Raw genomic sequence first — 144,179 nt, 5'->3', positions numbered from 1 at the left:
CACAACAAGGTTGCTTCGCCGCGGGAAAGGCTAGATGGCAGTTGTAGCCGTAGCGTGGGGTCCAGTTTACGTAATCTGCAATTGAAGCCACTTGAAATCCAGAGATTTTGTGACTTCTTGCGCGCAAGTAGGCGAAGTTCTCTGGCAGCGTCCGACCTCGCCAAAGGTGTTGGACGCGTCTTGGTATCTTCGTGGGCACTACGGGCAGCCTTGTCAGCTAGGTTGTGGCCGACGATGCCACATTGAGCCGGAATCCACTGAAATATAATGTTGTGTCCTCTTTCCAGAGCATGGTGGTGCAGTTCCCTGATTTCAGATGTCATTTGCTCGTAAGTTCTGTGACGTAATGCGGACTTGATGCTGTGAAGGGCTGCCTTAGAGTTACAAAATGCGACCCATTTCTCTCTTGGCTCTTCGGTGATGTACATCATAGCGGCATGGAGAGCTGAAAGTTCTGACAATGTAGATGTAGTCGTGTGCGATAATTTGAATTTATCTGTAACGTCTTGGCTGGAACGACGAATGCGGCAGTTCAGCTGGTAGATGAGGTCGAACCATCGGTATATACATGTATGCGGTCATGATACGTCTGATGCAGTAATAGGAGAGTAAGTTGCTTCAGAGCCGGCGATGGATGATCGAACTTTTTTGTAATTCCAGGAATAGCAAAGATCACTTGAGGCTGTCGCAGGCACCTCAGGGGAGAGGAAGGCTTCGCCGCCGGTGTAAAAGATGCCGGTATGTACTCTTGATGAGCGCTAATCACTCGTGAAAAGGTCGCTTGAGGTCTCTCGGCTGTTAGGGAGGCCAAATGATGGTCGGGGATCCTTGACAGATGGCGAATGTGCGCTCTGAGAGAGTCGACAGCTACATGTGTCTGGATTGTATGGTCTCCTGCGATGGCGCTTGTTGCTGCTGTTGAGGTGCACCAAGGCAGCCCTAAACACGTGCGTAGGGCTTGACCTTGTATGCTCTCCAAGGCACGAAAGTTCGTCTTGCATGCATTTGAAACACTGGTAGGCTGTAACATAGGAGTCCGAGAAACAAAACCCTGTACAGCTGCAACATAGAATGGACTGGTGTACCCCAGTTTTTCCCGCATCGAAATTTCAATACCTGAGCAATGGCGACTAGCTTCTTCAGATAGATGCAGTGAGGGCTCCACGAGAGGTTGCGGTCAATGATGACGCCCAGAAAGCGATGCATCTTAACACAGAATACAGCTTGACCATTGATGGTAACATAATACGAAGACATTTGTTTCCACGTAAAACCAAGTAATGCGCACTTTTCAGTAGACACACTGAGGCCTTGTTCTCGGAGATAAGAAGCCGTCATGGTTACCGCCCGCTGAAGCCTGGCTCTTAGCTGAGGGCGAGTCACCGCAGAGGCCCAGATGCAAATGTCGTCGGCATATATTGAGACGTACTGTCTGCGGCAGGCAATCCGCTAGTCCTACCAGGACGAGGTTGAACAAAATAGGGCTCAACACTCCACCCTGCGGCACATCACGGCAGATGTAATGGTCTGAAGTTGGGCCGTCTTCGGTCTGTAAGGAAAAACGCCTCTCAGTCAAATAGTCCCGAATTCATTGATACATCCGACCACCAGCTCCAACAGCCTCAAGTGAGTTTAGTATGGCGTCATGGGCGACGTTGTCGTATGCTCCTTTTATATCCAGAAAAAGTGCCGCAGATAGGCGCTTGAGGCTTTTTTGATTTTGTACCCATGTGACGATGTCAATGACGTTGTCGATGGACGTGCGACCTCGACGGAAGCCTGTCATGACGTCCGGATAGATGTTGAATCGTTCTAGGTACCATTCCAATCGAGCAAGAATCATTCTTTCCATCACTTTGCCGACGCAGCTCGAAAGCGCAATCGGACGATATGATGAGATCTCAAGCGGAGACTTTCCAGGTTTCAGAATGGTGATCAAGCGGCGCGATTTTCATTGTTTAGGAACGGCGCCGTTCTGCCAAGACTCATTGTAGTAGTTGAGCAGCTCATCACGTGCGTCATGTCCAATGTGGCATCGGGCAGCATACGTGTTGCCATCAGGTCCTGGTGACGAAGAACGGCTGCAGGTTGCCAACGCAGCATCGAGCTCTTCGAGTGAAAATAGCGCGTTCATTACTGGTACACGTGCCTCAGGGATGTCATGCAATGCTGCGTCAGTAATGATGGCCACGGACCCAGCAACCCGTGCACAGAACTCTTCAGCCACTTGAAGTTCCGAGCGAAGTTGGTAGAGGGCCAGAGCAGCGAAGGGCTTCCTTTGATGCGGAGATGAGCGAAGACCCCTAACCATTCTCCATATGTGCAAGAGCCATTTTCGGGGATCAAGCGACTGACAGAATGTTTTCCATCGCTTATCTTCCAATTTATCCATGCGACGCTGGACTTTATTTTGTATGCGTCGTGAAGCCCTCAGATCCAAGACGGACTTCGGGCGCCGATACCTCCTCTCCGCCTGTCGGCGTGCTGCACGCAGCCTCTCCAGTTCCATGTCCAAGTCTGTTCGCCTTGTTGACCTTGTAAGCGAGCAGATGGATGTTTTCAATGCCTCTGCGATTGCTTCTTCGATAGTGTGTGAGAGGCCTTCCCGACATGTGTCATCCATATCCTTCTTAAATTTTGACCAATCAACTGTACGCAAGACAGTAGAGGAGTGTTGCTCAACTCCTCTAATATTTAAGTATGTTGGAATATGGTCGCTTCCATATGTTTCTATGTCTGTAAACCATTGGACGCTCGAGGCAAAGCGCCGTGACACCAAAGTTAAGTCCAAGCAGCTACTGTAGGTCGTGCCTCGCAGAAATGTAGGGCTGCCGTCATTCACACAGCACAAATCATGGTCGGCAGCAAAGGAGGCAAGGCTCCAGCCTTTGGAGTCAATTTTAGTGCTTCCCTATAGCTGGTGATGCGCGTTGAAGTCACCTGTGATAACCCAGGGGTCATGGTTCATTATTAATATTTTTTTAAGTCGTTCGCCCTCAAAGTGACCCGCTGGGGATATGTAGGCTTCAAATAGTGTAAATGACACATTCTTCTTTTGGACATTTAGGCAGACATATTGGTTGTCATCATGAGGCTCTATCGCGTTAGCGACATATGTTAAGTCCGTGCGGATGTAGATGATCACTTTCGTGCTCGTACTGCATGTGGACGAGACGAAAGATTCATAGCCGGAAAGTCTGAGTGGAGTTGATGTATTTGGTTCGCAAATGACCAGTATCGGGAAGCGATTTGTGAAAATGAATTGGCGAAAGTCTGATATACGGGTCCTTGGACCCATGGCATTCCGTTGAAAGATCGACGCACTTTTAAGTTCAGTTCGAAAGGGGACTATTGGTCGAGCCATGATGCTTAAACGATGCTAGCAAGCACTGGATTTAGTGCATCCAGTATTTGCAGAGCGCTTCGAGCTGCTGGTGTTTGGAGCTTGTTGAGTATAATGCGCATTGTATTAATTAGCCATTGCAGCATGTCAGCCACCTGCCCGTCTTGGTCGCACAAATCACCGACAGTAGACGTCAGGGGTTGTCCAGCGAAAGTTTGCTCTGATTCTGTTGGTGAATGTTGTCGTTTCGGTAGAGCCGGCCAAGATTCGGCAGATGTGGTCTTCTCAATGGACTTGCTCTTCGCGGTCCTTTCCACATTGTCTGGCCTGGGCGGTGGAGGAGGATGTGGTGTTGTAGGAAGTGGCATGCGCCTTCCTTTAGGAGCCTTCCTTGAGGAGCGCCGGCGACGTGAACGTCGCTTCCTGATTTTTCGGTGGCTTCGCGATGAGATGAATGATCTCTCGCAATCTCTTTCAAGATGGCCTTTTCCTTCTTAACTTGTGGGCATTTCTTCGATGAAGCTTCATGTGATCCTCCGCAGTTTGAACCCTTCACTACAGTCGCGCCACATTTATCTGCAGCGTGGGGCTCTCCGCAGCGGGGGCATGCTGCCTGATTTTCGCAGACGCTGCTCACGTGTCCCAGTTTCATGCATTTGCGGCACTGAAGAGGTTTCGCAATGAAATGCCGCACTGCATGTCTGAAGTGTCCCACCTTAACATGCAAGGGTATATATTTACCCTTGAATGCTATTTTCACGCAGCGTGAACTGCCTAGCCGCTTAACATCAACGATGACCTCATCATTGGCTTGCTTGATAAGAATCGGCAAGTCGTTATTAAGGATGGCGACGGCTACGTCGTAGATAACGCCGGTGGCTACGTCAGATCCCAGAGGGATGTAAGAGCGCACCTGAATGCCATCGAGGTCCGTTACGCTGCGTAGAGTGGTCAAAGCAGCCGCATGCTGGACATCAACCGCCAGATTTTTTCGGGTGTTCACTCGAATGTCCGATATTTCATTTGGCACCAGGGCTTCCAGTGACATCGACACAGATTGCCTGTTAAGTAGCTTCATGTTGACGTTGGGCAGCAGGGGCACAAATATGATGGTATTGGCGTTCGGCCTCAGCGGCTGTCTAACTGTTTGCGTGCTTGACGATGAGGACGTCCTGGTGTTCCTTCTCTTCGCTCTGCGGCTCTGCACAAGCTGGAAGTCGTCATCGGAAGTGTCCTCACTGCTGAGAGAGTAGACATGGGTGTCCTCGCTGTCGGTGTCGCTCTGCTGACCGATTCGCTTCCTGGAGGCGGCCGCCGCTGACGCCGCCGGCAGACGTGCGGGGTCCTCAACTTCCATTACGACTGAGCAGAGAGCGAGGACCAGCGGATGAACTTAGGTTTTCACAGAAATAAACCGGAGCTAGAAAGAACAGCGCTGTATCAAAAGACACTTCCTCGTCGTCGCCAAGGAGGTTCACTGAAGAACCGAATATAGTGAGTAGCGCATGCTCAGTGATACAAGTAGGCATCAAAGAAGATTACCGAACAGTGGCATGTGTCCGAGGCACATACTCAGTGTTCCAAGTTGGCGTCAGAAAGGTTCTTTGAAGAGCGTCAAACACCTATGTGCGACATACCCAGTGACCCAAATTGGTCTGGCGGGTGGGGCCGTGTAACGTGTCAACCTACTTCATTGTGATTTCATTACAATTTTCACACATGAAATTTATGTAGGTGCCAGCGCGAGCAATGGGCGTTGACCCGCAGCTTTGTTTGAACAGCCCAGCAAGCACGCTCCTAATTTACAGTACCTTACCTTTATCTTCTTTGAAAGTGAATACCACTGCTTACCTCTAATGGTTTTTCTTATCTAATTGGTAGAGGGGTAAGAGGCGAGGAGTGCGAAGGAGTGGGGAAAGTTTCCATGATTCCGGGGTAGAATAACTAAATTGTGTAACCGGGTGAAAATGGCGGTGCCGGTGTCTGCGAGTCAAAAGTCGTCATGCCGTGCAACGGGTAGGTTAGAAATGCGACTACAACGATTCCTGTGTGAAAAAGAGTTGACATAGCGTTGTCGTATACATGGCAAAAAGGGCTTTGAAAAGGTTATACATCGCCGAAAAAGTTATGACACGCAGGAACGTGAATTTTCCCCGGAATCTCGGAGTATCCAGTGCCATAGAGATCTTGTGGGTAGCCATATTTTATTCTTTCTTGAACGGTAAATTCTCGGACTATCCCCCCCCCCCCACACAAAAATATGCTGATTCGTTCCGCATATGTTTAGCGTGTACACGTATTTCGGCGTGCTGAGCTTTGTGGCGCCGCGTGACAGATAGGCGAAGTGGGCGCAGCCTGAAACGTTTTGAGCAGTAGCGGTGCGCTTATGATGAAACACTTGTGGAATCGTATATTTTTTGTCTTTTGTTAGGCCTAATCATGCAATATCAGTGGGTACATGTGATGTCGGATGGGGAGCTTTGGACGTTTTGTTGAGATTGCGTGACAGACAGGTGAAGCTGCAGTGGCGGGAAATATTTCTCTTACGATAGTTGAGGGCTAGTGGCAGAAACAAAAACAAATGGGAACGGTTTTTTGTTAGAAAATTCTTGGTTGCAAGCCCCGTTCTCTCCGTGCTGCAGCCCAACGTTCCAGCAATTTGTCTATGTGCTACCCCGTGACCCAGTTTGGTATAAGAACGGTTGGAGACATGGGTACACAAACAGATAGGCAGATAGATCAACAGGCAGCCAGCCAGCTGCCGAAATGTGCGTGAAGGATCGTAAAGATGGTATTCTCATCAAAAATCAATTCATTAAAAATGAAATCAGTCCCAATTGATTCCACGAATGCTTCATGAAGCCAAGTAAAAAAAAATTAAATTATGTGGTTTTACGTGCCAAAACCACGATATAATTGTGATGCACGCCGTAGTGAGCAACTCCGGATTAATTTTGACCACCTGAGGTCCTTTAACGTACACATAATGTGCGGTACTCGGGCGTTCTTGCATTTCACCTGCGTCGGAATACGGCTGCCGCGGCCGGGCTTCGGTGCCGCTCCCTAGGTGTTTAGTGCATGAATGCCTGAACGAACGAGTGTTCATCATGCTTGAATTCATGTTCTTTGAATGAATGCATAGAGCTGTTCGGCAGGCTTGCGCCACACGTTTGTATTGCGTCATGTGGTAAATACTGGTTCTTTCCCATATATTGTAGTCGCAGTTCATTGCACATGCTGTTAGCGCTTACCTGTAAGCGAAAGCTGGTGTGTTTAGTGGCTGCGTTTGCAATAACCGTACTGGTTATTGCTCGTTATATAGCTCGTTATTGCTTGTACGTTATAGCTCGTTTGTAGGATGAGAATACAAGACAATCTGATATTTGAATGCATTCAAGGGTTCATTTTCAAGCTCCATCAAAGCGTTCGCAATACGCGCGACACTGTCCTTGTGACGGATTCAGAATATTATCTGAATGTAGCTGCTTATTCTGGTCCACCTGGCCCGGGTTCCGCCTCCATAATCGAGCGGCAGACCTTTCGGAAGTCCATATCTAAGGAGAGTATAAAGAATGAAATATGAGCAATCAAAGAGTGACGCAATAAGCGGAAAGCATGGAGTTATTCTAAAGACTAGGAGTAAACGCTGGAAATAACTAGGGTTTTCATACGTTGCGTTAAAATTACAGTTGCAAAATCCTATTATTAATGGGGTATTTGTATCATTGAGAGTGTGAGGAGTTCAGCAGGCACATGTCGATATACAAAAGAATGGCTATGTATTGATGTCATTATCAGCGACCGTTCCTCAGTTCCTACTGAACGTCTAAGTGATAAAACGAGAAACATTGTGAAAGAAGCAGAAGTCCTCAATCAGCTTCTTTGTCTCGATATTCATGTGAGAATCACGAACCATTGAGGTCCAGAAGTGGTTCTAAGTTTTCTTATTCCTGGATGATTTTGCTATGACAAATTAAGTGTAGGGAAAACGACGAAATGGCGTTTGTGTTCGTAAAGTCAAATACGAGGACTTACTAGTGCAAGTCGCCATACACTTGTCACACGATGGGTACTTGTTTGCGCCTCGTTCACAGAGGCCGCGCTTATACCTATGGCAAGTGGCTGAGCCAGACTCAAAATACCAGAAATTCGATGGGATGTTGCATGGTCCAGGTTTAGGCTTAGGGCTGCAGACACGTTTTTGCGGCGATGATGCTGAAATTTTAAAATATTTTAATAGCATTAGTAAAAGATCACGCATCTAAACAAAACTGCTTACACATATGAACGCATGGCGATGTTAGTGCGTAACGCGTTTAATCAGCGTGCCGGTTTATTACTCGTGGGAATGCCTGAGCACTACCACTCCACGTGCTACCAATATAATCAAATATTACCGTAACACGCAGTCGTGCCATTATTTTTCTTGTGCTCAAAAAATATGTCCTGCTTGCCATTAAACCGGCTAAAACGATTACTACAAGCTGTTGTACAGGCAGACTACGCTTGCTGTGAAGAAAAAGTTCTGTATTTATTTGTACTTCCTGCCCTTCCAGCGCCAAGCACATCCAAGGTTGACGGTGCGTAGGAGAAAGAAGGGCATGCTATCATGTGATTTGCTTTTAATTTTAAAATTATGAAATCGCTGCAATCTGCCTTTTGTGCACCTCGGACAAGTTGTACTACGAACAACATGCGGAATGTTTCTCTGGCATAATAATTTAAATCTGATGGATGCGTCCCAAAGCTGGCAGATATCAGGCGTGTGAGAGATGATACGTCGTCAGTAAAGCACACAGATGTGCATGAAAAAGAATTGCAGCACACATCTGATACGCTTTGCACAAGAACTGACAGAACAGTATGTTATTTTAGCTCAGGGGACAGTTGGATCACAAAGGGCTTTAGCTTTATTTTGGAGAAGCAGCGTGACACAACACAACCCGCAACTGGAGCGATGCTGCATGGAGGAGTGCCGAAACGACAAACAGCACTCTGTATATATTCGTAATTGTCAATCAGAATCTTTTAGAACAACGAGGATCCTTGCTAGAGATACAAGGACTTCTCATCCGCCAAAAGTTCACTCTGCTGCCACCTGGAGTTTCTCCCAGATAGCCGCGACTGAGGCCGTTGCTACTAAGAACGTTGCTGCGAAAGATGCCCCTATTTGCCAGTTTGTTCACGAAATATAGTCTCTTTGATATTTATTGCTTTCGGACAGCCGCGACCGACATGCGAACAATCCTCCCAGCCATTATACGCGATGAAGATTGAGATAAACGCTCTTTACGATCTTCCGACGCTACTAGCTCTCCTTTTGTGACCGGCTTGCTTGACACCTTCTTATTTTTTTAAATACTGCAGGGTTTGTAGGGGCCCTTGCGGGAGAGGCAGAAGTACAAAACACAACAAAAACAAACCAAAGACATGCAACCACACGTAACAAGCAAAACAAAAATAACAAAGGGGTAATACAATGACATGATTGTAGGAAAACAAATAAATGATAATTTCAGAAATACTGCAGCAAAATAAGATAAAAAAGAACCAAACAACGGCATCTTTCAAATGTCCCATATTCAACTGTCGACTTGTTCAATGCTTTCAGTGTTAGAAGCGATATCGGAAAGTTATTCCCTGCGCTTATTGTGAGAGGAAACAAGGAATATTTAAAGGAGTTGGCCCTGGCAAAATACGCAGTTAATGATTCGGCATGCCGACACCTCGTCAATCACTACGTTAAAGGTGACCTCCTGTTTCACAGCCTTGCTACCTGTTTTGACAACCTCTATGTTTATATCTTGAAGGCACATGCAGGAGTTGTCGCAATGCCTCCAGCGATAACAATGTCTGTGCCCGCACCAGCCGATCCCATCTCTTTGTCATCACTTTCAACACAAGACCGTCCACAACTACAAGCCTTTCTAACATTCAAGTCGCTCTGTCTAGTAGATGACATGTTACTCTGAATTGTCATATTTTCTTCCCTCATTTAGATGGTGAGGTAATGTCATTGAGGGAACCTCTGCGACCTATCGCCACTTATCGGCTCTTCATGCCTCCCCCAATCATCCTGCCCGCGTAGTACAACTTGTGCACCGGAAGAAAGCAATAGCAATGGGGTCGGTGGGTGGTCGATGGGTGTACGTGTGTTAGATGTGTTCTGTTAATAAACACGTGCCACCACACAAGCCGGTGGCATGGCGATAACATGACGGCGACACTTCATTGGCAGACATCAGAGGCCAGTAGGAAAACAGGAACGCCTCGAAATATTGCTGCTTTGCAGTCGCCGCTGCGCTGTGTAACGGTATTTTCTTTTAATGACAGCGAAAATAATACATGCATGTCACCTGTGCATCTGTATATAAACACATGGTAAGAAGGTAAGGCGAATACAAGAAGTATGACAACGTTCAATGGTTGTGTTGCCGACGAGACAACAAATCTTTTGCGGCGAGAAAACAGGCACTTCAGAAGTACTCACGTAGGCAAAACGACAGGCACTTTCTTTCTGAAGTGAACTGGTTGTCATTTCCACCGCAACCACCATAGATGAACATTCTACAACGTGAAAAGTTCTTATCAAAATACCAAGTAGGCTGGTATGCTCGGCAGTTGCCAGTTTCCGGTTCCTTCAAACACCTCTCTGGCGTTGTTTCCGAGTAAGCTGAAAAATAAGAGTGTCGTTTAGAATATATATGAGAGAGCGGGAGCCGTCTTGTGTAAAATATGTTATAGTTTACCCAGTATCCTTCCATGTAGCTCACATGCGACACCGTGTTATATTGTCATTGGCGTTCGAGAAAAACGGCATACACAAATCACTACAGAAAAGCGAGAAGTGGCAAGAAATGGAAAATGAAGTGTACGAAGAGAGTGAATACGCCGCACAGCAATAGCAGAACCAAGGATGATTTATTTTGTAATCTTACAAGGATTGGTTCGACCTGTTAACAGTGTACGCCACCAGATTTCTGGAATGTGTCGAGTGTTCATTGTTCGTGCATTCGTACGAGCATCATGCCCTGATGAAATAAATACGCCCAGGAACAGTACATGAACAGCTGTCGAGGCCCAGGGCTGTAAGCATTCGTTTAGTCTTTCTTTTCTTTCTTTCTTTATTGGTTTATCCCATATACATGTGATGGAAGGCGAAGGGAAAAGCCATTCAAGGATGGCTTGAGGGAGTCCTTCGCCCCCACGCTGGCAAAGACAACAGCAGAGGCACACACGTCCTGTTCACATGGTCGTCACTTCCTTCCACTTCCTTAATACTTCTTTTTTTGTCATACATAGATCTGTCACCGCTAAGCTAAGAAAGATGTTGTTAACACGTCTTGATTACTTTGTTTAAACGAGCTAGTAATTGTGCAAACGAATAGTTTTGTCTCACAGACCAGTGAGCCAGTGAGCGCCGTTAATAGGGGACTATAACATGGTGGTAAGTGCAAACACTGAATTTGCATTGCGAGCTTCCTCATTTAGCTATGATGTTCTCGTTTGATTTGCTAACCTTTCAATTTCGTGAAATTGATTTGGAGCAAGCGCTGTACTATTGCGGAAGCCGTAACATACATATTCATTGCATTTATGTTTATTCTCTACGTTTCTAATCATGTTTCGCTTTAAAAATGGGTAAGCACAACAAGCGAGTCTATTTCAAGAGATTCATTGGGAAGGCTTACAATAAAATTTATTAATAAAGCTTTCCACAAGCCTTTCGGCATCTGGCATTCAATAAAAACCACTCGGCTCACATTGAACTGTACGGCTGCCTCTGTACGTGTCCTTACAGGCTTTTGTTACTTTGATCCTTCATATAGATTTTTCTTCCTCAGTTTCACTAACAATCTCACATCCTGGTAGAATAAATAAACTAACCCAGCTCGGCATTTCCGTTTCAGCTGCTAGAAAATCCACTGCAAGGCAATTGGGACTTGAGCTAGATAGGTCGATTTTAATCTACGCAAACCTAACCTTTATATGAACTCACATAGAGCTTGGTAAGATCACCAAAGAGTAGAGTCGTTTCATTTATTTCGATAAGCATATTTGGCATGAAGGAGAGTAGAAGAAAAGGGGATATTTTTTGTGTAAGAAGCACGAAATGTTATTTGCTTATCAATATATATAAACTCTTTTATTTAAATGAGCAGTAGTCATTTTAGACTCTGGCAAAACCCAACATTACCATGCTGAGACCTCCGAGCCCGGAGAAATGCTAATCTCGCGCTATGCTGATTGTTGTAGGGTTAATGCACAAAAGGCGACTTTTTGTGCTTTATTTTCTGTATCAGCTTATTATGTGTAGACTGCATGTCTTTGGAAATCTTGGTTGGATTACCATTTGTACAAAAAGTGAAGTTCGCCTTTCTCTGGCAACACTGACCGGGAACAAGAAAGTATAAGATTATCACAATGTCTTTTTAAATAGCTCGTTTCAATTAAGCAAGGAGATGAGCTGAGAAAAGCAAATGTAATTAAGATAGAGAAGAAGCGGTATGGTAGGGGTGCCTTCCTGCCATCTTCAATTTGATTACCAATAGTTGAAAGACAGGAGATTGTGGATAGAAATTCCCTGTGTCTTCATGTTAGCAAGGCGTTTCGCAGAAATATTGCTCTCTCAGAAAAACCATTTTCTGATTCTCGACCTATTCAAACAAAAAAGCTGTTCCACCTTTTACTGTACGACAGGCAGACATGCTGAAATTTCTCCCATGCAGACAGGGGAAACAAGAACGTACCTGGACCAAGAACCACGTTGATGGTGAAAATAAAACAGCAGCATAAGAACCTCATTGCTGATGTCGGGTTGAACGTGCCAACTTAGCGAACGCTTGGTTTGCGCAGAGTGAGAGAAGATATGTTGGCGCAATATATAGGGCGACGTTTTGCTTAACAGATGGTGAAAGTAAAACACACAAACAAAAAAAAACCTGACATTGTCGTCGTCCAGTTTACCATCGTTTGCCTCTAGCACACGTGTTCTGTAGCAGCAGTCTTTCTGTAGCTTACAGTTTGCTGAATTGAACAGAACCGCAACTGCTGCAATGACAAATTGTCCTATCTTGGTAGCTTTTCTTGTTGCTGGTCTATAATGCTCTATTGGTTCAAGGCTATTTTTTCTGTACTAGTCAAGCTGACTGTGATTGTGTTCTTTCTAAGATCATCCCTGCCCATGCTAACAATAGCACGCATATTGACCTTCATGCACCCGAACAGAACTTCAGGGATTTTATATAGCAATGAAAGTACTACACAGCGTACTGGCGGTCTTCGTGAGCTATAGATTTCTGTGCTTCGGGAAACCAGAACACAGGCGCGCAAATTTCTAGTGCGAAACTTTTTTAGTGAAGCAGAGCAGGATTTGATGCGGCGATAGTAGGCTTTTAGCGAGAACGCGTTTAGAATAAAGGTGAGGGTGAGCAGGGAGTTTTTTGGAGACCATTATCTGCCACCACTGTGGATAGGGCCCCTCTACTTGGGCTACGCCCGAAAGAGTAAGCTCAGTGTTGCGCATTATGCAGTACTGCTTGACACATCATAAGTGACCCATATGTTTGGGGATGAGGTTAACGCACAGCCACGCTCCTCGCTACGAGTTTTGCGAAGCGCGCGAAATACATGCTTTAAATTGTTAGGCGTAGCTCAGCCGCCGAAAACATGCAGTAACACTTGAACTAGACAATAAAACAAGATCTACAGATCCAACCCACTTCATGGAAAATGAGGAGCGAAGCTTTTGTGAAGCGGTCAATGAACGCCATGCAACCAATAACATTGTGCACAGCGCTTGGTCCCGTAGCGATTACTTGCCTGCCAGTGGAGAAAGCAACAACTGGAGAGCCCTGCCACGTGAGCCACTTGACCAAACAATATGCTTCCTCCGGGATTGGAACACGTCGCAATGACACTGTGTCGACGGTGGGAAAGCCTGCTAGAGCCGGCTGCTCCTGCAGATAATGCCCCTGTAAAGTACATATTACTCAGCGAAATAATAAGTAAGGAGATGCGACACACCGCAATACCTTGAAAAGTTGGCAGGGAACGGTTGCTGCATTCAAGCAGTTGCGCTCTCGATGACACTTGTTTCCAGCAATGGCAACATTTAGGTGTCTCTTGTTTTATCAATTCGTAATATAGTAGAAAACAAGGCCAGCAGCCAAGCCATATGTAACCGTAGTAAAGATGCCAATGTGGTCCTTCGTGTTTAATATTAGGCAAGACATAAGCCATCAGCCATTGCAGTAAATGTCCGGAAGGGTCCGCAAGGAAAGCTTCCTTTAAAATTGCTTAGAGGTGCGCAAGTATCATCTTTTTAAGTACATATTGAATAAATACTCGGGGCCCAATATACGAATGGAATAGTCAATAGACAAACGTGCAACAATATATTACAACGAAGCTGTATACCTCTACCGTCCAAAGAAATATTCGTGGCGCTGTGGTAAACAAAAACTCCGCAAACGTGTGCCCATCCCGATGATAGTGCAATACCGGCACCACCTGCGGCAGAGGTGAAGCAGACGTTAAGCACTCCTCATACGTGGGCCGATACCAAAGATAGTGCAATGCCGGGTCGACCCGCGGCGGAAGTGAAATAGGCGTTAAGAACTCCCCATATGATGGCCGAACCCGAAGATAGCACGACGCCGGGCCAACCCGCGGCGGAGATTAAGCAGGCATTAAGCACTCCCCAAGCGTCTGTCGATCCCGAAGATAGTGCATTGCCGCGCCGACCCGCTTCGGAGGTGCGGTTCACAATTAAGGGGCCACATACACAGCTTCGCTGGTCATCCGTCTTCACAGATTGGAAGGGCACTGATGTTTTTTTTGCAGGTGGAACATTTATTTATGTATAATTACCTGCCGGTGCCTGTAGTGTATTGAATTGTACATTGCTGACGTCAAACTTACGTCACCGCGGAAGCAAACATTGGGCTGTACGAGCAGCGTCCTTTTAGCAGCCCAATAAAACGCCGTCGTCGCTCATAGCAGGTAACTTTCATTTAATTTGAATGGGAATAGCACTGCCTAACTTGATAGTTCTTTTTTCTTATTTAAAGTGAGGCGATGAGCACGAAGATGTGGAGAGCGTGTGGTAGGGAACGAGCCAGTGCCATGAAAGTAGGTATCCAGCAGGGGATAATTGAGCCGTCGTCTCCTATTGGTCCACTTCCTCTTACTTAGCATGCGATAGGTGGTTCAAAATTGCGCTGACCTGGAGCATCGAGTAGAAAATTGCGCTAAAATGAGTCTTCAGCGAGGAAGAGTTAGAAGATCGATGTCGCATACATTTCGAAAGGCTTATACAACCTCTTAGTACCTCGCAACATTTTATTATGCCAGCAAATCTCTTCTCGCCTTTAGCTGCTAGTAGCCAGTGCCTAAGAGACAGGCATGCAGTAATCTTCAACAGTCGCTGGCTATTGCGAAAAATTTCCAGTTTTGTTCCGCATAGTGATGAATCTTTAGTGCGTATACGTTACTTTGCTGTAATGAGTTTTCGCAAATTAGGGAGGTCGCGTGACAGAAACACGAAGTGGGTAATGCTTGAAATCGCTATAACCAAAATGATAGCGCTCATTCAGAAAAATGCGTAGAATCGAATTTGTTGGATTTGTACCATTTATTCATTTGCGGGTAAGACGGCAACCTTCAACGACGTTTCTGGCGCAATACTGCGCGAAGCTTTTCATTCAAGAGCTTTACTATAACAGACCGAACAAACGTTCGAAGCAATGATTCTCTACACCGACTTTGCGCGTAGCGAAACTCTTTTGGACGTTAGCGAAAATAAGCCAGGTGTTCGGAATTTCAAACAATGTGCATACAGTTGTTGCTCGGAGAAAACTTTGTCCAGCATCAGGCGCCTCTGAGAACAAGTGTTGTACCTGTACTTGGGTTTGTATCCATCTGTTTCAGCATTGTCTACTTACATTCTGTAGAGAAATGTCAGCACTGCCAGTAGCAATTTTTTTTGCTAACGCAAGTATAAGGGCTCTGGTGCAAGCTTACCATATTGAACGCGAGTGGAACAGGAGGAAATTAGTGCTTGCTTCTGGTAGTTCTAGCTTCACACTAGAACTGGCTGCATTTACTAGATTGTGCTTTCAGCGGTCACTGCGATATTTGTTTTACGCTAGAAATTGCAACCCACTGGTCAGGCAGTATATGAGGTGATTCATGACGCTCCCTTTAGACTTTCTGGAAGACGCGGCTGCTGAGTTTGGTTTATTTTGTTTAGGTTTACATATTCCGTAATTTCGATCATCAAATTTCAGAAAAGGTTGCATGTGCAGTGCGTTACAGGCAGTTGACAAAACTTTCAGTGGATTACCTTCAGTTAGCATTGTTAGTAAAGGAGTGAGGCCGGTGGGTGAGGACTGTGTCAATCGCGACTATGGCGAGAAGGAAAACGGTCAGTGCTGTGACACTAGTTCGTCTTGGGACTCAATGGCGGGTAATTACCATAGAATTTTTGTCTTTTGGAAACGACGATTTGGTCCTACCTAACACCAGGTGCATGACGTTTAGTATATAGGATGCAAGCGGTCCGCATAAGAACGGCTAAGAACAGCGTGCCCCTACCCCACACGTGTATGAGCGCTTAGCTTCCGGACTCAAATTTGCGATGACCAATTCACGATCTTGCCATTAATGGTTGCCGACCCGTATTTTGCAATGTGTATTGCAAGGACCTTGAAAGGCACGCCTTACAGTGGTCCGCTTCACGATTCACTGGCTGGGTATCTCAACAGTGCTTGGGGTGCACTATCCATTTGTCAATCCGTGGGAAGAAAACAGCGCGTTGATCGACAGTGAAAGCAAACTATTAAGGAAATTTGTAGTCTTCATCCAATTACTCGCGCAATCAAAGGCAAACACACGTAGTTCCGCTAACGATTGCGCGAACGCTGCTTATGGCCAGGACAATGTCGTGCCAAGAGAAAATCTTAGGGGAGGTCGATCCTTAGTTGTCTTTAAAACCTGCGCAAAGTTAGAAGGGTGTACTCAGATACACTGTTTTGATACATTATTTTGCACCAGTCATCAGAACATATGCATGAGAGCCTATGGAGCTCTCATGTCTCAACGCTCGAGAAACACCGCTGTTGGTGAAAACTGTAAATTTTCCGCAGGTATCACTAAGAATTAAGAATGACGTAGTGAAATAAAATGATGGCGTTCAACGCCTCTGTGTAAGTAATTGCCGGTGGGAGACGACATGGAGGGTTTTTTTAATTAGTTTTGACGGCCTGAGGTTTTTCTACGTGTGCCTATACCAAAGTATACACAAGCATTTTTGAATTCTGGAAATAGGATCTTGAATGCGGCTGGAACGACTGGGAATTGAAGCCATGACGTCGTGAATCTGAAGCAGAGCGCCATATCTCATGAGGCCCTGTGATGCATATGAATCGTACAATGTTTGTAGCCTAGTTTAGACATTTTAGGCCCGCGTGTCTTTAGAGAACTCACCTCATTTACGATGTAGGTCGTGAGTGAACAGTAAAGATGGGCAAATGCAGGTGGTCCTTTTGGATGAGCAGTGTGCATCCGAGGTTCGCTGAAGACTACCGAGAGTGATCAGAAACTACTGTACGTCGAAGTGCAAAAAAAAAAGAAATAATTTTTGCGTCATGTGTGGACACTATCTGGAACGTGCTATCTCTCTCTACGTGTTATTTTCAGCGTTAGTTTTTCCAAAGCGGGCACGGTTTACATTTTTGTGGGTTTGTTTGATGCTGTGGTGATATTTTTTTTATTGTCGCCCTCCGTACAATTCTTGAGCGCATTGTTGGTTTGGACGGTATTAGTGCAACACAGCTTGGCAATGGTGATGCCAGTGGTTTTTGTCACAAATATCCACCGTGAACATATGCTGCACTGGTCCTTCCCAGCCCCTTACCCATATTTTTTTTCATTGCGTGATCTGCCGCCGTTGGATGGAATCCAGCGACAGGTTTTGAGATAACCAGCTTGACATGCTTAGTTGCTTATGTTTTCTTGTTAATAGCCCGGTGGTGGATAAAATTGCTTTTTCATATTTTCAGACTTTGGAAAGCTGCCTTCAAGTGTTCAACCATGTTCCAATGTCGCAGAAAAGCAGGAGTATGTATCTCGCCACTTCTTTCACTGCACAAACATCGGCTAATGTCGACGCCAAGTTTCTTTCAAAGAGATTAGATAATATTCTTTCTTGTAGAGCGCGTTAGACAAACTTCAAGATGTGTCTTGAGGTACTGATGAACCATCGTTAAGTATATGTGCCGTGTTAGAGAATTCCGCTCTGATATTATCTCTACATTGTGGAACAACTGCACGGCAAACAGGACTACACGTCGACAATATCATGGGTGGTTCTCTTACTTCTGTTGTTCGCGCTTTATTTTTCATTATGTCGATGTTTAACCAACTATCCCAAATTAGAACTCTTGTTCTTGATAGTACCTCATGCGATTTCTCGGATTGCTGCTCGGGGCGTAGCTTTTTAAAATTTATATCAGCGAAGTCTAGTGTACGAGGCGCTATGTGCTTGCAGCATATGTCGTGCTTGCGTGGAGGTTACAAGCTGAATGACGCCAACAGCGTGACGAAATGTTAAATTGATTTCTGTGGCTGCGATGCGACTAGAAATGCTTGTTTACTGCAGGTATATGTGAAGTATGTGCCCGCAGAAACTACAGCACTTATTCATGACAAAATGGTGTTATCATGGTGCTATCATGATGAGAGGTGGCCCGTTATTCAAGCCAGCTATGACTACCGAGTGAAACAAAATGCGTCAGAACCGATCACACCACGAATGTCGGCGTTATTGCTATTTGTAGTGGAGCAGTATAGCCACATATCGTATTTCCAATGCAGAGACGCGTCATGCATGAGGCGTGTGTGCAGTAAACCAAGCTTCTCAATGAACGTGCTGCGTCGTTAAGCTGCACTGCCGGGAAGTCCACGCGCGGTGCATGGGTGAACACGCATTCTGTCCACATTGCCTGATTATATTTGGCTCGCGGTCGATTCCGCCGAGCGCCGCATAAATTTTGAATTAATGTTCGGCCATTGAAGAGCGGTGCATTCAAAGTAGCGGATAGTTGCCAAAGTTGGCGTCAAACAGGTTCGGTGAATGGGGCTCACGCCACGAGGGACGTGCCCAACGACCCAACGTGACGGCGAAGACGTTCATTGAGAAACGGCGCATAATCGCTAGTAAATACCTGGTGACCTAAGTTTGAGTCAAGGAGGTTCACCGAAGAGTCGAGTATAGTGAGTAGCACGTGCTCATTGACCAAAGTAGGCATCAAAGAGGATCACTGAACACCGACACGTATCTGGGCCACATACCCAGTGTCCCAAGGTGACGTCAGAAAGGTTTGAAGAGCGTCAAACACGTGCTGTGCGACATACCCAGTGAACCAAATTAGCCTGGCGGGTGGGGCCATGTAACGTAATCGTACTTCAGTCTGGTTTGATCGCAATTTTCTAACGGGGAATTTATGTAAATTCCAACGCGAGCAACGGGCGGTGACCCTCAGCTTTCTTTGAACCGGCCAGCAAACACGCTCCTTTTTTTTATAGTACCTTACCTTTGTCTTCTTAGAAAGTGAATACCACTGCTGACCTCGAAAGATTTTGCTTGTGTAATAGGTAGATTGGTAAGCGGCGAGGATTGCGAAGCAGTGCGGCATGTTTCCGTAGGTCCGAGATGGAATAGCAAAATTATATCACCGCGTAAGGAGGGCGGTGATATAATTTGCGGCGTCTGCGATTGCTGCGCTTGCTCTTGCTTGGCTTGCGGTGACTAATCAAAAATCGTGGTGACGTGCAACGGGTAGGTTAAACATAACACTACAACCATTCCTCCTTGAAAAAGAGTTGCCATAGCGATGTCGTATATATATGGACTTGAAAAGGACTTGAAAACGCTATATTTCGCCGAATAAGTAATTGTACCTAGAAACATCGATGATCCCCGGGGCCATAGTGATCCGTGGGTAGCCATACTTCTTTCCTTCTTGGACGAGACATTCTCGTACTATTCCCCTCCCCGCACCCCCCACACGCACACACACAAAAAATGCAGTTTCGTTCCGCATATCATTAGCGTGTACACGTAATTCTGCGCGCTTAGCTTTCATGGTTTTGTGCGGCGCGTGACAGACAGGCGAAGTGGGCGCAGCCTGAAACGCTTTGACCAGTAGCGGCGCGCTTATGACGGAAAGCTTTTGGAATCGTATATTTTTTTTTCAAACAGCGGGTACATTTGGTGTCAGATGGGGAGCATAGACGGTTTTGCGGGGACTGCGTTACAGGCAAGTGAAGCTGGGGTGGTGCGAAATCTTTCTGTGATGATAGTTGAGGGCTAGTGGCAGAAAAAGAAGCAAATTGGAATGGTTTTACGTTAGGAAATTCTTCGTTTCGAGTCCGATGCCTTCCGCGCCATAGTGAAATGTTCTAACACTTTGTCCATGGGCTACCTCATGAGCCGAGTAGGTGGAAAAGCGTTTGGAGACATGGGACGCTATTACATAAAACTATTCCAAACTTTTCTAATCAGCCCTCTGCGATTGGTAAAAAACTTTTTGGACCACCCCCACTTCACCTGGCTGCCACGTGACGTCACGAAAACCGCGATTATATGACGCTATTATATGACGTGTGCACACTGACTATGCACGAGTTGACCGAACAAAAAAATTGTTATGTCTGATTCGAAGCCGTTTCGGCATTAGCCCTCGTCTATTGGACAAATGTTTTCGGGCTGCACCCAATTCACCTACCTGTCAAGTTACACCAGAAAACGTCAAAAAATCACCGTGTTAAAGCGATGTGTACGCGTTAAAGATGCCTCAATATGCCGAACAAAGCTGAATTTTCTTCTGAATAGCCGCAGGCGGCCCCGTTCCGAAAGGAATAAAAGATGGCTGCCGCCGATCGCTCAGCCAATGGCTTCTAGCAGCTGCCGGAAAGCATGGGTTTATTTGCGTGTAATAAAACATTTGCGTGGCTGTCTAAAGTTTTCGAGCACTTTCGGCACGTTTACTACCTCGTTCTGCCAATTCTTCTTTGCTGAGGATCCACTTTAGCGACATTCTTAAGCTTCCGTTGCATGCCACCGCGATTGCCGACGAGCCACCGTAAGCTAATTTCTCATTAAAAATTACCCACTTTATTCCACAAATGCTTCATCAAGGTAAGTAAAAAGAAGAATAATGAATACCTGAACTCACGAACACTGAACATGTTTGAATGCAAGCTCTATGCATGAATGCATAGAGCATTTTGGCAGGCTTGCGCCAAGCCTTTGCGTTGCGTCAAATGGTAACCGCTAGTTCTTTCTCATATAATGTAGTCGTAGTTCATTGTACATGCTCTTAAAACGTACGTACCTATAAGGGAAAGCTGGTGTGTTTAGTGCCTGCGTTTGCAATGACCGTACTTTGTCTTTTAGCTGGGTATGATCAGCTCATTTGTAGGTTGAGAATACAAGACGATTTCGCATTTTCATGCATTCAAGGGTTCATTTTCAAGCTCCGTCAAAACGTTCCCTATACGCGCGACACCGTCCTTGTAAGTGATTCCGAATTGCTTTTCCATATAGTTGCCTATTCTGGTCCACCTGGGCCGGGTTCCGAATTCATAATCAAGCGGCACCTCTGTCGGAAGTCCATATCTAAGGAGAGAACAAAGAATGAAACTGGAGCAATCAAAGAGTAACGAAATGAGCGGAAAGCACGGAGTGATTCTAAAAACTTGCAGTGAACGCTACAAATAAAAGAGGTTTTCATACGTTGTGTTAAGATTACAATTGCAACATCCTATTATTAATGGTGGATTTGTACCAGTGAGAGTGTGACGTGTTTACCAGGTACATGTCGATATACAAAAGAATGGCGATGTACTGATGTCATTACTGGCGACTGTTCTTCAGTTGCTAGTGAATGCCGATGCGATTACGCTAGAGCGCTTGTGAAATAAGTAGGACTCGTCAATCTGTTTCTTTTTCTCTTTATGGATGTGATAATGACAAGCCTTTGAGGTCCAGAAGTGTTGCTAAGTGTACTCACTCCTGGTCGATTTTGCTATGACGAATGAAGTGCATGAAAACGTCGAAATGCGGCTGGTACTCGTAAGTTCAAATGCTAGGACTTACTTGTGCACATCGCCATACACTTGTCGCACGATTGGAACTTGTTTGCGCCTTGTTCACAGAGGCCGCGCTTATACCGATGGCAAGTGGGTGCAGCAGGATCAAAATACCAGAATGTCGCATCGTTGTTGCATAGTCCACGTTTAGGCTTTGGGCTGCAGACGCGCATCCGCTCCCATGATTCTGCGATTTTAAAATATGTTCATGACATTAGTAAAAAATCAGGCATTTAAATAAAATTTCTTATACATTGGAACGTATGGTAACATTAGTGTGTAACGCGTGTCATCAGCGTGTTAGTTTATTACTGATGGGAAAACCTGAGCACTCCCGCTCCCCACACTACCAATAAAAGAAAATGCCTTAAAATGCAAGTGTGACAGTAACTTTCTTGCGCTAGAATAAACATTTGGTTCTCGCGATAAAACAGGCTACCTGTAAACTACGATTAAAGGATTACTACCAGCTTTTGTACAGGCAGACTGCCCTTGCTGTGAAGAAACAGCTCTATATTTAGTGTACTTCCTGCCCTTCCACCTCCAAGTAAATGCAAAGTTGGCGGTGCGTAGGAGAGAGAAGGGCATCATTTCAAGGGATTCGCTGACGAATTTAAAACGATGCAATCGCTGCAATGTCCGCTTTGTGCACCTTACAAAATTTGTACTACGAACAACATGCTGGATGTTTTTCTGGCATTATAATTTCAACTTAATTGATACGTCTCAAAGCTTGCAGATATCAGGCGTGCGATATATCGGACACTGTGATACGCCGACAGTAAAACACACAGAGGTGCACTGAAAAGGGTTGCAACACATATGATAGCCTTCGCACATGAACTGCTGGACTTTATATGATTCAGCTCAGGGGATCGTGGGTACACAAATGGCATCACTTTTGTATTGGAGAACCAGCGCGACACAACAGAAACCACAACACCAACAATGCTGCATGGACGAGTGCATAAATAAGAAAAAACACTGAGTATCTATTCGTAATCGTCATTCGGAATCTTGTAGAACAACGCGGTTCCACGCTAGAGATATAAGGACTCCTCATCCGCCATGCGCTAACACGGCTCCTGCCGGGGACTTCTCCCGGATAGCCATGACTGAGGCCGCCGCTACTGAAAACGCAGCTGCGAAAGATGTTATCCCCATTTGCAAGCTTATTGAGGAAATATAGTCGCTTTGACACTAGTTACCTTCTGCCAGCCACGACAGACTTGCGAACATTGATCCCCACCGTTATACGCGGTGACGATCCCGAGAAACGCACTTTACGGTCTTCCGGCACTACCAGCTCTCCTTATGTGCCCGGTTTGCTTGACACCATTATAGGGGAGCTCCTTTTTGACATCCTTGCTACCTGTTCCGACAATCTCTGTGTTTGTAGTTTGACTGCATAGGCAGGCGTTGCCGCTATGCCTCCAGCGACCACAGTATGTGTGCCCGCAACAGCCTGTCCGACCTCTTTGTCTTCACTTTCAATACAAAACCGTCCGCAACTACAAACCTCGCTACGACTCAAGACGTGCAGTCTATTTGATCATATCTTTCTCTGGATGCCTGCGCGTGCTCCTGAATTATCATAATTTCATCCCGCGTTTAGACAGGTGAGATCACGTCATTGAGGAAACTTCTTCGACCTGTCTATTCCAAGGCAAAATTTATCATATATGCAGACGATACTAGTGTGTTTATTTCATCGGCATGTTATACTAGTTTAAGAAACAGCGCAAACGAGCTTCTCCAGAACGTCTCCTCATGGTCTACAAAACGTTATCTGAAATTAAATTCAAATAAGACAAAGGCCGTAATTCTTTATTCGAAAGACACAAAGATTCCGCAAAGCCACACTTTAGAGATCAACAAAGGGAGCATAAAAATTGTAAATTAAATTAAAGTGTTAGGTACATACTTGTCTAGTACGCTAAACTGGGATCGAAAAGTAGACTCTGTAGTACAAAAGCTTAGCCCTATCACAGGAATGCTAAACAAGAACAGATATCGTCTAGCAACATTCGTAAAAACATTAATTTACCCCTCACCATTGGCATCGCACATTAATTATACACACCTTGTGTCGGGCACAACAACTGAAACTAACCTCAGGAAAATGCACTTACTACAGAAAAGGATCGTACGTATCATTGCAAACGTTCCATTTCACAGTCACAGTGAGCACCGCTTTAAACAATACAACATGCCCACAATCTACTCTCAATACAATCGCTCTCTCCTTCGTATATGGCACTCAAACTGAAACTTTGAAAACAGCGTATTTAATGAAATTGCTTGTCTGCAAAAAAAATACGGCTACTTATATTACCCGTCGCTGAGAATATTGGTATATACCCCCTTCATAAACCAACTATGACGAAAAATAAATTACGCAGACTGCTTAATTCATTCCATGACTCTGGCATTGACACCAGTAACGTAACACGGTCAGAACTATCGTTACTTATCAGAACCTTCTCCTAATTAATGAATCAAGCGTAATTTATTTCTCACCTGTATTCACATGTGCGTCTTGTTAAATGTTGGTGATGACACAATTTTTTGCTCGTCCTTTTCTTCCTCCTAATTATTCCAATATTAATCGAGCATCATATCTCTTCACCTTTAATTATGCATCGTCAAGTGTACTCGATTTTCACTTTTATTTACGCATTGCCAAGTGTATGTGATGTGGTGGTGCGTACTATGTGCATGGTTTTTATTTGTCATTATCCCATTTCTTTGTTCCTTTGTTTCTTTGTTCCGCCATAGAAAATTATCTTGAATTGATTAATGATTGTACTTAATATTTATATGTAATGTTCTGTGCGTATGGTTGATTGTGCTACTCACTGGCACCATGTAACACGGGGGCTAAGGGCGCCTCAAGCTGCCTCATTGCAGCTTTTATCTTAGCCCCCGTCATTGTATTTTAACATTGGAAAGAAAGAAAGAAAGAAAGAAAGAAAGAAAGAAAGAAAGAAAGAAAGAAAGAAAGAAAGAAAGAAAGAAAGAAAGAAAGAAAGAAAGGAAGGAAGAAAGAAAGACCTATCGCCCCGTATCACCTATTCGTACTTCCCCCGATCATCATTCCGGCGCCGTATACTTCGGGCACCGAGAGAAAGCAGTAGCAGTGGGCCCGATGGGTACTCGATGAATCTACGTGGGCTAAATGTATTCTACGAATAATCATGTTTCCCCCCCCCCCAACACGGTGGCATGACGATCGTAAGACGACGACATTTCATTGACCGGCATCAAAGACCACGTCGGAAAATGGGAACGTCTCAATATAATGCCGCTTTGAAGTCGTCCCTGCATACGAGTGCGGTAATGCGCAAGTTGCTGCCTGTGTAACGGTATTTCCTCTAAATTAAAGCGAAAGTAAAAACGTACGTGTCACCTGTGCGTCTGTACGTAAACGCACGGCAACAGGGTAACGCGAAAACAAAACGTATGACATTGTCCAATGGTTCATTTGCTCACAAGACAGCAAATCTGGTTGCGGTGAGAAAATATGCGCTTTCGAAGTACTCACGTAGGCACACTTTCTGGCACTTCTTTTCTGAACTGAACTGGTTCTCATTTCCACCGCAACCACCATAGATGAACATTCTGCACCTTGAAATTGTCGGATCAAAATACCAAGTAGGGATGTGTGCTCGGCAGTTACCAGCTTCCGGTGGCATAGTACACCTGGCTGGTCGTGATTCTGAGTTAGCTGAAAAGAATAAAAAAAAGTGTCGGTGAGTAGATGTATGAGAGAGCGCGAGCTGCCTGGTGTGAAGTTTGTTGCAGTTTATCCAGTATTGTTGCACGTAGCTTACATGCAACGAAGATTTATATTGTCATTGGGGATCGACAGCTAAAACAACATAAGCGCAGCACTATAGAAAAGACAGAAATTGCAAGAAATGAGAACTGAAGCTTGAGACGACAACGAATACGCCAAACAGCAATAGCAGAGCAGGGGATAATTTACTTTGCAAACTTACAATGATTGGTCCGAGGTTTTTGCTGTATACGTCTCCAGATTTCTTGAATTCGTCGAGTCTTCGTTTTTGGTGCATTCGTACGAGTATCTGGCCCTGAAGGATAAAGAGCCGAGAAACAGTGAATGAACAGCTGGGAGGCTCAGGGTAGTAAGCCTTCATTCTGTCGCTTTCCACTTTCCCGATATTTTTTTTCCTTTTCAGACTGAGATCTCTCAACACTAAGCTAATGAAGATGCTGGAAACATGTCTTGGTTACATTGTTTAAACAGGTTAGTGTAAGTCCAAGTGAATAGATTTTTCTCACAGAACAGCGGACTAGTGAGCGCCTGCAATAGGGGACTATAGCACGGGGACAGCCGCAAACAGTGCGCATTTTCAGTGCGAGCTCGCTCGTTTTGCTATCATGTTCTTGTTTTTTGTTTCGCTGTTCGTTCAGTCTCGTAAGATTGATTGGGTGCAAGCGCTTACATTATTGAGGAAGCCGAAATACAGATGTTCATTGAAGCTATATGCTTTTTCACTGCGTTTCTAATGTTCTTTCGCTTTAAAGTTAAGTACACACAGCGTGCGAACGCACGTTAGTGAACTAAGCGGTTCTACTTCAAAAGTTTTATTACAATGACTTACATTGTAATTCAATGACAGAGCTTTCCACATGCCTTTCGGCATCTGGTGTTCAATAAAAACCACTTGATTCACACTGATCTGCGCAGGTGCTTGTGCGCATGCTTTCTTAGGTTGTCATTGCTCTTATTCTTCATAATAACCTCTGTTCATCAGTTCCAATCACAATCGGAAATTCTGGTAAAATAAGTAAACCAACGCTGCTTGGATCTTTCGTTAAAGTTACTAGAGAATCCGTTGCAAGGCTATTGGTAGCTGAGCTAAATAAGTCAATTTAATTATACACAAACCTAACATTCTAATGAACTCACATACAGCTTGTTAAGTGCACGAAAGAACAGAGTCAGCTAAATTCTTTCGAGAATATTATATGGCACGAAGAAGAGCAGGAAAAGAGAAAAATATTATAGATGTATGAAGCACGAAGTTTTCTTTGCTGATCAATTCATATGCTATCATTATTTCAATGCGCAGTAGTCACTCATAGCTTCCGAAAAAAAATGCAGTCTTGTATCCCACCGTGCTGTGATCTCTGAGCCCGGACGAACACTTGTCTCGTGCTACGCTGATGGTTGTGGTGGTCTAGTACAAGAGACAACATGATATTCACTGTTGCAATCAAGTTTTATCAACTTTCTGTGCTTTCTTTTCTGCATCAGCGTATGATATGTAGACTGCATGTCTTTGAAAATCTTAGTTCGAAGACCACTCGCCCAGAAACTGGGAATCGGCGTTCTCTGGCGATACTGGCGGGGAACATCAAAGCACAAGAATATCTCGCTGTCTTCGTCATTAGCTCGTTTCTATTGAGCACGGAGAAGAGCTCACAAAAGCAAACATTACTGATGATAGTAAACAAGCGGCATGGTAGTAGTGCCTGCCTGCCACTTTCAATTTGATTGCGAATAGTTCAAATACAGCAGATTGGTGAGGGAAAACCACTGTATTCTCATGTTAAAAAGACGTTTCGCAGAAAAATGCTTCACTCGGAAAGAACAATTGGCCGATTTATGACCTGGTAAAATGACAACACTGTTTGCTCTTTACTGCACGATAGGCCCACGTGCTGAAATTCCTCAAATGTGGACAAGCTGAGCAAAAACCTACCTGAAACAAGAACCACGTAGATGATAAAAATAAAACAGGAGAATAAAAAACTCATCGCTGATGTCGGGCGGAATATGCCAAATTAGCGAAGGCTTGGTTTGCGCACAGCGATGGTAGATATGTTCGCGCCATATATAGGGCAGCTTTTTCTTCAACACCCCGACACTGGTGACACAAATAATGTAGCAGCAGACTTTATGTTGCCTACAGTTTGGCGAATTGAAGAGAACCGCAACTGCGGCGAGGATAAAAATTGCTTCATTTTAGCTTTCCTTGTTGCGCGCCTACAATTGTCTATTGGCTCAAGGCTTTTTTTTCTTTAGGAGCCAAGCGACATGTCATTGTGTTCATTCTAACAACTTGCCTGCCCATGTCGACTATAGGATGCTTCTTTAACTTATTGACACGCCAACATAAATTCAGAGGATGTATATAGCACTGAATAGTGCTACACAATGTAGTGGCGGTCTTTGTGAGCTGTAGATTTCTGTGCGTCGGGAAAGTAGAACAGAGGCACGCAGATTTCTACTGCGAATCATTTTTAGTGGAAAAGAGCAGGTTTGATGCTGTGACAGTACGATTTTAGCGAGGACGCATTTAGGATACAGGTGAAGGTGAGCATGGTGTTTTGTGCAGACCATTATCTGCCACCACTGTGGATAGGGTCCCTGTTCTTGGGCCACGCCCGAAAGGGCAAGCTAAGTGTTGCACATTGTGCAGTACAACTTGGCACATCATAAGCGACCCATATGTTTGCGGAGGAGGTTAACGCACAGCCACACTCCTCGTTGCAAGGTTTGCGAAATGCGCGAGATTATTTGGTTAAAGTGTTATGTGTAGCTCAGCCGCCGAAAACAGTGACACTTGAACTGGACAAACAAATAAAAATTTCTACAGATCCAACCCACTTCATGCCACCTCAGAAGCGAAGCTTTTGTGAAGCAGTCAATAAACGTTATCCAACCAATAACATGGTGCACAGAGCTTGGCTCCGCACCGATTATTTGGCTGCCAGTGGAGAAAGCAACAGTTGGAGAGCCCTACCACATGAGTCTCTTGGCGAAACATTATACTTTCTCCGGGATTGGCCCCCGTCGCAATGACAGTGTCGACGCTGGGAAAGCCTGCTAGAGTGGGCTGCCCCTGCAGATAATGCACCTGTAAGGTACATTTTATTTGGCGACTATCGATCAAGGAGATGCGACACACTACAAACCCTTGAAAAGTACGCAGAAAAAGGCTGTTGTAAGAAAGGAATTGTGCTCTCGTCAACACTTATTTCTAGCAACGGCAACGTATAAGTGTGACTTGTTTGATCAATTCGTAATTCCGTAGGAAACAAGGTGAGCAGCCAGGACACATCTATGGGTAGCAAAGATGCCAGTGTGGTCTTTGGTGTTGAACACTCGGTAAGACATCAGCCCCGAGCCATGGTCGTAAATCTCAGGGGGGATCGGCAAGGAAATGCTTCCTTTCAAAATGCTTAGAGGTGTGCAAATTCACCTTTTTTAAGTACATATTGAATTCATAGTCGGTGCCAAATATACAAATTGAGTATTATTAGTCAAACGTGCTACCATATATTTGCAGGAAGAATATTTATTGACGTATAATTAACTAACATGCCTGTAGTTCACTTACTTGTACACTCCTGACGTCAACCCCCGCAGGGGCGTCTGCGTCAGCAGGCGTTTGGTGTGTTGCGACACCACGTACCCGAGCACACGAGGGTTGGACCCTCCCGCGTGTAGCCGTGCGCGGCTTAGCCGTGTCCGGGGAAAGGGGGATCCTGGGGGTTGAGCCGATGCCGGGTGTTTGGACCTTTAAGGCCCCCCGGTGGAGGCAACACACCTCTTTGGCTTCTGCTTCACGTAGACGGCACCCCCGGACTCACCCACCCGCAGAAATCGGTAGTTGCCTTTTCCTGTCTCTCTCTCCCTATTACCTTCGTCTTTCCCCTACTTTCCACCTTTCCTGTCTTCTTCTGGTTTCCTTTTACTTCCAAATTTTCCAAGCAGCAAGGGTTAACCTTGTGTGGATAGCCAACCTTGGTTATTTCATATTTGGTTATAGTGGTAATGTAGAGCTGGCGTTTGCAGGCCGTGTTTCACAGGTCCTGCAGCTTCCCCTTGTAGGACTCCACGGTGGGTGGCTGGCGTTACTGCCGAAATCTCACATATCTTTATGGCTAACTCCTTCCCCCCACTCCCTGATCGCCCTCAGAAAAGAGGGCGCACCGATGAAGTATTCAAATTTTTTGGTCGGCAAAAAGAATCTTTCCCTCGTTTCCACGTCATCCATTCTGAAAAACCAGCTAAAGCAGTGCGAACAATTTCCCCATTCCTTGTATCGAAGTCCCTTACCGAAGTTTTTGGCCCAGGCTATAAGGCGTCGAGGATGGCTAGCGGTGACCTCCTCTTGGAGCTCCGCGATCAGAAACAATTTGAGAAACTGCCTAAACTAGTATCATTTGGGGAGACCTAAATAGTAGAACCCCGCACCGCACGATGAATACCACCCGCGGCGTTGTCTCGGACGATGATTTGCTGGAGCTCTCTGAGGCTGAACTCTTGGAGGGCTTCAGTGAACAGAATGTTATAAATGTCAAAAGAATCAAGATAAGGCGAGATGGTGAAGAAATTGCGACCAGACACCTCATACTCACCTTCAATTCAAGTGTCCTGCCCGAGTCAATCGAGGCCGGGTACATCAAGCTCCGTGTAAGACCGTACGTGCCAAATCCTCTGAGATGTTTCAAATGCCAACGTTTTGGCCACAGCTCGCAGAGCTGCCGAGGCCACCAAACATGTGCAAAATGCAGTGCCCATGAACACACGTCTAAAGCTTGCGCGAAATCTTTACATTGTGTAAACTGTGATGGAGAGCACGCCGCGTACTGGCGGTCGTGCCAATCTTGGAAAAAAGAAAAAGAAATTGTCACAATCAAAGTGAAAGAAAATATATCATTCAAGGAGGCACGTAGGTGGGTGGCATACCTGCCTAAGAACACATTTGCCGAAGTGGCGCGTCAGGGGGCAGCGCCACAACGGCCTCCGGCGGCTGTCCGACCCACAACCAGTGAGGCGGCAGTGACGCCATCCGCCCCCTCGGCGGCTGCAGCTAACGCCGCTACGCCAACACAGCAGACGGGGCCATCGACCCCGAAGGTGGGCGCAGCCCAGGCTACCCCAGCCTCCCCGGCCCTATCCAGCGCTGGCAACAGCCGGCGCAGCCAGATCCCTCAGGGAGCCCCATCGACCTCCGGGCTGGTGGGCGCAGGGATATTGCCTTCCGAGGCAGGACCCTCACAGAAAACTTCTCGCTCGCAAGAGCATGTGTCCGGCGCCTCACAAGAGGCAATGGACACTACACCTGTCCTCACGGCACGCCAAGCGCCTAAGGAGCGGCGAGGCTCCCTCGAACGCTCCAGAAAGGGCAAGACCCCGATTACAGGGCCTCGAAAGAGCTCTGTAACATAAGGTATAACTTCTTTTTCTGTATGCACAGCACCAATTTACTTTAAAAATGGATACACGAATAATTCAGTGGAACGTCAGAGGTCTTCTTAGAAACCTTGATGATGTACAAGAACTCATCCACAAACATAACCCAAAAGTGCTGTGTTTACAGGAAACACACTTAAAATCCAAACACACAAACTTTCTCCGAACGTATATTACGTTTCGCAAAGATCGCGATGATGCCGTGGCATCATCGGGTGGCGTTGCGATTGTCACTCATAAAAGTATAGCCTGTCAACCTTTACAGCTACAAACGCCCCTTGAAGCAGTGGCCGTTCGAGCTGTTCTCCTGAACAAACTCATCACTATTGGCTCTCTTTACATACTCCCACATTACAAATTAACGAAACATCAATTCCAATCCTTTATAGATCAATTGCCAGAACCTTATGTTGTTCTTGGCGATTTCAATGCGCACAGCTCCCTGTGGGGCGACTCTCGTATAGATGCGCGAGGTCGTCTTGTTGAACAGTTCATTTTTTTCCTCTGGTGCGTGCCTTCTGAATAAGAAGAAACCCACATATTACTGTCTTGCAAACAATACCTTTTCTTCAGTTGATCTGAGCATAGTTTCCCCGTCCATACTGCCTGAACTCGAATGGGAAGTTACGAACAATCCTTACGCAAGCGACCACTTTCCCATAGTATTAAGAACAGTTAAACAAAACGAATATCCACCACAGGCTCCTAGGTGGAAGATTGACACAGCACACTGGGAGAAATTCCGAACCTTAACTAGCATATCATGGGATGACATGTCCTCGTTAGAAATTGATGCTGCTGTGGATTACTTTACAGCCTTCATTATAGATGCCACATCTAAATGCATACGTGAAGTAAGTGGCTCGGCATGGAAACGGCATGTCCCGTGGTGGAACGATGAATGTAGAATCGCACGTAGGAATCAAAACAAAACGTGGGGGTCGCTACGCGCTTCGCCCACTGCAGAGAATCTTGTTAACTTTAAGAAAGTTAAATCTCACGGCAGGAGAACCCGCCGACAGGCCAGAAGAGAGCGTTGGCAAAAGTTTTATCGAACGTCAACTCGTTTGCAGATGAGGCGAAAGTCTGGAACCACGTAAATAGAATTAGAGGGCGACAAACATATTCACTCCCTCTGGTAAACACACAGGGTGATACGCTGCAACATCAGGCTGACTCACTTAGGGAGCACTTTGAGAGTGTGTCAAGTTCAAAACATTATTCGAAGTCCTTTCTGAAATATAAACAAATAGAGGAATGTAAGCCACTCAAAAGAAAATGTCTACAGAATGAATCGTACAACTGCCCTTTCAGTATTGCCGAGTTGAAAGCTGCCTTGAGCTCATGCAAGAGCTCTGCACCCGGATCTGACAGAATCATGTATGAAATGATCAAAAACCTACACAATGACACCCAAGTTACACTACTCGCACTTTTTAACACCATTTGGGCTGCAGGATACCTCCCAACTGCATGGAAAGAAGCCATTGTGGTTCATGTTTTGAAACAAGGCAAAGATCCTTCCTCAGTGGCAAGTTACCGCCCGATCGCCCTCACAAGTTGCCTTTGTAAGGTATTTGAAAAAATGATTAATCGGCGACTCATCCATTTCCTCGAAATGAGCAAAATGCTTGATCCGTATCAGTGCGGCTTCCGAAAAGGGCGGTCCACAACCGATCATCTCGTACGTGTTGAAGGAAATATCCGGGACGCATTTATACATAAACAGTTCTTCCTATCAATATTTCTCGATATGGAAAAGGCGTATGATACAACGTGACGTTACGGAATCCTAAGAGACTTGTTAGAAATGGGCATCCATGGTAAAAGTCGGTAATGCACTTTCGCGTCCTTTTATGCAAGAAACGGGTGTACCCCAAGGAGGCGTGCTCAGCTGCACACTCTTCGTCGTGAAGATGAACACGGTTCGCGCTTCATTACCACCGACAATCTTTTATTCTGTCTACGTGGACCACATACAAATAGCTTTCAAATCCTGTAACCTCGCAGTGTGCGAGAGACAGGTACAGCATGGCCTGAACAAAGTGTCGATGTGGGCAGACAAGAATGGATTTAAGATCAATCCTAAGAAAAGCTCTTGCGTTCTTTTTACAAGAAAGAGAGGAATGATACCAGATCCTTGCTTAGAACTGGGCGGAAAACAAATACCTGTAAACAAAGAGCACAAAGTTCTAGGTTTTATACTGGACTACAGATTCACTTTCGTCCCCCACATTAAACATCTTAAAGAAAAATGTCTAAAAACAATGAACATAATGAAACTCCTATCCCAGACTACGTGGGGTAGTGACAGGAAGTGTTTATTGAAACTCTATAAAAGCCTCATTCGATCACGATTAGACTATGGTGCCGTGATTTATCACTCTGCCGCTCCGAGCGCACTAAAGATGCTAGACCCAGTCCACCATCTAGGAATCCGACTGGCCACTGGCGCTTTCAGAACAAGCCCCCTACAAAGTTTATATGCAGAATCAAATGAATGGTCACTTCATCTGCAGAGAACATACAGCAGCCAAACATATTTTCGGAAAGTCTACTCTAATCCTGAACATCCATGTTTTAACACCGTTAACGATATGACATATGCTACACTCTTTCATAATCGTCCCTCCGTAAGACAGCCTTTCTCGCTGCGTGTAAGGGAGCTTAGTGATCAAATGCATGTCCCACACCTCGAGCTCCGCCTAATGCATCCAGCCAAGCTGCTACCTTTCTGGGAGTGGCGGCTCATACAATGCGATATATCTTTTGTGCAAGTCTCAAAGCATGCTTCAGAGATTGAAATCCAAATGCATTTCCGGGAACTCCAGTACAAATACTCATGCACAGAGTTCTACACAGATGCATCGAAGTTACACGACGGGGTGTCCTATGCAGCCGTCGGCCCATCCTTCTCGGAATCCGATGTACTACATCCGGAAACCAGTATCTTTACGGCCGAGGCCTACGCACTGTTGTCGGTTGTAAAAGCATATAAAGAAATCAAAACTCCAGAAATCAGTTATATATACGGACTCCCTTAGTGTTGGGAAGGCCTTGATGTCATTCTGTAACCACAAAAATCCGGTAATTAATGAACTCTACTCTCACCTGTGCAAAGCATATATATCTAACCAACATATTGTGATTATATGCTGGGTGCCTGGACATAGGGGCATCGAGGGTAACGTTCTAGCTGACCAGATGGGCACATCAATTTCAATGCATGCAGTTAATCCTACTGCTTCGGTGTCTGTCACGGACCTGAAGCCTTTCTTAAGAAGAAAACTGCGAAACTACTGGCAACACTTGTGGGACCTGGAAGCAAATAATAAGCTGCATGTAATAAAGCCACAATTAGGTTTCTGGCCTCCTGTAACAAAATCCCGCCGGACAGATGTCCTATTCTGTCGTCTAAGAATAGGACACACATTTGGCACACATAACTTTTTACTCACGGGAAACGAGCCTCCAACCTGTGGTAGATGCGGGGAGAGGCTGACCGTCCTCCACGTTCTACTGGAGTGTCGGGAAGCCGAAGCTGAAAGAAAGAAACATTTTCTCTTAGCATACCGGCAGCACATCCCCCTTAATCCTGTTATGTTACTTGGTCCAGAACCACTCTTTGACACCAACGCAGTCCTAGGTTTTTTGAAAGATGTTGTGTTGCACGTTATTAGCCCCACATGTTCGTAGCACCTCCTCTCTTCAGAGGATGCCACTGGGATAATTATTTTGAATAGCACATGCCTCTAGGCCCTTGTGGTTCAAGGGCTCTGGCGAGGCAGTATTGCTGTAAGCAATTTAACTTCTCGCATATTTTAAATAATGCATCATTCTTCTACGATGGATTTTGATGTTCATAGTATTCGTCATTGGTCATCGCCATAATTTTATAGCAGGTAGATTTTACGCACTTTACAGTCACTATTTTTAGGCCCCTTTACAGCCAAGTTACATCTTCACAGAACTCATTATCATCACCGCGAAATCACTAACACTGTCTTGGCGCTCTTTGGCCATATCTGGCCCTTGCGCCACTAAACCACACACATTCATTCATTCCTGACGTCAAATTTACGTGACCCCGGAAGCAAGCATTGGGTGGTTGCGAATAGCGTCCTTTGAGCAGCCCAATAAAACTCCCTCCTCGTTCATAGCAGGTTAGTTTTGTTTGAATTGAATGCGAATAGCACTGCCTAACTTGACAGTTTTTTTTCTCATCTAAGAGGAGGCAATGATCAGGAAGAAACGGAGAGTGTGTGGTAGGAGCAACCAGCTAGCGCCATGACAGTAGGAAACTAGGGGACGAGAATAGAGCCGTCGTCTCTCATTGGTACACTTCTTCGTACTTCCCATGCGATAGCCGGTCGGAAATTGCGCTGTCTTGCAGCAGGGAGTAGAAAATTACGCTAACATGAGTCCTGAGCGAGGAAGATGTTGAATATTGATGTCGTATACATTTTGAATGGCTTCTGCAACCTCATAGTGCTTCACGACATCTTTATTATGCCAGAAAATCTCTCCTCGTCGGCAGCTGCAAGTAGCCAGTGCCTAAGAGAGAAGCGGGCAGGAATCGTCTACTCCTTTCGGAACGCGACAGTCGCTGGCCATTGCGAAAAATTTCCAGTTTTGTTCCCTATAGTAATGAGCCTTTAGTGCGCACATGTTACTTTGATGTAATCAGTTTTCGTGGGTTTGTGAGGTCACGTGACACAAACCCGAATTAGGTGCCCCTCGAAAACAATATAACTAAAATGAAAGGGCTAATGGAGAAAAACGTGTAGAATCTAAAAATATTAGTTTTGTTCCATCTATCCATGCATATAGTCATGCATGGATTAAGTACACATCATATCAGATGCAGTGGTTTTGCAGTTGTCTTGACGTCACGTGACACATCGGCAAAGTGGGCGTGGTTCGCTCTAACACTATAGTAAGGGTAAAAAAAATGCTTGTTATGCTGACAGAGAGGAAATGAGCGACGTAAGTAAGCAAATAAGTAAGCAAAGAACTTTGTATAGGGGGAAAAGACGTAATCGTTTCTTGAAGCTCTGGCAAAAAAAAAATGGCATTGATGGGGAAAAGAGCATGCGCACTTTCTGCCTAATTTGCGTTGTCTCGTTGAAGTGTATATATTACTGCAACACCCGGCACGCGTCATGTAAGTCATGGTGCTAGTATACGCGCTCTGAGTTTATTATTACAGCATGCAGCCTGTTGAAAGCTGCTCTGAGGCGGCTCCATGGGGCTTTTCATTTCACTGAAATATAAAACGTGCAATAACAACGACCATGTAGTAACCAAAGCAGTTACACACATTGCACTTAAATGTTTATTTAATGCACGTGGAAACCTCCTAGGTAATTACAGTGTTTATTTGTGGTATAATTATCTCGGTTCTGTTGGAGCACGTTGCATCCGCACGAGTTCATGGCAGGCGTCGTGTGCCCTGTAATCTGAAAGAAAAGAAACAAAGAGCATTCGGATCGTGGTTAACAGAAAAAAATATGTGAAATGTCCCAGATATTTTTTTGTTCGGGGTGACGCAAAATGTTAAGCATGCGATTTAATGACGCAATCATTCATTGCTTCTTATAAGGTGTATGTATGGGCCATGTTTATGAAGCACTTCCGAATAAAGCGGTGCAAAGGATGTCACGGAAAAGGCGTGGTCTGTAGATAACTATAACGTTTAGTGGAGCGCCAACCACATCCGTGGCAGCAGCTCTTATTCTCAAATAACGCCAGGTCATATTCCGCACTCCAGATGAAGCGTTACATGAAATCACTCTTCTCAGGTAAAAAAAATATATTTCGAAACATTACACAGTTTCAATGGAACGCCCGAGGCCTTACGTATTTAAAGCTTCCGCAATTTGCGCAATATTACGGTGCATGCGACTGACTGAATTTTAAGTTACCCTATGGGAACGCAATCGCAGGAAAATTCAAAACAGGAGATGCACTATGCGCTCCCTGGTATGTAGCCTGCCCAAGGAAATGAAGCATTGTCAAAATCACCGAAATATATGAGAAAATTTTGCCTCTTACAGTGTCCCTTTGAATTGAGGGACAGTGTTCAGAAAAGGGAAGTTACGCTAGAATTTGCTCGGAAGAAAAAATTTCAGCCTATCTTGATGCTAGACATATTGTTAGCATTGGTGGCCGGCGCACGATAATTAGCACTTGCAGACAGAATGCTTTGTAAATACTGCTCATGATTAATGGGAAAGAAGCGAAATATTTATTAACGATTTATTGGCGATTAGTGGTATCGAGAGGTGACCTATCAAAACAATTCATACTCAGTACCTCGAGCCCGGTCACAGACGGTAACGAGAGCAAAATCCTAGTTTGAGTTAGTAGGTGTCATCATTAAAGCAAAATAATAATTGACGCCGGTCCTTTCGCTGTGTTATTTGTCTTCGTCCAGTTTACGCCGTGAATTCTTTTAAATGGTGAGAGCCACATTTCTTTACTTAGGTAAAAATCTTTTTATGTGATGCGTTCGCTGTTATGAAATCTAATGAAATAGGTGGTATGCCGAAGCATCAAACGAAGCTTTCGTCTAGAATTCTATTGACATCTTGCACGAGGCACCGCACCACATTTCAATCAAGCTCTCCGACGGCGCAGCAGTTTCTTTCGGAAGACAAAAAAGAAGATACGCACGTAGGCTAAAGCACCCAAATAAATAGCACTGTTGTAGACAAATCTGAATCGAAAGGAGCGAGGACATTCACATTAAATAAATAGCGTGATCGTAACATGAGTGACACCTATTTAGGAAGAAAAAGGACTGATTGTTTTTGCTTGATCTCAATGTATTGTTCATGGTGTTTACATAGTGAATTACACAGTGAGTAGCGAATTCTATTGCAGCTGCGTCCTGGAAGGAAAGCAGTACAGATTGGAATACTTGCATACACGTATACAGTCTACGACTATTTCAAGCGAAATATTACCTGAACCTATTTGCTTTCGAACTTATCAAAATCATACCGTTAAATGAGTCAGTGCAGCTTCGTTGGATAGGATATATTTATTAAAGAATAGGTTCGATTTCGAACGTTTGCGTACATGCACTACACTGTTTTCTTTAGTGGCTGTTATTAGATATTATTTAGGCAGCCGTCTCAGAGTAAAATTGACAATGACCTTGACAAAAATGTACACAATGCTTGATTAAGCGTCGAGCCGTCCGCTTCCGCCAAGATGACACATCACTCTAAGTAGAAAAAATGGAAATAGTTAAAGTGGTTAAATATTGATGCATTCACTATATTGACGTGAAACAAAATGATAGGGTGCAAAACACTGCATGAACATCAATATCGACACTAAGACACAAACCTTTTATTATGTACAACCCGCCTCTGAAGTTACTCCTATCTCGCTGTGGTTTTGAATAGAGTGAGGTAGATGCTTCATTGGCAGTTCGTTACACAAACCTGTGCGTACCTGTCTTCGAAGTGCGGAAAAGCGCAGTGCATATGGATATACTGCGCATCCATGCATTTGGGCGACAACATGCATGTTCCGCGTCAGCGGCCCTACATAGAGTTGACTGTTCTTAGGGAAGCACGTAAGAGGAGTCCCTCTGCCGTATGCACCGCATAAATTGTTTCCACGGTGGCAACATGTTTTGTCACTATATTGGTTCAATTTTAAGTGCATTTGGCGTCGACACCCATCGTGACGTGAAGTTGCGTCGAATTTGTACAAATCAAACAGCATAAATTAGCTACAAGTCTAGGCAATGCATGAATAAAGACCTCCAGGAAGAGTGGCAGACCTGAACCGAAAACCGTTATTTTGACACCTTGCTACTGAATATTGCCGTCAAGCTGGCTAACAAATGAACACATCTTAAACTGGATGATCACGGTGAATGAAACTATCGTATTTCGGTTTTGCTATTCCTAAAAGCTCTACGAAAAGTTCTGTGCCCTCAGAAACAGTTATATTTCCGTCAGTACTTGACTGACCGTGAATTAATCTGGAAACAGCGTTACACGAGAAATGTGAAGAGGTCATGTGCCTTTAATCAAGCGCTGTTCTTGCAGTTAAGGAATCCTTGACGTATAGTGGGAAGGAGAACGTATAAGGTTCCTCGTTGTCCTGTCGAAAGCGGTACACATATAGTGCAAACAGAACGGCGTCTCTCTGTGCGTTTAGCTGATCATCGTAACAGGGTTCACAGTGGTTACATCGATACATGCCGGAGTGCACTGGCGTGATTGGGGATGCGTACTGCGACACGCACATTGCTAAGTGATCCACAATATTGGATTGTAGAGAATCGAGGAAGACATTCGAAGCACAAGATATTCATGCGCTCAAAGACAGGTTCATTACCAATCGGTGCAGTCCATCATGCAGGGAAATGTTACATGTAGTCCATGGGCAATTGTCCCGTGGCAGCCAGCACTCATTAAGAGAGTGAATATGGCAAAGGTTGGCATAGATCTTTTTGTCTGTTGTTTATTATGCTTTGATAAGGGCGTTATATTTTCTTCGTTCAGCGGAATAAACGCTCACTTTCAACACCCTAAAATATGTCTATATTTGTGCTCCTTTCCTGACGCTGAACGCTGCTTAGTCCGCAAGTCCTACATGCTGACCGAAGACATTGCATTCTGGAGGCACGGCCAGAAGTCTCTGCTGGAAGCTCAATTCATGGTGTTGCCGCGGAATCTGACGATGAGTAGCAGTGGGTATGAGTCACATTATGCTAGAGTCATCTGACCAAAATACTCATACATCTCTGGAACTTGGCTAAATTGGTGCGTATTCATACCTGAAATGAGAAACACCGCAAAATATCTGTTCATCTATTGTAGTTTTCTTTTTCTGTCTTTTTGTCCATGTTTCTCACAAGCTTTCTCGTTTCAGCTGTTATCTCTTTTTCCTCTGGATTTGGCTTGTGAGGGCCAACCTCTGCGAATAACTTTTGCATTTTTGTGCACGAGCGCTTTTGACAGCAATGCAAGTTTCCGCACTCATTTCTTTTCTGCCGCACAATGCAGCCGCTATAATGGCGGCAAAAACAAACCTTTGCAGGAACAGGTGCTGTTTTTGCATAGCGCTGAGCTGAACACCTGTACACGAGGAAAAACTAGGGAACCCGAAGGATTGTGGCAGCTGCTTAACATTCTTTAAAAAGTTTCGGAACTTCTAGTGATGATCTGTCTGCACCTGAAGCACTCCTAGTTTGTAATGTTTATACTATTTATAACAATGACGCGTAAAAATATAGCAAGTGAGTCTACTCCTGCGATAGAATTACTAGCCTGAGGGCGTTGAGCAATGATAAAACGGAAACTGATTACGAAAGTTTGTAATAACAGGAAGGTCCCCCGACATAGAGAGCAGTTTTATGGTCCAGCCACGTCTGCAGGCGGGAAAGATTTCCACCATCCCAACAACTCAACATCGGTAGCTGTTGCTAGCTGATGTCTATCACAATGGGAGTCAAAGTGACAACAAAACGAAACGGCAAGCACTGCAAAGAAGTTACATGTTTCAGTCACCATGGTCATCGCCCTGCATCAGACAGCATTGACGAACAGGCCTGTCATCACATCGCGATAAGAAAAACTGCGAGTGGGCGTGTGTTATTTTCGTCTGTCGAGACTTCTAGTTACTGGAAAATGCTGCAAGTGTTGCTCGAGAATATTGTTCGCCCATGATTATATTGCGCTTAGTGTTACACTGACGATTTTGAGTGAAGTACAGGACGCCGACGAACGTAGCGCAAACATCGCATGTCGTCACCTTGTCATATCTTCTTATGTCTCCTCCCCCCCCCCCCCCCCTGCACCATATCTCCGTGTATATAAGCGCGTTATTTAGCAGTATTAAACAGTTAGTAGTTTGCGATACGTACGCCCTGGTCCTGTGCTTCAGTTAAAATGGTCACTGTAAAACTAAGCGCAATATAATCATGAACGTCCACCAACTAGGCCCCTTCATTGCTTTACTAAATTTGGTTCGCCATTCATTTTCTTTACCGCGGGAGGTTAATACTATTGACGAAAGCAAAAAAGCAGCATCGTTGCTGTCTTGTGAACTTCAGCTCCATTTGACAGAGCGAGAAATAATAGGAGGCAATGCAAGCGATACTATACATATACCGACTTTTAAATGCGTATTTCGGTTTAAAGGACTTATCTATAGGCTACCACAAGAAAAAAAAAAGCTTTTATGAACACATCTTCGAGAAAAAGGTGTATCAGCAACTTGATACGCATTAAGGAATAGATCCTTGCATTCTGTATATCATGTCAAAAAATACAGGCCGCACCTCACCCTATATGGCTACATAGCTACATTTCAAGCGTATTGAGATATTTAACGAACCGGATAGCTTCGTTCACGTCCTAGTGTACTTGAAAAATCCTACGCTTATGAGGCAAAGAAAAAGACTTTAAACACATCTGGCGACATCACAATTCGTAATTGCAGCCAGCACTACGTGCCCAAGTGGACGTGTAAGAGCGGCGCTTCCGAACCACGTTATTATTTTGAATGTAATAACAGCAGAAAATGTCCGCTCTCTTCCTATCTCTGAAATTTCCAGTGAACGCACATGTGAGCGTCTAACCTGTGTGGCATAGCTAAACAAACCTTGACATTTATAGAAAGAACGCGTAAGTGTTAGCCCAATGCACAGTGAACATGGCGCCATCAAATCGTCTCGCCAGACTCACTACGAATTCGCTATCAGCCAGACGTTGTCAATAACCGCATGAAAGAAGAATAACCCTATTTGCATTGAGATTCTCTAGTCTCACGCAGACTGCAGATTAGTGCTTTGAAACTGCCTTTTTTGTCAGAGTTTTTTTTCAATCATGACCAACTCTTGGACAAGGAGAAAGGCCTCACCTATAATGGAGGGAATGTGGCGCTGAGACGCAAATGTTTTTTTTTTCTTTCTCGAAAAGAGCAAAACCAATAGAACGTTACAAAACTGGTTCTTTAGGTCTCTGAATGTTTTATATTTCTTCTACTCGAACACAAGCAAACCCATTACATAGATTGTTAATGAAATGCTTTATTTACCCACCCTGGAGCCACTGTAGGTGCCGAAAGCAGGATCGACAGTGGCGTAAAACTAAGTTTTACCACTAGGCAATCTCAATGATCTGCGTATGTTATGGCTACGTAGCTTTCTCTCTCGTACATCAAAACGTGTCAGGTGTTGTTGAACACCCTACCTGGACAAGGGTAAAACGGCCGCCGGCCAAAAAACATTAGAAGAAAAGAAACCAGGACGTTTGGGCTCCCGTACGGGGGTCTTGTTCCCTATGAAAGCAAGCGAAAGGGGGGAGATGATTATGTTGGCTTAGTTGGAATGTATTTACGAAACTAGAAACACACTCCCATGGATAGAACGTAAGTGCGACCTGATAATATAAATAATATTGATCTTTTCTACCGAGTTATTGAGGACTCCAGCCTGTAGTTTCACATATTTAAGCTTCAGAGATCACCTTTCCGTTCGCACGATGCATCGTCAGTTCTTGTCCAACATTCCTACATTCAAATATTAGTTGTGAACGTGCTTGCGAAGTGAGCGTTTCAGAGACAGCCGATACTTACTAGTGCATCTCCTCATGCAGGCCACGCACGATCGAAAGCGGTTGGCGTTACTTCCACAGCGGCCCCATGGATACCGATTGCAGGTGTTTGTAATGGGATCGAAGTACCAGCGGTGACCAAATGTGCATGGCCGTGGCATAGAGAATAGACTGCAGACAATTTGTTGCAAATGTCTCGCTGTAAGTTGAAAAGAAATATAAGCCAGTTAAAATATGCATTATACAAAAATTGTCGAATACGCAACGTAATAAAAAATTAGTATACTTGGTCTTGGCTTTATAATAACATAAAACACGGAGGATCACATACTTCAAGAAATCTAAGACTACTCTGCCATTTATACAAACCAGTTTGAAAGGCCCGAAGTTATCACATAAGGTAAAAAAAAGAACTTAGTTCCAACGCAATACTGTAGTACAAATGAGGCGAAGCTTGCTTAAGTCATCGAGTTAGCAGAAGCTGCAGATGACGTCACTTCTAGCTGTGAGCTCTTGGCGTCATCAGGGTGGCGTTTTGTGAGGGTCGAATGGGGACGAAAGGTGGTCGCACAGAAACTTACGACACATATCTAAGTACAAAAAAAGAATTTATACCCCTGGTGTCAAAGTGGCACATTCAATCAAGGGGACTGTCCAAGAATACGCCCATGCGTTGTTTTCTAGTAAGGACCCATACCTAATGACACACACGCACGTGCACATACTTAGTGTCGACGTTCCGTGTTTACGCACATACCCATTGGCCCCAGTAGTTGCAATCAACAAGACAGCAGCCTGCACTTACCAAGTAACCCATATATATATATATATATATATATATATATATATATATATATATATATATATATATATATATATCCAGGTATCTAGGGAGGACCCAATGGGAACAGCAGAGCCCGGGGCAGAGGCCAGAAATGTTTCGCTCTATCAGCTATGCCACTTATGGATTATTGATGATCACATGCGGATGTGTAAAATTTCAGTGGGGATGACGAGCTGCAAATGTGACAGCTGGGCTCTGTAAAGTACACAATATAGAACCGGAACTCTAATAGAGCAATAGTACGAAGTCGAACCAAACATAACGTAGTAGGCAGGCATGGAGGTGAGTTAGGAGGAGTGAAGAAGATTAGAAATCTTCAGTCCACATCCGGTGGATCATCCAGTAAAATTTTAATTTCATTTTCTTTGCTTAAACACCTCATTGAAGGGGTATTACATAAGGGTTGGGTGCACACATGAAAAAATTGAAATATGCGTCCCTCTTATCAAAATGAAGTGATTAGTGTGTGTACTAAAAGGCGAAAAATTTGACCGTTAAACACTTCTCACTGCTACACGCTTTCGCAAGTAGTTCTAAACTGACCATACAACAGTACAACGAACGGTATACTAAAACAATTCGAAATCCTATCCTGCTGAACACAGAAATCGGTAAGTGATTAGACATTACAAACAGTCAACAGTTAATGGATTTGTATTAGCTGCCTCTATATTGGACGAGCATAGAAATCTACAGAGTATTTTTCAAAAGAATAATATTTCTTGAAGATTTTTCAATGCACCCTACACCATGTACGCCTTTTGGGTCGTATCTTGCCACACATCAATAATGACCAGGGCCGCTATATTGTAGCGATGCCGTATGCCTTATTCTATGCTATTCTTATCATCCACCACACACGGCCACCTGATCTTGTTGATACTGTGGGCAGACCGTCGCTCTGACCACTGGTCAAGCGCGAAAAGCCTGAAAAAGCGTAGAATCGGAAAAGGCATCGCTACAAAATACCGCCCCCCCCCCCCAGCTGGATTTCCTGCGTTCCTTTCTTGAAAACGCTGCACTCGCTACTGTCCTGTCGAGAATGCTCGGTCGTGCTGATAACGCGCATGCCGTTCGTGACTTGGAAGTGCCGGGCTCGCCGCGTTAAAGAAAGGAAATGCGGACAAGACCGATGCCGATTAATGTTGTGTGGCAAAACACGACCCAAAGGGTGTAATCTTGCCTAAGAGTGTAATGCAAAGACTTATTTCCGCGAAGCTCATTGATTGGCTTACTCACACCAAAATTTTGAAGTTTCGCGTGAAGGGCATAGAATTGACATGGATAACATCGTTTAGTGTCGCGCTGAACTCCTCGGACGGCGTTTTCTAGCTGGTGCGACATCTCGGTAGGACGAAGTACACAGGGTGATCAAAATTAAACTATTGGGTTTAACGTGCGAAAACCACTTTCTGATTATGAGGCACGCCATAGTGGGGGACTCCGGGAATTTGGACCACCTGGGGTTCTTTAACGTGCACCCGAAATCTAAGTATACGGGTGTCTTCGCATTTCGCCCCCATCGAAATGCGGCCGCCGCGGCCGGGATTTGATCCCGCGACCTTGTGCTCAGCAGACCAACACCATAGCCACTAAGCAACCACGGCGGGTTACGCAGGGCAATTCTTTCTGGACAGAGAGAACACTACCCTGGATGATACCAGGCGTCTCAACACACTGCCATGATTAGCCACGGCACCATCGGCGTTGCTGGGGACCTACCTCGATAATGCCCGAGATGAGGCTGACAGGACAGCGTGGACGTTAGTTAACGCCCGGTGAAATCTCAGGTTATAATCTCTTCACGTATAAGGTCTGTTCCGCTCAGACCAATGTATACACAAAGCCCCTCAGCGGGAACACTGGCGTGCTTAGAGTCTGGGCGCGCAAATGGTTTGTGCCTGCTACGGGAGGCCGAATGCTGCGCTCGCTCAGCCACCGAGCCAACGGAGCGAAACGTTCGTTGCCCGTGCGTCCACTTTGTCTCGTAATTTTCGCAGTCGGACGCTCTCAGCGTCTTTAGAGACACCACAACTCGCCATGCGTTCTAGCCGAGCATTGGACGTCAATAGCGCGACATCACAGCGGCGACGGCGGCGGCGCCGACAGCGGAAATGCGCCTCGGGCGTCGGTATTATTCCTGCTGCAATAAATAAGAAAAAAAACTGTCAATGTGTAGCGTAAAGCAAGCGGAAATTAGGTTTGTATCGCCACAAGTGGGCGGGTATATCGATGCTTCGGGCAAAACAGATGCTTGCGTTGTTGTACTTACGTATACACGCTACTTGGCATTCCTTTTCTGAAGAGAAATTGTTGGTATTTGCCCCGCAGCCGCTGTACGTGAATACTTTACAGGCTCCCCTCCTGAAGTCGTAGTACCATCTTGGTATGCTTGCTCCACAGAAACCAGCTTCCGGTGGTTTGTAGCACACGTACGATGTTGCTGCTGTGTAGGCTGAAAGTATACCCAGTGACATTGGTGTAATCTTAAGCGTTACAATGTGCAGATATTGGGAAGTTACGGGAATATTGGAGTAGATCCATTAGTTGACTGTGGTAGAATATTTATCCATCGAAATATGCATCATCAATTCAAAACTAAGTGTTAGACGACTTTGTGAATACAAAATATTACCAAGCAGTCTGGATACTTCAAGGAAAACATCATTTTGACCAGAAATGGAACATAAAGCTAATGTTCCGTTCTAAACGATCTCTTAAGAGATTCCCTTCTAACACCTCTTTCTATTTCTGATCATAGGAATGGAATACTCTATATGCAAGGAAACCGCTGGTTTGCGGCTTCACTGAAATCGTGTGTAATTGTACAGGAAATATTGTACGAGTAGTGAACGACTGCTTGTTTTATGTCCATTCGTAACTGAAATAAAGTAATCATAATTCTTGCAGAGTTGAAGGCGGGTCGCGCTGACACCACGATATTTTCGAGACATTGAAAACAAGCAACCCGTTCCCTGTATTTTACGCAATATTTTCTCTGTGTATTTGCTGTACCCCCCTTACATGGCTCAAGAAATACATGCACATTTAGTTTCTTACCGAGTCTGCAAATCTCACTGAAGGGGGGACTACTCCATCATGCCTAGGAGTTTTGTGTGTCCAGGTATTTTCTTTTTTTATATCGTTTTATGAGTGAATACTATTTCGACACATATTATTTATTAATTTATTTATGTACACTAGGGGCTATCGTCATCGAACATGCAACTTTTAGATATCCGTGCATCGCCAAAATGATTCATCATTAGTATGTTTAGAATTTTAGTATCATTAAGTCGGTTTTTTGCTGGCATTGTATCACGTGATGAAAAAAAAAACTGTAGTCGTGTAAATACTGCGAGATAGGAAATGCGCAATGATTATTCGTACAGGAGGAGGAGGAAAAGAGAGGAGGAAAGGGAAGGACGTTAACGAGACGCGCGTCCGGCTTGCCCTCCTACGCGGGAGGGTGGCGATAAAGGATGAAAACAAAGAGAGCACAGGGAGGGAGAAAGGGGCCATCGTTACGAAAATTTGTGGTTTTCATAAATCACTGCCTACAATCGGTCACGAAATCGACTGGCCGACTGTCGAAGTATTGTGTCGACATATAGCAGTGTTTTTGTCCGCAAAAAAATGCTTACCTTCGGCAAGAACGAGGTAGAAACAGAAAACGAGGAAGCACTTGACAAGTAGGTTAATAGGCGCCAGTATCATTGCGCAGTCACCAGCAAGAACTGCTTGAGCACCAGATGTGATGTTCTGTGTATTGCCTTATATGTTGCCGGTAAAGAACAAGTATTGTTCATAAAGATCAGATTTCAGCCTTGTTTTTTTCTTAAGAAGAGAATATAGCCTTTCTTTTTGACGATGACTGTATCTGTTTGCACGAAAGAAAGTAGCTATAGGCACGATTGTTTCATGGAGAAGATCGGTGCCACTATTTTGTTTCACTGTGCACCTGTATGTTTTTTTTTTACTGAACACCTACACTGCTGGCTATACGGTTACATCTGCGCTATTGCATCATTTCATTCTTTTTGTTAAAGAGGAAGCTTTTGGTGGGAATATAATTATTATTCGCTTTTTCAGATATTGGTGTTAAGCTTTTAGTGCTTTAACCTAGAGTTTACTTCCATATTCACACATTTAAAATATGTTTTATTGTCAAGAAAGCACTAATAAAATGGGGGTTTGTTTTCTAAATCGTACATATTTTCTTAAGAAAGTAAGGACCGCTTCTGAAGCGTCAAATATTTAGGTTTGGTGAAGACGACATGGCAAATTATTTTGTTCAAATACTTTAGTGAAATTTAAATGTGCTTCCCTTCATCGCCGTAAAGAGCATTATGTTAAAGATATACAGTTTGTTTCCATAAGCCCGTATATGTAATAAAAGACAGTCGTAACGCTATTTGCGCGAAGGGGTTGACTCTGCAGCATGTCAGTATTCTCCAATACTTCCGTGGTGCAAATTGCAGCGGTTTCCTATGGTTATTGTAGGACTTCTTTTCGCGAAGACTTCGTCGCGTGGAGAAGGCAGGTTTCTTCTGGAGCAATATGTAAATCGCAGGGAACCATTAGGAACGGTGATGAAGTCAGTGTGTGTGTGAACGTCTGAACATTCTAAGGCACACGGCTATACTTGAATATTACAGCCCTCAATTGCTCGAAATTTGCTCGTCTTAGGTCGGGAAGTTCTTTATTGAGCGGTATTTGAGATAGGGGAAGCTGAATAAAAATTACTAAAAACAAAGTCGTTTTGATAGAAATATTTTAGCCCACAAACCTATATGCACCTCTTGATTGCAGAAGTTCAGTGGCCCTCGATACTACCTACCTGTAAATTATTGCATTGCGATTAAGCTGGTGAGCTGCGTTGATGGTGTGCTGCCTTATCGTACAGCCTCTTACTTTCCTTCGGGTATGGTCGCTATGTTTCCTGTGTTTTCTTTTATTGCCTTTAAGCCCACCAAAGTGCCAGTGAGAGGGAAAGCACTACATCTGTATTCTATTTAAGTCGGACGCTCCAAGTATGCATGTGGGTGCACTCGTAAAAGAAGTGTTTAAATATACGTTTAGTAATTCTCAGTAACATTCACAAACAGGTACGTCATACCCATTCACTAAGTTTTCTCGTCTGTAAAATCAACATACCTGTGAGGTATTTCGAATGATACGCCGTATTGGGTCCTGCAAAGTACGCCACAGAGCCAGAGCTACGTTGCACGAACGTCTATACGATTCGTCGGTAGATTGAAATTAATACAATTCGTAGTATTATTCGAGGCGACCAAGAATCGCACCTTTAAGACGCTGATTTAACATTCCCCACACCGATACATTCGTAGGCGAAATAAGCTGGAGCCGACAGTGTTGTTACTTCCAGAGGTAACCGTGTTTTGTTCACGGCTATCAGGTCCACTACGGAAATAGGCGATTTGCTAGTATGCACCGCTACGTTTCAGAGATCGGGGTAGACAAAATTTTGAGAAACAAAGTTTGATGTCCGTCTCTTGCGCGAGTTAATATGAGATCCCAGTTTTCCGGAGGAAGAGAAATCATTTGGCGAAAAAATGACCTTTTTCGAACCCTATGTAGCGGCATGCCACGCCCCATTTTACTTTTGTGCAGTATGTAGTAATCGGCAGCTAAATGTACACCGAAAAAGCAGCGCCGAATGTTTATAAGTTTAGCGAAATTGTCAACAATTGTGCAAAAACCACCGCAAACATTTTTTTTGGAAGCCCAGTCGAACTTGCAATACTGCCTAGATTACTTTAAGTACGTTGTTTCATATTCGCTCGTTCGGCGCACTATTATCACATAAGAGAAATGCTTTTGGCCCGGAGACCAAGATTTGAAACCTGCGGAGATGATCAGATTAGGCGGCTTTCAGGAGCGTCGCTTCTGCAGCAATCGGTATGCATTGAGCCGTCGCCGCAAGAAATTCCAGCAGCAGAGCCCAACATGATCCGGAGTGCCCCGAACCTCATTTAAAGCTCACGCAGTCAGCAATGCCTTTTTTTATCCCTCTGGCTTTCTGTTGTTCGTAATGGCATTCGCCTATGGCAGTTATGTCAAAGTGAATCGTTTGCTTATTTGACCCATTTTATTTTGTTTGTTTTTTTCGTCAGTGGTTACAGCTTGACTCACTGCGGATGCAAAAGCACGCTCTTTTGAACAACAAATTTGCGGGGCAGGTTTGCCATCAAACGCCAACCAGCGCTACGCGATGCACTTGCTGTCGCGGAAAACCTTTGCGTCATCCGAAGGTTTTAGGCGCTGTGATCCATGACGGAGCTGGGTCGCAACTCTCTGCTGGCTGAGCACAGCGTACATTTGACAAAACTCCTACTGGGCGTGGAATCTGCACGATCTTGCAGTGACTGGCCGGAGGAGTGTCTGACCTCCCTGGAGTAACCAAGCGGACAGGACAGCACAGACGTGCAGCCATTGTATTCACACCGTCGTGCCACTATCGTCATTCTGTTATCGTGATGCCGATTTTAGTCGCGCTGCTGTCGTCATCTGCGTCGTCGTACCCTGCCGCCATCGTCATCGCGTGGCTATGCCGTCCACTAAAATATGGTAATTTGTGCCGTTGTCATTGAACACTGTTCTCGATGCCGAAAGGGTAGTCCGAAAGTGTTGCCAGTGTGTTTCATTTGATTTCTACTCTGGTCAAACTAATTTGTCACATTTACAATCATTTTTTATTCTTTACGCAGCAACATTGTATGCAGCGACAATTGTATAGCCTTAGCAATGTTAGTCATTCCGATACGGCAGACACTGTCCCTGATGCATAAATTGTAATATACTTCGTGGCCTCCGCTTTTAGCAGTCTTAAATAAGTCTAAGATACTGCTCTGGTTCTGCAACGAACTGTTTGTGCGAGATATACAGGGGTTATGAGAAATATCGGTTCATTTATAAACACAGCATTCGTACACGAGCTGGTAAGAAGCGCAAATATTAGATAATTGTACATCTACGTGTTTGGGTAGATACATTACGCCGCCGAGAGAAATCTCATTTCTCCACCCTGGTAAATAGCGTGTGCGGGAAAGAGAGGTCATTTGAATTCGTGGACTTATAAGATTAGCACGCATGACGTGAATGCTGCAATACCAAATCAGTAAAAATGAGAATTACTTAGGCGTGAATAAAATGCCGTGTATACTAAGTGCACCTTATGTTAAGGCTCGCCACCAATTTTCCTAATGAAATACCCTACTAGTGCTCGCTTTTTGTTTCACCATGCGATGTGCCTTCGTGTAAATAGCACCTCTTCTGTACATAATGCATTTTATGCTTTCCACAATAACCCAATCGTTGCTCTTATTTGGTGCATGGTGCCTATAATGCTGTCTATCAAATTATTGCTTCGGGGTGCACGCAGTTCAACACTACCAAGATATGCGGCTGTCATGTTAGCCGCGTGGAGGTACATACTTAATATTTAGTTTTCATTATCAGCCGCTCGATTTTATTCCGAGCAAGTTTCAATATTGAAATGGTTAGATGTGGCACGACTAAGTAGGGAGAAATATTCGCGCAGTCACTGGTTGATGCAATCTACAGTCTAGCACAAGCAAAAAATACCTTTATTGCAAAATGCATTTTTCCGTCTCTACTGCTTAGATATACTTCAATGAAACGTTCATAATCGTATATTGCAGTGAAATTACCGTTGTATTTTCAAGAACACCTTGAACAGATAATCTTGTTTTTCTTGAGAAACATTTTTGATTATTCTGATACCCTATTCCAATAAAGATCGTGCCTGTAAAATCAAGCTCTTTACATTTATATAAATTGTAATGGAAGACACAGAGGACATTCTCTTTAATTAAGAAAAGCATACATGCTTGTATTATAGTTTTTAGAGCGTCCTTGGTCAGGGGGCAAGCTTGGTTGTCGATTGTTATTTCGGGTTTCCTTCGGGTTTTCACCCCCCGGAAACAAGTGGCTGTTCTCTGAGCGCCCGTGAGGAGGGTACCAAGTTGGTTGCGGATTAGGAATTGAGGTTCCCTGTGAGCTTTGCCAACCCGGAAACCAGTTGTTTCCGGAGTGGCTTTGATGAGGAGGCCAAATTGGTTGCGTCGATGGCATTCGGGTTCCCTGTGAGTTTTGCCGACCTGGCAGCCAGCTAGCGGATTCTGAGTGTCCTTGTTGAGTGGGCCAAATTGGTTGCGTAGATGGCATTCGGGTTGCCTGTGAGTTTTGCCGACCTGGCAGCCAGCTAGTGGACTCTGAGTGTCCTTGTTGTGTGGGCCAAATTGGTTGCGTATTCAGTATTGGCGCTTCCTGTGGGGTTCGCTGACCCGGCAACCACAAAGTGTTCTGGCCTTGCATTGAACTTCTTGGGCAGATGGTCTCCGGTTTGGTACCTGAGGTAAATAAAAGATTAAACGTTAGCTGTACTTCCCAGAAAAATTATTGTTTCCCGTTATCGCATATGTTATAGGATTCACTAAGAACAGTAACAGAACAATGTTTAATCAGAGCTACATCCATGGGTCGAGCAACAATGAAAAAATCTGTGGACTTACTGCTGCATCTGTACAAGCACTTTGCGCAAGTCGAAAAGCCGTTCGCGTTGTCGGCACAAAGCTTGCCTTGCAACATTTTGCAAGAGTTTGTCGTGGGATCAAAGTACCAGTGGCGCGAGCTGCCCCAGCATTGCCTAGTTTTAGGCGGGAGGCTGCAGACGGTCTTAGGTTGGCGTTTTTCTGGAAAGTTGGAACAGAAACGGTGATTACAGCCGAAAATTGTTCACTTACATCAAAGTAGACACTGGCCGAAGCTGATTTAAAAAGCAGTTTTTTTGGCAACGCGCAATATTATATTACTGTTAAAACGCACCATAGTAGACGTCTGGCCGTCGGAAATTTTACGAATAAAATGAGCAGTTTCCCTTGAAGGTCCATCATTGAAAGTGGTAGCAACGATTAGAGTCACAATCGGCCGCTTAACACCATGTTGTCAAAATACGCAGAGGCGGGATGGTGTGACGCGGCACACGATACAACTACTGCACAGCAACAAAGAACAGCGCCTTCGTAGATACAACGCCTGTCACAAGGTTGGCGTGTTTACTAACGCCAGCAGCAGCTACACAGATGTCGCACCTCGACGATGTGCTAGATGAAGTCGACCGCAAAGGGACGGTGTTTCTTCAGGCCCAGACGGGAAAAAAAATATACTGGCCGAACCCAGTGTCACGATAAATATTAACGACGGTAACGCGAATATAGCCGAAGCAATGTTGCGGCACACCGTATTGCCGACGCGTAAGCGTGTATGCAGCTGGCCTCCTCTCTCGCGCTTCCTGCTGTGCCCGTTGCGCCATCTGGAAGTGGCGCCGCGGATCACAGGTTTGATTCCGCCAATCAGGGAAGAACGTTTAGAGGATCTCTTTCTTTTTTGTCGTTAAGGAGGTGCACAAACACAACGGTAAGCACCCAGTTGCCCAAGATGGCATCGAAGAGATTCATTCAAGAGCGGCGCCCAACCAGTGCCACATAAATAACTCAAGTGGGCGTAACAGAGGTTCATTGAAGAGCGCTCCGACGCAAACACATCGCTACATACCGAGCGACCAAAGTTGGCCCGGCTGTTGGTTTCGAAACCTGTTCTTTCAGCACGGCAGCCCGATGCGCCACCCTTTAGAATACGTACCACCCAGCAATCCCCGTTGGCGTGACCATAATTGAAGAGAGGCAGCAGGTGTGAGTCCGGAAAGTGTGTGAAATATCCTAAGAATGCTAGCCAGATTAAAATTAGATAGATTTAGTGTGATGGTTACTTCCAGTTCTTTAAATGCGATTTGCATCACTTGGGTACTTTTGCGAGTGTGTGGCATGTTTGGCCCTGTGTCTTCCCGCATCTAGCCTCCTTCAATTAACCTTTGGTGCGTGTGTAGTTCACAGTTTAATAGGCAGTGTCGGGCAGCTGTTCTGAGGAAACCTGGTTTAAACTAACCGTCCGACCAACTTGTCGTCACTGGTTACGAGACAGATTGATATGTACCGCTCTTAAGGGAATGTTTTTCAAGACAACTTGGATTACTGGCTAGGGGCAACACTTAAATAAGCCATTCTCACTACAGTGACTGCTACTCGGGCAAATCGGGTATGTGTCGGCGGGAATATGCGGTTCTTCAATGAACTTCTTCCATGCCAAGTTGTGCACCTTGGCATGTGCTACGGGTTACGTGCTGCTCTCCAATGACAAAAAAGTATCTAAAATGTATGTGGTGCGAGACCGAATCATACCCCTGTCGTATCTTTTCGGACAATCTTGTCTCAATATGTAATCACAGACTCATAACGGCGGGCCAGACTCCGTGCTGGAGCCATTAGAGTCGCTCGCAGAACAGTTTCGTTTTTCTTCGGAATCAATAAATCATGATGTTATTCTCTCAGAGTCTGAGTCGATTCGTGAAGCGAGTGGAACTGGAGCTGAAAGCCCGCTTGCTTCGCTTCGAGGGTCCCGGTGCAACAAGTCGACATTGCCACAATCAGGAACCAACGTTCCCAAGAACAAAGCGATAATTGATAAACAATGTTCAAAGGAATAAACATCCTGCAAAAAGCGTAAAACAAACGTTAACGCCACATCAGCAGCTATCGAATGCCTCGGCGCTTACAGCAGAAATCTCGCGCCCACCTACTTTCTGCACTGGCCTGCCGCAGTCTGCCTCCCCAGCGATCGAATTCGGCGTCGGTGCATGAAGCCGTCGCCGCGCCTGCGCCATGAGGCGCATACCGTGATGCACCATCATGACGTGGTGAAGGTTGACGATTCGTTCTCCCGATTATTCAGCCCCATCACAGCAATCCCAACAGAATATAAGCAGAAAAAAAACGTATTGAACGTTGAAAGAGTGGTAACATAATTTCTACTCACGCAGGCAGTATTCCAGGCACTGCATTTCAGACTGAAAGTTGTTGAGGCCACCACCACAAGGGCCGTAGTTAAACATCTTGCACCAGCCGACTGTCGGGTCGAAATACCAACCACGATTTGTCCTTTCACAGCGGCCAAGATACGGTGGCTTGGAGCAACTTGCTGGAGTCTTTTTCTTTCCAAAAGAAAAAAATCCGGCCAACGTCATATCTGCGTTTGTACGGAGTAAAGTGCACGTATTTAGTTACCGCCAAATAGCAGAGCATGAAGCTCTGCGTACCATGTTTGCATCGCACGAAATTCGCACAGGCGAAAGAAAAACGAATTGCTCAAATCTACTGCCTCTAAAAAATACCAGAAGTAGAATCTACCTACCCGGTAAACCGGTTCAACTTCTAGTATAGTCCTTACATCAGAAAAGCTATCATCTCTACAGTCTAGATATAATTATGAAACTAACTGGGCAATTAGAAATGTGACAGGATACACAACGCATATCGAAACATGCGACTACTTAAATTCAGCTCTCGATTATGAAAAATATATTACAATATTTATACAATGCAAAAAAAATATGTGAGTGTTCTCAGCCGCCGCCTCCCAGAAAGGCAGATGATTCACAACATGATCATTTTCAGATGATAACTAAGAAAGAAGCTACCTAGAGTATTCTACGGATGTGCTTGGTGGAGATAGGCTAAATACCTTCGAGATGGCAAACAATCAAAGAGTACAACAAAAAAGTTCTAAAACAAAAACGTCGACATGCATGGAGCACGTCATTTTTTTCAGTTTTCAGTACGCATATTTCAGTTTTGATACGCACATACGCATCAGGTATTTTTTGAACCTGCACGAGGAGAGCCAGCTAAGGCTAATATGATTTCGAAAACACTAGAAATCTTTGGCTCACTTACGTATAACGCCGCAGTTACACGAAGCTATTATTCCGGTATTTATGTTGTCTGTAATCTTCAGTAATTCGGCGAACAACTTTCCTTTCCCAAACACGCTGTACAAGGTAAACAATGCACAAGTTCATAGGGACACCGAGGCGTCATGTGATTGTTAGTGTCCAGCGATGAATGGTTACAGTGACATCTCTGCGTTGAACTACTGCTAACTTGGGTGCAATGTTCCTCAGAACGTTCGCGCTTCAATGTGTTTGTTTTCATTCTGCCTTTTTCTCTCCTTGTTATGCTTGGTAATGTGGTATGAGCACGTCTGTTAAAATTATGGAGTTTTTCGTGCCAAACCCACGATGTCCTATTGAGGCACGCCGTAGTGGGGGGGGGGGGGCTCTCCGGAATAATTTGCCCCACCTAGCGTTCTTTAACCTAAATCTAAGTACGCGGGTGTTTTCTCATTTCACCCCCCTCGAAATGCGGCCGGGACTCGATCCCACGACCTCGTGCTTAGCAGCGCTACACCATAGCCAGAAAAGAACCACGGCGCGTGTCACATCTGTTGTGCTGTTACCTTTTGCGCGTCTCGCCTTTCGCTTCAGTTTTTTTTTTTCGCTTACAATAAAACGTGACACGAAGGCTGATTTTTTTCAACATATATAGCAGCTTTATGACTCGTTTAGCACCCTTCCTGTAGACCTACATTGTCAAAAAAGCGAATACCCGCCGTGGTTGCTCAGTGGATATGGTGTTAGGCTGCTGAGCACGAGGTCGCGGGATCAAATCCCGGCCACGGCAGCTGCATTTTCGATGGGGGCGAAATGCGAAAACACTCGTGTACTTAGATTTAGGTGCACGTTAAAGAACCCCAGGTGGTCGAAATTTCCGGAGTCCTCCACTACGGCGTGCCTCATAATCAGAAAGCGATTTTGGCACGCAAAACCCCATAATTTGAAGAAAGCGAATTTCGTAATTTATGTGGGAGGATGTACTATGCTATAAACTTGCCAATTTCATTCTTGCGTTTTCAGCATAACTGGCGCGTGCACACGCGCTCTCGGACACCCGTCTTATGCAATGCGAGGCATGTGGCGATCATCTCAAGGATATAGTTGGCCTTGCAATAGGAATATATACGTGCGAACAGGGGCTAGCGGTTAGAGCAGCCGAGTGTGGGGCTGGAGGACCAAGGCTCAATCCTACCATCCGGCATGTAATCATATCCTTTTCTAAATATGAGCTATTCGACAAGACAGCAGCGCCCCAACCCCCAACTGTATGCAGCAGCAATGGTCACGAAAACCCCAGGGGGGGGGGGGGGGTCGTTTCAAAGAAAGCTTCGCTTTTACACCCGAAACACAAAATGCGCTGTGGAACAATAAAAAACGCTTATACGCGATACTTTCCCGCGACGTGCGATATGTCGAGGCCACAGCGCGTGGGCCGAAATGCACTAGACATTCCGCGAGATTAACGTTTTACCCTACACCTTCGTCGCGCCGCATGTTTCGGTGGCATAAAGAAATTGGTGGTGAAAACGAGATTAAGCCTATTCGCGCGTTGTGCGGCATCACAAACGCCGAATATTGAGGCGCCGTCTGATCAGTAGAAATTTAAACGGAATAACTATTCGATGGGGTTCTCAGGTCTAACGGAGTAAAAAGAAAGAACAGGTGGTACCAACAACAACGAGAAAGCATTTTCTAATACTTTGTAAACAGAACTAGAGGAGGCTAAGCTTTCCCTCATGCGAACATTTTTTACTGCCACGGCGAAGAGAACGTAGCAAGGGCGAATTTGTCCGCCTCGGGTGGCCTGGACGCAGCTATTTGCAGGCAACCGCATCCAAGTGTACAGGCCCACCATAAAGGACGAGCGCAAGTGAAGCGCGGCTTTCATGGTATCACGGCAGTGTAGAGAACATACAACAGTGGCCGTAACGCGTATCACATACATAAATACGTCTGAATTGCGGGTAGTAAAAGAACGTACCGTGCACATACGTTAAGGAGACAAGCAGGACGAGTACGCTGCTTGACGGCTTCATTGTTCGGCATTTTCATGGAACGAGTTGGAAGGAGCCTTCCCCTAGACAAGGTCGTGTGACCTTGCACCCGGTGCGTCGTCAGCATTGTTTCACAAGAACTATTTGAAACCGCGAACGGACAAGTCCTTCCATTTTTAAAACATGGTTTCAGCGTGCGTCTGCAATGAAAGCCAGTGTATCGAAGTGATGCTTGTTGAACAAAGGACATTTCGCGATTGTCACTCTAGACACGTGTCAAAGCAACTGGTTCATTTTGTGCGAAACATTCCAGATTTAAATCTACATGGTCGCTGATTAAATTCTGATAAATCTGGATTGATGGAAACATTGCACGAAAGGCCTCGGTGAAGCTTACCTTAAAAAAATTGTTTTCGTTCTGCATCGAGATGACCTTTTCGTGGTAGGGGTGGAAACGTAACTTGAAACGACTAATGGAAAGAATTTTTTTTCGCGCATTTGTAGCCTGGCATCCTGAAAAACAGGTCTCACTGTAATGTTTTGTGTGTGTTTTAATGCGACTATATTGAAGAAGAAAGGTGGCATATTAAGCAATAATAATACAGATATTGACTTTTGAATCATTGTCTGCCCATAAATGTCTACTTTTTTTTATGTACAAAACGTTAGGTACAATGTTTCTGGTGACATATTGCTTTCGACACGATGGGGATTGACGTTCTCGATGCTGGGTGATTTCATAGCCGCTGCACCATGCATCCGTTCACGGGAAGGTAATGAAAGTTAGACTACATCTTTAACGTTGATGTCACCTGCGCGATGTGCTTTATGTACATAAACATTACCAACCGTTCTCCTATCGGAAAATGGGGGTAAAGGAAGCTCGTGCTGCGTGCACCTGACCTTGTTCAGGGTTAAGTAAGCCACAGGTCGCGGGGCCGGATTGCTTCGGCCTCCCGCTCCCTGAGCTCGAGATCTTCTTATCGTCGCTATCGGATGCCTACGCTCGGGCGGCTTCTAACGGCTGGATAAGTGCGCCGACGGCGAGCCCTTTCACGGGCATATTCCTCTCTGCCGCTAGTCGAAGGCAGCCGGATTCTCGGGGAAACGAACAAGGCGTGGACGTCTCAACCGTTTCCCAATACTGAACTGAACGGACACGAAACCGGCGCAGCTCGCCGAACCGCTTCCCGCCGCTTCCTTCGCCGGCGAAAGCGAAACTGATTGCCCACGTGGTTGTGCCGCCCCAATTATAAGAACGATATAAATGAACAAATGCTCAAACCTTATCTTAACAACTGCACCGTTACTCTGTTGCCAAACCGAACCGTCCCATATCATTTTTATAAACTTCACGCACTCTGAAAGAAAAAAAAAAGATGTTCGGAAAGTTTCAACGCGGAATTTTTTTAGCAGCCCGTGCTTATCGCTGAAGTCAGGCAACTTTAGCATGATACGACGAGAACGCCCAGTGCGCGTCCTCCCTAATCTATGGAAACGTTCAGTACGCGGATACACAACGGGAAGTTTGTTGGACAACTCGACATTGGAATGCATTGTGTCGAAATTCTCGTTCTTATCTTCAAGTATTCCACGTAGAATGATGTTATTTCTTCGTGCACGGTTTTCGCAGGTCTTCATATTTAGCACTTAGTGCATCCACAGTACGATTTTCTTTAAATTATAAATGTGGGGTTTTACGTGCCAAAACCACCTTCTGATTATGAGGCACGCCATAGTGGAAGACTCCCGAAATTTCGACCACCTAGGGTTCCTTAACGTGCAACTCAATCTAAGTACACGGGTGTTTTCGCATTTCGCCCCCATCGAAATGCGGCCGCCGTTGCCGGCATTCGATGCCGCGACCGCGTGTTCAGCAGCCCAACACCATAGCCACCCAGCAACCACGGCGAGTGAGTGCGGTTTAAGCAGGCCCAGTCAGAGCGAAGCTGATCCCAGGCTCGCTCAGTTGGCACCTCTGAACATGAGTTCGCGGGCAAAGCCACACCCAATTACAAGGCGTTGAAACGAGTTTTGACAGTGTTTGATATTTCAGATATGCATTGTGGTGTACTTTTCTGATTGCAACTAAATCTGAGAGAATTTGTACAAGAGAAGGGTTATCACAACTTGAAGTTGCCGCTTCGGCCAACGTCTCCAGAGCGTTAAGAGAGCACTCTGAGGACACTGTTTTCCTGGGGCGAGGATTAGGCTTCACTGTCACCGCTCAAGAGGAAACTACTAAGGCAAGTGATAAAACGGGAGTAATTACCGATAATACTACCGCGCAAACAACCGCGGGGGCAACACAGCAGCGGAAGGAATCAATCATCGCATCGGATGAACTACGAATTGTCGACGTAACATACCAGTGCAAGCAAGAAGAGGCATTTAGGTAACATGCTGAAGCTGCTGCTGCATTGCCCACTGCTGGGTCGCTCGAACGACGGAGTCTTCATACTGCGGACGCTTGACGTCACCAATGGGACGACGTCATTTACCGGGGGAGTGGGGGGGGGGGGGGGGCTACGTTAGGAGCATTAACGAGGGTCTGCAGGAGCACCGGAGTAGGAGTTACGTGCTCAGAGGACCCATGACGATCTCTCGCTTGGGCGATAGGGCTGTACCACAACACACTGCCGGTGATTTCCACGTGCCTGTCCGATGCAAGATGCGCCACGGTCAAGACAGCAACGGCGATGTGAGCGAACAAATCCAGGACTTGTGCAAGAAAGGAGTTTAGGCAATATGCTGAAGCTGGCGTTACTGCATCGCCCACTCAAACTATGACTGCGGGTTGTGTAACCCGATCCATCTCTGAGCGCATGCTCAGAAGCCACTACATTATTTCCCTTTTATGCGGTAGGCGGCGTCAAGGACCCGGAAGTGGGCCGCTCCCATGGTCCAGACAGCTGTGGACAGGAACGGTACGCACGCAGAAAGCGGTCGATGAAAGAAATATCACAACTTTTATTTCAGGCGATCTTGCGCCCAACAAAGAAAATAAAGGCAGGTGCTCGGTGGGAAGTATGCTTACTACGGTCGGCGGTCAGTGTCAGATAGAATGCGATCAAGTACATGCGGCTAGCTTTCAAAGCAGGGCATGCGGTATGTTACCTTACGTACCAAGGACCGTGAAACGTGATAAGACGAGTACGCCACTTTGTACCGTAGGCGCCATCAGTCGCACGTTATTATGACACAACATATTGGTACCGCATGCGCATTTTCTACAGTAGAGTAAAACGGCAGCTGTAATGATGCTGTTTAAATTATGAAAGCACACATGTGCCGATATGTTGACTGTTCCCTAGCACGTGCGACGATATCAAGCCTCGCAAGTGGAAGTACCGAAAAGATTCCTACTTAAAAAGGAGGCTGTTGATGCCATTTCCGGAATCCTTATTTGGAAGCTTGAGCACAGCGCAATCAAGGAATGATGGTGATGATGATTTTGCGTTGTTACGTACTCCGAGAAAGGGGGATTATTGTGTATTTTGCCGTGACAGTTTATGAAAAGTCTGACCCACCCGTGGCACACTTTCGAATCAAAACGTCTCCCACATACACACACTCCAGCTTGGTCATGCTAGCCTTGGTGTACGCCTTAGCCACACTGTGCGGACTGCGGCCACTTGCACGATAGAACCCACCATGGTGGCTTAGTGGCTATAGTGTTGCGCTGCTAAGCACGAGATCACTGATTCGAATCCCGCCCACGGCGGCCGCCTTTCGATGGACGCGAAAACACCTGTGTACTTAGATTTGGGTATACGTTAAAGAACCTCCGGCGGTGCATATTTCAGGAGTTCCCCTCTTCGGCGTGCCTCCTAATCCGATCATGGTTTTGGCACTTAAAACCCATAATTTTTTTTGGACGATACAGAGGAGTTTCCATAGTCTTTCCGATGTTTTATTGCGCAGCAGAGCGTAATACTAATTCCTGCGGACACTTCTCATTGCTGACGCCATTACGCAATGTTAACAGTAGTCATCTAGATTGATTCCTTAAATTGTTTTACTTACAAATGAAGTATGCTTGGATAGATGGCGAACAATTTCCTGGAGTATTTCCTCTATACACGATGGTAGACTGGTTGACAGTGTTATTACTAGACATCACAATTGAGGATTTCATCCTCATGTGATTAAGGAAAACAAAGTTTGCGAGCGATGTTCGATGCTTGTTGCAAATTAATAACTAAAGTGATACCACTTCCTGAACCGTTTACTGAAGTGTAGATTGCCAGAAGCTGAATCATAGCCATTCTTACCTTCTTTCCAAGTCTCGTAATTCCTATCTGAAAAATTTTTCTTCGTCGTCATCTTTCACTCGCAAAACTCCATTTTCTAAACATATACCGACCCATTCCAAACTTCTTCCTTTCTTCACCCTGTTATACTTTTGTGATACGGGATGGGGTGTCCTAAAAGGTCGCCCTAACATAAGCTATCTTATTGTTACATTGCCTATGAACATCTCAATAGCCGCTGCGTGCAGTAAACGATATCGAATTCACTGATATAAAATGTGTGATACCGTTCCAATGACTCAATCGCATATTAGTGGAAGCACCTCTAGAAACCAATTGCGAAATATTTCACTGTAACTACAACCTATCGTGTGCATTTTCAATGTGTAAGAGTAGAATAAAGCCGCTTAGGAGTGTCATTCTTAGCCACTGCCTTCAATATGAAATGCAAAGCGCGATAGTGTTTGAGGCATGGCGGCGTAACATTGCACTGCCTCTTTTTAGAACTATTCCAGTTAAAGCCACATAAAGAGATAAGTTTCCCTCGTGAGAAGGAAGAATAGGCGTTGCGTTCAGTTCACGAATAGTAAATGTTTTTCTGTATGCTATACCTTCACTAGAATGCACATTCAAACAGCATAGACCTTACTTACGTTTTTATCAGCAGTTTGCTTGTTGGATAAATACATATCTTCCATTGGAGAAAGCTAGTCATGCACCTATTCGTCTACATATACCAGTGTTGCGCAGCAATATTTGTGGTATGTTGCCGTCTTATTGCGTAGGATTCTTTTATTAGCGGTTGACACCTCGGAAGGGTTGTTCTCCCTGTCTGCATTTCTCGTGACGTCTTGAAAGCGGCTTTGTGTCCGTCATAAGCATATTGAAGTGCCCTTCCTTCAGAATGAGTTGGCTGAAGCTTATCATTTATCGTACGTGACTCCTTGAGCACCCTCGTTCTTCACGATACCCTTAATGCCGAATGAATATAGTGGCTAAATGTTGCTGCTTAGCGTTAATGACCAGTATTTTCATTCTTGCGCACAAATCATCATCCTCCAAATTTATTTTGTTTCTATTATCTTCTTATTCAGCACACAGTAGCTCGTTAGAGCATACATGATCATTGTAATCTATCGGCTACTCTAGAAATAAAATTATCTCTTTGTACTCTGAATGAAAAAAAGAGCCCGTGAAAGGAAGTTGCACCTCTTTAATTTACTCAACATTGGGGAGTTTGTCTACTGAAAAACAAATTTTGTGTATTAAAATATTAAGCACAACATGTCTTTATCATGTGATCTTATGGGCTGCCTTCCGTATTTAATATATCAACGAGGTTTTTTGGAACTGTTGCACAGGTCAGCGAAACATATATTTTGGCAGCCTGTGAGATGGAACATGAACTTTGACTAGTCCTGAATAATTCACTGACCTATTTCAGTGCAGGCGAACTTGGGCAGGAAAAGACAGTGTGCGCGGTTGAAGGCCGTTGAACTCTTCAACGCTACATGAGCTTACCTTTATTTTATTTTATTGCTTAGTGTAGCGAAGGAGCGGTCTTGGATACAGCTTACATTATTCATACTAAAGCCTCTAGATAGTTAGGTTTATGCAGTAGGGAACAACTCTGAGAATTGGTGACATGTGAAGTCTTTTCTTTTTTTTGCGTCACTTCAGCTTTTGCTCTTCATGTTCCTCACAATAGTAGCCGCTGTTATCCGCCTACTTCGGCACCACTTCGCAGGGTGACGTGCCATTCGGGTAATAATACGGCGTTCCATTTTTGCATCTCTGGCAGCCCGTATCTGAAGCAGAGAAAAACAAATGACACAACAACATTTATGCGGCTGCCACAGACCACTTCTTTGTTTCTAGAAATGTAGCCACGTAGAAAAAGCCCGAATAATAAATAGCTTTGTCTTTTTATGCTACTAAGAGAAGTGCCAAAGAAGTGCAAAACTCATATCCTGGTATGTTCTTGCGTTGTGAAATAAAAGCGGACAATGAGCACTGAATGAACAAAATTGTTTTGATTGAAGGAATTATAGCGACCCAAGGAGGCTGGAGCACAAGATTCACACTATGAGAAATGAGGTCGCTCTTTCTTCTAAACCCAGAACGCACTCTTGGTGCTCTCTAAAGCTGCACAGCACAACAACGTGGGTTATTTATATTCCGTTGAAGATTGACAGTGTTTCTATGTCTGTAGACGCGCTACCATGCAAGCATACATTGTTTCCATTGTTACTTCGGTCTCGTGCACAGTGCTGCGGCATTTCTTTCAGTGGCGCTGCTAGTATTGAAACCACGCGCACTTACATTGTTTGTCCAAGACATCTACAAGCAGTACATGCATACAAGAAACACGTATATTGGTAAACTAGAACATAAACGAGTGGCGCGTTAATCTAAGCAGGGAAAACTGGCACGAGGGTAATTCCGTCCCTCTGCATGTTACAGAATAACACTCGCATTTTGATTACTTGAAGGGGCAAGAACTTCAGGAACGCAGTGAAGGCGTGTCCAGAAGAAAGAATGTTTTGTATCACATCCGCGCCTTGTCAGCTGCACCATTATTAAGGTTGCTATACCGTTTCTCTAACGATACCACATAGAGCGGTAACACAGAAATGAACTTTGGCTAAAAGTAACCTGATGAATTATCCAACAAGAAATAAATGAAGCTAACTTGTGTAACAAAACATATTGCTTTGAAATATGAATATCATGTGAGAGCATAAAATGAGCCGGAACGAAGAACGTACAGAGAATAGCTTAAGGATTCACTCCTTCCAAAAAAGAAAACAAAAAGGAGCTGAAGAAGCCGGATTTTAGTAGTATCGTTTCTTGTGCCCAATCTGAACTTTAGTCTACGATAAATCAACTTGAATTATTTAAGTTTATTTGCGTTGCAGCAGCTTTCCAAATTATACTTAATATTTACGATTCAAAACATTTTTTTCGTTTTCTCAATGTGACTAGGGCCTCAACGTGAGGTCCTAGTCACATTTCGCAGCTGTGTAAATTTTTTGAAGCATGCACACGCATGCATTACCTTCGAGTAGCCCTGCTGGCGTTAAGGTTATGCTTGCTTATAGGTTTAGGGTGCGCCAAGACAGCGTAGACTTACAGCTGCAACGCTCCATGCAGGCCTCGAAAGAAGGAAATCCGTTGGCGCCTTTCCCACATTTCCTGCCCTCAAACTGACGACAAGTATTTGCCTGTACATCAAAGTACCACTTGGTCTTTTTGAACCAGCACCACCACCATCCGGGCTTTGGGTCCTCACTGCAGACCGCTTTTTGTTTTGTTGGTTTTGTCATTGCTGAAAAAAAAAAGAAAATGGCCATTTCTCTGAGAGAACATGCGTGCAGCTTAAGGAACGCAGAATATCATGGTTAAGCGAAAGACCAAACAAGATGTTAGCCACGAGAATGGAACACGGCAATACTATGTTCTGAACCTTATCGGCGAATTGTTTCTTAGAGGAATTGCTTGCCCGTTATACGTCTACTTATTCAGCACAGTGCTTTTGAGTAGAGAGAGAGAGAGATAGAGAGAGAGAGAGAGTGAAGGTGGAAGGTCGGGAAGTTAACCAGAGGGGAAGATCGGGTTTGCTACCCTACGCTGAGGGGAGAGGGGAGGTAAAGTGATAACAAAGTAGAGATAAAGAAAGAAAGGAGCATAGACAAACAATCACAGTCCGTCACTGTCAACGCATACTGTCACCGCACAGCACAGTAGCACTTGCAGCACTATAAACATCTGTTCAGGCTACAGCCACTTGTGCAATTCTATTGCCTTTAAAAACGGCAACAATGCTCTCGTCGCCCTCTGCTGCGATGGCTTGTGATGGCGGCATACTAATATAAGTTCCTCTGTTAGAGGTCTTTGGTCAAAGCGCGTTATCGCGATTGCGAGTGATCGTCTCTGTAAATTATAGCGAGGACAGTCACAGAGGAGGTGTTGAAGAGTCTCCTCGTTAGCACAGTCATCGCACGAGGCGTCGTCGGCCCAACCGATTGGGAAAGCATAAGACTTGGTGTAGGCCACCCGTAGCCATATTCCACAAAGCAGTGTAGGCTTCTGTGCGTTTAAGTAAATTATATAATAAATATTGGAGATAAAAAGCGAGCTTATTCGGCCTGAACGATTTAAGGCTGCGGACGATACCTGCAGCAAAGAAAGAATTGTGCCCTTCTCAGCGTACTGCTTTATTTTATTGTCCTATCTTTCAAACCTGTGGTGGCTCACTAAACGTGGCATGCCCCTCAATATCCCCAGGTCACGAGTTTTTTCTTTCCACCCCACGGTAGCAGCATACCGATACGGTTGAATGCAAGAAAGCTCATTCGCGGATTTTTCGGTGTGCGTTAAATTTTACGGGAGATCAAGATTGTTCCCGAAGTAACCGCTGCCTGGCATATTAAGAGCCCGTGCATGTATTTATTGTCGTGCGTTTCCTGACAGCACCCTTCGCGCTAGTGAGCTCACCGTATAGTCCTCGGTATAGAGTTACGCTTTGTAAAGCGCAAGCTTTTCTTAGCTGGCTGCTCAGCTTTGCGCCGTTGGGGCCATCCGCTGCGGCAGGCCGGTCCCGGTGAAATTGCAGTCTACACTAATGATGAGTATCTGCCAGGGAGTATATCTTAATGCCACTGGATGTATGCCATCGTCTTCACGCCATCGTAGTCTCACCGTCATATTCACGCCATCATCGTCACGACATCGTCCCTCATACGGTCATCATCGCCCCATCTGACGCCATCGTAGTCATCTGATTCCCCTCAAACAGTCATCTTCCTACAGTCATCGTCCCGTTCTAATGGCGATAGAGTCTTTGTCATAAAGGCATTGCCACGCCATCGTGGTTATACCTTTGACTACATCCCGTTATCGCCATAGTCTCGTAATCATACTGTCTTTGTTGGTACATCGACGAGATCTTTTTATTATAGAAAAATTCTGCAGTTGTGGAGCTTGGGTGAAACATTGTCGGGTTCTTGAGCAAAAATAACAAATGAGTGGACTGAAGGGTGTGCAAACACATAGGGAACCGAATGCTTGGTATTCCATGTGTCTTTACTCGCTTCGGCCCGTCGATTCGTCATTCTTTCACAAAAATTCTAGTAATTCGAATTTATTTCTCCCCATTTCATCGTTACCGTACTCTCGTTATTATGGTATCATTATGCTATCGTTGTCATGCTATCGTTGTCATTGTTTTGTCGTAATACACTCCCGTGCAATCGTTATCATATCGTCATGACTCCATCATGGTCATTCCAGCATCGTCATTACAGCTTCGTCATCCGATTTTCGCAATCTTGTCTTCCTCAGACTATCCCCATCAGACCTTTGCTGTCATGCGCTATTCGTAATTACACTGTGCTTACGTCGTCAAAGTCATGCTGTCCTATTTACAGCGCTTTCGGCTGCGTCAATGTAAGCTGGAAAAGTTGGCGAGTGCTCGAGAGTCAGTGAATAGCTTTGTGGTTTAAACGAGAATACCGTCAAACAGTCTTCGCACTAAAATGTTATAGAAGGAGTGGTGCCTTGGAGCGCTTAGGGGATCCTGCAAGCTTGAGATCGGGCGTGGAAACGCCTACCCACACCCAGGCCTAAAGCTAACAAATTCGCATTACGCACTCATAAGCGCCTGTGAATCTGTATTCTACAAAAATATTTCTTCACTCACGTTTACACAATGTTTCAAAAATCTTAAGCACACGTAATGGTTTCTCCGCAAGACTCCCGTTGGTGATGTTTTGTAGAAAAAGAAGCGTTATCTAGAGCGAGTTAATAAATTGTAGTGAATCCGTAGGTCATGTGGTATACAGTCAGCTGAATAATGAAAGTCAAAAGAACATTAGTATTGATAGTCTTGCATCTTTGGGTTCTCTTGTGTTTTACAGTGTTTACATTTGTTGGTGTGTTACTTGTAAGATAAGGAAGCGGAGCCTCTAAACGGCATGCAACTAACTGCTTGTGTTTCTAGGGTAATTTGAAGAGTTTCATAACTAGCTACGTGCTCGTCGAGCCCCTTGCCGAACGATTCAGACACTAGAGATTAAGGATGTTTCCTCATATTAAAAGAGTAGCTCTTATCTAGAGCCCATGGTCGTCATAGACAATGGTCGCTCATATGCAGAATGTTTCGTTGCAGCCTACAGCTACGCTAGTGTTTGCGGACAATGGGAGTGTTTTGTTACAGTGTTCTTCGGTAGCACATTCTATCCGTGGCTCCACTGCAGTGCTTTCTAACAACTGTGGTGATTAAAAAGACTATCACACGACTGGCCGATTGCTAATTGAACTTCTCGCCCGCTAAAATGCCTGCAACGTAAAACAATTATGGGGAATATGAGTGAATGCGTGGGTGGCTTACGCCCTCGAGAATAGGTAGTGATCCCGTCACCATTGCACGCAGTCATTGTTAAGCGGTTGTTTTAGAAATTCATCATTAGCGAGAAGCACAGATAGCGGTGATCTCAGCTCGCATGAATGCTTGCCCAATTACAAACAGAAACACAGCCTCGAACCAAGTCTACAAAGCAGTGATGGCATGGGGCATCTAGAAGGTGCGTTCTTTTTGTCAGTAACAACCAAGCGAGTTACGCTGCTACCTAAAATAGAAAGACACACGATGCAAAGAGCACGATTAAAACGCCTATGCGAATGCTGTGCTACTTGCCATGGTACGCTGCTACATGAAGTTGCGCATAAGCTTGCTGCTCCGAGGATGGCGCGGCCGACTAATTGGTGACTTTCAGCTTACTATAGTCATCATATGATGTATGGTACCAACGGTTAGGATGGCTACCGAATTGCTGAAAGCGTAGTGAAAAGTTGAAGTTGATACAAAGTGTACGCGCTATGCGTGTGTTCTGTACTTACGCTGGCAAAGTTCCATGCACTTCTTTTCTGTTTCGAAGCGGTTGCTCCCGCCTGCGCATTCGGTGTGGTTGAACATTTTGCAGTGGTTACTTTTAGCATCGAAATACCAGGACCGCATTTGAGGGGTACAGCTGCATGTTTCAGCTTTTTCCAGGCAGCTCCGCGACTTTCTCCCTTCTCTTCCTGAAAAAGTGTAATTTCATAACGGTGATTGCACGGCTAATGTCCTCTTACCTAAGAAATTGGGTATAAGTATCAGAATAGGCAATCACCTTGGCACCAATAAATATTTTTCTGACATTCCAAACAAAGTAAAATCTTCTCGCATAAATTAGAACAAATAGTCTTATCATAATTCTCCAAAGCGGAGTGAATGTGATGAAAATATATACGTGCCATTCACCCGAAAGGTGTTGGGTTGTTCTTTTAAAGCTTCGGGCGTGCTATTACTGGCATGCGACTGTTTTTCCTTTCGCAAACTATGTAGTACACTAGAAAACATGTGATGGGCCGTCAGAAATATATTCCTGAATTTATTTTAAGGGTGCCTATTCATTTCTGTCATTAAAAAAATCGGGACCATATAACACAATTAGGTTGCGCCGGTAAAGCTGCCGTTATGCAGCGTAATATTTTCAGCCTAGTTGGCCCATTACTTGTCTATTTATTGTTATCGCAACATAGTATCAAAACGCAGATATTATAAAAAAATTGTGCCTACGTGTAACAAAGGTTGAAAATTTCAGTCTGACATGGTTCATGTAGAATTAAAAGAAAATAGGGCTTGATATCTTCGCTGTGACCGTGCGATAGGTTCTTTCCATTTGGCAGTGGCCAAAGAAATATAGCAGTACAAGTCCTTTTGTCTGAGTAGGTTTTGTGCGAATGCTCTTTTCTGCTGCTAGCAAACTCAGCGTGAACTTTGAATTTGTTTGGAGTGCTCTCCAACAATTACCATAGCACTATGGTGGTGGAATAAGGGTGGAAATGTTTGAGAACTCGACGCAGCATGCAAATACACTAGTATGCCAGAAAACATAATTCTATTACTCGAACACTCAAAGAAACCCCTTTTGCAGCGTTTCTACCGTGCATAGTCCGGCCACGGCGTCCGCCATTTGCGCGCGCCGGTGCGTGAGTATTTCGGCGGTCATGGTTCGGCGCGCCCGGTTTCTCGCAGTACTTCCAGATGGCGCTCGCCTCCGCCGCATGGCGGCCCACGCAAGAGGTGGCGTTATTACCAGAAAGCCATCCTACGAGCATAGCGTTGGCGGTCAGCGTTTCCCGGCAAACATCGCGGTTGCATACACTCCAGTCGCCAGGAAGCGTGAGGAGCAGTAAGGGATCGCGTTCCACTCTTAAAGGCGATGCTTGAGAGGAAGGCTTTAGCTCGGGGGCTGCTATTTAAAATACGTGTAAAATTAGAATTCGTTTTTCTCGGCAACCACTGCACCAAATTTGGCGAGGTTTCATGCATATAAAAGAAAAGCTAGAGATCTAGTTCCAATTAGTTTGAAATTTTTGACATAGCTCGTCATTACTTAGTAAAATTGGCAAATACCAAAAGTTTTCCGAAAACGAAACTATCATGTTTACAACTACATAACTCAGGAATGAGAAATGATAGCGCAATTCTGTTTAAAAAATTAAGTTATGGGGTTTTACGAGCCAGAACCACTTTCTGATTATGAGGCACGCCGTAGTGGAGGACTCCGGAAATTTCAACCACCTGGGGTTCATTAACGTGCACCTAAATCTAAGCACACGGGTGTTTTCGCATTTCGCCCCCATCGAAATTCGGCCGCCGTGGCCGGGATTCGATCCCACGACCTCGTGCAACAATTCTGTGAATTTCATATAATAGTACATCTAAAGCGGACAAAATGATTATGTTACACATGAATCTAAAAAAAATAGCAAATGAGAATACAGCTTTTGCAGAACCCTCGTTCACAACGTCACAAATTCACGTAAGGTATAAAATGACAAAACGAATTTGTCCGCTTTCAGTGATGTAATGGATTCAGTATGCAGAACCGTAATAACTGTTTCTGATGCAGAGCTACCAATTTGTAAATTTCGTGCTTCTATATTTTGAAACTTTCCATTGTTTTTTCAAACTTCTCGTGACAAATTCAGGTCCTAAATGAAAATTTCGCTTGTAATAGTCACAACAACACACAAAGTTTCCTCGATTCCTCAGCTCCAGGAATTAGAAATGATGAGCGCGCGTTAATAGGAAAGTTGCGAGGTGTGAATACTCTATTCACTACGCTGTTGTGCGACTGTGGCGCACGCTAGCTACAGCGTAGCGTGGCATTTCACTAGGTTTCGGGACGTTTGAAATCTGCATCAGTACCGTAAGAAACGAGCACCATGTTCAGCGCATTTTATTTTTTATTTGCATTTCAAGTGACTCGAGAGAGCGCACTTAACAAGGCTCTCATTCACGCGGAAAAAAAAAATCCGCAGAAGCCGCATTGCAAGAATTTGCACTCACGTATACAGGTCTCTTGGCACTGATCTTGCGTAGGGAAGTGGTTGTTGCCTCCAATGCAAATGCCCCATTTTAGTTTTCTGCATTTGTATGAGTCATAATCGAAGTAATAAACTTTGTTGAATGGCCGGCATATGCCAAGAACCGGTGGTTTCAGGCACCTCTTTGGCCTCAGGTCGTGCTCGGCTGTAAAAAGAAAAAGATTACGCGGAATTAGCGTGACTTAGCTTCCGTGTGTGTGTGCATAATCTGAAAAAAAAAAAGATATTTGTCGGCTACAGTGCAAACGTATTTCATCCAGGACAATAATTCTTTCTTCAATTTCTGTTTTATTGATACTGGCAGCCCTATAGGGCCATTACAGGAGCGGAACAAGAATAAAATAGAACAAGTTGTGCCAACACATCTGATTTAGGCAGAGTTCGCGATCCATATGACAAATGTCTGAATGCAGGGTAAAAAACAAACTGCAGTGCAAATCGACTGAAATAAAGAAAGCAGAAAAATAGTCAATGTCCCTTGAGGCATGTAAAAATAAGAACAGCATACACAGATAATAATAACTAGATTATAATAAAAATCTCAGATATTTAACGCATGGCCCTCTCGGAATAAGCAAAAGCATTTATATTGTTTAGAACATTATTAAAAGAAGACTGAACTATGAAATCGGGAAGCATGTTTCAGTTTTTTAATGTTCTATGAAAGAAGGTATGTTTATATGTATCATTACGGGTCACTGGAGGGGGAATATACTTGCTGTGGCAGTGTCTAGAAGATTCATTAGTAGAAGTTTCAAAATAGTTCGTCGTATTAATTTTTATTTCATTATGGACAATAAGGAACAGCAATTTCAACCTATGGTCTTAGTACTTAGTTCTAAATTGGAAAGATTGGCAAGCAGGCATAGCTTTTAAGGGGAGTGAAGACGACATATTTGTTGAAGATGAATCGAGAAGCTAACCTCTGAATCCTTTCCAGTTTCTTACGGTTTTTCTCTCTGTAAGGACCCCAGACAATATTCAAGTACTCAGTAGTAGGTCTGACCAGTGTTCTATAGGCCCACTTTCGAAGTTCAGGGGTTGCTCTCTGTGTATTTGGCCTTATACGCTAAAGCGTATTATTCACCTTATTCCTCACTTCCTCTACATGTCTATTCCAGCTCAAGCCGCTTCAGAATAGTAAAGTCAAATAATTGTGCTCCTTTACCCTTTTAAGCTTGTTGCCATGTATGCTACAAAGGAATTTCAGGGTCTTCTTTTTTCTTGTAACAGACATGCTTGCTGATTTAGTGGGATTTGTAACGACTTGCCAGTCATGATAGCATTTAACAATGTTTTCAAGGCTGCATTGAAATTTAATGTGGTCACTGGAAGATTCAATGGTATTATAAAGAACACAGTCGTTAGCGAATAGCAATTCGCCAGTGAATTGGCGAATTTGCTGTAAGCCTTCCCCAATTATTGCCGTAAGCTCACAGAAAATAATTTCACTAATCTGCTCATACAGCCGTCCTTCCTTAGCTTCATCTGCATGTTACTGATGCTGGATTGAGCTTATCGTGCTTTACTGTGGCTGTAATCTGGTTTTAGGCTTCATTCATTCATTTGGCTTTTTGTCTATACTCCTGTCATCTGTACATCTATAGATGCAAATAAACTTGAATTGAAATTGAATATGAAAGAGCAGCTGCTAAAACCTCGCATGCAGTGCAATTTAATTTGGTCACTGGAAGATTCTGTGGTATTATAAACAACACAGCCGTCAGCGAATAGCGGTTTACAATGAATTCGCCAGTGAACTGGCGAACCCACTGTAAAGGTTCGCCAAATATTGCAGTAAGCTCACAGAAAATTATTTCAGTCGTCTGCTCGTAGAGGCTCTCTTTCTTTAGCTTCATATGCGCGTCATTGATGTTGAATTGAGCTTATCTTGCTTTACTGTGGCTGTAATCTGGTTTTAGGCTGCAAATATAGAAGGACAGCTGGTAAAGCCTCGCACGCGGTGCTACGGACGGCGGCCGACATCAGTAGCAGGCAGCGCGCTGTAATGCACTCAAAAGGCGGTCACGCAAGTGCGTGCGATAGCTACCCCTGCTATCACAATGGACTTTTGTCCTATAGCGCTAGAATTCTCGCATCGTCACAATGTCCTTAGAAGCTATAGCGTCTGCGCCGAATGAATCCTTGCTGTAGCCAGGTGAAAATAAATATAAAGGTGCCCGTATGCATTGAAGTCGTCTTGAGCTCACTGGGACGATGGTTGGGGTCAACTAGATAAAACACGTGGATTCCCTCACATCACGCAAGGCGTAAACAAGTTTTACTATTGGTACTCAACTGGAACCTAAACGACAAAAAGAGACCTAATAAACAGCACGAAGAGTTTTTGTCTTCTCTTGAACACTAAGGGTTTTTGGAGTTGCTTCATCCGGCACACTGCACACATTACAGTAGGCCCACTATCTTATTCTTGGGTATAGACTTCTAAACGTCGTGTAAATACACAACGTAGTAGATTCGAGGAATAACGTTTCAACACTCGCTCTTTTCTGAAACAAACGACATGTCATAAACCTAACTTGGACTGCATTGCCTTCCAAATATGGGGCCACAGGTAGGAGCAGAATATTTTGTTTACCTTATATGTCATGGATGGTGAGGCTACAGACTACACATATGAAAAGATGATTAGCAGTTGACCTTTTCTTCAGTGCGTCATGTATGATTCAAGGGCGCTAGCGCCGGCAACGAGCGCAGCTGTCTTAGTTCGGTTGCCCGGGAATTTGGGGGGGGGGGGGGAAACGAAGTTTACGAACAACTTCGTAACTCGTAGATTTTCAAGCCCCCCTCCTCCGCCACCCCCAGTTTTCAAGTGAATTTTCAATCGTCAATAGTCCTGCTTGATGTGATGCTTTTGGTCATTTTCTGGAGCGTTTTGAAGGCCCTGTGGAACCGTTTTGTGTGGTAAATCTTTTGAATACATTTATATGATGGACGTATTGCTTTTCGTTTTTCTGATAATTCGCTTGATGCATTCCTTCTTATGTTACTACTACGTTGAAAGGCAGTGACACGTGTCTAGCATAGCTAACGTTGTTTTCTTAATACTGCCATTGCACAATACATTGACAGTATCTCGGCAACGTAAGTTATTCAATTAAAATTGATACAGTATTCATGGTACGCTTCGCGGTAGCACGACCATGCTATAACAGCACGCCCTGACAGCACGGCAAATGTTTTTGCTGCTGAGGGCTTATGTGGGATGTACGTCATATCCCAACATTGAAGAGCTACTCTAATGGCTCGTTTTTATAAGAAGTGGCGCTCAGCAGGAGTGGAGATGTATACTGCCGCATTAGTACTCATGCTAAATACTCATGCTGCAGCGGGAAATTCGTAGTAATAGCACCTACAAGAACCTCATGCTTGTTGCCAGCTGACAACCCACTGCAGATACTGCAATGAATTGCACAGGCAAAATCTGCATGTTAAAGTAAGATGACCTCAGAGCCAGGAACAAGGTTATGTTTGACGCAAGTTGCAGCCCGTGAACTCCCTTTCGATGACCTTGTTTTGTTCTGCATAATGCAAGCGTCTGCCTTGTGCAACACAATTTCACGAAACAGTTGCAATGCGCTTGCCAGAAGTTGTAGCTTGTCAGGGCTACTGTCGTTCCATTTAGGCATAGCCTATGACTAGGCCGAAGAGACGTCTGCAGGATGATGCAACACAATAACCCGGTGTGAATGAGTGATATATTACTGGTTGTTTCTAAGGAGTCGAATAAGGATAAGCTACCCGGTGTGGTCCTTTGTAAACCGTCGTTTTACATACAGCTTTCACATTTGGACATGATTTTAAGATGTTTTTTTTCTTGTTTTGTGTTTAGATTTCATGATATCGATACACTCATTCTGAGGTGCACTCAAAAATATACTATGTTAAACGAAATCTGTCAGGGTTACCTTGTCTGAAACCATTGATAATGTCCCAAAAATAAAGGACAGACTTGTATGCTTCAACATACATATGGAGCAGAAGAGAAAGGCGCAAACGAGGAGGTGCGACCACAGGTAGAGTAACAAAATCGCTCTCTCTGCTCACCTTCATACGCTGCGATTATGACACAACAGTCTATCGACAACTTCTAGCGTCGTTAAATATAGTGCACGCGGCGCTCAAATTTACTTAGTTTCTTAGTTTGCAAAATTGGTTTATCTTGTTAAAGGGCAACGCTTGCGTATAAGATGCGTATATTACAACGTGCAAAAAACACATGCGTACAATACGTAAAATGTGACGTAAAAAATACAAGTTAACTTGGCTTAGCCTGAATCTGACGATATTTTCCATTGAGTATTTAGAAGAAAATATTTTTTTCCCAGACCATAACGTGCCCCCAAATGTGGCGGTAAAAATGTGAATACTATATCCATTGCCCAAAGCCGGACCGTTTCAGACACTACTCAACATGTTACTACACATGTAGTAATACCATCTTGCATGCGATTTTTTTTTGTCAGAAAAAGCAAGAAAGTATACCATCATTAAAAAACAATAATTTTACCATTTGTTAGCCCAAAACATGCTCACCAGAAATATGCTCACGAAAAAGTCTCAGAATAAAAAAGCCAGAAAAAGAACTTTTTAAAAATACCTGGCAACAATTGTGTCAGTAAAAACGCGTTTCTAATTGTTGGGGTAATTAGTCCTAGTCAGGCACGAGGAGCTTGATGCAGGGTCCCTGTATTTTCATTCTCAACCGGCTACACCATTACGAAGTCTCAGTAACAATGCCCTTTAGCAATATGTGTCTAAAGTTTGTTCTTAGTTACCAATTCGCCGGAATTCACGCCGCCTTAAATTGTTACTAAGCCTGCGTCAAAAGGCAAAAAAAAGGTTGTTCATGTTTCTGCGAAGGAACAGTGAAAATCAAGCAAACGAAGAGAAAAGTATGCCTATATTTTACAAAAAATTGCTTCCTTGTCCATAGCTTAGTAAGATGATGGAAAGAACGATAACTTGCCATGTGTCACGCAGACAAGAAGCAGCAGGCAGCTGCTGAAAAGTTTCATTTCCGTTCTTGTGCTACACCACTAAGCAAGCAGCACCGCCTGGTTCGAGGCAGAAAGGCGAAGACTTTAGCTGTTATTATGTCCAGAGAATCTAGCTAGGAGCCTTTTCTAAAGACCGTGCTTCCAGGTGTTTTCTGCCTTACACTCGAATATGTACAGTAACAAATAAAGCCAACATTCCCAAAGCATTTGTGTCTGCAGGTGTGGCTCGGTGAACAATTGACAGTGCTTTGCGTAGTTTTCAACGCAGGTTCCAAAAGCATTGCGAGATTGTAGCTTTGCGTTAGAATACCATTGTGGGTGGGACTTTTGCGCGGCAGTTTTTCGGATAAATGTAGGCAGCTTAGTGGATATTATTCAGGCTTGCGCATGTGACTTTGGATAAGATTAACGTATTAGTCAGGTAAGTCAAAGCAGGATAACAGAGGTTATCGGAAGGATGCTGTTTCAGTTTTTGCGGTAAAGATGGAAAACCGCCCCAGGGAACTAATCCTTTTTCAGACAGTGTTGCGATGCGACGGAAACGCCGTCAACCAAGCATTCATAGCTGAAGTGGAGGTCAGACTTGCAAAATTATGCGCGTAAACATCAGGTGCCAAAGTTGTGAAGCGACTGGGCTAACTATACTGCCTCTGTTTAGGAATCAATTTTTAAAGCAGTAATAATGATTCCTTTTCGGTACCTGACAGCGTTGCGCTAGAACTAAAATTAAAAAAAAAAGATGGTATGCAGCGAGAGAGCAAGGGCCGAAAAAAAAAAGAAGCTGCGGATTCCACACCCTGTGGGTATCGGTTCAGGCGGAGCTTTCATAGAGTTTTGTGAGGAGCGCTGTTGTTGCTTAGCGACCATTTAAAAGTAGAGATCATACAACCCAGGTGGAGGCTTCCACTAGGAACCACCTCTCTCAACATAAACGTGTTGTGTTGCGCTCTATCATGAACATGAGACGCATCACGATGAAGGAGTGACGGACATGAAACAACTTCAACGACATGAAGATAGCGGTGTGCCGATGGCTGAGTGACGACAAAATGCAAGACGGCACTGGAATCGCGTCAACAAAATTACCACGATGAAATCACCCCAACGCCGACACGACGACCTGATGACAAGGGGATCTGGACGTTGGATTGGCGACGTTGTTGAAATGATGGCGATATGACGACCATGGAATGACTTCGCCAAAGTGTCGACGATGGTATGACGACGATGGAGTGTCGTCCACCGCATGACGCCAATGGGATGCTGACGCTCAAGTGAGGAAGCTGGAGTGACAACGTTCTCGTGATGACGCACTGATGCCGATAGTCATAGTCATAACGGCGATGATGTGACGAAGAAAATGACGACGACAAAGACATGACGACAATGATGTAAAGATGATTGTTTGATGACAATGACACCACGACAAATGCGTGTCGAAATGAGGTGAAGACAGTGGAATCACTGCTACAAAATTACCATGGTAGAACGACCCCGACGGCTCTCAGCGATCTTGACGCGCGGACGAAAAGGCCCTAATGGCAAACAAAGGACGACGACAGATTCATCACGACTCAATGACGACTGCTCAAAGACGGCTGCGTTATGAGGACGATCTGACAATGCAGTCAGAGTGACGCAGTGAAAACGGCGGAACGATGACAGAGACATGGCAACGAAGGAATGATGACAATGGCATGAAGGCGGTGAAAGGACGAAGGTGGCGCAACAACGATGCCATATCAGTGTTCGAGATTACGTGTGCGCTAACGTGCATGACTTGCCGCTGCGGTCCGCCCTAATTCCGTCTAGTAACGGTAAATTCGACCGCGGTAATTCGCACTATTTCTAGTGTTTGTTTATACTATGCCAGGTACCATGGGATTCCTTAATTCGCATTTTATGCAGTGTTAGCGCTTTGTCCGGCACTGGTCAATCAGGCTGCCCTCATTCACTTTATATTGCGTGTTTGTTGGCACTTCGGCTACGACCGTAAGGTGCCTTGATTCACATTATGCCTGGTGTTTCTTTACACTATGTCCAGTACCACACTCCATCTAAATCTTAATTCACAGTATATCCGGTGTTCTTGCACTATATCACCTGGTATCATGGGCAGTCTTAATTCTCACAACACCCAGTGTTTGCACTGCGCTTTGTACCACGGCTCAGTTTATTCTGCACAATATCGCGTGGCTGTTTGCACTATGTACTTGTATGTACCATACAATCGCGGCGCCTCAGTTCGCACTCTACCTGTTCTTTTTTGCACTATGCCTCGTACAGGCCAACTGGGCAACACTAGTCAGCCCAGAGGAGAAGTAAAAATAGTACGACGGGAAATGCGTCACGACGGCGGTGTGGCCCTGCATTCGGCAAAAGTTGTTTCGCAAGACTGCATCTAGTAGCAGCGGAAAAGTAACTGGACGAGTAACTGGACGAAAGCTTCGGTTCAATAGAAATGTTCCGAAGAAACGAATGAAATATACTGCAATAATTCATTAGGGAAGTCTTCTTGAAGCAGCTGAAAAAATATATACGGCTCCACAAACATCCTTAAAAGGTGTCTTGTATGGAGAAATGTAGGCCACTTCATCTAAATGGAGCTTCGAAAGTATTTTGCTTAGGGATACAAAACTGTGAGAGAACAAGAAAAGAAAATGCTCGATCGTCGCAACTTCTCGAGATGGGGAATAGATGGGGGCGACAGACAGGACCTGTGAAGTGCTTCGTTCCGGTTTGCTTTTATGATAGCAGTTTTGATAGCTGGGGTAGTCGGTACAGGTGCACTGATACAAGTTACGTGAGAAGAGTTGACGCAAGGAAAGAAGAGGACAGACATCCGTCTGTCTCCTTCTTTCATTTTGTCCCATGTTGTCGCGCAGTTTCTATCACTGCTTCCTTCTGATGGCGCGCACCCACTCCGGAGGATTAGCGAAGATGAGGTTGGTATTAGGAAATTGTATTTAGTGCCAGATCCGTATATATGTTTAGGAAGAACTGAATAAAACAGGACAGGTAACAAAAATGTAGAAAAATTACCTTAATGCTGCTAAAAATATGACCGCGACTGTGCAAACATCCCTACGGCGGTTTTCAAGGGAGGAGGCTCCCCAGGGAAAATGTCCACAATGTGAAAACTTAAAGCAAGTTTGTCGAAACCGTGAGTATGAAATGTCTTTTATTGGGATTGCCATTATATGGACACTATGCAGGCGCATTTCAGCCTTCGGCGTTGGCGTCGCCGTGAGGAGCCGCACAAATTCCAAGGGCGACAAAATCGTCGCTGCGCGCCCTATCCTGTACATGGGAGGGAAAACGTGCGAGGGTGAGCCGGCGATCGCGGCTCAATCTCGCGCGCGCAACGAAAGAAAGCAGGGAAGAAGCGCACCGCCTTCCGTCGCGCGCAAGGGTTCGGGTGTAGGGAATGGAAGGGGGCGGGGGCCTTGTACTCCGCGCGGCCTGGGCGGCAGCACGCGCGCGGCCGGGCCGCGTTATCTTGAAAGCCATGCGCGACGGGTACAGAGGCCGCGCTGCGCTGTGTTTTCGCGATGAAGTTCACGTTGATGGGAGTTGCTGCACGAAGGTCAATTCACTCGCTGCTGCTTCCGCGTTTCCGCACTGCAGTGTTGTGAGAGCGAGTTCCTGCGATCATCGAGTGAAATGTATTCATGCTTACTTGTGCGCGCGTGACCCCCTGTTTGTTAATTTAGTTAGCATGCCTATATTTACAAGTTTAGACAGCCGATAAAACTACTATCGTTACTTCGCATAGCTTGCCCACTAATTAGCTATCACAATCAATGCTTCGCCTTTCGGGTGAAACTGCGACTTTTTTAGGAAGACGGGCGACACAATGCGACACAAAGAGGGGCGACACAATAAGAAAACGTGGTCTCCCTTGATTGGGCGCTCAGGGAAGGGCTGCAGGCCAGCCCTGAGAAAGTACAACTTTAAGACAATTATTGGACACTGTAAATGGGCAAAATTACTTAACTTTTGCTGTGACGCGCGCCGTGCCCAATTCGTCCTTTACGTCACCGCTAGAGTAGTGCACTACAGACACCGCTGCCTAGCTCTAACTAGAGGTTCGCGCGAACTTGAACATTCGAACAAGATGGAACATGTGTTACAAGACGTTACAAAAATGCGCGCATTTTGTACTGTTACGAAGAAAAATTTACAATTGATGGCTCATAGGTGCAATATGGGTCAGAATGGCGGTGGCGTGGGGTCCACACTATTGTGGTGGCCTCTCTGGCTTGGGACAGACAGGCCGCCACAATCGCAGCTCAAAGCGCAGCTGCGGTAGCTTGACAAATGCGGTCGCAATGATTGCTGCAACATAAAGAGGCAAAGACGATGACAGTCGTGTTGTAAGCTGTAGTTGGGGCTTTCTTGGTGCTGTTGCGCTGTGGTAGGATAAGCCACAAGAAAATTCAGAGGAAAGCAACTATAGAAACTGGAGAGCGTTTCTACTTCGCCTTTCCGGACATGGAATCCGGTGGCTTTCCGGTGGCTTGAGAGTGCCATATGGAACGCAGCAGCTACAATGTCGTCGCCTGAATTTGAGCTGGTCAGAGCATAAGGGTCGAGGCGGACGATCTCGGCCTTGCTGAAGCACATCGCAACATCGTCTATCTTAGAGCCAGTTAGTGTGGCGACCGAAGTGGGAGGCTCGCGATGAAGTGGTAAGGCACCCGTGGGGGACTCGGTTGATGTAGAAATAGCGAAAATATTCACAGTAGCAGGTTTTCTTTGCTTAGTCGCATGAGACGAGGAAGCACCTTTCTGAACGATCTCCAACCCAATAAATGTCTTTGGGGTGCTCTAGCTAAGACATTGCAGATGCACTGTGAGCGAAATCGCAAGAAAGGAGGAGGCAGGGAAAGCGCGCGGGCTCAGCGAAGAGGTGCAGTAGACGCCACAGCTGGCGGACCAGTCTCGCCTCATTGTTTCCGCGGAATGTCACTGGAAACGCCCGCACCGGCGCGAGCATCAACATCTGCAAGGAGTATTTTAGCAGCTGTAGCATTGCCACGGTGTAGACCAGTGAAACCATGCGGTTCCAGTCAAGCGCATCTAAAAGCGGTGGCGGCCAGGGGCTTGTATGTATCGCTGACGTTACTGAGAAGCTGTGGGCGGACCAAGTGAGGACTTGATGGGGCCAGAAGTAGAGCAGAAGGTTGTGAGTCGGGTCACGCAATGAATGACACAAGGAATTCACCGTGATAACTCCACTAGTGTCTGAGCCGCTGAAGAGACATTATTCTTCACGCAGAGCTCATCATTTGCTTGTGATGGGGAAATGATGCTCGTTCAGCGGCTCCTTCAGGGGTATAAATCGTCCGAGGTGAAGTCACGTGCTACTTCTTTAGTGAGATGGTACGCCGAGGGACTCGGAGAAAGTGCTAATAAGATCATCGTACATGTTTTCACTAGATGAAGGAAAGTAAGCCGAGAAAATGTCAGCGGGGAATCTTTCATTTGAAAAGGGCGTATCGTCAGAGCTCCGAAGACAAGCAATTCACGTACAGCAGCATCTCCATTAGCACAAACCACAAAGACAGGATGGCGTGGACGGTGCGGAAACAGCTGCAGACACCATGGGGCTGTGTAGCTTTGCGCTCGGTTTTCTCTTCTGTCCCTTGTGGTGTCCTTGCGCTACTAATTGAACTTTAAAGCATGTTTTGCCAAGAAGCCCAATCTTATGCCCTTCTATCTTTCGAAAGCGCCATTTTTCCGGCTGGTCCATGGGTGTAGGTGGGGCTCGGTTGCAGGTGGCGGAGAGTTGGTTCTTGGTGCACGTAAATCGGGCGTCTGTGATCACCGATTATGTGGTGGCCATGGCAATGGGCCACTGTGCTTATGACGGGAAAACGCTTAGCCATGAAGGAACGTGGACGTGATGATCACCGGCTTATGAGCAGGAAATATGGCGAGTGTTTACTCGAACACGGAGTGTGTTCTGTATCATGTGTCTGACCGGCTTTGTTATCTTCAATACCTCTGGGGCGCTAGCACAACGATTCATTTGCTGCTTGATGGAAACTTTGCATTTCATACAAAGCGTAGCATGAAAGTGGGTAAACGAAAAAAACAGACAGAAACGCGATGACGTACAGAATATGAACTGGAAAAAAAAAAGAACACAGAGGGAAATATATATATATATATATATATATATATATATATATATATATATATATATATATATATATATATATAGACAGTGCGTGCTTTAACGAACACTTCCCAAATATTTAAATATGGCCTGCGGCAAAATTCTAGTCCGTGAGCTGGTCTACCCGAAGGGGCAGACATTACGTACACAAGAAATCAAATTCATAATCAACTAATTAAAGAACTAATCATTTTAACTAATCATCTTATGGAACATATTGTAATTTATAAATTCTAGTCGGGTGGTACGCAGGGCGGATCCACTTAGAACGATTCCCAGGTTGACACACACAAACACACACTCACACACGTTGTGTATATTTCAATTTCGTTACCTCTAATGCCACTGAGTAATTTTCGTTCAAGGGTTGTGCATACTTTAGGTAACCAATGAAACTTGTCATGCGCTTGGGACAGCATTGTTCGAGTGTCGGTAAGTTTTAAAGTGTACTGAAAGCATATTTTCTTGCGTTCCTGCGATTGGTTTAGTTGCCACACGTGACAGCAGTAAACGAAATGAGAGCAGTGCACATCTGATCATTTAGTTGGCATTGTTTCGATAACGAGCTTTACTGCTACGTGACGAAAGCGAAGTATCCTCTTTCTCAGTAGATTGTGACAATGTTGGTGAGGCGAAGTCCAACATTTTGAGAGGGATTTTAGCATCGAATTGAAATATCCTAATTAGTAGTCACGTGTAGTTGATGTCTCGTTTTGTTTGATGCGCGACAAACGTGTGACAGAGTTTTAAAGTGACGCTCTCATTGTCTGTTACCATTCCCTTTTGAGGAACTGGTGGTTCGCTCTTGCCTGTTGGCCGGTGGCTGATTGCTCATCGAACGTACAACTTGGGTCCCTGGCTACGTGCAGCTGGCCATGTGCGACTAGGCACCTGCCAATGGGTATGTGATCAGTCTTCGGGAATCAGACTTGGTGAAATGGGCAAGTGAGTAGAACACGGGTAGACAGGATGATCGAGCAATAAAAGGAGAAAAAGTTGCCAACAGGAAATTGAAGAAGTAGGCTACAAGTAAACGAAAGAGTCGGCAACAGAAAGAGCCGAGTGTGAATAGAGATGTGATGGGAACAAAATTGGCGCAGAGTACGAAATGAGCAGCCAGGGTAAAGCTACGTAGAAGAGAAGAAGAAGCAGAATTCAAGATATTGCAGTAAACATGAAAGAAAGCTTCGCTCGTCTTGGATTCATACACTTGTATTTAATCCGCCACTTTTATTTATAACCTCAAAGATGTCTGTCAGTACTATTTGTGTATTAATGCACAGCTTAAGGATTGAAACAAAGCACACTGACAATGTAGAGAGTCGCCAAGTTTCCATGCACAGGTGTTCAGGCAATTGCAAAATTATTCTATCTCGCGCTATCAATCCCCGGTCCAACTGTAACATATGGTGCATTAGGTCAACGTGAGAAAAAAGTTCTCTATTAGCGTCGTCATCAGCCCTTCACTCCACCAGGGCCTTTAGTTTGCTTGCCTTTATTTTTGGTGCCACAATTGAAGCAGGGTTTCGGCGTTTTTGGATCTAAAGTGGAGAGAAAGGAAGTGTAAAAAACTTTAGCTGAAGCGGCAATAAACATTGTGTATCAATAAAGACGGTGCTTTCAGTACAACCGGAACAGCGGGCAATATTATTTATTTATTTATTTACCCTCAAGGCCGAAGCATTACAAAGGGGAGTGGGCAGAGAATAAAACATAGTACACAATATTCTGACAAAGCATGGCAAGGCATGGTAACTCCTAATTATACATTGTTAGCTAAGGCAGATTTAAAAAGGGTGTTATCATTGATGGAAGCAATGTCAACAGGAAGGTGTTTCCAATCTTTTGAAGTTCCAGGCAACAAATAGTAAGCAAAGGGTTCAGTATCAGATGGCTCGAGTTGCCAAAACATAGCCGTAGAAATGACTGCAGCAATTTGCATTGCAAGACCAGAAATAGGGTTTAATGTTTCCTTATTAAACTATGAAGAAGCGTAATAAAGTTAAGGTTCTCAAATACTGCAATAATGTATTGATAGTCCGGTAGCCTATGAAGTTAAGGTAAAGTGGCCAAGGGTTGAACATTATTATTTAACTGAAAATAGTGCCAGAGAATACAAGTGAGACACAGCAAAAGTACTTGAAAGCGCAGCACCTTGATGTTCTATTGCTTTCTTCACTTTCCTTTCTGTTCTGCGTGCCGCTCTCGAATTGTGCGACACACCCAGCCCAAAATATAGTAATTATATAGCTTTGATTTTTTTGTTAATTGTGTGATAACTAAAACAAATTGTGTAGTTGTTGTGCATTTTGGGGTTGCACCAGTTTTAACTTTCTCCAGAAAGACATTGGACGCAATAACTAATATCACTTTCGTGAGAAGTAACAAGGAGGCCACAGCAGGCGCTTGGACCTTTCCTGTGATTGAAACTGATGCGTCATTCGCCTTAGGCTCCTCGCACCGGCATGGTCTGCATAGATTTATTTGGTAAATAATTTTTTTGAATTTTTAGGATAGTAATTTTATCCTGTGTCGGTTGGACTTATCGCTGAAATCAAGGCACATGCTATTAGTAAGCCGAGGACACGCCTTCTTCAACCTGTTTTGCACGCGAGCGTTAATGATAAGCACAAATAGTGATTTCACCTGTTTATTTTAGTATAGCTAGGTAAATTACGGCGCCGTACAACGTCCTTTTTAAACGAAAAGTGTTGCCAAGGCACAAACTTCATTCATTCATTAAAAAAACTATTTATAGATTACACTACTTAAATATCATTGATTGTAGGTAACAGGGTACTGTAACAACAAATATATAGTCGTTCTGTAAGTAAATTGTGTAAATTAAAACGGAAGGAAGAGTAAAATTATGTGAGGCATCACGAAGCCCAGCGACATCTGCAGCCACATCTGCAGTTTCCCTCCGAGCTAGACGTTGTCCTATAATGTGCGCATCAATAACAAATTATTAAATCACAGTTCAGCTGAAATGCTGAAGCTGATTGCACTGGAAATTTTCATTTTTTAGATACAGCCTGTGGGCGAAATAAAAATGAATAAATCTGAGGGGTTGCCTTATACCTAACGTTGCTGTCGCGGTTCCCACATAAAATAATAACCGATAATTTTGCGCAAAGTATACTCAACGAGCCTATACGATAGAGTGTTTCTTCTCTTCCTCTCCTGCAGGAGGAGAAGAGCAACTGCTTGAGACTACCAGAGAAGAGCAACCGGTACGGATAGCCTAATAGCTTTAATGAAGCAGAGATCTCGCATGCTGACAGAATTCACAAAATGACAGGCAGAATTCTAGCGAGCTCTAACGCTTTGCAATAAATAGGGCACGACGCTTGGCGAGCTCCACGTTATATTGTCGGAACTGCTACTGCTTGAACAATTGTTTTTGGTATCCCGGCAATCTTTGCGATAGTCTCGCATCCTACGTTGGCCCCATATGCTCACTGGGGTTGGTGGTTGGAGAATGCAGGACTACTTAAATGTGCCGCTCTCAAATTAAATATTCTGGAGTAAATATATGGTTTAAATTTCCGCGCGCCGACCACATCAACTATATGGATGCTGATGCCTTCAATCAGATACGACGGGCGCAGACGTTTTCAGCAGATGTTGTCTTCAGACCCAATCGCAGTGACAGCTTCGCGCTTTATGGAGCTTAAGAGCTGGTTATTTCTTCGTTCTTCTGGATCCGCTCGTTCATGGATGTGATGGAGAGCAGGTGGTCGGAGTGGTAATAATATTGAACTTGTTCATTGATGGCGGAAAGTTTGAGTCTAATCATATTTTGATTTGCTCCGCTAATTTTGTAGGCAGCGAAGTATAGTTCTTTACAAATTCATTTTAATGAGAACTGCAGTACCAAACGACGTACTGTATCAAACTGTGTACATGCCGCGATGTTATAGAGTATAAACAGTGGCATATGTTACGGGAAAGTGCGTTGTGCTTGTTGGTCGTAAACGTAATATATAAATTGTAGCCCTAAGCTATAGTTTTTCTTACACATGACGACCACTGCATTTTTAAAAAAAATGATTGATTGTCCAGGTAAGAAAACAAAGCCCTGTTTGATTCCTTCCTCGAATTATATTTTTCAAAGCATCACAAGCTTACAGTCGCTGCAACTAAGATAAAATATGAACCTGTGGTGAGAAAATATTACAAAGTTAAAACAATAAAATTACAAAATAAAAGCGAATGGTGACTTCTCTAACACTCTTTCATATATGTGAGCATTCTTGAAGTTCTCGAATGAGTGTGGCCGAAATCAAGACATTTTGAACGTGTGTTCACATTCGCCGTTATGGATTGGAGTTGCACGGGCAAAGACAATCAGAAGTGATCGTTTACACCTCTGCAAATACACAGGAAAGTTGAAAGGAGGAGTGTAGCCTCGGCAGCCTAATGGTAGAGTCCTGAATGCAGATTTTGCGCACAAGGCGAGGACAAAGAAGAGGCTAAGACACGCGAGCGCAGACTTGCAACACCCCTGCTGGCGCAAAGGAAAAGATGCGAGTTCGGCTCCATCCCTAGGTATGTTGCCGCTGCGTACACGTCCACTTTATTTGTATTAATATTGCTGTAGCAACTATATGGACGCTCCAGGCGCATTTTCGGCATCGACGTCGCCTTATAATGTACCTAACAAGATAAAGCGTTCCCTAAAAAGTCCAAGTGCGATAACACCGTGGTCACATGCCGTGCGCGCTTGGTGCGAGCGAAAGCATGCAACGGTGAGCCTAGAATGATGGCTTGATCTCGCGCGCGCAAGGGAGGAAGGCGCAGAGGAAGCGTGCCGTCTTGCATCGCGCGCAACGCACTGGAGGAAGGGAAGGCGTCCTACTCTTGGCGCGGCTGCGTATGGCGCGGCTGAGCGCGGCAGTGTGAGTCCTAAGTTGAAAGCGATCTGCGATCGGTACAAAGTCGAGGAGCACCGACGGCTGATGGTCTCGTGTGCGCTGTGTTATCGCCTCTTAGTTCGCGTTAAATAGAGCGGAAGGCCCAAGGCGAATTCGGTTTCCGCTGACGACTCTCTTACCTCCAGTGATTTGACAGTGAGTCTCTGCGTCATCGAATGAGATGTGATCATGTTTGCCTGTGTGCGCCTGACGACATGCTTAGTAATTTAGTAGCGAATGTCTACTAGTGTATAAGGCCGATAAACCTACTTCGCATACGGGTCAAAAATTCGCTATCGAGAGAGAGAGAGAGAGGAAAGGGGAGGCAGAGAGGTTAACCAGAGAAAAAGATCCGGTTTGCTACCCTACGCTGGGGAGAGAGGGGAGGGGAGGTAAAGTGGTAACAAAGTAGAGAGAAGGAAAGAAAGGAGCATAGACACACAATCACAATCGGTCACTGTCACCGAATACTGTCATCGCACAGCACAGTGATACTTGAAGCACTATCGAAATCGATGCATCACCTTTGGGGGCAAGCAGCGACTTCTTCTGTACAAGTGAATTAGAAATGTTATTCCTTTGGTTTCCTAATATTTTACCGTGTGTCATTATATGCTTGCTTTTGATAGTTGCAACTAACAAGGAACTATTCTGTTGACTTTCCTTATTCTTATCGCTCATATGGAAGGTGAGTGCTTTTTTGATCGATCACTTCGATGCCTAGCGGATAGTGATACCAAAGCATCAAATGGCGCATTGAGCGGAAAAGTCGGCGTCTGTGGCAGCGAAAGGGCGCCTAAATTCCCATCGGCTGTGACGCCACATCACGAGGGCGCCTTCACGGAGCAGAGCACGCAAAAGGGTGTTGTGGGAGGGGAGAGCGCATGACCGCGACGCCACGCCAACAGCGCGTCTCGACAGAGACGACTCAGCAACGCCATTCCGCAGGGCGATATGGGTACGTCATCGGGGGGGGGGGAGGAGTTGTCACGTGACGCGCACTTGCGGTTGCAACATTCTCGCTCTCCAAAGCCGGCGCAGGGGTCCGTATCTCTCCGTCTCACGCCTTCTCGGCTTAGCTGCTGCGCTCGTCGGCCGCCCTTGGTGGCCCCTGCTGCCGCGGCGTTGGCACCGCCAGCGGCGGCTCCTCGCTGGTTCGTGTAGTACGCACCGCTGTGGTACGGCAATGGCAGCGGAAAGCTCAAACGGCAGCTCAGCGGCATTCAATTTCACAATAATGCTTTCGCATTCATTACTCATAAGAACCGCTTAGGTGCCCTCGGATTCTTTAATATATTGAGTACGGACTTCGTGACAACTCACACATGAATTAAAAAAAAAAACTTGAAGCATACCCTGTTGTGCAATCGTTTTGGGCGATAGAGTATGTCTATGAACTTAAGCGGTTTTGGTTCAAACTAGCCAGAAAGATGAAAAATAAGCGCCGACCATTCTGTCCGTTAAGCGGTTTTAACGGAGAGCGATAAGCGAAACGAAATGTACGAGGTTGGCAGTACGGTAATGGCTTCTGAACAAACGTACGATTCCATGCAAGCAGCCTGGTAAAATTAGGGTCACCTGCAACCAAGGCTATATTTACGCAAGTCTAAATTGCCCCTATTCTTATCCCAGCGTTATGAAAATGAGAAGTGGGGTGGTGGAGTGAGGGTGACGTTTAAGGATGCTAACGTGGGGTCATATCTACATTGTCACTCTTTTCTCTGTACTTATTTAAACTCTGTACCCACTTAATAATAGAAAGAGACTAATTCTATTTGACATCGACAACAAGATACATTCTCTTAATTTCTGCATTCTCAAAGTGTAGTATAAACCTGTTCCATTAGTTTACCACTTGACAAATCTTTTTTGTAATTGGTTAATGGGTTCAAATACGTTGTACAACACCAGAAATTGCAGTCATACAGCTTGCTTTAGGGCGTAGAAGGCAGGTGAAGAAGATATTCATTGAATAAATAGGGAAAACATAATATGACACATATAAGAGAACCTGGACACAAACATTTGTCAGGAGAGGAGATGAGTGTGCCTTAGATTAGAGAGCAATATTTTTGCTGTTGGAGATAAAAACTGAGCAAATGAAGTCAACTTGTAGTAAAATATTAAATTAAACAATATAACTTAATTATAAGTTATGCATAACAGCGTTAGTTATGTGAACTTATTTTTCTACCTTGACAAATTGAGTATCAGTGTTCTTGTTTTTCTGTTATCAGGCACCATATATGGTTGGAAACTATGTATTCCGAGAGCCAACTAAAAATTGCTATTGAAAAATTTTTGCAAGGACCATTATTACTCTTTGCTAACAATTTAAACGCCTGTCAAACCATTTTCTTATGGTCTCTGGCACTCACTAACAAAAAACAAAACCGTAACACCCAATCCTTAGTTTAACTTAAGCCCCGTTGCATTATGTGTGATATTGCACAGGTGGGTGAAACATTTATACAGGGGCTTTTTGTGGTGTCCGCGAAATTAGACTGCACAGAAAAAGCAACTGCTTTCACTTACGGCTACATCTTTTCATGCAGTCATCATGCGAAACGAAAGCGTTGTCATTTTTGCCACAACTCCTTCCTCTAATCAGAAAACAGTTATTCCTTTTGTGATCAAAATAGAAGCGATACAATACGAAGTAGCACACTCCTGGGCTTTGAGGCAGGCTGCACACAACTTTTCGTTGGTCAGGTGCTGCAAAATAAAATGGGAATCGAAAGTGAATCAGTAAAAAGTAATATCATATCACACACCAAAGAGAAAAAAATTATGAGCCATTCCACTCTGGGGAGGTGAATGACCAGCGAAGCGGTTTAGCGCACGACACAGAGGTGACACAGAATTTCGAACAAAGGTACGAACACATTTACTATCCTGACCTGTGGTCGTCGTGAGGATATAGGCACGCAGGCACATACGCGTATTACCTCTTTTAATAAATGTGTCCGTCACTTAACACGATGGATGGCTCCTACCCCTTTAAGCAATGGCTTATATTCCAGTAAACGCGGCTTCCCATTACAATAATAATAATAATATTTGGGGTTTTACGTGCCAAAACCACTTTCTGATTATGAGGCACGCCGTAGTGGAGGACTCCGGAAATTTTGACCACCTGGGGTTCTTTAACGTGCACCTAAATCTAAGCACACGGGTGTTTTCGCATTTCGCCCCCATCGAAATGCGGCCGCCGTGGCCGCTTCCCATTACAATGACAGAATAGAAGTGAGAGAGAAAGGTTTAGTGGTACGAAATACGGCTAGGTCGGCCTGAGGTACATTCCTTTTGCAGGATACTCTGCGTTGGGGGAAGGGGATGAGAAAAAGGAAGACGGACGAAAAAGGAGCATTGTGGGCGACGATGACGAGGAAAGATGTAAAGCATATAATAAGCTGTTTGGACAACTTAACTGCCTACACTCCAGGCCCATGCTTTTTTAAAAAAATATCAAGTGAAGCGCGGATAGCCTTAAAACTCCATTTAACGTCTGAGCAAGGGCCTAAAACACCGTCTTCCTACAGAGACGGGGTACTGAGGCACGTAAAGACATTGTTCAACTTTTGACGCTCTTTCACGTACTCAGGGCAGTCACATAGCACATGACCTATAGTCACTTTTAAATTGCACATTTCACAGTCTGGTGGCTCGGTGTGTCACGTGAGGGGCACGTACCCACGCGTACACGCCACCCCCAGCCTAAGTCTGTTCAGGAGGCTGGCACAGCTGCGTTGAATTTTGGGTGGTAGCCTAAATTTCATGGTGGGGTTTAATCTTCCGAGTCGTCTGTGGCGATTATCCGGATTGTCCCAGGGCTTTAGTGTCTCTGCTCGGATAACACTTGAGAGAAGGCAGTTGGCGTCCGCTCTTGAAAAAGGAATCGCAAGCAGCGGCTCTGATTCTTCGAGTGCCTTCGCTTCGGCACCGGCCAGTTCATTGCAGTGCGCACCACAGTGATTGGGAACCCACTGAAATGTGATGTGGCGGCAATTCTCTTCCATTAGTGTGTATAGCTTGGCAGTCTGAAGAGCCAATACTCTGTAAGAGCTTTCCTTCATTACGACTCTAAGTATCTGCAAAGCTGACTTCGCGTCACTAAACGCTGTCTATACTTGAGGAGGCTGTTGAAAAATATAGTGCACTGCCCCTCTGGTTGTCATTAGTTCCGTGGATGTTGGTGTCGTCTTGTTTCGCAAATAAAACCACCGAATGACTTGACGCCAAGGCACGACGAAAGCCGCGCCAGACGGATACGACGAGACCGATCCGTCTCTATATACATTCACCGATGGGCCATATTATTTTGACATATCTTGAAGTGTTAGATGTCTGACGCCCACAGTAGGTTGTCGCAATTCTCTAGAAATTTCTGTAATTCAGAGACGTATCCGTATTTTGATCATTACCTTGGAGGAACGTCAGAAGGTGCAAAGTATGACGGTAAGGAGATTCTAGGCATAGAATTGCTCTCGGAAAAGTGTCGATAAAGTGTGGTGTAGACAAGTGTAGGGTGTAGCGGCGACGCGAGCTTCCTCAATTGTATCCTAAAGTGAGGTGCAGCGTCGAACTCCAAGACACGTTCTCAGCATCTGTGCCTGAGCTCTTTCCAGCGTACGCAAACATGACGGGCTCATACCTGATAAAACAGGCCGGCTATACCGAATGTAGCCGACGTACAGAGCCTGATGCAGCCAGAGTTGCGAAGGCTCAAATGGCCCCACTTCATACCAGCCAGAAAGCGAAAAACTTGAGCAAGTCCAGTTAATTTTTTCGGTAACATTGTAAAAATAGCAGTGAAATTCTGCACTAGTATGATGGGAGGCCATGGAGCCATCTGTGGATGGAGACAACGATGACGAACGCGTGTGCATCGAGTGGCGCTAACGAGCCAGCGCTGCAAGGGGACGATGACGCTCGAGCCATTGTTGCTGATAGTTTTTTGCAAAACGGAAACAGTTGAGGAAGAAGACGACAATTACGAAAGTAGCACGGGCGCGTTCGCGCAGTCGTTGCCGAGAATTTCCACAGCGAAGCTTTATTAAATAGCTCCGACCCGGGATTTCATGGCGTGTTCGTGTAGAAATTTTCATGTTGGCTGATCCTGGTAGTAGTGCAGAAAGGGTCCAAGGCAGCGCTTGCGGGGGTATAAGCTATTCATTGTCTTTGCGTGACAGATACATTTAATAACAGAGGTGATACGTGAATCTATGTGCGTACCTATAGCATCACGTGAACCACAGATCCGTACAATAAATATGTTCTTACCTTTGTTCAAGGTTCAGAGTCACCTTCATTTCCTGCACTAAGCAGCTTCGCTGGTCACGCGCCTTCACAAAGTGTAACGGCTCATGAATTATTTAACAGTCCTTTTTTGAAAAAGTCGTGCAAACCGTTTTTTTAAACATCTGTTGTTACCCTTGTGCCTGGGAACTCTTTGAGCCCACAGGGTTACGTACTATTGAGCTTGGACCCTTTCAGTACTATCATCAGGATCGGCCAACATGATGATATTTCTGCACACTGACGCCATGAAACCCCTAATCTAACCCCGAAGGAAAACAAACCCAACCACACCAGTATTATATGATCTGCGATAAGTTCTCACGACTCATCAGAATCTTAGTGCATAAACAACAGCCTCTCAACAGCACCCCCCGCAAGTGTGCTGTTTGGATTAACTGATTTTTAAGAGAATGTTTACACGTGTTACAGTATTATGACCTGTTCCGGATGACTGTAAGTTTTGAATGCTCAATATTATGCTGTGCCTGTTGTTAGATTGCATTTTGCGTCATGAGAGACAAAACGTTTCACAACACGTATTCAAAATTTTTGTGAGTCACATCAAGGTTCCGATAAATTGTGTGTAGTGACGCCTTGAACAGTTGGCGATGTTAAAGAGTAAATATTGTTAAACGCCTAAAATTATAAAAAGAGCAAATAGAACCGCGTCCCAGTTTCTTTGCATTGCTTACAATATGAAATAATGAAAGTATTCGTGCGGTAACTACATAATTGGAACTATTTGCGTGGTTGGGCTACAGTGTGTTAGTTATGTAGCGTTGCCAGAAAAATTATCACTTACGTTTGCAAGTCTCGAGGCATTTCTGCTCTGTTGCGAAATGGTTTGCACCTCTTCCGCATTCACCGTGGTTGAACATTTTACAGAAGCCATCTTGAGGATCATGATACCAAGCACGCGTTTTTGGTTGACAGCTGCCAGTAATCGTGTTCCTTAAACACAACTCTTGCTTCTGTCCTTTCGGGCCTGAAAAGAAGCTTCTCATTAAAGTCTAGGACATTTTGAGGTTAATAAATACCTAATTGTAGTAGTTCAATGGAAATACCAAAATTAGTGCTGAGACATACACACACACACATAAATATATATATATATATATATATATATATATATATATATATATATATATATACACTCGGCATGCCAGTTCGTAACTCGGGGCATAGTGCAACTGCTCAGAAGGCTTAGCTCGAGGGCTCGTAGTCTGGCTCCTCAAAAGCTTCACCGCAAAAGACGTTGCGTCAACTTTGGTCGCCGGCAGCACATCGTGTTTCGCACCGCTTCGTCACGCCACAACCTATCTAGGACGGCAGTTCGAATCTGAACGTTTCAAAATCCGAGACCCCTTTATTGGTTATGAGCGATTCAGGCCCACCAGTCACCATCCTTGAGCCAACAAGGTGAGCGAACGTTTTCACCTGCTGGGCCGCTATTTTGCACGCGTTCGAAAAGCCGATGTTCGGTTTGACATCACACAATTGTCCAGGCCACGCCGATATCATGGCGTAAACTAATCTATGCAAATCACGTGAGCCGAAACCGAACGTCGGCTTCTCACACGCGTACAAGATAGCGACCAGAGGTCGCTATCTTCAAGCCGCCATGTCCAATTCGACCAAACCTGGCTCGAGGCTCTCCTAGCCTTCGCCCGAGGTCAGCCTGCCACCTCAGGCGACAAACGATCAGGCGACACCTGCAGGCGTCGTCTACGGGGAAACACTATGCCTTCCCGTAGAATTATCGTCACCAACGTTTTACCCGGTCACAGCGAACCCCAGCGATTCCGGGGCCCGCTTCAAGGCACCATGACCAACTACGGTACGTCACCCCCGGCAGTCTCGCTGAGCCATCGCCCTTGGTTTTCAAGAAGTTCACAACATGTAGGCCCGCCTTTCTTTAGTATACGGGCATCCTTGCTTTTTTCCCAGCCGCGCTACACTGGACCCTACCGGGTGGTCCATCGGGACGACGAGGCCTACACTCTGCGCATCAGAGAGCGACGTTCGCGTTTTCATCGACTGGCAAATATTTACTCCGATGGCCGCACATCCACAGTGCCCCCTAAGGCGTCGACAACTTGTGCGACCGCCCTTCGCTACATAGATAAGCTCTTATGGATGTCGGATGTGATTCACGAATTTCTATCAACCCGTATGCATGCATACTACGCAGGGGAGTTGATGTGACAGCACGCTATGCCCCCCCCCCCCCCGCCCCTCCCTACCGCTTCGCTTCTGCCACATCACTGCTTCGTATCGGGAGGCACTGCTACCACAGCTGCCCACCGCGAATTTTTCAGCCACGAGGACAAGAGAAAAACGCGACATGTTGACTCTGGGCGTCCTATCTATAGAAAAGTGAATATGTGTGTCCCGTGAAGGTATCATCATCAGAATTTTGGTGCGGTTGACGGGTCACTGCTGCTACCCGAAGAGATTGTTGTACGACATTTTACGCTTTGTGTTTACTGAAGGAATAAACCAGCGTAAGGTTATCTATGTTGGTAGGCTCCGCCGGCAGCGCTGTTTGTTAATCCTAGAAGAGTACCAGCTCTCTCTCTCTCTCCCTCTCTCTCCCTCTTCCTCTGTCCCTCTGTCTGTGAGCGGCACAGCAACACATGCAATTAAGGGATGCTACATTTTCTATATTTGGCCATGGCTGCCCAGCTAACAGGCGTTAAATATCATGGCACAGATTTCGTAGCCATTACTTTAGCATATATATCTGTAATCTAAAACGTAATCTTTTCTGCTGCTAACATCTCTCCTCGTACTCGGCTTGTTCTTAGGCTGTGCGCACAATGCGTGGTTTTCGCATTTTCCTCGTTTTTGTTGGAGTTGCAACTGTTGCAATGGTCTACCTCTGCAATGTAGTACAATCCGGTTGTTACACACCGCCGCTGCAACCACGACCACCACCCTCCTGTTTTACCGCCACAACTGCCGCGCCGTTTCATTGAGGGCAGACGACGGCAGACGCACCTGCCAGCAACGGCGTCCAACGCGGGTGCACTCGCCCACTGCGCAGGTGCGGCGCGTGGTGCAATCGCGCGTCCTTTCTTTTTTATGAGCTGTACTATGTCTCGTTAGCTTTTTCGTCCACTTTGAACACGTTGGCCAACCCAGATTCCTCGCCCCCACTACGAAATCACGCAGTGCCGCCATCCTTTTGGTTCACTTTAGGGACGTTAGCCAGCCCAGAACACCCTGGGAGACCACGCAGCGCAGCCATCATTTCTGTCCGCTTTACAGATGTTAGCCAGCCGACATACCCCCTATGAGACCACGCAGTGCCACCATCTTTTTTGTTCACTTTATGGACGTTTGCCAGCCGAGATACCCTCTATGAGACAACGCCGTGCCATCAACTTTTTTATTCACTTTACGGACGTTAGCCAGCCGAGAAACTTCCTATGAGACCACGCAGTGCCACCATCTATTTTGTTCGCTTTACGGACGTTAGCCATCCCAGATACCCCGCTATGAGACCAAGCAGCGCAGCCATCTTTTTTATTCACTTTACGGACGTTAGCCAGTCCAGATACCCCCCCCCCCTCCCACGAGACCACGCAGTGCCACCATCTTTTTTGTTCACTTTATGGACGTTTGCCAGCCCAGATACCCCCCTGTGAGACCAAGCAGCGCAGCCATCTTTTTTGTCCACATTACAGACGTTAGCCAGCCCAGATAGCCCCTATGAGACCACGCAGCACCGCTATCTTTCTTTGTTCACTTTACGTACGTCTGCCAACCGAGATACTCCCCTATGAGACCACGCAGTGTGACTATCTTTTTTGTTCACTTTACGGACGTTAGCCAGCCCCGATACCCCTCTACGAGACCACGCAGCACCGCCATCTTTTTTGTCCGCTTTATGGACGTTAGCCAGCCGAGATACTCCCTATGAGACTACGCAGTGCCACCATCTTTGTTGTTTACTTTACGAACGCTAGCCAGCCCAGATACACGCCCATAAGACAACGCAGCGCCGCCATGTTCTTTGTTTACTTTAAGGGCGTTAGCCAGGCGAAATACCTCCCCCCCGAGACCACGCATACGGCTCATTCATACAAGTCCGTCAGGTAAACAATTGATCACTGTTTTGTTCATTATCGGGACGCTGACTTTTTTCGAGAAATCCTACATAGGACACCTATGAAAGATATAGACATAACCACACACGATTCACACTTTGGCATTTGTGAATCCCGCTGACCTGCCTTATGAGACGATCGTATACTTCATGGCTTGTTTAGCCTTTTTTGAAGCAGAATGTACTATAGGCGTGATGAAAACCCAAGATATGCAAGATCCTTTCTTTTGTGAGCCTGCACGCCATGTAAGAAATGTGTATGCTGTTCTAGAGCAGCCGCTAGATTTGATCGAGATTCCTAATGGCATTCGTACGCTTGTCTGTTTTTAAAGTATTCTCGTGTGAGATCTTGCGATTTTTAATTTTTGTTTGTGCGGTTTCCACGTGTGGCTTTCCATGTATGAAAGGAAAAATATTTCAATCATGGACAAATGGTTATGGCATCGGGCTGTTGCAGTCGGATGCGATGGTTTTAATCCCGCAGCCGAAAGCATTTCGATGTTTTCACGCGAATGCGAATCTACTCGGCGAGAACACGAGCAACAACCGGACCGATCCAGGCCAAACCGTAAAATTGCAGGCAAAGAAACCTTACAGTTAAAACATGAGGTTGAAATTCTTGTACAAAATTCAATATTTTTAATAAGAGATGTAGATTAAACCACGATGATAACATCTCCAGAATTGGCTGTAGAATTAAAGAACACGATTTTCGTTTCGTGAGTCCACTCTTGAAATATCTTTTTATATGTTCAATCCATGGAACACTGCCATGATGTATCGCCTGACCTCGCTAGTGTTGACAGCGTTCACATTTTCATCATGCGTTTTTATTTATGACTGTACTCAATAAACAAAATTTTTAAAATTTAGTAAATATCAAACGAATGTGCCGACTCGCTCGGTAAGGCCTTACAACCAGCGTACTTAGCTTAAAGTTAGTACTACCTAAATGGTTGCTGTCTTATACGGCCTTTAGCAATAGCCGCGCCAGGAAACGCTTGTGCCATTTTGTAGAGATCGGATAAAGATGTACAAGCTGTCGCCAGAACCCTGTGTGCCTTCTTAACGGCGAAAGAAAACTTGGAGTTTATCCTGTAGAAATATACTGAAAGTATGAATAATCTAGACAAAGGCAGGCCTTTCAACGCTTGAAGTAGTCTAATGACTTCAGCTATGTGCACCGTCTATAGTCACGTGGATACTGAATAGCGCGTACGTACCCAGGCTATAGAACGCTGGTGCTAAATCAGGGCAGCTGTAGAGCCCCTGTGGTTCAAGCAAAAAAAAGGACAAACCGGTTGACGTATTGGAGTAGATTCAAAGCTGATTTAGGCAGTGCAATTGGACGTGCAGAAAGACTCGGCGAGGACGCACGACAAGCGGTGTAGTCAGAACCGAATATTTATCGCAAAGCGGACGCTTATGTACGATGAAGATTGGAAAGTCGAATAATGTCGAAAGGAAGCGTCATTGTCAAAACCAGGAATAGGTAGCAGAAAGCAACTACTGTAAAATGCATACACCACAAAAGTTGACATTACGCACCGAAATAACGCATGCACGAACGTCGAACATATTGAGTATTTCTTGCAGAAAAAGCTTTTAAAACGTTCACTCGAATGATTAGGCTTCTAAATAATAAAACACTATCCAAAATACTTGAACAGACAACCGCTTATGCCTCTGTTTCGTACATTGTTTTTTTTAGGCTGTGCTATTATATATTGAGTAGTGGAACTTTATGACACGAAATGCAGGTTTTCCGATCGCACGGCGTAAACCTCATGCAGGCCCAAGTATCAAATTGTCTCTTTGTTCTCACTGGTAACGAGTCAAGATCGCAACATATGGGATATATATTTACATATAGACATTTTTGACCAGAACGACACACAACCGAAGCAAAAACTGTTTAACTTGCAGTTCATGCATACCTACCGCTATCGTTTGTGTTGCTTACTGATCAAGTGATCACAGATCCTTGATCAGCTTATTCCTCTGTTTCGTACATTGTTTTTTTAGGCTGTGCTATTATATATTGAGTAGTGGAACTTTATGACACGAAATGCAGGTTTTCCGATCGCACGGCGTAAACCTCATGCAGGCCCAAGTATCAAATTGTCTCTTTGTTCTCACTGGTAACGAGTCAAGATCGCAACATATGGGATATATATTTATATATAGTCATTTTTGACCAGAACGACACAGAACCCAAGCAAAAACTGTTTAACTTGCAGTTCATGCAGACCTACCGCTATCGTTTGTGTTGCTTACTGATCAAGTGATCACAGATCCCCAATCTATGATCGAAGGAGGCAAGTGGTTAGAAAACACGTGCAGAAGCCGAACCTGCCTAGAGTGCCCAAATTTCTCGTCTATATTGAAACGTAAATGGAGCGTGCACTTACGTTGGCAAGCTTCGTCACATTTTTCTTTCGACATGAACTGGTTGTATCCGATGCCGCATTCGTTGTCCTTGTACTTTACGCACGCATTGGTCTGATAGTGAAAATACCAAACGTTCTTTAAGGACGGGCAGTTGCCGAGAACCGGTGGTTTCCAGCACATCGATTGCGTTGTTTCTGGAATGGCTGTAAATGTGCACCAAATCCCACCCACAAGTCACATCCGTAAGTAATACGTGGCGGAATGGACCTTCAACGTGAAAGCATTTACTGCCTATTGATTTTCATGAATTTTTTTTTGCCCGGCGAAATTATAAGATCAAGGTGAGAGGATGAAATGATTGCCTCCATTTGCTGAAGGATCTCAACTACTGACAATTGATAGACGACACTACTCTTCATAAATAAAGTTCAATTCAACTTGCTCACATTCGGAGCACTAACATGCGCTACAATATAAGTAGTTTCCTGCTCAGTCGTTATAAATATTTATCGTATAACTGTTAATAATGAAACGTTCTCGGCTGGTGCATTTTGATCTAGTAGAACAAGCTAGCCTGAACGCGCTTGCCGCTTGATCATTAAAAATAGGGAACAGCAGTAGCCAACTTTTTTTTAATGACTATGGCTATGTACCATAAACCTATTAGTGTCGGTAGATAAAAAAAATTGAAACGCAATAAAACGGGTAGGCTATGATAACCCATGTGACGAAATTTGTACAGAGGTATTCGAGCCGGCAGATCCTTGTACCAGCTCCCAAACTAGGGGCTCAAGACATGGAATGCATGTTTCCCTCACTCCTGGTGTTCATCTTCAACACGAGGAGTGACATCTCTTGGCTTTGACGTCATTTTAGCGACAAATGCCCCGAGAAAAGAGGGAAACGAATTATTGCCAAGAGATAACTGCTTCTTCGCGTAACTCCAGCAATAGAGCTGAAAGTTTTCATTTTGCATTATCCATACCTCGTGAATGGAATATTCATGAACGCCCTGTTATCAGCTGTGCTGATGCGGTCGTACACGTCACACAATATTTAGTGTTTTACAAGGTGCATACAGGTGATAAATGCCGCAGGAGGTCGTAAAACATAATTTTCGCTATTTGTGGAATATGGTTTTGTTTGTTCAGTGAAGAACTTCTAAATAAATTTTAAAAATCGTCAGCTTGACGCGCAGGAGCTGTTTTCAAAAATATAGGCAGTAAAGATCGCCGCAATTGGGTTGAACGGCTGGCTGCTGAAACCTAACGAATAATAGAGGCGGGCGCACTCATTAGTAGATACAGTCACGAACATACTCAAGTGCACAATCTTTACTTTTTGCATCAGGATGAGGTGAAAACAATAAATCAGGTTTCTAAAGCACTTAGTCACGAAACAAAAGTGAACGCATGCACCTTTGCACCTTCTTTATCTTACATTCCAAGTAACAGATTTAGTTTTGAAGCTCCCTTTTTTAGGAGAACGCAAATCTCTACTACACTGAAATGAAGGAGTTGAGGAGAGGTTGGAAAAAACAATCCTAAATATCTTACCAAATTTGCGAACACCAAGTTGACTTAAAGCGTGAATCTCACATTTTTCTTCAGCAAGTCAACTCTCAGTGAGTGGCATAATTAGGAAAACAGATATGTTTGCACTTGCAACGACCTTGTGCAGCGATGACAAGCATAGTTAATTTTACATTCTAGCGTTTGAATGCGGTAAATCAAAGTTACGAAGGGTGAGTTCAACGTCTAACTCAATAAAAAACGTCAGTATTAAAAACGGCGATTTTAAATGAATCACCAACGCAGTGCGCCCCAGTGAAAACAATTCCAAAATGAGTATTTGAACGGCCCGGTTGAATTAAACAACTAACAATACCACACCATGAACGCAAGCCACGCCGATGAGAACGTATAGGCCAGATAGACGCTTCATTGCCATGCGTTTGTTCCGACGTCATCTGAAGAGTGCAGCCACCTTGAAGAAACGAAGACGTTACACAGCCCCGGATTCGTTATGGTCATTGTCTTACGTGTATTCTTCCCATTGGTGGTCTTGAAACATTGGTTATATTTGTTGAGCAAACATTGATTGTTAAGGAAGATTGATGAGTTTAAGGAAGTGGTCGCAGTTGCGTGTACTTCTGTTGAACAAACGATATTGTTGGGCAACTTTTTCGCATACATTTGCGTAACGCATGAATAGCGAACTTTTTTCCGTTGTGAAAACGTGATTGGAATGAGAATGTATGAGAATACATTGCAGAAACCATGAGCGTTACAACGTAAAACTATACCAAGCTTTTCTATTCCAATTCTGCAATCAGCCCACCACGATTGGTCAAAAACTTTTTGGGCCCCCCTCACTTGTCTGTCGCGCGACGTCACGAAAACCGCGATAGCTCCCAATCTGATATGACCTGTACACACTGATTATGCATAATTTGACCGAACAAAACAAAAATAGTTATTTCTGATTCGACGCCTTTTTGCCATTAGCCCTCGGTTATTGGTCAAAATTTTGTGGCTGCACCCACTTCACCTCCCTTCCACGCGACGCCACAAAACCGCAAAAACTTACGGTGTCAAAGTGGCGTGTACGCGTTACAGATGCATTAATATGCCGAACAAAACTGAATTTTCTTCTGAATAGCTGTAGGCTGCCCCGTTCGGAAATGAATAAAAATGGCTTCCGCTGATCGCTCCGGCACTGGCTACTCGCCCCTGCCGGAGAGCATGGGTTTATTTCGTGTAATAAAACTTTTCACGTGGCTGTGTAACGTTTTTGGGAACTTTCGGCACGTTTACGACCTCGTTCTGCCAACTCTCCTTTGCTGACGATCCGTTTTAGCGTCATTCTTAAGCTTCCGCTGCATGCCGCCGCGATTGTCGACGAGCCACCGCAAGCTAAGTAAAAGAAAGTGGACCAATCGCAGACGCCGGCACCACCCTCTTCATCCGGTCATCGATATTCAGTGCAGTGGCTCAGCCCCATCGAATCTCTCTCCACTTGAGCATGCTCCTCTCCTCTTGTGAGTCAATTAGATAAGACAAGCCGCTAAGTGCAGGCAATGTTATTCAAGCAAACAAAGGTGACCTCCTATGAATGAGGGGAGCACTTGATTGGTTTGTTCAGACAACCCTGTGTGTGACCGCCCGATGCTTGCGTCGGCGGTTACGCAAATTTGACGTCAGGACATTGAAATAAAAACATTGGAACAGTTTTACGTTTTAGGGCCCCATAACGATGAAAGTTATTTACTTCATTCCATTCGCAGGAATGTAATTTAATGCGCATGAGAGTAACCTAGAAATCTCAGGAAGAAAAAAAAATAGGACATACTCATACGCTATTTAAGTGTGATAATTATAAAATGGGCAAGAAAGCGATTACTAATACAAGTTCGGAGTTGTCACAGACTAGGTCCTCTCCTCGGCCATTCCGGAGAGCTCCCCTTTGCATACATCTAGACTTGCCTGGGCGAGCTTCCCAACTTCAGTGCTGGCTTCGGTAGAGGATGCTTTGTTAAAAAAAAAGAATTCGTCGCAAGCTGAGAACTGCAACTGAATTAAAGGGAAATAATAAAATGTCATTATGTATGTTCGTTAAATTGTTTTATTTGTTTAAATATGTGGCCTGAAAGTCTGAAAATAAGTGCTGTTTTGGAATAACAAGACAAACTCACAGAAATAGTACACTTCAGGTTACATGTACGTAAACATTAGTACAATGTTATAAAAACAAAGAAAGAAACAGAGGAGGTAAATGCTTAGCTATAGTTCTGAAGATGAAAATTCTGACGATGATATGTGCATAAGAACTATTTTTTCCTAACTACTTATTTCATCTTCTAACACCTTAAGAAAACCAGTCTGCGATACTGTGTTAGTTCTAGATGCATCTAGGTTACTCCACTAGCGAACAACACGGGGGGAAAAGGAAGACTGAAAAGTTTCGTTATTGCGAAGAGGGAGAGCAAATTATAAATGAAAGGAAAGGAGGTTGATCAGGACTGAGCCCGGTTGGCTACCCTACACTGGGGAATGGGAAAAGGGGACGGAAAGATTAAAAGAAGAAGAGAAAGTCCACTGGCGATATCGTTCGGTCACTCAGTCCGGAGCACAAACGCTGGCTCAATCCTGTAGCTTTCAAATATCGCAGCAGCGCCTTTGTGGCGTTTTGTAGCTGCGATATGCGAGGCCATGGTCCCAAGATCTTGTTCAAGGTGAACAGTTTTCTATCTAACTGGCTGAGAGCTGTGCAGAGATCTTGTCTTTCATATTCAAAAATGGGCAGTAGCACAGTAGATGGGCTATAGTTTCCTCGACACCGCAGGCATTGCACTCGGCGCTATCAGCCATTCCAATCAAAAACGTATACGTATTGGTGAATGCGACGCGCAAGCGTAAGCGGCACAGCATTGTTTCCTCATTAAGCGGAAGCCCTGGTAACAGCCGCAGTTGCATAGATATATCGAGGGAATACAATCGATGTTGAGTGAATTCAGGTCTGTGCCACTCCTCCAATGCCATACGGTGCGCTAGCTTGCCTAAGTGTTGGGCTGCGTCAGTACGCGATAAAGGTGCAGCAACAAGGGTTGCTCCTTCGTGTGCTTTCTTAGCAGCTTCGTCCGCGACGTCGTTGCCGGAGATACCGCAATGGCCAGGCAGCCACTGAAACACGACGTTGTGCCCTTTCGCGATCATGTGATGGTGCATTTATCGTATCTCCAGCACAAGTTGTTCACAGGACCTGCGACGAAGAGATGACAGAAGACATTGTAAGGCCGCCTTCGAATCGCAGAATGTTGCCCACCAATTAGCCGATTGGTGGTTAATATAATCAACGGCACCTCGGAGGGCAACAAGCTCCGAACCGGTCGATGCTGTCAAGTTAGAAATCTTGTATCGGATGCTTAGTGATCGTGATGGTATCACAACTGCACCTGTGGAGCTGATCTGGGTGGAAGAGCCATCCCTATATATGTGGACTCGGTCAAAGTAGAAAGTGTGCAAACAATCTAGAGCTGCTTGTTTCAAGGCCAAGGTAGGCAGTTTGGTCTTTTTTCTTATGCCTGGAACCGTAAGACGCACTTTAGGTTGTTTTAAACACCACAAAGCTGTGGTTGAACGTGCTGAGGGTGTGAAGCCCGATGTTAGGGAGGCACAATGGGTGCTGACCTCGTTGGAGAAGGACGCCTGTGGTCGTCGTTCTGGCAGGCAGGCAAGAGAGCTTGATTGCATACGTGAAACACGACGAACATGTGCCCTAAGCGTGTCCGTGCTGATGTAAGTCATGATCGGATGATTTTGAGCCATTGTAATGCTTCCTGCTGTATAGGCGCCCCGCGGAAGGCCTAGGCAAACACGTAGTGCCGGCGCCTGCGCGCTCTGAAGTCCTCGAAGATTTGAATTGCATGTCTTAGCAAGCACGGGAGAGCTATAGCGTAGGAATCCGATCAAAAGTGCTCGATATATCTGTGGCATGGAGCCCAATGACCATCTCCATGTTTTGGTGGCGATGAACTTGAAGACGTGAACAATAGATGTGAGCCTCTTCTGCAAGCGGGCAAACTGAGGGCTCCAAGAGAGGTCCCGGTCAACAATGACACCCAAAAACCGATGATTTCTCTTGTAGCAGACAGGCGGGCCATTGATGCATATTGGATAACCAGACATCACTTTTCGCGTAAAAGCGACTAACGCACATTTTTCTGTTGAGATGGTAAGGCCTTGTGTGTGAAGATAGTCAAATGCCTCTGTTACTGCTTTTTGTAGCCTTGCGCGAATCTGCAGGTGAGTGACCGCTGATGTCCAGGTGCAGATGTCGTCGGCGTAGATTGAAACACTCACTGTTTCGATTAGGGATTTGGCCAGCCCAAGAAGAACGAGGTTGAAAAGAATAGGGCTTAGAACACCGCCTGGGGGAACGTCGCGGCATGTGTAGTTGTTAGTAGTCGGACCATCTTCCGTACGCACGAACCAGGACCTTTGTGTCAAGTAGTTTCTCATCCATTGATTTACTCGCCCTCTTAGTTCAACTGCCAAAAGTGCGTCTAGAATGGTTTGATGGGAAACGTTGTCGTAAGCGTCTTTCACGTCAAGAAAGAGTGCTACTGATAATCGTTTCCGAGATTTTTGCTATTGTACAGATGATACTAGAGCGATGACACTATTAATCGATGAAGGGCCTCGTCGAAATCCCGCCATTGAGTCGGGGTAAATTTTGTTGTGTCCAAGGTACCATTCAAGACGAATGAGGATCATACGTTCCATGAGCTTTTCGACGCAGCTGGCAAGAGCTATAGGCCGGTAAGATGCCAGTTCGTGCGGTGACTTTCCTGTTTTTAGTAGCCGTATCAGACGGCTACGTTTCCATTCCTTTGGGACGACACCATCTCGCCATGAACTATTGAAAAGGCTGAGGAGTTCTCTTCGTGCTGCTTGACCTAGGTGGCGCAAAGCAGTATATGTTATGATATCGGGCCTTGGTGAAGACGAACACCTACAGAGCGCCATAGGAGCTTCTAACTACTTCATAGAGAATGAAGCGTCCATGCTTGTATCTCGTGGACCGGGGATATCGCCTAAAGTCATGTCAAAGACGAAAACTGTGCCGCCGGCGACCTTCGCAGGAAAATTTTTCCGCAACTTCTATCTCACGACGGTTTTTATAGAGAGCCAGGGCGTTGAAAGGGCGTCGTTTCTGTGGGCTTGAGCTAAGACACCGTAGGGCACGCCACACACGGGATGATTGCTTGCGGAGGTCCAGTGACTCGCAAAAGCATTTCAATCTTTAAACCGCTAGCTCATCCATTCGGCGCTTTATCTTCTTTGGCATGTGCCGAGCTTCTCTGAGGTCAAGAATTGACTTCATGCGCCTGCACCTCCTTTCAGCTCGGCGACGTAGTGCACGAAGCCATTCCAACTAAATGTCATTCTCTGTACGCTTTGATGAATGTGTGAAGCAATGCGTGCAATCTTGCATTGCGTGTATAATTATGTCGTCCAATTTGCGTGCGATATGTTTCTTGAATGTGTCTTCTACACGATCTTGAAAGACTGGCCAGTCGATTTGGCGAGATACAACCGCTAATGCGGCGTCTAGTCCATCGATTCTCACATAGATCGGAATGTGATCACTTCCTTATGTTTCAATATCAGTGAACCACTGCACGCTCGAAGTCAGGCAACGTGACACCAAAGTTAAGTCAACGCAGCTGCTGTACGTTGTTCCTCGCAGAAATGTCGGGCTTCCGTCATTTAGACGACAGGTTGTGGCCTGATGCAAAGGATATTAGTGACCTGCCCCTCGAATTCATCCTGGAGCTTCCCCATATATGGTGGTGAGCATTGAAGTCCCCTGTTATTATCCAAGGACCGGCAGTACGATCAATAATATCTTCTAGTATTTTGCTATTAAACTGACTTGTTTGGGAAAGGTAGGCGCCAATAAGACTAAAAGACAGCCTCTTCTTTTCACAGTAACACAGACGTATTGGTTACCGTCGTGTGGCGCTAGGGGTTGGGAAAAATACGTAAGGTCTTTGCGAATGTAAACCAGAATCTTACTACGACGGACACACGTGGTTGAAACAAAAGGTTCATATCCTCATAGTCTTATCGAGGCTGATACGTTCGGTTCACAGATATCCAGTATTATAGGAAAGATGTTGTCGAACACGAACTGTCGAAATTCCTAAATACGTGACCTTAGGCCTCACGCATTCCACTGAAATATGGAGGCACTTCTGACATCATCCCGGAACGATCACTGTTGTTGTCGACGAGCCATGTTTCTGCTATAGAAGTTCTCAAGCACTGGACTTCTGAAGGCTCGCAAGAACCGGATTTATGGCATCCAGCACTTGTAACGCACTTCGAGCTGTGGGTGTCTGTAGCTTGTCCAGATGAACAAGAATAGCACTCATCACAGAGCTGATCTTCACAACAACTTGTTGATTCTGGTCCGACAATTTATCAGGAACAGACGAGGTATTCCTTGCTGTAGAACTCTGATTTCGCTCAGTAGGGGCATGTAGCATCGGGAGTGCAGGCCAAGCGTCAGCACCTGTGCTGTTCGATGCCGCTCTATCTTTCGAGCTGACTGCGTTTGGCCTGGGCGGAAGAGTGGGTGGCAATGTACGTGGCTGGCGCTCTGCAGAGGCTTTGGAGGTTCGCGATCGACGTCGGCGACGCGATCGTCGCCGCCTAATAGATGTTGCTGCTCCTCGGTGAGACGAGTTATCTCTAAGCATTTTCCTCAATATTGCCATTTCCTTCCGAATTAAAGGGCATTCCTTCGAGGATGCATCGTGAGGGCCGCTGCAGTTTGTGCACTTCAGCACACTGGCCTCGCACATATTAGTGGTGTGGGGCCCAGTGCAGCGAGAAGAGACGGTAGTGTTCTTGCACACACTACTCGCATGCCCAAACTTCATGCACTTCCAGCACTGCAGCGGTTTTGGCATGAAGGGGCGAACTGCGTGTCGGAAGTGGCCCACTTTTACATGCGATGGTAGGGATTCGCCTTTAAATATGATTTTGACACACCGTGACGTGCCGAGATGGAACGCGTTTGTGATGATGGTGTTTTCTGTAGCTAGTTTGATTAAGATCGACAGATCGGAGTCGACAATGGTCTCGTCAACATCATAAATTACGCCACTTCTGACTTGTTTGCCCAGCGGAATAAGAGGGCGGACTTTCATCCCGTCAAGTTCCGTGACATTGCGCGAAGAATCCAACGCAGCCGTGTGTTCTACGTCAATCGCTAGGACGTTCTTACGGGTGTTCCCTCTGATGTCTTTGATTTCATTTGGAACCAGCGCTTCTAGATGTGAAGACACAGCTTGCCTGTTGAGGCGCCTCAGGTTGTCGGGGGAGAGAACTGGCGCGAACCGGATGGTGAGCTCCTTGGTATTGCGCGAAGATCTCACGGTGGGACTCACTCGAATTCGATGATGCACTGAGAAATCTGCGCTTTGCTTTACGACTCCGCACCAGCTCGAAGGTGTCGTCACAAGAATCTTCACTGCTGACATAGCACTACATCGTGTCGTCGCTGCCAGTGTCGCTCTCGGTGCCGTTGCGCTTCCTGGAGGCAACCGCCGCGGGCACTGGCCAGTCCATTGGACGCGCGTCAGACTCCATCTCTATCGCAGTTAAGGTGGAAACAACAGTTCAAGGCAGAGTCTAACAAATTCACGAAATGAGGAGAGCTGGAAGACCCTGAAAACTCGTTTAGTTTATATGGATGATTATGACGAAGTACGCGGGATTTGGAAAATGTAACGTATGCAGAGGCATTTATTTTTAGTCGGTTGTGTAGTATTTGATGCAGAAGTTTTAGACGAGCTCGTTTTGCTCGAACAGCTAAAGTTGCAAGCCCTGACTGTGTTAGTAGAAGAGTTGGGGAATCGCTGCGCCGGTATTTTCGATGGATAAACCTAATTGCCTTTCTCTGGATGCTTTCCGGTTTAGATACATTTGTTTTAGTGTACGGGAACCGTTGGACATTAGCATGCTCAAGGGCAGTTCTCACAAATGTAATGTAAGTTAAAAGTTTGACGTTAGTTGGTGCCAACCGCAGGCACCTCTTGAAAAAAGAGTTTTCGTAATGCACAAGAAGTAAAGTTCGTAATATGTGATGTCCTGTTAAGGTCGGAAGTTATCGTTAAACCAAGATGCTTATGCTGCTGAACTCTAGTTACGAGGCTGCTGTTAAATTTGTAGTGGAAAAGCGATGGGTTCTTTTTTCTTGTTACTGTCATACAAGCCGTTTTGTTTGTATTAGCGCTCATTTGCCAGTTACCACACCATTCGTTTATTTTTGCTAGTGCATCATTGAGCACAACTTGATCCTCGTGATTACGTATTTCTCTGCATATTATGCAGTCGTCTGCAAAGAGAATAATTTTTGCAATCAATGTTATTTGTAATGTCATTGATGAAAACCATAAATAACAGCGGACCTATTACTGAGCCCTGTGGGACCCCTGATGTGACAGGAACCGGAGCAGATGGGATGTATCCGATGACGACGAATTGGGATCGGTGAGATAAGAAGTTTTTTTATCTATGCAGTGATGGGTCCATTGCCATTCACAGCTGTAATTTTGGCAGCTAGTTTAGTATGGCACACTCAATCAAAGGCTTTACTGAAATCAAGTAAAAGTAGGCAAGTTTTATTGTGATTATTTATAGTTAAAGGGAGATCGTGTGCGACCTCTGTTAGCTGAGTGACTGCCGATAAACCTCTTCTAAAACCGTGTGGAACATCTACTAGAATATGTTCTTCGAAATATGCGGTTAAGTGTTTGAGAATAATGTGTTCCAAAATGTTACATGATGTGCGGGTAAGTAAAATTGGTCTGTAGTTACATTGTAGGTTAATATCGCCTGACTTATGAATTGTTTGGTGCCAAAGAACAGATATGGGCTCACTGGTAGCCTTATATCGAAAAAAAAAATCATACTTCTGTGAGGAATGGCCCCCTGGTTCTTGCCGCGAGGTTGTTCTCACCTTTGGTTCTGATGAGCCTGCTCTTGTAAGTTTAACGTAAATACTCTATTTCTGGGAGTTTCTCTACACGCGGTAAAATCATAACGGGGATTCTTCAGACTTACTGTGCTTGCAGTTGATCTTGCGGAGAAGGACACTTTTCTTTCTTTTTTACACGTGAAGCTTTTATTGGTCCAATGAGAGACAAGATCATACGCGACGCCGTCCAAGGACACAGAGCTCGCAACGATGCGCGTACGTCCCCAAGTGCCCACTCGATGGCCGCAGTTTACTGGGCGCCTCCTTTCTCCCCTCGCCGGTACAGGTACAGTGCTCGGATGCGCTAGGTTCGCTGTGTAGCGGGCGCAGGCCTCTGTACTTGCAAGTACAGCAAGGAGCCCTCGAAAGTGTCAAACAAAATACAAGTGTAACAATGCAAGGGCTCTAATGGACTACACAAGTGTGCGATGCAGAATTGGTGAGGCATGATGGCGATGCAACGGCCCCGCCGAGACGCGCGCGGGCGTGGAGCGCCAGCAAGACGCGACGCGCGGCACAAGAACAGCGGCATGCCAAGCGGACAGACACTGAACGGGCCGCTGAGACGTAGTCGTGGCGATTGGACGACCACCACTTGCGAAACGCAGGAGGGTACTTTCAAAAGCACTTGGTCGGAAAGGAATTTTTGGCTTGGTGGGTAGGGTCTGTGGCCGCTCCTGGTTCCGGTCGTCGGGGCGTCGCAGCCGGCGCTTGCGGTGCTTCACAACGAGCGTTTGAATTTCCCGCGAAGACGTGAGTTTGTTTGGCCTTTGCCCCAGGTGCAGGAGAAGGTGCTTCGAGTTGACTCAGGTAATCATACGGAGGATGGTTTCTGCCCTAATTCGGCTTGGTGCTTGGCGATAGGGTAACTGAGCCGTTAGTCCGCCGGAAGGCACACACCAATCGACCGACAAAAGGAACCCCGTTTCCTGCTGTCACTGCTCTCGCAGTGTAATAACTTGGCGAGCATATGACGCGTTCTCTGAGATCCTTACCGGCAGCTCACCACTATCGCTGAGAAATCAAGTGCTCAGTCGTTGCACTCTAGCGGTACTAACCAGCAGGGCAGAAACTTGGGAACGAGAAGTAGGCGTAAAAGCCATGTAGAAGCAAATTTGACTGTGGGTAAATGATTTATTAGCGAGTAGTACACATATATCGCTGTAGCGATATTGGCGAAGCGACAAATCTTCTAGGTGCACAGGCTTCTTGTTAGCAGCCTTCGCACAGGACACAAGCAGATGACGCGCATTCCCGACCGTTGTCTCTACGATGTAAGTCCCAGGACGCCGCGGGAGCTCAAAATGGTCTATGTAAGCAATAGCTTGTATGTAAAACAGGGTGCATGTAAAGAGTGATGTTAACCAGTTTATTTTCTGTTCAACGCTATCGATACCTCCAAGGAAACCGAGATTGGTCAGTCACTCGGACCACGCAAGCGCAGAGCCGTCCCGTCACGTCCGTTTGGCAGGTTATCCTTTGTCCTGTCAGTTTTCTTAGCCATCTACGTTTCCGCTACCCCGCTTCGTCTGCTACAACCCCGCTTCGTCTGCTCGGCGAGACACTGACTACAAAGACAAAGGAGAGCGAGACAAAGAAGCGAGGTCAACGTGTTGCAGAATCTGCACACGCGCCAGCTGCCTCGCTGGAAGAAACTGACGTATCCGTCCACCGCTCCCAATCCCGCCGTAGGCACTCTCTGTTTCAGTCTCCATAGCGACAGCTTTCTCCCCGCTAACTCACTTGCGATTACACCGAACATCTTGGCTTGATTACCCACCAGTAACTTCGTTTTTAAAAGCGATGAGGCATTAAAAAGCCTTGTGTACAACCACTCTAAGGTAGAATTTTTGGCAGCGCTAGCAAAACTACCGGTAGCGCGTCGACGACGAGTCCGGTGGGGACCAACACGGCGGTATTACGATAGCGATTGCGCATTGTTATTAACAACGATGACAAAAGCTGTGGCGAAAGCAGTTATTGAGGAGGCACGACGTAGCACAGGTCTTGAACGCAAGGTCAAATTTTTGTTGGCGATTTCAAAATAGATGGGAGCTAGAAGCAGTGTGAATAAATATCAGAGTGTCGTTCCGTTTAGCTACCTCGATTTGCGAAACCATACACTGTGACACAGAGAATAACTTCGACGACAGAAATGATGAATGAGGGATGCATTACAGGTCGTGGACCCAAGGTCAAGGTATCGTTTTGCAAAACTGCACGAACTGCGGTATTTGGAAGCATAAGAATAGATTTCTTGTTTTATTTTACTCTATGTATGTTGTCTTTTGGACTATTTGTTCTTCTGAATTTCGTTGTTTGAATTTGGCACAGTGATGCCATTGTCGCCATGCTGTCATCGTCATTTCGTTGTCGTCGCAGCGCCATCGCCTTACAGTCGTCATCATGGCGTCGTGGTCCTACTATCGTGGTCATTCTCGCGTTGCTATGCGTGGTATGCATGTGATCAAGCGCAACATGTTTATTTTGAACAAGGTGCTCCTCGACAAACATGTGTCCAATTTGCTATTCTCAAATGTATTTATATATGCGCGATATGAAAGAACACTGTTTTCGGGGAAAAAGAAATACCACTGAAGCCTTTGCTTCCGCACATCCTCACGTGGTGGGGGATCCGCATTTTTTCTTTACTTGCTTCAATGAGCCAGGTAATTACGCATATATCAAAACTGTCAATATATAGTGGCATTTCTCCTAACTGATGTACACCGCACCACGCATCGCGCATACAACCGATCGCACAGACAAATGTTCCAAATTTTTCGAATGTACTGTGGCTCCCCTTAATCAGGTTATGAGGCATATTTGCTTTTTTTCGAGTACGCAGATATTACAAATATTTCAGACTCACGCAGAAGCAGCAGTGTATTAGGAAATCTGCTGAAATTCTCCTTAATAAAAGCCCTTGCTCCCGTGCTCTGTCATTACCGCCGCATCCTGTTTGGCTAATAGCATCCCTACCGCAAGTGAATTTGATAGACCCTCCAAAACACTTAGGCAATTAGCGACCCGGCATGCTTCTTGCACCAAAGGGACAGCTTCTGTGGCATTGAAATGCGTCAGTACAGGCTTGCCATATTTCTTAAAAAACAATACAATTGTTTGTATGAGGGACAGGTACGTTGCCCTGCGCAGCAGTGAACATTGTTTTTTGTCGTGTTTTCTTTATTGACACGCATTCAGACAATCAAAGTCTACTGCTGTGTGGTCAGTTATCCGGTCTCAAATATGTTAGCGCCCACTGGTGCTCCCCTGATAAAATGTATCTCTGTTCGGAATTAAAGGTATTCGTGAGCAATCATTCTTTCGTCCGGACCTCTTGATACTTATGTTTACTTTTTTTTTCCCATGCACGAAGTTCGAACAATCTAGTCCAGCAATAAGGAGTGAGGAGGTGTTCTGCAACGAAGCTGACATGGGGTGCATCAGCCAGCATTCCTTACTCGACAGAAAATGGCGGTGTTTGGTGTGAGAGGCTTCTGCAGTTCTAGTAAATAAATTCAGTGCACTAGGACTCCCTGAAGTCGTAGACATTCTCGATGCAATGCCACTTTTATTTGTTTTTTTTTAGCAGGACAAGACACAGTGGCTACAGCGCGAGGTTATTGAAACGCTCTCACAAGGCGGCACTTCAAATGAAAGAAGAATCTCCGAAACGTAACCACTGAAAGGCAGTGTCCCCAACCCGTACCAGAAAGTGATACCGCTGCGTTTAATGTATAGTGGGCCGAATAGCTATGCCAAACCACACCGTCTTATGCTGGTGCTGATTACAAGAACTAACCTCCATCTGTCGCTAGAACACAACGAACATTATTTCGCGTAAACTTGGCGGTACAGATTCGAGAGTATTTCTAATATTAATATTGAGAAAAACAGTCCGTGCAAGCGTGCCAGCGTTTCAGCACGTCACTAGCGATGTGGTTATGTTTACAAGTGTCATTCAAAATATTTATTTCTTGAATTACAATATTAAGGTGTACGGCACAACAGTGTCTCGCACACATTTGGGTGCTGGACCTGTTCCGAACCTACTTATGTGGTCGACCATTTACAGTAACCGCTGATCCCACCGGCCGTCTAGGTAGCTGGGCCCTACGCCTTCAGGAATACGCTTACACTGTCGAGCCGGGTCATCCACAAGTCGGGTCATCCACAAGTCGGGTCATCTACAAGTCGGGTCGTCTACAACTGGACGCCCGCTGCCTGTCTCGTTGTGCCATCGATGCACCGGATGCTTTAGTGGATCCCGCACCGATCGCCGTTCTTCTGCTCTTCGTCTTGAAGAGTCATTGGTGCGTAACAACAGCGCGATGAATATTTGCGGCAGCTGATCTAACGCCCGCGCTTTCTAATCCGTCCGACCAATTCCTTCGAATATTTGTGCTGCAGAATGACACCCTGTATCGCCGCAACGTGCACACCAATGGGCCCCAGCTGCTAACGGTCATTCCGCCACGTCTTCGACAGACTCGAGCAACTGCGCGACGTTCCCACCGTTGGGCACATTGGCGTCTCTCGGGCGTATGACCACATTCGGCGAGGTTTTTTCGGGCGTGCTCCCAACCGTCTTGTCCGTCACTATGTCGCCGCGTGTTAGTCGCGTCAACGCCGGAAAAAAGAAACAAGTTATGCCTCTTGCTGGTCATCTGCAGCCTCTATGCATACCAACCGACCCTTTCTTTCGCTTTGGCTTTGAACTTCGCGGGTCATTGCCTATATCGAGTGCTGGAAATAAGGTGATTGCCGTGGTTACTGACTATATAGAACCCATTTTGCCATTACAAGAGCCCTACCCATCAGCAGCGTTGCAGACGTCGCTGACTGGTTCCTTTCCGACGTTATCCCTCACCAAGGCGCACCTCTTTAACTTCTCGCCGATCGCGGCCGATACTTTATAGCCAGTCATCCCCAACTTATTCGATCATCCACAACTAAACGTAAGCTTGCTACAACCTATTACCTTCGAACTAACGGTCTTACCAAACGACTGAACCGCACAATAAACCCTCATGTATGTTTCTTCCCATCATCGCGACTGGGACACTGCTCTACGATTTGTCACGTTCGCTTACGATTCTTCGCGCCACGCACAGCCGGTTCCTCATCCTTCCACCTCCTATTCGGCCGCGAGCTGCCCTTGCTTTCTAGACTGTTTTTCACCCCTTCGACTCCCCGATAGAGTGTGCTCGTGACGTCATAGTCACAGTGACCCAAGAATGCCAGAATGCCCGCATTTGTCTCTCCGCTTCACAGACACACCAGAAGTTCCATTACGACCAACGTCATCACGAGCAGGACAGCGAACCAGGTACCGTTGTCCTAGTTTGGTCTCCGTCTGGGCGTGTTGGTGTTTCAGAAAAGGTACTCTCGCGGTTCTCCGGTCCTTGCCGCATTCTCCGCCAAGTCACATATGAAGTGGCTACACTCGAGGCAACCGTGCCTGCGCCTTCTTATGACGTCATCCGCGTCCGCCGCCTCAAACCATACCTTTCTGGAACAGGTGAGGCGCACCAATAAGGTGCTTCTTCCGCCCAAGGGCAATGTAACAGTGTGTCATGTTTCAAGAAGAGGAATTGTATTCCGGTCCGAAAGACGACGCGGAAGCTGTGGGATTATTGCTACGCGGCGCGTGTTGGCCCGAACATTACAAAGGTATTTAAATATACTTACGTTTCTTCCCACAGCAATACGATCAATGCTTCAAGCATCCATTTCGTGCCTAACTTACAAGTATTAACTCACTCGACCTACTTGGTCATGTATGAGAAATAATCTTTAGATTTTGTAGACTACAAACTGCGCCTCCGTGCTCTCTACAGTACCTCGATAAAATGTCCTCGACTGAGTTTATATGGCAGGCTATGTACAAAGAAGCAGGTGAATTTATTTTCACTCCCTGTTTTACTATGATTTATTACGAGGGTAAAGTAGCTTTCTAATATCTTTTAAGCTTCTAGCTGGAGCTCTGCGTTTTGTCTTTCCAGATAGCACGTCTATGCCGCAGTTGCTGCCAGGAGTGATTACAGGACTGACGCCTTGAACATTGATTTTAAAATTGTTTTATAGAGCGAAAATTTCTTCGAGCGTGAACGGATTGCTTTTATTTCGGTCCTTTTACTGGTCGTTTCTTCTGGTCAGGTTGCTGCTCCGGCTTTTCTTTGCATTGTGGACAATTCCTGGGTAATCGCGTATCTGTAGTTCAGGGAATCAAAGAAGTTCGTTTGTCAGCGCATTCGAAAAAAAAATAACAGCAAACTACCGGTGATGTTGCATGTCTGAGTAAAACCGAGCATTACATAGTTATCAGGTACACGCTTTCTAAGGAAACGGTGGGAGGAAACGGAAGGAACGCGTTTTGGGCATGCCACATCTCACGTGCTCCATTCATTTCAATTATAATAAATCGAAAGATTACGAAAACGAATAGCAAGAGACTGAGGAGGCGTGCCAACATTATCATAGCTGGATTCTCTGAATTGAAGAAACTGAACTCGCCCTCAAGGGGATACAATTGGGGACATGGAACTTTCTTTACATTTCTCACGGCTCGACCCTTCTGTTGTGGTGGGGATGATTCGAGTTTTAAAGGGATGCTGAGAACCAATATCTGAACAGCCGCACAGATATAGTAAATACTCGCTTGTAGCAAGATACACGAGTTTACGACGTTGATAAAGGAAGAAAATCAGGCAATTTCTCTTTAGCTAAAATGTTTGTCAACTGCTAAGGTGACCTCTTAGCACCTCTCATGCTCTAATAACGAGCACCAAGTGATCAGCGGAGTCTAACCCATTTTTACATTTTATGTACTGTTTCTGTCACACTGGGGCAAGTAAAAGGCTGCCTACACGCGTTGCTGGAGCTAAGAGACCCAAATTTCGTTATCACCTTTCCTAATGACACTGATGAGAAAAGGAAAAGAAATGTTTGAGTTAAAAGTTCTATGAAGTAGACTTAAAAGTGATACAAATAGTGCAAATACATGCAAATGAAAGCAATAAATTCTAGCGAACTAACATTTCTGACATCAATTTCAATTGGAAGCTCTAAAAATTACAAGCAACGATACACTTCCAGTGATCAGCGAGTCTTGCTTTTATTAATCCAACACCTCGAGACCAACTTATTCATCTAAAATGTGAATAGCGAATGAGAGTGCGCTGAAGTTCTTTGAATTTAGATTTGAAGGGGTCCGATATACTAACCAGTGTGCGTTACCAGAGTAGCACGCATGTTTCGTTTGGTTAGGTTATTTAGTTAGGTTAGTTAGGTGATTATTGTCTCGTCAGTGCGCTTCGTCAGACTGCTTGTTCACCGAAGTGACGGCAGAACCCAGGATACGGAAACGAAGATAACGTGTTAAGTTTTCAAGCTCAGAGATGGCTCGAGCACATGAGTGTCGTGGGCACCATGCACAATCTGTGTTCCGCTCGAAACAGAAAAAGCTTTACATAAGTAAGCGATGGAAATATTACCAGCCCTGCGATTGGCAGCGAGAATCTGATTGCACATTAGGTATATTTACACTCTCTCTTTTAGAATGTGCCACAATCCTTTTTAGGTAAGAGAGCTCAACACGAGCTGCTAGCCGAATTACTATAATCTTGGTGAGAGTGGCTCGTTGGGCGAGTGGGTACATGGTTATACTAGAAGAATGCCAGCAAACTTGAAAGTTGAAAAAATCGAAAAGCAGACAAAGACAAAGCGACAGGAAACTAGCCACCTTCCTGTCGCTTTGTCTATGTTTGCTTCTCGCTTTTTTCTACTTTCAAGCTTGCTGGCATTATCCTAGTATATAATCTTTATATATAAAGGATGCACTCTTAATATTGAGGCTAAAATTTCATCAGCCTTCTTAAGTACCCTAAAATATTTAAATTTAAACATAAAAGCCAAGAAACAATTACACTAAGGTCAACATAGCGCAAATTACTTGTGTTTAATAAATTACATAAAGAAACGATAAATTATTGGGAATGAAAGTGGATGAAAAAAGAACTTGCCGCAGGTGGGGAACGATCCCACAACCTTCGCGAAGGTTGTGGGACCGTTCGCCACCTGCGGCAAGTTGCTTTTTCATCCACATTTATTTCCATAATTTTTATTGTTTCTTTATCTCATTCATTCATGCGAAGGTTGTGGGATCGTTCCCCACTTGCGGCAAGTTGTTTTTTCATCCATTTCATTCCCATTAATTTATCGTTTCTTTATTTCATTTATTCAGCACAAGTAATTTACCCTACGTTGTCCTTGGTATCATTGTTTGTGGCTTCTTATGACATAACTAAAAAAAATTGGGTCCCTCGGTTAACCCACTTTCTTCTCGTTTAAGCCTTCCTTAAGACTTACATGGCAATCAACGGCTGTAAGCGATGATTTCTTGTAAGAAATTTGGGGGCTGGTCACCTAAGATATTGCGAAATTTCTAGAAGTTTCCGTTTTACGTGTGTTACTGTAATCTAAATGTACATGCTGCGAATGTCGTATATATAGAGTCGTTATCTACATTTGAAATGCGCGCACGGGGTTAGCGAACTATGTGTGGTAGAAGAATATGTGATGCAACATTACCCCTATGTTACTTGAAAATAAATCACGTCGGAAACATTGAAAATTGATGACCCAGAAAATCTGTGATAACATCGAAAAAGTCGCAGTTTATACTGTCATTATGAGACACTCTCGGTGATTTGGCAAATGACGTAATATTCGACACTTACAGCTGCACCTGTCCATGCAGACCTTGTAAGATATAAATCCGTTAGCATTTTTTGCGCACCACCAGCCCTTGAAGTGAAAGCAGTTGTTCTTGTTCTGGTCAAAATACCAGTAAGTGTTTAAGCCCAAACAATAGCCTGATCTCGGCTGGTCGCTGCAGACGAGTACTGGATTCTTCACTTCTGCAAATGAAAATACATGCATTAGCGACATTAGCGCAAGGTACTGCAATTTTCAAAAATGAGTCATGCGAATGAATCACAATAACCTGCTATCGCAATAAACCTGGAAAATTACAATGCGCAAACTCTATTTTTTGGTGCAGGTTACAAAAGGCGATAGTTCCGCTAGCTAGCAGGTCTTCCAGCTGAGACACATTAGCTGACTCTCTACGGACTGCCGGGACGCTGTCTCGAGTAATGCCTCTAGCTAAGGCCACGTCGCCACCGAAAACGTCGATAACCCTTCGGTTCATTCCCCTGGAATGGCCACGTGATCTTTGTGCATTTTGTCAGGGCGGATAAGCTTGAGGTCAAGTACCTGGTAAGCACGTACGCGCGTGCCATTAAGCAGAATGAGTTGGCTCCAGCCACTACACGGAGAAACCTTAACTTTTTCTATGCTGGCACTCCTGGCTCTTTGTCGCCAGTGGGTCTCTACTGCCACTAAGTCAATTTCGCCTTCATCCGGTGCTCCTAGAATGTCGCCTAGCAATATCACGGTGTTGTATGTTGCATGCAAGACTGCATATGCCTCTAAATTATAATTTCTGTTTGCTAACGATTTCTTCTCTTTGCGCGAGACATTGTTTATTGGGTGGCTAAGAAAGCACAATTTTATTTTAAATTTAGGTGCATCGTTGATAACTTCATCTATATTGCAGGTGCACTTGTTGTTACTGGCAACGACTCTTTTATTCGCGGAGAGTAAGTTCAGCAATATAATTAGGCGAAATAGATCGCATGAATGAGCACTTACTTCATATGCGCGGTAGATCACGATGTCCAAATGGATATTGAAAGATTCACTAAATAACTGCCTCCAATCTCCTTTTGAAGGTATCTCGCAATTCCGAAATTAAGTTAGAGTAACTGCGAAGTCTAGCCACCACATGATCAATCCCTCCAAACATCTCCACTACTAAGCTATTTAGCCCCATGATGTTGCAATAATATATTGTAATTCGAATTAGGATAGTCCAAAGCAACTTGATGTGGCATTTTTCTTAACAAGCGTAAGTACAATATGCTTCGTAGCACACTTTAAAGTGGAGTATACTAATGCTCTTGAGAAGCCGCACTTTATTTAGTTGTATTTGCTTTGAAGAAATCGCAGTCCTATTTCAAAGTGCTTGTGGTACCCATTCTTTTCCCGCCATTGTGGTTTTGTGCCACCTTCATTTCAGTCGCGTAACTTCTATTTGTGCCATTAAAAGAATAATTAGGAAGTTACTCAAACTGCTTCACTACACAAATAGGTATGGTGATTTCTTAAGCAGGCGGTTTATTCCGTTTCAGAAGTTTACCGAAAAAAATGTAAGAACGTTATTTGTCTCGGGACATATTTTGGTCATTCGTTCGAACTACAAAAATTGCGTGGCGTAACAATCTGTGTAATTATTTAGAAGGTGGCGCAGCATTTCACCAAACATGCCGGATAGACGGGGCTTGATAACGGAATACCTATACATTTAGTCCTATTCATAACAGCTCGGCAACAAAGGCACCAAATATTTTTATCCATCAAAGTTTCGCGCTTTTCTTTGACGTTAGTCTGCCAACAGCACAGTGCTGCTTGTGCATGACAGAATTGAAAGCGCAGTAAGGTGCATAGGGCAGTATCTTCCATTTCGGCGCTAAACGCACGTTTCTCTCTGTACACTGATGCGTACGGAAATAATGGAATGGAGCACACGAATTTGCGTGCTGTCAGGCCACTGAGCGCCGTGACCAAAAGTCGTCTTGGCATTTGAGGACAGCTAGAGGTCCTTCGCTGCTTGAATCGTCAGTAAGTTATTCAAATGGATTGCGACTATCTGGATAGACAGGGTCTTACTAACCGTACCCAGTTTGTCGAAGTGAACGGAAAGATATCCCAGGCACCCCGGGTAACATCGGAAGTGCCCCAAGGAAGCGTTCTGGCTCCCCTTTTACTGCCAATTTTTATTAATGATCTGCCGGCAAAAACTACAGGAAACATTAGGCTATTTGCAGACGACTGCATTCTTTATCGAAATATTAACTCACATGATGACCGCATAACATTAAACAACGACTTGAAAGCTATGTCTGACTGGTGTGCCCACTGGCGGATGACCATTAATACTAAGAAATCCGCTGTTCTTTCAATCACGAGAAAAAAAGTAACTTGAGCTTTATGTATACCGTTAACGGCGTGCCACTAATACGAGGTAATGAACACACAAGTACCTCGGAATAACGTTAACACATGACTTCAGATGGAACTCCCATATAAATAACGTTAGAGTGACTGCAATGAAACGCCTTTTCTTTCTTGCAAGGCACCTACGACTAGCACCACCCGATACAAAACTGCTGGCTTACAAAACTTTTGTCAGGTCAGTCCTTGAGTACGCAAATGTTATCTGGTTCCCATGCACTAAACAACTAATTAAAAAAAAAAACTAGAAGGTATACAAAGGAAAGCTCTACGCTATATATACAATAAACATAAGTTAACAGACTCGCCCACCAAACTACTTCTACTACTACCAAACACACCAAACTAAAGCCGGAATCCTAACAGTAAAAAACCGAGCTGTACTAGCCCGTTCTAAACTTAAGTACCAGCTCCTACACAACCGGCTTAACATTGATGCCTCTAGATACATGTCCAGAAATGAAACACGGCCAACGCGACATAAACACGCACAAGCACTCAATGAGTATTATTTTCATACCGATTGCTTTAGCAATTCATTTTTTTCCTTTAGCGATAAGAGAGTGCAATAAACTGATTGAATCCATTAGTAACAGCTCCTCATTAGATGCATTTTCTAATTCAGTGGGAAAACATCTACAGCTCTGGTTTACACACTCGGGTTTGTTGCCGATCTTCATAGCCTAACACGTCAATCTATGAGTGTTCTTTTTGTATGATGCATTATACCCATGACTGCATCCTGTTTGTCATGTTCATTAAGTGTTTTATATCACGTGTGTTTTCCGGTGGTTTTTTTATTTCTTGTTCCGTTTTTTCTTTTCTCAGATTCTTCTTCGCTATAGTGTATTGTACTCAAATATGGCATTTGTGATGACGTACTTAATTTTTTTATTTAGCGAAGCGAAAACCTTTGCAATAACACACCTGTGATTATATATTGTATTTATATTCTTTGTTTGCAAATGCTACTACTATATATATTTGACCTTCCCGTTTTAATCCCGAGAGGGATTGACAGTATGTGTAATAAATAAATAAATAAATAAATAAATAAATAAATAAATAAATAAATAAATAAATAAATAAATAAATAAATAAATCAGCTACAAACGGGGAACGATGCCATGATGGCAAAAATAAGGAGCCGTCTGTGGCCAAACTGGGAGTACGGCCGCGAAGTGGAGTCATGGATAAAAGCAGTTGTCGGTCGACCTCCGAGTCATTTGACATCGCTCGCACAAAGCACCAGACATTCCCAAGAGAACGATGATGCAGTCGCGTGAGTCACGCGGTTCCCGTGCAATCTCGTGAATCGCGTGAATCGCAGGCGACGAGCTCGCGCCTACACGGTAGTCGGAATAATTTTATGTGATTATGCACAGAACACATCCACACAAAAAATAAGGCCGGTTAGCGGTTACATTTATTGCGGTGTCCGGCCGCCTGAGCATGTCGTTGTCATGCTAAAAAAACTGGAGACCAACACAGCTCACCTTTAGCGCACAACGGGAGTCAAGCGCCTCCGTGGCAAATATAGCAATAATAAATCGTGCGAGTCAGACTCGGCCATAGTAACTAAACCTTAGTTTATATCAAGTGCAGCCTAGTAAGTTTACTTAGAAAAGAAATTTAATAACACTGACAACTAAAGTGGGAGCTTTAGCTTGTGGTCTCCTATCTGAAAACATGGGAAATGCGAAATTTTTTTTTCGACAACTGCAGTACTAAATTTCATCAGGTGCGTTGCATTAAACGGAGAAGTTAAACTCTAGCGAACGTTGCAAGCATATTATTAATTTACGGTCTCGATGTTAAAAAAAAAGATTGTTGAAAATCGCAAATTTTCTGAAACCTACACTGCATGTTTACGAGGATGTAACTCTGCAGCGAAAAACGATATCACAATTTCGCAAATTGAATCGAATAGTGCATGTAACCTGGTGAAAATTGATGAAATATGCGTGGCTCCGAAATCTAAAGTATCTATGTGGGTATGACTCTTGCGATACCTTTGTAAACATTGTAAGAAATTCCCATAAGATTTACATTATAATAAAATAATCACTTAGGATGTTGTGACGGATGAATTTTACGGAACTGCGATTGTTGTTGTTAGTGCAGAGTCACGGACATCTAAATTTCATGCTTCTATTTTTTTTCAGACTCCCTGATCTTCGGCAATTCTTGTATCGAAAGTTCGGGCCATATTCAAAATTCGTATTTGAACAGTTACTTCACCTTTAGGTCCTCCCTCGATTGCAAGAAACTTTAATAAATGTCACCCAGGATTTGTCCAAGAAACTAATTTCTGCGTTTTACCTACATTTGACTAGGCGGCATTGTTGTATTTGTCCAAGAAACTAATTTCTGCGTTTTACCTACATTTGACTAGGCGGCATTGTTGTATGGCCCAAAGTAAATCTTGCTCATAAATCCCTTTACTAGACTACCTTAGAGTAACAACCACCCGACCCGTATTTCAGTTTTTGAATGCTTATTTGCATCTATTGGCTTCGAGCTAGAAAGGCAAGTTTCCGCCTTCCAGTGTGTCAAGCTTTCTCGTTAATATATATATATATATATATATATATATATATATATATATATATATATATATATATATATATATATATATATATATTCTAGTGTCTTACGTCTGGGCCAAACCTGGACACGAGAGCAAAACACACTGCTGCTCCAACAAATAGGCCTCGATCGCAGGCATTATTATCTTGTGCTATCGCAGGCTAAGTCCTTCAGTCGTCTAGTGCATTGGTAATCTTGCAAAGCACCGACGGACAGTAGCATTTACGTCCACGCCAGTTTCCATTCGTCCATATACTCGGGAATGAAACGCGCCAATATTACCTCTACCTTACACGTGTATCATACGTCGCGTATCAAGATGTTGCTTATGATAGCGAAAGCGTACCAGTTACTTTCTTAGCTCGCGGCGGCCTCTGCTTTAAGTCGCACGTCAGAGAGCATTGCTTACGGAATAGGCCAGCGTCCGCAAATAAACAGGTTGAATCGCTTTTTTTTTCTCTAGAGAGTATAAACAAAATGAGTACAAATACGCATGGCGCCGGAACGGGAAAATATTACCGTGCAAAGCCGACGGTGACTCTTTGGTAGAAGTGCGTCACCGGTCCAACTTTCCAACCTAAGCCTGCTCGCTGTTGGCCGTATCTAGATAAATTTCATCCTAAAATTCTCTTCCCTAGCCACAGTAGCCTGTCAGCGATGTCTGTACGCCTGCTAAAATCTCTTTTTTCGATAAGCACTATCTTATCTCCTCAGCCTAATTTGCATTTAGAAAACGCCTGTGTAGACCTACTTCAACAAGAATTCATTCTATCACAGTTTGAAAACAAGAATATCTTGCTCGGCCTGCGCATTGATTTCACTAAAGTATTTGATTGCGTCCACCATTCCACATTACTCGAAAAGCTTGATACTTATGGTAATCGAGGGCACTGTCTAAACCTCATGAAATCTTAGCTAGGTAATCGCTAACTACACGTCCAAATAAATCATTGCCACTCAAATTTAAAACATCAGCAGAGGCATTTCTGAAGGCACTGTTGTTGGCCCATTTCAGTTTATAGTGAATATAAATAGCCTAGTAAATATCTAGACTTTCGAAGTACACAAGGTACGCTGACGATGCCAGCATATTTTTAACTGGCCTGAACATATTAGCCTTCAGAGGAAAGCTAACGCTGCTATAAAAGCTCCCCAAGAATGGTAAGCACCAAGAATTCTACAAATTAATACACACAAGACAAAAGCAGTGATATTCCGGCCTAAAATAAACAATCGCTTGTCCCATGATACTCCTTTATGCATGCGAAACAACCGAAATAATAAGTAGTGTGAAAAGACTTGGAGCTTCCTTCACACATAATCTGCTTTGGGATGCGCACATTGAATCGCTTTTAGGCAAGATAGCCCTTGTTGTTGGTATGATGGCATGACACAGATGTTTCTTGCCTTTCAAAATAAAGCTTTTTGTTTACAATGCACTCTTTCTTTTCTTCATTGTTTTACTGATTATTGGTGTGGGTGAAGCCGACATGCACAAATCTTTAAAAGAATACATACACATAAAAAAAAGTTGCTCGAGCACTTTTTGATGTACCATATAATTTACAAACATCAGATTTATTTTTGAAAGGTAATGTAATGCGCGCGTTTAATCTTTGTAATTATAGGTTTATTATGGTGTTCAACCGGGAGGTTAAACGGAAATTACACTTTACATGAGTTATCTAATCTTGACAAAAACACGCATTCATCCGCCACTCGTTACACAGAACAGTGGAAGGTGGCCTAGGCGCGGGCAAGTTATTACATGCAAAAATATACCATATGCACCTTCAACACTTTTAAATTTATTTGCTAAATCAAATATTAAGTCCCAAACATCTGTGCGAACACTGCGTGAACATTTCACTAGTCCTTTCTCATAAGACGAATAAATATTATTACCTTGCCTTCTTTTTCATTTCTAACTTCTGTGACTGTTTAATATGAAAGTGCATTAGTTTTGAGTCTATTGTATCCTGTATTCGTGTGCTATCGCTGCCTGCTCTGTTGAGGTGTCTGCGGAATTCATTGACATTCCTTGTTGCTCAAGCGACTTTTACCCACAGTCTCCTCCATCGTTGATGGAAATAAACAAGTTAGTATTATTATTAACTTTCCATAATATTGATAGCGACGTAAAACATACCCCTGTTGGAAGGTATATTTTCTTTGTCGATAATACTGCTCAACGCCCAATTATTAATAAAGTTTGTACTTACGAAGACACACTTCTTTGCACTTTCTCTCACTTGCGAAATAGTTGCCGCCTGAACCGCATGTGCCGTGGGTGAACATCTTGCAATTCCTCTGTCTATGATCAAAGTACCATGCGTGTTTTTTTGCTTCACAGTCACCGGTAAGTGGTTTTTGCAGGCACATTGGCGGCACTTTACCTTTGGACTCTGAAAATTTGCAAGGTCTGATTAGCGATATCAGTACCGGAACAGGAGCTGTCACAGAGTAATAACCAGAATGTAACATAAGCGCTTCCTGTTCATGTTCCTGAAGAAATAAATTTTGTGGCACAACATAGAGCATCGGATTCAGATCTAACGTAGCAGTCTATTGGAGGTGATAAGATTAGCACAAGTGCACGCTCGATATCTGATGCTTATTATGATCAGAATGTAGCTGACGGCAAATTTTTTTTTTGTACATGAGGCTTGTTAACTGCATGTAAAGGTAGGAGGCCTATTAGAGCTCCATTTGGCTTGCGGAAGTAAACGATCTACGTTGGAGCATCTACATCACCTTCTCATGGTTAGTGAGAAATATACACGTAAATGGCTGATTAGAGGACAACAACAATTTTCAGGGGGAGGCAGCGTCATCTACGACTGAGTCCCACCGCGTAAAGGACGGCCTTAGTGTAATGTGCAGATATTTAACTAGATGCTTACAGTGTTGTGGACGCCCGTGTCTGCTGGGTTATAACTTTATTATTAGTGAGTGTGGTGAAGTAGTACTTCTTGAGTGAATATGAGTTATCTGTTTCTCTCGATTGCATATATTTGATGCTTTGTTTGAATAAGGGGACCTAGACAAGGCTAATGCTTTGACCAAATTCCAGCGTGATCTGCTCTTACGCGCACTAATACTAAACATATTCTGTATATACGCTTAGTTAGCTTGCTTCTCCGGAGAAAATCACATTTTACCGTGGTATCATAGTTTAACCGAAGTAACTCTTCCTAGTATCCACGTACAATGAACGGCACTGCCCTATAGGCTTCTGCGGAAAAGTGAATGAATGGGTAATGTTTTATGAGAATCTATTTTCAAGGCACAAACAGAATACAAAAAATGCAATCCGATGACCGCTTTTGAAAAAAATATATCTGTGCATAACGCTTATTGGCGTTTATACCACAAACACCAAGTGGATATGAAACTCTGTGTTCATGCAATTCATTCTTCCGATGCTTCTTCTCCTACCACACACTTGCGAAAAAAGGAGTGGTGCCTCACTAACGTCTTTTCTAAATACGGGTGTTGTGAAAGTACAAGCAGGGTGCCACATTTAAGATGTCTTGGGCCACATCAGCGGCCCTCACGTATTTCTCCACCAGCGATGAATTGACTTCATTATTTTTCCGAAAAGTTACTGAATGCCGTACGATGAAGTCAATAAATTATCATGTCTTCGACTATGCTCAGTACCACAAACTGACATCAAAATCTCACAGCAGATATCCGGACACTCTTCGAAAAGAACACGCCACAGTAAGAGGATAATGATGCTATTTATATTTTAGTCAACTACGCTTACTAGCTCCGAGAGCCATCCCTGTTATAACCAAGCTTTTGATCTTCAACACACACCACTATCATCATCGCATTACCGAAAGTGTTTTGCCGTGCTGTGGCCCTGGCCGTCGTTGCTTGGCTCAGAAAGTAGAAGCTGTCGCTGATCTAGCCACATGAAAAGCTTTTGTCGCGATGCCACGTTCGCTTCTAGAAATGAGTGTGGATAGCTGAGTCACGTGACGCAATGATGCAACACTCGGCAACACCAGCAGACGGCGTTGCCCTCCGCGAATCACGTATGGCAGTCTCGCGAGAAGCGCACCACGCGGTTTCAGCTGGTAGAGGCTCTGGCGCTATGCCGAACTTTCCACAATACTGGAACACTGTTGGTCGGCTAGCTCTACAGGGCGACATCTGGTGTAGGGGCGCCGATGATCTCCCGCAGATGATAGTATCAGCAGAACCTATCGCCCAAGGATGTAGCCCATGCCGAAGGCTCACGTTCGCCCCGCTAGGTACGCCACCGTGGCCGGTGGCTCCTAAAATGTTAGGGAACGCATAGGAGACGCAAACCGCATCATGCGCGTTTCTTATGGTAATGCGCCATTTGCCCTGACGGGCTATCGAAGCTTCGCTTACACCAATTCGCACAGTGCGTGCTGTCAGCCATTTCTTGTGATAAGGGTTGCGCAGACGCGGTGGAGGGGAGTAAAATAAGTGATCCAATTATGTTCTGTGTACTGTGGCACACTAGCTGGGGTCTTCTTTTCGTAGGACCATGGGGCAATACGAAGTAAGTTTTCAAACTCTAAGGGCTAAAGCAATTGTTATTTCTTGGTCATAATGTGGAATTTCGTTTCACGATAAGCAAAGTTAAAATGATTAATTTTTAGTAAATGACGACTGTGACCTGCTCAAAGGAAAGAGGTGACATGTCACAATGTCTTCGTAAATCCAATTCATGGACAGGTTAAACCTGGACAAAAGTTCTTTGTAATGGATCCAGCCAGGGTAGCTACACGGCACTTGAACGGTACGAAGGAACCCTAATGAAAAGAGTCAAATTAACACAAAGCAATGCAAGTAGTTTTACTTTGTAAGCCCTGGGTCGAATGGTCGTATGTAACGCGTTCTGTTGAATGAACTCTCTAGGCAAGGATACTCAGCTAATTAAGCTAAATTTAATTGTCGAGCCAACGCTCGCTCTGTTAGCCTTACACACAAAGAGCCTAATGCTTATAATTGTGAGAGTGTATGGCTTAATTAAAAGCACTTTATTGATCGTTAATGGGGTGAAAGTGATCGCTGCGGCTAAGTCTGTTAGCGATGAACATCACTGAATGTTCATTAATATTCTAGACTCGTGAGGAGTTTCGATGTTGACTTTTCGCCGAAATTATAATATGCACATTTTTAAACCAAGAGCCAAGAACGCTTTTAATAAACTACAGTAAATTACAAACAGATGTTAGTGATGTAGTCGGCTCGTATAGCAGGAGGGTAACACAGTTCAAACTCGATTTACTGACGTGATGACCACACTCGAATTATTTCGTTAAATCGGGAAGTTCGTAAAATTGAGAAAGAAATTTTTGGTCCTTGCAAATCTGAAATTGTAACGTAGCAACACGCAAAAGCTATCGTCGCATCGTATTTGCCGCTAATCCAGCCATATGTTGTATAAACTTTAATATAACAAAAGGAGCCACAGCCGCCCCTATCGAGGTAATGCATGCACGTGGCTTGCAGCCTCGTCAAAGTAAACGTGAGACCGTGACTAGGGTACCTAAATATTTTAACGCGTTACCTTAAGAGAGCACGTTCGAAGGAAAACCCATCAGTGTCAAAATTAGAAGGAAATCACCCCCTTCTTTTGCTACATTATCTCACGGTAAGCTTCGCTTAATCGAGTTTGGCCAATGTAGTTTACCCACTTCGGGTTGACGATGACGTTCAACCCTAGGGGTACCTGCCGGCAGGTGTAAATTTCTTCGTTATATCGGGAACTTCGTGAAATCGGGTTTCGTTTGATCGAGTTTGAACTGCATTAGTGCTAACCTGCTTGCCCAAGAGGTATTGAAACAGGGCTTTTTACCCCCCAACTGTGAGCAGACTCTGCTTTGGGCAAAACCCGTCATTTTGAAGTTATATCAATACAACTGTTTCCAACGATCTACACGCATACGACCAGACTGCAAGGCGCATAATTTATTAACACCAGGTTAGACAGTTAATTGCGAAGACTGAATGTGGGTGTCACACCAGAGTGTGAAACCGCTCAGCCGAAATATTGACGCATCATATATTTCCTGGGTACGGGACATTTTGCCGTCCTAACTCGCTAACAAATCCAAGCTTAACATTGTCACATCTGGCACGTTGCTGCCAAATTTTACTCACGTGCGCACGTGGCCATGCACTTGTTTTCGGAGGGAAACCTATTAGGTCCTCCACCACACGCGCCCATGGAGAACATGTTGCATCGGTTGTGTTTCGGCTCAAAATACCAGGACTGATTTAATTGCTGACAGTGACCTAGGACCGGTGGCTTCATGCAAATGGGTGGTGGTTGTTTCGGTGGCTTTTTTTGTGGTGGTCCTCCCGGAGCAGCTGTAAAACAGAATTTACGGAGCGGCGTCAGTGACCACTTGAATTGGAGGGAACAGGTGCAGCTCCATGCAGTAGTAAACTGTGACCGGAAGGACATTTATGGCGATTCAGAGAGTCTTTCAGTCTCGACTGGGCATCTATCACAGAATTTGTTTCACGGTATTTGTATAGTGGAATGCTATAGCAAAAGACGTACACGTGATAAAAAGTGATCCTCCTCTAAATCCGCAGCTCTGTCACAAGAACGCTTTGGACGCATAAATAAGAGCACGACGCTGGCTTTGTCTATCCAACGCAAGGGTATGGGAGGACGGAGCGTGCCAATTCCCTACAGTCACTCCAGGAATTACTCTTGGAAGCAGGCATTAGTCTTCGAGGAACTTTGATCTTAATGTTTCTCAGGGCTCGAGCTAAGTTGCCTCCACTAGGTGTGCGCAGCCTTCAACATTCGCGGCCCTGTGGCAGCGTTGACGATTCAGTCTTCGCTTTGTTGCGCTTATCAATGTGTCGCAATAGTTTTCGTGCAGATTGCTCAAAGGCTGAGACGAGATACTCGGACCTCACAACGGCCGGCCCTTTTGTGCCACCGGTGCACGATGCGTGATCGTCGAGGGAACCGAATGAAATCACAATCCACCTCAAAGGTTCCCGATTTGATTTGCTACGTGAATGTATCAAATCGGTGTCCCTAGGGCCCGCCGGCGATGCAGGAAATGTTTTGGCAGCCACGCTCTCCGAGTATCGCGCTTCAATCTCTCAGCACTGTGCAATGTGCAAGCAGGAACGTGTAACACGGGCCTAATTATAGTATTGCATCATGTAGAAAACCGCGCAGGAAACAAGGACTTAGACGCACGCCAGATGGCGCTTCGAGGGCTTCGAGCTGCCAGTCGCGCGGCGTTTTGCGTGCATCCGCGGATTTCTTTCACGCCCGGAGAAGCACTTCTATGCAGCACGTATTGAGCAACAGAAAGTTGTAGCAGGAGTGTTTCGTGTCAGTACAATTTTCTCATTGACACTGTTAATCTAATTACAACATTTGCGAAGTCGATTTATTAATTAAGACTAAGTAATCAGGCGGAAGGAAAAGCATGTCCGAGATACGGCAGGACACTTTCAGCTTTTATGTAAGGAGCAGCGTTCTGCCATTTTTATTTTATTTTGCGGCAGGCGAAGAGATAAATATCGGTCAGATTGGCCAGTACAAGCTTATGGTGTGCTTTGTCGGGAAATATAACATCCAAAATTTTGGTGCTTTTACTCTAATTCGAATTTCTAACGCTTTCCTTTTCTTACTCCAATTCAAAGCTGTCCGAAATTATTTCAACTTATTTGAGTGCCCAGCTAATACTGATACTAATTACGCATGCTCAATGCGTGCTTCAAAAGCTGACTACAATGATGGACCCTTTTACGACACCGATCTCGATGACGTTACGTGGGCCGTTTTACTTAGTCTCACTGCCAACATTACACTGCTTGAGAAAATTATCTACGAACAAAGTTTTGTCCGTATACACACAAAATTTAACCTAGGCATTGGGGAGTTCTGGAGTGATTAAGGGTGATAAAATTAATTACCTACCATGGATGCCGGTCACCATTAGGACAATAATGATGGAGCCGCTTAGAAGCGCCATTACTGGGTGTCTCATACTCAAAAGTGTACCGCTCTTCCAGACAAGTTCTTACGTTTGGTCAAGCATATCTACGGGTATTGTTTGCCTAAATTATATTCTATGATAACCTTGCAGCCGTTCAAGAAACCCATGCTCAATTCCCGAACAAAGGGGGTGACAGTTCTAATGGCAATTTTCCTTGGAAGTTCCAAAGCGTAGAGGGCATGTCGCCAGGGGCTGATATGTATTCGGTTATTCAATGTATTCACTCGTTTTCTCAAGGCTTCTGACATTTCTTAGGTTGGGCATTTTATTAACGTGTATTGTGAGCAACGTTCAGTGTTTCACGAACAAAGACAAACATTCAGTGCAGAATGACTGACAGATGGGCAAGTTTGGTGTCCAGACATAGCTATAGAGAAAACACTTTGTTTTCAGTCCTGGTTGATGAATATGTAAATCTGTCATGCGAGGACAAAAGAAAATAAGCACTGGTACAACGGGGGCGGATGCCGCAATTCTGACACAGTGGTGGGCGAAGCAGAAGAATGTGTTTCTTTCTTCTTGCATAACCGTAATGAAGTCAGTGCCGCCTAGACAGAAACCTTGCAACTACGCTTGGCAGCTGTACCGGAGCAGCATTGCTTGTAGAATATTTAAGTGTGCCCTTTTTCAGACACTGAAGTCGCCTTGCATTGTAGGTATAGCAACTTTGTCCATCTTCGCAAACGTTTCGATCATGCGACTTTGTCTCCGTAGTTACTTGGTTATAATTAGACGTCGATGAGGATTACGAAACGACCTTCATATTACACAGCTCGGATTGCGCCACTGTTTCGAATGAACTTCGGGTAAGCATAGCTGTTGCTAGCCTCTTGATACATAAGAAGAGCAACAGCCGCGCGCATTGAGCTATCTCTAACAGCCTCTGGCGCGAGAAGATTACGCCCTTAACGTGCTTACCGAGCGATATACAGTGCTCTCCTGCAGTACTCGCCTCTGCCTTTCTTTTCATCGCTTTCTTTTTTCCCTAAATATCAGCAATTAATTCACGCTCGAACATATAAGTAAGGAAATGAATAAAAAAAAAAGAATGGTACTACCTGCCAGTTTTGCTATACTTACATGTCGCCAAATGTCACGACAATTGAGTTAAACACGGGCCAACCCAGTGCCTAAAGATGGGCAAAGGCGGTAGACTGATTGCGAACTCGATTTCTCGTGGTGCGAGACAATACAGGTGGCGAGACCCACCGTAGTTGCTTAGATGAAGCACGAGGTCGCAGGATCAAGTCCTTGCCGCGGCGGCCGCCTTTCGACGGGGGAGAAATGCAAAAACACCCTTATCCCCTGCAGTGAGTGCGCGTTAAATATCCCTAGGGGGTCAAAATTATTGCCGAGCCCTCCACTACAGCGTGCGTCATAATCAGATCATAATTTGGGCATATAAAACCCCGAACACTCGTTCAATACAGGAACCTCGTGGCGGAGCTGTTGCTATGGCTTGTCGTTACCGTGGAGGACACCTATCTGTGGCTCCTAGAAGGTTACACAGGTAGTACATAAGATGTATCGCTTTACCAGATGACGCTCAATATTTTCTTACATTACTCCGTGCATCTTGCAGCTAGTGTACTAATTTTTGCTTTTTGTGTTGTTCAACAAGTTCTTTTTGTTTTACATTACATGAAATTTTGTGTTTAAAGACAGTTACCTGTGTTGTGTTGCAGAAAATGTTACGTTTATTGTTTTAAATTCTTTTGCTTTGTAGTGTATTCTGATTTGTTTTACAGAGAATGTATTTGTGAAACAATTATGCCCTTTGAGGCATAGAAAAGCCTTTGTTTTCTGTTAATATCTTACTGTTACTTCAATTTTTTTTCTGTTGCCCTGCGCAGAAATTTGATGTGCAAAGACAATTTTTTTATCGTGATGAATAATGGGCCAACCTGGACTGCCGCTAAAGCCAACATTTAGAAAGGACATTACTCTTTGCGTGGGTGGTTGCCGCTCTCACGAAGAAATTTTTTTGTCGAAATGCTGACTGCTTGTTCGACCACTGTTATCACTTCTATAACCTTTAATTTCATGTAACCTTCTGCCCTCTTTGAGTTTTTTATAGCACGTCACAGAAATCATTATAATATAATAAATATCATGCAAACATGCAGATGGTCTCAAAACGGAAATTAGGCTGTGTGGTCAAAGCTGAAAATGTTCGACTGCAGCGCAAAAAGACGAATTCAGATGTAGCGCTCGTGTGTGTCTCCATTTTTGCTTTACTGAGTTTTCTTGCGCTGCTGTTAAACATGGTAAACACTTTTTCTCTCAGTGGCTGTAAGAAATAATATGTAATTTAGGACGTTGGAGAAAATGCATTTTTATGCTATTTTACAAAAAAATATCACTGGACAGATAACTATAAAAACGGGAATATTAATAGAACTGCTTAAGCGCACAAGGTTCAGAAAACAAGCAGCATCGGGTTTTTATCCAGGTGTTACAAAAGCTTAAAAGTGAGTTTACCCGGCTATAGATAAGCTTCCGCTTGCCATGGTTCGCACGAGTACGCAAAGAAGGAAGAACATGAACAGTACATGTCTTTTAAAAGCAAGGCAAGTGAAGTAAAGAAATACGCACATCTTTCTTTATATTAGGCATTGATGGCCAAATGACGAAACATCCCCGACCCTGTCAGTGAATTTGTTTTGAATTAGTCGCGGCACGTATACACGCACAAGTTTGCGATGCACAATAGCAACGACATAGGTGTGCAGTGCGCATAAGGCATCATGGCAGGTGGGCACTAGGTATTATGTCACAGTGTCTAGAGATTGTCAAGTGCACATTGAAGAGATGTGCGTGTTTTCGAAACGCACATACAATCGAATGCTTTTTTTATATATAGAAAGGAACTGTTGCGGAAAGTCAGCTATTGGTTTAACCATCGTAGCAAACTGGCAAAATAGCGAGACTGTTCTCACCGGGAAATTATGCAACCTAATTTCACTCTAACGCTTGCTTTTTTTTCTATGAACGAGTTATGGGGTGTTACGTTCCAAAACTACGATTCTATTACGAGGCACGCGATAGTCGGTGAGTTCGGATTAGTTTTAATCACCGACGGATCATTACCTTGTCCCAAATGCCCGGGACATGGGCGTTCTTGCAATTCGCCACCATCAAAATACGACCGACTAGGCCGGGATTCTATCCCGCAACTTAGTGCTTAGCAGTGCAACAACATAGCCGCTTAGCCACCGCGGCGGGTATGTGTTTTTTTCTCTATAAACCAAGGAACCACATATCTCATGGAGTCATGCATGACAAAGAGCAGTTGGCAGCAATAACACTGTGGTAAATCACCTTAGACAAAAGAGCCAGGCTAGAGTTTGTTTCATACAAAAATAGAAACGTGATTTATTTCAAAACAAGAAAAATTGTGGGCTCAATAAGCCACATTAAAACAAAAGAGAAACAGCGAACTTCATACTACAGTGAAAGAGAACCAGCTTATATATCCGACCATAATGGTGCTTAAAAAAAAGAAGCACAACGTCGCCTCAGCATTACGTTGTTGAAGACTTTTGATTTCAAACTCAATCGTCAAGTCGCCTGAATATGGAGGCCACATTTGGTCCAAGGTCGTGCAAAGGCGCTGTATCTTGGTTCCTCCCTCAGGACGTCATGCTGCGACTGACCTGGAACACAGTGCTTCTTTAATATACGTATGGCAGTAACATGATTGTACAGAGCTCAGTGAAGCACTTTAGCACAAGACTTTTCTTTTTTGAGAAGAACGGTCCACAAAGCCTTGCAATGTGCGCGTATCTGAGTGCCATGTGGGAGGCCATTTCCAGTACTTGTTGATGCCAGCCAGATGAGTTTTCAGGTGACTGCAGGATATTACTACGTGGCCAGACAGTGGCACCGCATGCACATTGAAACAAACAGCACTCATCATGGGACAATTTGTACGCCCACACACACACACACACACACACACACACACACACACACACACACACACACACACACACACACACACACACACACACACACACACACACACACACACACACACACACACACACACACACACACACACACACACACACGCACACGCACACGCACACACACGCACACGCACACACACACACACACACACACACACGCCCGCACGCACGCACGCACGCACGCACGCAGGCAAACACAACAGACACAACTCAATGTTGGTGGTCGCGGCCTGTTTGAAAATTGTAGAAGCCTATGTAGAGCAATGCACTGAGAAGTATCATTTTAATATTGCCAATAGGGACTATGCTAGAGGATATGTGAACCTCAGCATAAGTGCGGCGTCTGTGGTTTTTTTTAAGTACAGTTAAGCATACAAAAGGAGACACATTCAGGGTGACTATTACTTCATTTTAAAGGAAAAGCAGTCAATCAAGACAAAGAAAGGATCCCAATTTGAGCTTCATCGGTTCAGGTACAAAAGGAATTACCAGCCTCCCGCTATATTGGTTGCTTTATTGATTTAGTTTTCAAGCACGTCCCATATTCATGACAATATCACGGTACCGTCTATGCAATTATGCTTGAAACATTTTTTAAAACTATGTAGCCAGTTAGAATGGGATATTAAAAACGAATATGCACACTCTCTCATGACTTCCTATTTTATAACTCTTGTCAACTAATATTGCTCTTCACTTGTTGGCGCATGTTGAACTTAGGAGCACCTGAGCGAAAGCTTCCTCTTATCTAAACACATGTAAAAGGAAAATTCGCTTTTCTCGTCAACCACTACGCCAAATTTGACGAGGTTGGTTGCATTTACAAGTAAAAATTAAAATCTAGTGACAGTTGGTTTCGAATTTTTGAGTTGGGTCGTTTTTTACTAAAAATTGGCATACATCGAAAGTTTTCAAGAAACAAAACTATCAAGTTTACAACCCTGTAACTCAACAACAAAAAATGATAATACAATTCTGTGAATTGCACCTAATAGTGCATCTAAAGCGGACACAATTGGTGTATTACACATGAATATAAAAATTTGTTATTAATGTGAAAATACAGCTTTTGCAGATCCGTTGTAACCAACGTAACAAATTCACGTAAGATGTAAAATTACATGTCGATTTCGGCCGCTTTGAATGATCTAATGGATGCCGTTTACTGAACTGAGATATTTGTTCTTGATGCAGAGCTACGAATGTATAAACTTCGTGCTTCTATTTTTTTCAAACTTCCGAATTTTTGAAAACCTTTTTAACAAAATTCAAGCCATAAATCCAAATTCCGCTTCAAGCAGTCACTAGAACGTAAATTTCTTTCTCAAATGAAACAATTTTCATTAAAATTGATGCAGTAGTTATCTCAGAAAAACGTTTTTGCGTTTTACATGTAGTTGAATAGGCCGCGTCGGAATTGTGCCCGAGCTAAAGCTTCCTCTTAAGGAATATAAGCTGATCATGGAGAAGCAATGCAATGATTTGATTACTTGTTGCGCTCAATTTCGGAATTTGTACGTATCCTTCAAACAGAATAGCTATGAAGTTATTCAGTTAATTGTTTTGATTATGTACCAGAACATCGCAATCTGTCGCTCAAGTAAAGTGCACTTCATGCAATCTGTATCAATAGGCCGAAATGTACTCTGTGCTCCATGCGCTTTCCTTAATCTTCGAACTAAAAGAAAAGTCGCAGCTTTACCCCAAAGTTGAAGCATTGCAAGCAACTTACCAAGAAGTTGAAGCATTGCGATAGCAACTTAGTAGACAGCTATATGAATTCAGGATAGTAACTTTAGGGACAATATAAACTTCATAACATTCGGTTATTAACGGATTTACCTTAACTACTAATAGGAGGTCCCCCTGACAGATATTGTAACTCCACGACATCCTCCAGTACTAATGATGAATGACGAAAAATACAAGCATGGTGTTATCATGCCCTAGCAAACATGAACACATCACACTCGATTAGCGCGAACACTCGCTGTCAAAACGATGATGTGTGCAAGCGCAGCAGCAGCAGCTGCGAGTGAAGTGGGCTTCTTGCGATCGATCAGGTAAATGCAAGAGCGGCGAGAACACAGCGCGCACAAAGGCAGGATCCGTCTGCAGATCCCTTTCAAGATACGGCTCGCGCAACCGGTCGCGGCCGTGTAATGTACGCACTTGTCGGAGTCGAAGTCGCCCCCCCCCCTCGCTGCCTCCCTCTCTCCCTGCCGCACTGATCCCCGCTTTCCTACATATATCGCGCCTGACATTGAACCGCGTTTGTCAGTTCCTCTTGCGCCCAGTCGCGAAATGCGCAGTTGCTGCCAGAGCACGACACCCCCTCCCTCCCTGCCTTCCGCCGCCCCACGGCCTTTCGCGCGACTGAAGACGGCGCGTTTGCACTCCGCTTTGTTCCTTCGCGCGTGGTAGGTTGAGTCGTGATCGTCGGCTTCCCTCGCGTGCTTTCACTCGGACGTACAGCGTACGGCGCGCGACGACGGTGTTATCGCCCTTGGACTTTACACGGAACGGCACGGCGACGGCTAAGGTGCGCCTGGAGTGGAAATGCTATCGCACTAAAAGGAGACAAAGAACACGGTATATGCTCTGCATAAACGCGAAGCTGGTTCTTTGATACAACAAAAATATAATTCTGAAAGGGAAGTGAAAGGGGTGAAAGGAAAGGGAAGCAAACGCATACCGCAGAGTGCGTAATCATGCTAACGCCTTCTCCTCTTTGAATGGAGGAGCTCACAGAGTAAACCACAAGGTCTATTTCTGTATAGACACATGTGCTATCAGTGCGTTTTCTGTACCGCCTCTACTATCAACGCTGAAAATGCCGCGCAGGAGCACAGGGCTTGAAAGACAAAACTATATCCATCGTGAGCCACTTAAAATCCGAACTCCCGTCTGTTGTCTCCTCTGCGTTTTGTCTACAGTAAAGCTCAAAAGCAGAAAGGTAAAAAAATTAGAATTTACTCCAGTACCAGATATTTACAGCAGTTACTATACAAAACACCGAAACTATCCTTCCAGTGCACCGTACGCACGTAGCGAACAAATCACACGTCAGCTATTTTCGTAATAATGTCAAGCAGAATGGCATAAAGTACACTCGAAAAACAGAGAGAGTTCCGGAAACTCTCTTCGGGCGAGTACCTGCTTGTGCCATACTTCATTCCCTTCTGGACAGTAGATTGACCTCCTTTGAGAAAGAGTAGAATAACTCCCCCTGACAGAGTTTTATTGCTCCACCGCAAGGGAGTGCTAGTTCTCTTCCGCAAAGTGCTAATACTCTCCCCACGAGGGTAATAGTACTCCCCCAGACAGAGTGCTTCTACTCCTCCACGCCGAGTATGTCTACTTCTCGAACCCGGGTGTTTCTACTTCCCCAAACAGAGTGCTTGTACTCCTCTTAACAGAGAGATTGTACTCCTTCAGAACAAAGTGCTAGTGCTGTTTCCAATAGTGTGAAAGCACTCACGATGTAGAGCCATGGTCGCCTTAGAAGGGATGCGCTGTACACACATTTGGGGAACATTTGTTTCCTTCGTAAGGAGCTCTTGTACCTATGCTTGGTGAAGTGGATGTAATGTGTAGTCGTCGAGTTACTCAAATGAAACATTTGTTTTTCTTAAAAGGTCAAAATCTTTCTTCATTAGTCGCAAGACAAACTGAATAATAATTTGAGAAACCTAATGACACACACATAAAATCAATTTACAATGATGCCCATGAACATTACATGACATCTTGTAACCATAAGTATATTCTCTAAAGTTTTATCAGTATTAGTGTAGACATCTTTTATTTTCAAGTCGCTCCATCTTTTCAATAATAAAGTACACAATGGAAAGTTAAACATAGAACGAACGTGTGGAAACTCCCAAAGTATTGACACTACGATCGAAGAGAAATATGTGCCAAATTACTGGCCAGCAAGTGCATTTTTAGCACAATATGCATGCGCTTATATGGAAGAGTTTACTAGATGAGCTGCTAAGCATGGGGCTTGAAACGTAGATAAATTGTGCAAGAAAACTTTTAGTGCCATATTCTAAGACAGCAGCTCATTTGATAACGTCTTGTACAACGTATGGATGTTCCTGATTGATAGTACACTGCATTTAGAAATGTTTCGCATATTCTGATGTGAGGCCGCAGGTCTAGCTTTGATTCAAAATATTTCACAGAAGGATATTCACGTATGGGCTGCACCACATTGTTTTTAAGCGCTTCTTGTCGTTCGCAAGCAATATCCCGCCTGGTTTCAAGGCAGTACAGAGGCGTATAATATTTCTATTCGGTTGGCGTCCACACAAAACTGGCTTCTTGGTGCTGTTGGGATGGATCCGTTACCCTTTCTTACAAATAAATAAAATTAAATTTAAAATGTTATCTAGTGTGTAACAATTCGATGCAAAACTGCAAGGTGCACTGGCATTAAAATGTTGCGCATCAAATTTCTTGTCATATATGATAGCTTTTCATCCTTCATTACGGTATGAACGCTGTACTTCTGAGGAGAAGCTTGATTACTTAGATGATCCATTATTGTGACTAGTTGAAAATGCAATCTAACTAAAGTATAGCATGGCATCAGACGTGAACCAAAACTCAGGTGTGATGGATATGAAGCATCAAAGGCGACATAGTCATAAGTACAGACAGGGCAGTGCAAAAAAAAAAGACAAACAGAGAAGCAAATCATAAATTCGGAAAAGCACTACCCTGTTTTAAATATGCCTTCCATGCCCAGACTAATACAGTGCGTCGCTGTGCGCTCTATGTCAAGTCCAGAAATTTGCAATATGCAAAAATGCTTTATTTTATTTTGCCTTATAAAATTATGTCTGCAGAAGCCAATAAACTAAGGGGCTCTTGCTTGAATAACAATATAGGTTCACATCCGCCAGTTGATGAAGAAGTGTTCCACAAAGATGCTCTCAGTTCTTTTCGTTGAAGACATCCCTGCCTCTGCTAACATACTTCGTTGGCAAGTAGATTGAGTCACCCTAATCAAAATCTGAAATACCTGCCAGAAGTACTCATGACTATTTCACAGGTGAAACAACAATGTCACGTGTCAAATAATTTCTTTAATTGCAAGCGATTCTATGGCTTCTTATTAAGACGTAAGGAGCGCGCCAGGGTGCACACAGTCAAAAGGCCTTGCTCGCGCTTCGGAAGCCGCGAGCAGTTCTAATGCTTCCGCGAGCATGTACGTAAACGATAATGACTTCTTACACCTCGGGTACTCTGCACCCAATGCTTGTCCTTTCTGGAACCTCAAAGAAAGCCATACTTGTAAAATTGGGTGTAAAAATAGACGAGAGAGAAGACTTGAATATCTTTCAGTTTATGTCAGCATTTAAAATACAGAATGACAGTGGTTCGTATTTGCACCCTTGCGTTCACCTGCGGTTAAATTATGTAAACACCTAACTAAGCACAAGCTGTTGTTTTTTATAGGGAACACAGGCACCGTGCTCACTGGAAATTTGTGTTATGTCACTTAGCAAATCTGAAATGTTATTGTGCCACAATTTTTTTCGTCACATGGATATATCCTTCGAGGGGCAAGACAAAAAGCGGTCACTTCTCACAAAACTAATCAGCTTTTTCTTAAAACAAACTTCTAACTTTTCAATGAGACTAGCTCCTATGTGTTTGTCTCCGGAGAGCATACTTAATCTTGACTTTCCCATCAGAGACATTACAAAAATATACCATGTTAAGATGACTGCCTAGAGGACGTGATACTTTTCATCTAGGTGTAACATACTGCATTTTGAAAGTTTTGGTGACACTTAGCCAAATGGTACACCCATATACCCACATTCTAGTTTTCTCGTCCAAATTTTATGGGAATGTATTTTTATTCTTTGGATGGCGCTCCTCTTCAACACGTACAGTCGTGCTGGGCTGGGCTGTTTGACATCCTTGGGTCCTTGCAGCTGCCTTCTTGCGTTATATAAAGCAGGTGCCTGAAAAATATCGTGCGTAGATGTGAACAAGAGGACATGGTGTAAAAACAAGACAGTCAACAAATAATGTCACTGCACTTAAAGAAAGTCTTGGATCTTCTTCTTTCTACTCAAATGCATGCGAAACGCCCAAATAACTGCAATAGTAAGCTACTAAACTATGTTCAATTTTTTAGATTTAAAGAAAAAAGAAATAACCGATGGTTCATCCTCGTTCAGCAGCAGGGTTACAATACTCCTACTAATAAATAGAATAGTGGTCATCGTCAGATGTCAAAAGTCTGTCATTAGTCAGGTGTGTCACAAACACCACTTGTTACACATCCTAAGCACGTGCCCCGTTTCCTCCCCGTACCATCTCTGGTTGTGTCACTGCTGAAGCCATCATTTGTGGATCGTACATGCAAACATAATGCTGAGTAGTGATGAAAAGAAGGCCTTCCAGTTCAATGGATGTTACTGGATGTGCCTATAAGAATGGACAACAAGGTATGTTATGGCAAGCTTACCCACATTTCAAGACTAACAAGGAACAGTTCACTGCGGCCTACATCTAAGCTTGCTAAAAGGCATGAATTCATTTTCATTCATGAGGTACGCAATGAAGGTCATTTTGACAGACTCGACAATTGCTGCAGTTTGAAATCTAGCATTTTAGATTCTTGAAGGTATGTAAAAGTAGCAGTCAGACCCCTGTTATTAGTTTATTAGTCCAACTCTTTGTTTTGTGTATGACAGACGACTGGTAACACATAATTAAGGCAACGTTTTATTGTGATACCTTATTTTACCTCTAAAAATATAAGAGCGATAAACAGACTTTCACCTGCCACGCAGTAGCAAAGTGCAGATTACACTTGAAACCTCCAAAGGAAGGGTGATTGAACTGTTCATATGACATAAATCTGAAGCGCCAGCTCATATTAGCAAATGCACCGCAAATGCGCTTGACAATTCACCGAGTTCGTACACATAAGCACCCTTTCACACTCGCAGCTCGCTCAAAAACCGCCACACGAGACAAAAATCAGACATATAATCACACCATTTCAATACATCGGCAAAAGCAGCTCAGTCTTATTCAGCCTCATATATGAATTTCTCACGCGTTTTCAGTAAATTCAAGATAATGCGCCCAACTGACTTTTTGCAACAAAGTTTCTAACTAGCACTAGCGCTGCACGTAACTTCAGTGGTCGCAGATTAATGATGGGCGAAAGACACCGACAAGCGCGCGGCTTATTATAACGAAAGCATGCCGCCAGTAAAATGACGCATTTGGTTATGTGACGCCGTATTTAAACAGCGTTCCGTACACAGCAGATTGCCAAACTGAATAAATTCAAAACACAAAACGCACGCTAAGCCAGCTCCGCATAGGCTCAGAATCATGGGCTGGTGAACAAACCATTTTGTGCGTACCCTCCCCTCAAGTCTTAGTGAACATACCATGGTTCTGGGAACGTTTGCGATTTTCAAAGCTTTTACGGATAGCGGTAAGTGATAAAATCACATGAAATTATCGTGACGACTGGCTTTTTCGTTCGACATCGACAGACACAGCACACATGCCTAGGCCCTTGTCAATAGCATCGGCTAAGCGCCGCGACGACTTCCTGGTGATAGCATGTCATATACGCAGAATGGGCACCTAAGTTAGAATTAATTTACTTACCGTGGAGGATTTGTTGTTATATCCAACGAATCACGAACGACAGTCCTGTTTTCGTGGCGACGCGCGATGGCGGACACACGGTCTCCCATGGACCGCCTTCGTGTACTTCTCGCTGAACGGATCACTTTACTCCGGTGCTGTGCTGTACCACGATGTTGAGAGTGCGCGCGGTTTGGCAACTCCGAGTGAAAAAGTAGAGCGCTGGCTCCGCTTTCCATTGCACTGTGGCTGCCTGTTCTCTTAGAAGCAAAACGTTGTGCTCGTTGCTCAGCTTGCGTAAGGGATACATCGCCACGTCGGGGCCAGCCTCCGACAGTTGAAGCAGGAGCTTACGCCACGTTTTGTTCTCTATTGCCGCAAGAGTAGAACGGGCATTCTACTCTCTCTCTCTCTCAGAAATGTGGAGTGAAAATAACATACGTGCTCTCCTTGCTGACTGAGTGAACAATGTATTTCACTCCGCTCGACATTTTGCGAGGGTAAAGCAACGCTTTGAAGAGTAAATCGGCCGCTTCACTTCTGCGATTCCCTCCCTCGTTTTTAGAGTGTAGTAAATAGTCCTGATAATTTAAACCGGTGCACACTTTACGTTAACTGTATCGTATTTGTTACGTGAAACAACGACACATGCGGTCTTTTTCCTTTTTTGACTAAATGTATTGCTACAGTGCAATTTAGGCAAATTTTGATCATTTGTTTCTGATTTTTGCAGTCCATCATTCATACATGAAGTTCTTCTCTGTCAGAATCAGGACGCAAGGCAAGCAGACGACCTGTGAATGATTCGTAGTGGCCACGAGCTTTATTATAGTCTATCCTCACGGATCGGGTACCAGCACTTTCTGCGCTGTGCTTTTAAAATGCGCAAGTAGTACACCAAACTGCGCAGTCTAGTGTTTCCGCTAACTGTTTTCTAATTGAAACGACGTAGTCATTGGCCAGGGAAAATCATTTCCCTAGAGTAACGCACTAAGACACTCGCACCGCGGCTAAAGGAGCAACAAAATTATTACTAGATACCATGCGCCCTCATATGCAGCGGGTTCATATTCCAGCATCAAAGCAAATAAAGTATTACACAAAAGGAAAAAAAGCTCGCACTTTCAGGTAACTTCAATAAACTAAACAATTGATCATTGCTAAGAACATGCGTCATTGAGTGAGTTTTGTTGAGAATTCAAGCATACTTTTCTTATTTCCTTTCTTGCAGCAAAGCAAAAACAAGTCCATTCCCAGAAGACCAGAATACACAATGATACATTTCTCAAACCCACTGGTTAACCATCACGTATGCTGTAACAAAAAAGCTAAAGCTGAGTTTAATATTCAAATCCCACGTTGCCTAACAAAGTGCAACGTACGCTGAAATGCCGGAACACGTAGTCGCAACATTTTGCCACTGCCTGCCTGAATTTGCTTTGCGGGCCACATATCAGTCCCGTTCGATGTCATGAACACGAGGAAAATATTGGGCATAAGAATACGCTGTGCATTGTTTGCAATTTACTTGGAAAGAAAACCAATCGCCTCTAAAGATTGTCGAAAGAAGAAACGGAACGGGGCCTTCATGCGTTGACTCGAAGAGCAGCCATCTTTTTTATGTCAAGGGGCCTCAAAGCAGTACCGCAAACACTGCGC

At 44.5% G+C, this 144,179-nt stretch overlaps 6 protein-coding genes and 1 long non-coding RNA gene across 8 annotated transcripts in view; 1 reads left to right on the top strand and 6 right to left on the bottom strand.

Annotated features, from left to right (window-relative positions):
- Nucleotides 1–12,234, bottom strand: part of LOC142588861 (actinia tenebrosa protease inhibitors-like) — a 63,755-nt gene extending 51,521 nt beyond the window's left edge. Inside the window, exons 1-3 of the mRNA XM_075700681.1 lie at nucleotides 12,094–12,234; nucleotides 9,834–10,016; nucleotides 7,379–7,558 (exon numbers count right to left, since the gene is read on the bottom strand). Of these exons, the coding sequence (XP_075556796.1) occupies nucleotides 7,379–7,558; nucleotides 9,834–10,016; nucleotides 12,094–12,148 (418 nt within the window). The 5' untranslated portion in view covers nucleotides 12,149–12,234. The remainder of the gene's footprint in view (nucleotides 1–7,378; nucleotides 7,559–9,833; nucleotides 10,017–12,093) is intronic.
- Nucleotides 12,235–20,907: 8,673 nt separating this feature from the next.
- LOC142587959 (amblin-like) lies at nucleotides 20,908–27,440 on the bottom strand. The gene is made up of 5 exons (XM_075699360.1): nucleotides 27,232–27,440; nucleotides 25,501–25,593; nucleotides 25,044–25,226; nucleotides 21,507–21,686; nucleotides 20,908–21,026 (listed from the first exon to the last, which is right to left on the bottom strand). The coding sequence occupies exons 1-5, from the start codon at nucleotides 27,284–27,286 to the stop codon at nucleotides 20,959–20,961; spliced, it is 579 nt and encodes a 192-aa protein (XP_075555475.1). The 5' UTR covers nucleotides 27,287–27,440; the 3' UTR covers nucleotides 20,908–20,958.
- Nucleotides 27,441–50,764: 23,324 nt separating this feature from the next.
- Nucleotides 50,765–57,119, bottom strand: LOC142587163 (uncharacterized). The gene is made up of 4 exons (XM_075698053.1): nucleotides 56,978–57,119; nucleotides 54,081–54,290; nucleotides 51,722–51,901; nucleotides 50,765–51,559 (listed from the first exon to the last, which is right to left on the bottom strand). The coding sequence occupies exons 1-4, from the start codon at nucleotides 57,030–57,032 to the stop codon at nucleotides 51,015–51,017; spliced, it is 990 nt and encodes a 329-aa protein (XP_075554168.1). The 5' UTR covers nucleotides 57,033–57,119; the 3' UTR covers nucleotides 50,765–51,014.
- A 5,641-nt stretch (nucleotides 57,120–62,760) lies between these two features.
- LOC142587955 (boophilin-G2-like) lies at nucleotides 62,761–75,836 on the bottom strand. The gene is made up of 5 exons (XM_075699354.1): nucleotides 75,672–75,836; nucleotides 70,644–70,826; nucleotides 68,144–68,326; nucleotides 64,377–64,571; nucleotides 62,761–63,051 (listed from the first exon to the last, which is right to left on the bottom strand). Exons 1-5 carry the CDS (start codon nucleotides 75,718–75,720, stop codon nucleotides 62,969–62,971), a joined length of 693 nt encoding a protein of 230 aa, XP_075555469.1. The 5' UTR covers nucleotides 75,721–75,836; the 3' UTR covers nucleotides 62,761–62,968.
- A 6,836-nt stretch (nucleotides 75,837–82,672) lies between these two features.
- LOC142587954 (uncharacterized) lies at nucleotides 82,673–122,619 on the top strand. Its single transcript, XR_012829652.1, has 3 exons — nucleotides 82,673–82,787; nucleotides 86,330–86,437; nucleotides 122,464–122,619. It is a non-coding gene; the product is annotated as an uncharacterized LOC142587954 (long non-coding RNA).
- LOC142587953 (carboxypeptidase inhibitor SmCI-like) lies at nucleotides 83,078–100,640 on the bottom strand. Of its 2 annotated transcripts, none has more exons than XM_075699352.1 (5): nucleotides 100,498–100,640; nucleotides 98,626–98,808; nucleotides 92,906–93,088; nucleotides 89,338–89,517; nucleotides 83,078–83,427 (listed from the first exon to the last, which is right to left on the bottom strand). In XM_075699352.1, the coding sequence occupies exons 1-5, from the start codon at nucleotides 100,553–100,555 to the stop codon at nucleotides 83,342–83,344; spliced, it is 690 nt and encodes a 229-aa protein (XP_075555467.1). In that variant the 5' UTR covers nucleotides 100,556–100,640; the 3' UTR covers nucleotides 83,078–83,341. The 2 variants fall into 2 exon arrangements, with proteins under 2 accessions (XP_075555467.1, XP_075555468.1); XM_075699353.1 differs by lacking the exon at nucleotides 100,498–100,640 and adding an exon at nucleotides 100,162–100,391.
- LOC142587952 (carboxypeptidase inhibitor SmCI-like) lies at nucleotides 115,224–130,984 on the bottom strand. Its single transcript, XM_075699350.1, has 5 exons — nucleotides 130,833–130,984; nucleotides 129,038–129,247; nucleotides 125,110–125,292; nucleotides 117,901–118,080; nucleotides 115,224–115,372 (listed from the first exon to the last, which is right to left on the bottom strand). Exons 1-5 carry the CDS (start codon nucleotides 130,900–130,902, stop codon nucleotides 115,281–115,283), a joined length of 735 nt encoding a protein of 244 aa, XP_075555465.1. The 5' UTR covers nucleotides 130,903–130,984; the 3' UTR covers nucleotides 115,224–115,280.
- Between the last annotated feature and the right edge of the window lie 13,195 nt (nucleotides 130,985–144,179).

The sequence above is a fragment of the Dermacentor variabilis genome, chromosome 7, assembly GCF_050947875.1.
Source record: "Dermacentor variabilis isolate Ectoservices chromosome 7, ASM5094787v1, whole genome shotgun sequence".
NCBI lineage: Eukaryota > Metazoa > Arthropoda > Arachnida > Ixodida > Ixodidae > Dermacentor > Dermacentor variabilis.
The sequence above is the reverse complement of the archived record's forward strand: the minus strand, read 5'-3'. Positions and strand labels throughout refer to the sequence as shown.

Bases quoted from the DNA above. Each gene is read 5' to 3' on its own strand.
- LOC142587959 (XM_075699360.1), bottom strand. From the start codon at position 27,286: ATGAGTTTTTTATTCTCCTGTTTTATTTTTATCATCTACGTGGTTCTT. The intron at 25,594-27,231 runs GTAGGTTTTTGC...TTTATCCTTCAG, and splicing joins CTACGTGGTTCTTGTTTCAG to GGCCAGATACTCGTACGAAT. The intron at 21,027-21,506 runs GTAAGTCCTAGC...TTCTCTCCTTAG, and splicing joins GTGTATGGCGATGTGCACAA to ATATGGACTTCCGACAGAGG.
- LOC142587163 (XM_075698053.1), bottom strand. From the start codon at position 57,032: ATGAAGCCGTCAAGCAGCGTACTCGTCCTGCTTGTCTCCTTAACGTAT. The intron at 51,902-54,080 runs GTGAGTAGAAAT...CCAACTTTCCAG, and splicing joins GTGCCTGGAATACTGCCTGC to AAAAACGCCAACCTAAGACC. The intron at 51,560-51,721 runs GTAAGTCCACAG...TATTTACCTCAG, and splicing joins GTGCTTGTACAGATGCAGCA to GTACCAAACCGGAGACCATC.
- LOC142587955 (XM_075699354.1), bottom strand. From the start codon at position 75,720: ATGAAACTTTTCAGCAGCTGCCTGCTGCTTCTTGTCTGCGTGACACAT. The intron at 68,327-70,643 runs GTGAGTGCAAAT...ACACTTTTTCAG, and splicing joins GTGCCAAGAGACCTGTATAC to GAAGAGAAGGGAGAAAGTCG. The intron at 63,052-64,376 runs GTAAGTCTACGC...TCTCTGCTTCAG, and splicing joins CTGCATGGAGCGTTGCAGCT to ATACGGGCTGCCAGAGATGC.
- LOC142587953 (XM_075699352.1), bottom strand. From the start codon at position 100,555: ATGGCAATGAAGCGTCTATCTGGCCTATACGTTCTCATCGGCGTGGCT. The intron at 98,809-100,497 runs GTGTGGTATTGT...GCACATTTACAG, and splicing joins CGGCGTGGCTTGCGTTCATG to CCATTCCAGAAACAACGCAA. The intron at 93,089-98,625 runs GTAAGTGCACGC...GCTTCTTTTCAG, and splicing joins ATGTGACGAAGCTTGCCAAC to GCCCGAAAGGACAGAAGCAA.
- LOC142587952 (XM_075699350.1), bottom strand. From the start codon at position 130,902: ATGAGACACCCAGTAATGGCGCTTCTAAGCGGCTCCATCATTATTGTC. The intron at 118,081-125,109 runs GTAAGTACAAAC...TTTCATTTGCAG, and splicing joins GTGCAAAGAAGTGTGTCTTC to AAGTGAAGAATCCAGTACTC. The intron at 115,373-117,900 runs GTAAGTGTCGAA...CCTGAACTACAG, and splicing joins CTGCATGGACAGGTGCAGCT to ATACGCGATTACCCAGGAAT.